Source organism: Xiphias gladius, chromosome 4, assembly GCF_016859285.1.
Source record: "Xiphias gladius isolate SHS-SW01 ecotype Sanya breed wild chromosome 4, ASM1685928v1, whole genome shotgun sequence".
Lineage (NCBI taxonomy): Eukaryota > Metazoa > Chordata > Actinopteri > Istiophoriformes > Xiphiidae > Xiphias > Xiphias gladius.
Genome location: NC_053403.1, coordinates 21,067,212 through 21,211,390, shown reverse-complemented (window position 1 = coordinate 21,211,390; position 144,179 = coordinate 21,067,212). Strand labels below are relative to the sequence as shown.

General features: G+C 38.5%; 3 protein-coding genes across 7 annotated transcripts in view; 2 read left to right on the top strand and 1 right to left on the bottom strand.

The window, feature by feature from the left end:
• The window catches only part of LOC120789040 (CD2-associated protein), a 75,206-nt gene extending 37,043 nt beyond the window's left edge, over positions 1-38,163 (bottom strand). For 2 of the 4 annotated variants that reach the window (XM_040125477.1, XM_040125474.1), the window contains exons 1-7: positions 37,833-38,162; positions 19,979-20,136; positions 9,690-9,867; positions 6,841-6,941; positions 5,983-6,109; positions 4,765-4,943; positions 93-180 (exon numbers count right to left, since the gene is read on the bottom strand). In XM_040125477.1, coding sequence (XP_039981411.1) covers positions 93-180; positions 4,765-4,943; positions 5,983-6,109; positions 6,841-6,941; positions 9,690-9,867; positions 19,979-20,136; positions 37,833-37,836 — 835 coding nt within the window. In that variant the 5' untranslated portion in view covers positions 37,837-38,162. Of the gene's footprint in view, positions 1-92; positions 181-4,764; positions 4,944-5,982; positions 6,110-6,840; positions 6,942-9,689; positions 9,868-19,978; positions 20,137-37,832 lie in introns of all 4 variants that reach the window. The other 2 variants (XM_040125475.1, XM_040125476.1) reach the window with 2 other exon arrangements.
• A 15,403-nt stretch (positions 38,164-53,566) lies between these two features.
• On the top strand, positions 53,567-114,083 carry tnfrsf21 (tumor necrosis factor receptor superfamily, member 21). Of its 2 annotated transcripts, XM_040125295.1 has the most exons (6): positions 53,567-53,944; positions 64,872-65,589; positions 72,396-72,983; positions 84,915-85,180; positions 108,719-109,007; positions 111,690-114,083. In XM_040125295.1, the coding sequence occupies exons 1-6, from the start codon at positions 53,918-53,920 to the stop codon at positions 111,917-111,919; spliced, it is 2,118 nt and encodes a 705-aa protein (XP_039981229.1). In that variant the 5' UTR covers positions 53,567-53,917; the 3' UTR covers positions 111,920-114,083. The 2 variants fall into 2 exon arrangements, with proteins under 2 accessions (XP_039981229.1, XP_039981230.1); XM_040125296.1 differs by lacking the exons at positions 108,719-109,007; positions 111,690-114,083 and adding an exon at positions 85,606-86,812.
• A 19,663-nt stretch (positions 114,084-133,746) lies between these two features.
• LOC120789362 (adhesion G protein-coupled receptor F5-like) overlaps positions 133,747-144,179 on the top strand; it is a 20,865-nt gene continuing 10,432 nt past the window's right edge. The window contains exons 1-11 of the mRNA XM_040126026.1: positions 133,747-133,848; positions 133,959-133,995; positions 134,239-134,391; positions 134,478-134,642; positions 135,395-135,602; positions 137,416-137,481; positions 138,112-138,267; positions 138,406-138,494; positions 139,027-139,179; positions 139,274-139,444; positions 140,468-140,617. Of these exons, the coding sequence (XP_039981960.1) occupies positions 133,747-133,848; positions 133,959-133,995; positions 134,239-134,391; positions 134,478-134,642; positions 135,395-135,602; positions 137,416-137,481; positions 138,112-138,267; positions 138,406-138,494; positions 139,027-139,179; positions 139,274-139,444; positions 140,468-140,617 (1,450 nt within the window). The remainder of the gene's footprint in view (positions 133,849-133,958; positions 133,996-134,238; positions 134,392-134,477; positions 134,643-135,394; positions 135,603-137,415; positions 137,482-138,111; positions 138,268-138,405; positions 138,495-139,026; positions 139,180-139,273; positions 139,445-140,467; positions 140,618-144,179) is intronic.

Sequence of the window (144,179 nt, the reverse complement as noted above, 5' to 3'; positions counted from 1 at the left end):
TCCTCCCTCCCGTGAGCAGTGACGATCCGGTAACATTTAATACATTTTTCAGATGTCAAAGTATTCTTTTCAGTACATTTAAAGTCTTTTACCTTTAGATTTGCTTTCTCCATCTGCTCTCTGCAAGTCTGTCATGTTGGGATGGGTGGATTTTGCGGCAGATGGTAATGACGGGACTGGCTAAAATGAAGCAAAGCATACATATGGAAATGATTTATTGGATATGAGTTGATATATGGCTTCATGCAGAAGAGTCCTATGTTTGAGAAAGCATGTGTCAGAACTGAATGAGTTGAATCATCTGATCATGACTGTGGTATTAAGTATAAATGGTTATAAATAATGCTGTTAATTAATAGAATAATTACTGAAACAAAAAGTAAACAGTGAAACATAGAGGGCTTGCACTTTTTCTGCAAGGAATGGTTGATGTTACCACTTGTAAGTGATGATGAGCAAGTCACAGGTTGAAAAAAGGTTATTAGGAAATAAGCTAGATATGAGAAGGAGTATGTTACTACCATTATGCTGTTTTAATAACAGGAATTAACGCATAGTGTTGGGTTTAACTTGTTGGAAGTATCAGACAACCGTATAACAGAACTGTTCTGTATAACAAAATGATCAAAATCGGAAAAAATTAAAAATGTCACAGGAAGGATGCTTTATGTCCTTGATATTACTACTGCAGGGAGAGGGGTGGCAGTAAGTGGATTATGTGGGTTGATCAAGACCAAATGAAGACATCTGAGGCTGTGAAAAGGAAAGTGTGAGAGCATGCGACGTGGTGGTATGTGAGGAGTAGAGGAGAGTGAAGAAAGCCATGTGAACCAGAGTGTGAAGGCTGTTGGAAAAAGGGGAAAGAGGGAAAAAGGGGAGCTTTTCAGAGCAAAACTAGACTAATTAAGCAGTGAGCCTCTGTTATTATTTGTTGTATGTCAATATGTTATATCAATGCACCACTGGCCCATACTCCCATGTATATGATATGTTAAAATATGTCAAGAGAGCAAGAAAAAAAGTAAAAATAAAAATCTAACATTCAACAGTTGATGATCTACTCTTTTCTTCAAGATTTTCATTTCAGAATTCAGACTCATTTTTTCCACACTGGATAAAATTATATCAGACAGAAGCAAGCTTCAATCTAAAATTCTGTGTCAGGTGAAGATGATATTCCCAAACTGAATTTTGTGTCATGTACGTGTGGTGATGGCAGATAAAACAATATTCACAACAAACAGAAACTTCACATGAATCTGGGTATGTTCAGTAAACAACAGACCTCTAAAACTACAGTTAAGTCCATAAGGATTTGGAGAGTGACACAATTTTCATAATTTTGCCTCTGTACACCACTACAATGGATTTGAAAAAAAAAAACAAACACCAAGATGTGATTGAAGTGTAGACTTCCAGCTTCAATTCAAGGGGTTTAACAAAAATATCAAATTAACTGTTTAGGAATTACAGCCATTTTTACACATAATCCCTCATTTTCAGAGGCTCAAAAGCCATTGGACAAACAACATAATTATAATTATAAGGATTATTTTTAATACTTGGATGAAAATTCTTTGCAGTCAATGAGTGCTTGGTAGATGTTGTGAAAGGGTTTTTTTCACCAAGGAAAGACTTCTGCAATCATCCACTTTAGTTGCGTTCTGTTATCTTCCAGGCCTTTTTCTGTTGTTGCTGAGCTCGCCAGTGCATTCCTTCTTTTTAAGAAAGTACCAAATTGTTGATTTGGCCACTCCTAAAGTTTCTGCGATCTGTCTGATAGGTTTCCTTTGTTTTTTCAGCCTAATGATGGACTCCTTGCTTTGCATCAACACCTCTTTGGACCACGTATTGAGAGTTCCCATGAGCAGCTACAAAATGCAAATTCAACACTTGGAATCAGCTCCAGGCATTTTATCTGCTTAATTTGTCATGACATAACAACAGAACAGGCCATACCTGGCCATGAATCTGACTGTCAGTCAATTGTCCAATTACTTTTGAGCCTCTGAAAATGAGGCACTATGTATAAAAATGGCTACAATCCCTAAATGGTTGATGCAACATTTTTGTTAAACTCCTTGAAGTAAAGCAGAAAGTCTACACTTCAAAAAAATTTTGATGGCTTGATTTCAAATCCCTTGTGGTATGTACAGAGGCAAAATTACAAAAACTCTGTCACTGTCCAAATACTTATGGACCTAATTGTAAATCTGTGTCAGGCTGACCCAGGAAACTTCCTCCAAAACAATACAGAAATAAAGAATACAGATGTCACACATCACATACAGTAGATGAAGTTAAGCGGTGTTATTGATACTAAGGGGGATGTTTACTTAGACTGCTGCAAATTACTGTCAGGAGTGCAAATTTTCACATCATCACAATTTTTTATTTAATAAGACAAGAAATGTAAACAAACCCAGCTGCAGTTCATCTGATTTGTGTAAGTTGCTGCTAAATAAGATCTGGCATCTGATCTTATTTGACAATTATTTGACTGGTTACACATGTATTCATTCCTGTAGGAAGGAGTGAAGAAATATTAAATTCCCTGATGTTATCAGCTCAACAAAAAGATAATTGATTTAATTAATTATGAAAAATCAATGTGAAATTTAAAATAATGTAACAGGCCTGCTTAATAAGCATGTGATAACGAACAAAAAAAAAAATACAAACTCAGTCACGAGACCATAGGGGGAAAAAGAATGGTAAATCTGTGTGAAAATTAACAGGCTGTTGCATTGCTGCGTGTGTTGTGGTGCTGAACAGAGAGTTCCTGTTAAGTAATTTCATATTGCATCTTTTTAATTTGCTGTAACATTTTTTACTGGTATCACTTAGGTATTTTTATTTCTGAACTATTGAGAAATCTCACCATCTCACACTCTGTCTGCTCTCTCTCCCTCAATATGTGTCCAATAAAACAGTACAGCAGATTATACACCTGCTGTTCTCAGACATTAGATTTTAAATAGTGGTCAGTCTGCAGTCAGGTGCTGAGGCTACTTTTAGAAAAGTCCATTCCCACTTTAAAATACATATTGCTTGAGACCAAACACGCAATGTGTTACCTTGTTATAGTCCTTTGGGGGATAAGGATAACTGCTATTTAAATGTTTAGTGCCAAATAAGGGCTGCAAACCCTTGGTAAATATCCTCTCATGATCTCATGACCACAATGCCACTGATCCCAATCCAAATGAAACGTTTAAAAAAATGTACTAACAAAAATTGCCCTTAGTTTTTTAATGCACACTTCTTTATAAATATAGTACATGTGCAATTTAAAAGTACACGTTTAAGGAACTAAAGTAGGAATTTCGGCCAAAAGTTTCCATGTCTCTCTCTAGCTATAAACTGACTTAAAATAGTTTTAAATAGCAAAGTCCAGTGGCATGAAAAAATTTGGGTAGCACCGATCACAATTTCTTTTACCATGAACAGCTAAATGAGTAAAATATGACCTGATTTCCAAAAGGCATAATGTTAAAGATGACACATTTCTTTGAAATTTTAAACAAGATTACTTTTTGTTTCCATCTTTTACAGTTTCAAAATAACAAAAAAGAAAAAGGGCCTGGACCAGAAGTTTGCACTGTCAGTACTTAGCAACACCCCCTTTCGCAAGTATCACAGCTTTTAAACACTTTATGTAGTCAGATAAGAGTCTTTCAATTCTTGTTTGGGGGATTTTCACCCATTCTTCCTTGCAAAAGGCTTCTAGTTTGGTGAGATTCTTGGGTGTCTTGCATGCACTGCTCTTTTGAGATTTATCCACAGATTTTCGATTATGTTTAGGTCAGGGTACTGTGAGGGCAATGGCAAATCCTTCAGCTTGCACCTCTTGAGGTAGTCCATTGTGGATTTTGAGGTGTGTTTAGGATCATTATCGAGTTGTAGAGGGCATCCTCTTTTCATCTTCAGCTATTTTGCAGACGGTGACAGGGCTCCACCCATCCATTTTCTGCCGCTTATTTGAAGTTGGGTCGCGGTGGCAGCAGGTTAAGCAAGATGTCGCTGCACAGTACAACACTGCACCATCACTCCTGAGTCTGCCAAATCTTCCTGAAGGTCTTCTGCAGTCAAACGGGGGTTTTGATTTGCCTTTCTAGCAATATTTTTAAGCAGATCTCTCTGAAAGTTTTCTCGGTCTCTGAACTCAACTTGACCTCAACCCATCCTGTTAACTAGCATTTCTTAATTATATTATGAATATGAGGTATTATTATGAAGGTTTGAGACCTTGGTAAAAGTTATCTGAGAGCTCAGATGTCTTTGCATGCCCAAACTTTTGCATGGCACTCCTTTCCCTTTTTTCACTCTAAAATTCTTCAAAACAAAAATAATACACTGATCTTGCTTAAAATGTTGAAAAGAACAAATCACCTTTAACTTTATGCCTTTTGGAGATCAGTTCACCTTCTACTCCATTTACTTTTCACAGTAACAGAAATTTTTACCAGAGATGCCCAAACTTTTTCATGCCGCTGTATTTCCATATGGAATCCTACTTTGGTAATCTGTTTAAAAGAAAGTTTAAAAACCTATAAGTGTTTAGTTATTTCAATTACCAATACAATTACATATTCTACAATAAAAATATTCTGAAAACATGATTTATTTCTGAAAACTGTATCTTTAATGTTCAGTGGTCAGTTACTCCAAAATGATGGCCCATTTTAACAGCCATAATGTTCAGCTTTCAAAACCTTTCTTGCATTATGTATACTGTATATTCTGAGTTTGCATCACACTTACTCTATCCTTCTTTTCCTCTGTTTCAGGGCTGGGCAGTCGGACCTTTAGTTTGACCGACCCTTCCCTGAAAATGTCTCCAAAGCCAACGCCTCGGATCTTCTTGGGCTGAGCAATAACTCCGTTCCCTGAGACAGGCTGAGGTGATGTGGGGGTGGTGGTGCCCTCCATTCCACTTCCATCTGGGGAGGAGATACAACAAGGTGAGACAGAGGGTGAATAAATCCACAAGCATCACATTTTACTATATAGGACAAGATACTGAACATGATTTGTCTTGGAAAATACACATTTTATTCCCCCTTTCAGCCACCAGAAGGTGCTACAATTGTGTTTTTGTTTAACCAAAGATTTCCAGTATTACATTCTTAAATATATGAATGAAAACATTAATTCATAAAAGCTCAGTAGCAGTTCTTATGAATGACTGCAGTTTACCACATCTCTAATCCACAACAGATGCATGATGGGGAACTTCTATCATATTTAATTTAGCAGTAATATTTACTAATTTAGCAAATTCAAAAGCAGTCATACAATATCTCATCTCAGCTGTAGATCATCAAATGTGCACGCATACACAGCTGTTTAACTAACTGCTATACCTCCAAGCCATATAACTAGCCAGACAGAGGATTTAGTAGATTAAAGCCTCAGCCAACCTTCTTGTTGAGGCTTGTTTGTACTGGGCTGCAATCACACCCGAACAAGTCCATTACTTTATTTAATTCTACTGACACTGAATTAATGGCCATAATCCAAAAACAACAACAGGGAAAACTGGGGAGAAATGCTCTGCATAAACAGTTCTTAAGTATTTCAACCAGAGAATAAATGTCTGAAAAAGATATAAATATATAAATATAAGTAATCATATCTGTTGACATAAGCATTTGTTGTCATACCCTAAACAGAGCTAAATTAGTAAAAGTTTACTAGCATTGTTCTTGTACAATGTTCCTGAACACCAAGTGCATTTTAAAAGGCACTGGATACAGACTGACAGCCACATTTGAGTTTAAGTATAATTTAACAACAAGAAAAAAAAAAAAAAAAACAATTTCTTTGATGAACTGCAGCAAATTCACCTGCCTTGAGCTTTGTTTTGGTATCATGTCTAAGTCAACATAAAATTCCAATGTTCCTTCTCTACTGATTTGCCAACTAAGCTGCAACCTTCAAATTAATGAAGTCCTGTTTGTTTTCTGTCTTTGTCTTTACCAGTCTCATCTGCTGTGGTGTCACTGGACTCTCCGTCCTCTCCCCTGGCATCAAACTCTTTGACGAAGTTGGATGGGAATAGTCCTGACTTTCCGTTCAAGTTGCCACTCCACCAGCCCTCTTCAACCTGTACAAAGAAAAAAATTGAGTAATATGTCAACCACAGTAAACTAAGTTTTTTCCCCTAATTCTCAGACCTAAAAGTCTGGTGGTTCAGAGGTCCTTTGCTTCTCTGGTCAACACTAAGACAAGGGTGCTATGGATAATGCACTTAGCCCGCTATATGACTCTATGTCAAACCCCCTTCATTACACACCAAAAAATGCATTAAAAAAAACATTGTTGAACAAGATTTGAATATCTGTCTCCGATATTCAATCCTGTAGTAAAAAACTGAAACCATAGGGAAATTTCCCAGAATGTTTAAAACCAATTGATATGGCATAATCTGTTTTGCTGTTCAGAGAAGTTCACCTAACATACATTTTCTACAAAAACATATTAGCACTTCTTATTGCATATACACTCACTGTGAAATAAGTGCTCTCTACTGCTCATATCTCTCACTTGTTCTGACTTGCCAGCACCACAAAAAACCAGTTAAGAGTCAGTGTATTATCAGTGGTTAAAAAGATAACATATATGTGTATCATTACACTGAACCCTGGTGTTTTGCTTAACCTAAACACTAAAAGTCAGCAATTAAACAGGCCAAAGCGAGTGTAGGTATCACAGGAATTTTCATTCCCATTTGTTTTTCAAAAGGAAAGGGTTAGATCAGAAGGGGCATTTAATGTGACCTGCTTAGATTTCTTGGACATTCATGAACTATATAGTCACTGGTGATGTTAAAAGTACCTCTTCAGTGAATTCTAAGATGTCTCCGATTTTCAGCTCCAGCTCATCTTCATTCTGTGGCTGATACTCAAACAACACCTTGCACTGTCTCTTCTTCGGCTCTGTGAAAACAAAGGTAGCCCAATAAACACCAGTTAGTCAACTAACCTGCCTGTGTGGTCTTGCATATGCATGTGCGCCAGTCTATGTTTTAGTTTTTTTTTTTTTTTTCCCAAACAGGGACAGCTTGGCTGTGTGTACAGCATGTCCATGTCCAACCGATAGAAACTTTAAAACCAAAGAAGAAATCATGTCAACTCGAAGTAACAGATACGGTATGTCATATTACGTGAGGTCTTTAGGTTTAACTACTGGCCCTGGTCTGTTGTGTTTTATATAATTTCTTCATGAGCTTCTTCCAAATGCTACTGTCCCTATATTCAAATACAGACAGGTAAGCTTGGGCAGGCTCAGTCTGATGATAAAATAACAAGACAACATAATTAACAGTTCTGCATTAGTTTACAGTACAAGTACAAATATTTATCATCAGAATTTCAGCTTTTTCAACATTAACTTCCTTCAAAAACTGACTCTCTTTATATCTGATCACAAATAAAACATGTGCTTCTTGATTAATTAAACTGAACTAAATCAAGAAGCAACATTTTCATACTTAAAAAACCATGTTCCATGACTTTGCAGAGTGGAGACGAGATAGTACAGAGTGACAGCTGGTGCTTTGCAAGCCCTCTGTCAGATGTTCAATGGTACCAATTCGTAAACGTAAACACATATTTTAGAAAGGTACAAATGGATTACCACTACAGATTGACTAAATTTTAAGCCACCGCCCAATAAATGAATAAATCATCTTAAAATTGGCAGGGATATGAGCAATCACCAATCGTCTTTCCCATCATTCAATAGTAGAAGATCATAAATGGCACAAGCTTGGTCAGATGATGAGCGGTCCCACAAGTGAAGAGTTGTGACCAAAATGCAGTCGCATGATTTTTGTTTACACACACACACACACACACACACACACACACACAGAGGGAAAGAGGAAAAGAGAAAAAGAAAAAGAGAAAGAGAAAGAGAAAGAGAAAGAAAGAGACAGAGAGAGAGATTGAGAGAGAGAGAGAGAGAGAGAGAGAGAGAGAGAAAAATACTCCGGAAAAATACTGCCCTTCACCTGTTAAATTATTGACATAATATAATCATAGCCTATATTGGGTTTCTGCTCTGACTATATCGTACACATGTGACCTCCACTGTCTCCACATGCTATTGCTAAAATGGTTAAAAAATATAATACTTATATTTTTGTTCATGTCTGTGGCAAATTCAGATCTAGCATAGACACTGAAACTGTAGTGAAAGTCAGTGTTATTTAAAGTTGCTGGTATGATATCAATATCACTATCAACATATCTTCTCCCTGTTTATTTTTGCTGGGAACCGAACATGTCATGCGTGAAACATAGACAAGACACTGAAACTCTAGATGATGGACACAGCAGCCAGGCATGAGCCACATGGGAGACGCATATCTTACGCAGTGTGTGGCTGCTCTAACCAGTTGGCATGGACGCCATAATGAAAACCAAGATGTTCCGTGACTGCCACGCACACACAACCCAGGCAGTGTGTTGTGGCGTTATACTTTTATCCAAGTATTACACTGTCAACAGGTGTGAATATGAGACCAACTGTCTGCAATAATGTGTATCTAAGCCCTGTTTCAGAGTATCTGTATATCACTTAAAAGGGGTGACACAAATGCATAAGAAATCACTATTAGCACATATAACAGTGCTACTGTGTTTATAGGTGAATATTTCCCTAAAGTTGAGCTCTGTACTTGGGAATCCTAAATGACCATGCCATTCTGTAATAATAGAAACATACTAATAGTAGCTAAGGGGGAGAAGACAAAGATAAGACTGCAGTCATGATAGGTTCTATGAAAAAGACTGGTCACAGTGGGGGCTTGCAACCCACATACTGTACAAGTTTTCATGAAAGGATACAGGAGTTCAATGCAGCAGACAGAGTTGAAATCATACTTGCGAAAAGTATGTTAACTTTGATTTAACCTGCCAGACGCCAAACGATTTGGATTTGCAGCCAAAATGTAAAAACAGTTGAGTGCGTCTTGTGAAGCCTTCATGTTACTGTCAATAACAATTCAGTAAGTCTAACATGCCCAGTTGCAGTAAGAAGTAGGGATGTCACGAGAACTGATACTTCAGTACCAAGTCGATGCCAAAATTCTGAAAATATTATGGTACTTGTTTTTCAACAGTACTATAGGCACTAGGGCACCGTAGATGTTGTAGGTACTGGAGATGTGATTCTTCAGGGAGTGTTGTAGTCTGATGTCAAATGCAAAAGAAAGAAGACAGTAACAATAACAACAACATGTGAACCAACAGGTCTGCAACGACTTGTGGAAAAAAAAACCCATGAGTTGTTGCGTTTGAGTCGGATCATCAGGGATGGAGTTATAGGAAACCATAAGCCAGAGGAAACACCTCAAACTTATAGTATCTAAGCACCTCAAAGACAGGCATCCAGATGTGTACACCAAATTCAGGATGAGTGAATGTCAAAATATAACATTGACTTTTAAATGAATATTTTCACAGTAATGATCTGTCACTATGTTAGTAAATTTAAACTACTGCTTTCACACTGACTATATGGAGGGGGGTGTGCATACGTGTGTGAGAGCAAGATTCCGACTTCTGTATTGCGAATCATGGAATTTTAACGGTGTTTGTAATGACTACCAAATTTCTGGTATTCTGACATCCCCTGTACGAAGTATTACTTCATCCACACACAAAACTACAGCATCCTACTCTTTATAGCTGCTGGTGGCTGAGGCTGGAAGCCACCAGTTGGTATGCCGATAGTGCTCATCCTCTGAACTAGGTTGGCCACGTTCCCTGCGCTCTTCTCTCTCCTCAGAGGCTGAGAGGTCTCCTCTTTTGGGTCATTCTTTGTTTCCTTGACCTCTTTGGATTCCTTCTTTAATTCCTAAAAAACACACACAAGACACATATTAAGTGGGGAGCATTTTTCACTCTGTCTTTAAAACAGTGTACTTTATTGTGACTACTATTAAAAGATCATTCTAACTACAAGATGTCAAACATCAATTTTGACATTTGTGCTTTCCATTCTTAATTCCATTTCAAATACACAGATATACTGAACGCTACTACTGCTCATACTCCTTATTCAATATGTTTACAAATTCCAAACAATAACATTCTTCGATACTTATACAAGACATTTTAAATAATTTGGATAACAGACAATCAAATTTCACATCAAATGAAAATTAATCTGGTAAAATTATTTTGAAATTGGAAATCAAGAAAGTTAATTTTTAAATGTTTCATTTCACAGATACTGCTTTTATTCTGTAGACTTTCTTGCAGACAAATTAAAAATTTTTGATCACCGTTGTCATTGTGTTTCTATTATTGATTCCAAAGAGCCTAATCTTCCCAGGGACCGCTCTGTAACTAGGATTATGATGTAGCCTTAAAAATATGCAACATTTTAATTTAGAAGATAATTAACATTCCTCTTGAGCTGATTAATTAATTTATTTGTGTAGTTTTGTGGTTGAAAACAAAAATTAAAATCTGTCTTAATGTTTTGTTCTCAGCAGTGGTTTTAAAAGTTTGATACATGTCCTGACCACTGACTGTAAACTTAATTTTCTAACCTGAATTTATAATCCCGAATACACTCATTAAGGAGGTGATGATATGCATAGTTTGTAAGTAGATTGTAATTGGACAGCAGAATATCACCCCAAAAATCCCTTTGTTCCCCTTAAGACTGAAGCCAAAACCCACAGTGTGGTCATCATTGGTCAAAGGACCATTTTTCCACTGTGTGTCTTTATGGGGCATTGTAGCAAATATCAATCGGTAAATACAGTGCATTCAGAAAGTATTCAGACCCCTTTCACGCTTTATTATGTTGCAGCCTTATGCTAAAATCATATAACTCATCCCTCATCACCCAATACCCCTCATCACCCAATACCCCATAATAGCAAAGTGAAAACAGAATTTTAAAAATGTTTGCAAATTTATTAAAAAAGGAAAAAATGAAATATCACATTGACATACGCATTAAGAACCTTTGCTACAATCATTTTTGAGATGTTTCTACACCTTGATTAGAGTCTACCAGTGGTAAGTTCAATTGACTGGACATGATTTGGAAAGGCACACACCTGTCTATATAAGGTCTCACAGCTAACAATGCATATCAGAGCAAAAACCAAGCCATGAGGTCGAAGGAACTGCCTGCGGAGCTCAGACACAGGATTGTGTTGTTACACAGATCTGGGGAAGACTACAAAAAATTTCTGCTGCATTGAAGGTTCCCAAGAGCGGCCTTAATAATTCTGAAATGGAAGAAGTTTGGAACAACCAGAACTCTTTCTAGAGCTGGCCGCCTGGCAAAATTGAGCAATCGGGGGAGAAGGGACTTGGTAAGAAAGTTGACCAAGACCCTGATGGTCACTCTGGCTGACCTCCAGAGATCCTGCCTGGATGGGAGAAACTTCTAGGAGGACTACCATCACTGCAGCACTCCAACGATCTGAGTTTAATGGCGGAGTGGCCAGAAGGAAGCCTCTCCTCAGTGAAAGACACATGAAAGCCCACTTAGATTAAAGGAATCTCAGATTGTGAAAAACAAGATTCTCTGGTTTGATTAAACAATTAGAATTGGCCTCAATTCTAATCTTCATGTCTGGAGGACATCAGGCACTGCTCATCACCTGCCCAATACCGTCCCAATGGTGAAACATGGTGGTGGAAGACTCAGGGACAGGGAGACTGGTCATGGTTGAGGGAAAGCTGAACGGAGCAAAGTAGAGATATCCTTAATATCTCCCCTGGTCCAGAGCGCTCAGGACCTCAGACTGGCCAGAGTTTCACCTTCAACAGGACAGTGACCCTAAGAACAAAGCTAAAACAATGCAGGAGTGGCTTAGGGACAACTCTGTGAATGTCCATGAGTGGCCCAGCCAGACTTGAACCATCTCTCTGAGGCTCCCTAATGGGTACAAGAACTGTTTAGAGGCTGCCACTATTGTCAATGATTCTGCAACCAAATATCACTGAAGGGTGCCAATAACTGTGTCTGGGGTACACAATTATTTGTGTATTTTTCACTTTTATGTGAGTTTCTTTTTTTTTTTTCTTTTGTTCAGTAACCTTGGACATTTTATTAAAATATTCTGGCTATTCTTCTGAGGATATTCAGAATTATATACTTGAAATTTAGGGGGCTCAATAATTTTGAGCAGGACTAAATTTGGTAGAGCTAGACTAATAAATCAGCTGAGATTATCTTATTGTATGTATATAAATATCAGTTTATATGTCAGCCGATAAGTAAGAAGAAACCGTAATATAAAGATGCCAAAAACATGTTAAAGGTCATCTAGAAATTGTCTGCATTATATAGTTTCTCCACCCAAGAGCATTATCATTATGTATGGTCTGTGTTTCTCAAAGAGATACTATCAGTTGATTTTTTTTTTCCATTTTTTCAAAAATCCAGTATGGGTAAATTTAGATATTTTTAGTACAAACCAGCATGAAACAAAGATACTATGTGAGGTAAACAGGACAAGTGCATACCAGTGTTCTAAAAACAAGAGGCATGTAGTTATTGTATTTTGGCCTGTCAATTTGGCCTGCTTACCATAACAGTCAGCAGTTGGAGCTGGAGCTATAGCTGTGATACACAGCTCGGGGAGGCTATTAAGGTACTTAGGCATGATTGCTGTAATTTGCGTCAATAAGTAGACTCCTTCTCTGAGTCATAACTAAGTCAAATCTCAACACACAGACATGAACACATATTTCTAGATTCAGTGTGACTTGTACTTCCTCAGTATATCATTATCTCTGATGTCCATCATTTATAAATCTGCTTAGAAATCAGTTTGTTTTCTAATCAAAGTTCTTATCAATATCAAAGTAATTCAGTGATAGATGTCTGTACATCCATGAGTACATTGCAAACAGGAGGTGCTAAAAGCTAATTCAGAATAATTTTAATGGTGCCGATTTGCCAAAATGTACACAAGTATAGGGTAGAAAGTAAACAAGTCTCAGGTTTTAGTCCACAGCGCAACTCACTGAATCCATGGCAGACAAAACCAATTAAAATGATTTTTTTTGTCTGTTGCATAATCAAAATAATATATATATAAATATATATATAAATATATATATATATATATATATAAATATATATATATATATATATAATATATATATATATATATATATATATATATATATATATATATATATATATATATATATATATATATATATATATATATATATATATATATATATATATATATATATATATATATATATATATATATATATATATATATATAACTGACCCTCTTCTATGCATTTATATACAGATATTTTCCCTGTGTTGAAGTCAGATTCCTACTCCTGTTTCCTTAATTCTTCAATGAGATATTTTCTGATTTTATTAGCAAATGATTACAAAGGTTTCAGGGTATTGAAATTCCTCAGAGGTGATACTAAAAAAAGTATAACATAAATTAAACATCCTCCATCCTGAAGCAACCTCCAAGATGTCATATACACACACAATCACATTAAATCATACACACCCAGGATAAGCAGTTAAAAGTGGATGGTTGTACACTCACAGAAATACACACACAAATATACACCCTAAAACATTGTCATATGCCACTTTATGAACACAGACCCTACATTCTCCCATAACCCTATCTTGAAGATACTTCATAATCAGTTAATCCTAACTAACCATGGTGGAGCACAGTTAAATTCCTTACCATTCCCAGCCTGTGTCATGTTACCTGATCACTCAGCTCCCACACCAATTAAAGGGAGAAGGAGGCAGAAATGCAAAATCTACAAAGTAAGCTGAATGTCTGTAGGCATGTAATTTAACGTTACCGGACACACAAATGTGACACCGGTACCTGCTTGTTAATTTACAAACTGGGATTACCTATCACAAAAATGATCAAACGAGACAAAACAATACTGACCTACTGGCTCTGTGACACATAGCAATACTAATGTTTTACACACCTGTCAAGCAGAAACAGAGCAACCTCCGCATGCGTCTTCATGCCTTTTAACTCAAGGACATCCGGACTAACTGGAAAAATCCTGCTGGGCCGCCACATCAGTGGACTGCCAGACCGTCATAGGCTGCCACATTGATGGATCAGTGGACCATCCAAACATCCATTAAGTGTTTTAAGTTTTTACTGGCCCCGTCCGTGTCCTTACCAGCACTCTCTATGTGCCTGACATTTGGGGTGTGGACTGGTCCCTTTCCCAGTCTAACCGTGCAGTCTCCACTGTTGGAAGGCCTCACCGATGTTAATGCAGCTCCCTTGCCTGATCATAGCACTTCTTTTGGCTTCGGCCATCTGTCCTTCTTGACAATGCAATTATGTTGTGGACCCAGGTGTCCAAGTGGACACCCCGGTATCCACTTGGACAGCAAAGTGAGCTGGACCAGGAACTCTGCACCTCGTTACAGGAATTGCCCAGAATGTTTTATGAGTCTGTTGGCCAGAACCATTTTCTATGCTGTGGTCTACTGGAGCAGTAGGCTGAGGGTGGCCGACACCAACAGACTTAAACTGATTCAGAAGGCCAGCTCAGTCCTGGGGTTGGAGCTGGATCCTCTGAGTCTCAAAACTCCTCTCCATCATTGAAAATGTCTCCCACCCTCTACACAGTGTTGTGGTTAGCCAGAGGAGCACATTCAGCCAGAGACTCAAAATGACCAAATGCTCCAGTAAATGCCATAGGACACCCTTCCTTCCTGTGGCAATCTAGATATAAAATTCCCTCCTCTTTCTGCACATTTCCTTCAGTACTCTGCTGTTAAACTAGTATTAATTTAATGTTGACCCATATTACACTTTTCATTCAGTTTACCTTTGCACGTTACGGTTAATTTACTGTTAAATTACTATTAATCCACTTTGCACATTTCTATCTTGCACTTATGTCCACACTGTGATTCTACCTCACAAATTATTTTTTGCACCTATTTGCACATTTTTCCATTCACTTACTGCATATTTCTTATTTATTTTTCTTTCACCATTGTGATAATAGAAAATTTGTTTGAGTTACAAACTGAGAAGTGGATCTCTCTCAGGGTTAGAGAGGACATAATGTCCCTCAGACACTGAGCTTGGGTGGGCAGGGCAGCATCCCTCCATCTTAATAATACTGCACATCTGCCCAAAAGAGAGGCTAAGGACAATGTGCAGCACTTCACTAGAGTCAGGCACGCGTCATCCTCTCCAGTGATGCCAAAAATGGCTACCAGAGGGTTGGATTCTATGTCACAACTGTGGATTTGGGATAAGGTTTGTAAAATGTCCCTCCAGTATTTTTAGACGCTAGGACACGTTTAAAAACATACAGATAAGGGAAGCCTCACCTCTTCTACATTTTTCACAGTAGGGATTCACATCTGGATAAATACAAGAGAGTTTGGCTTTGGACACTTGGGTCCTGTGCACAACCTGTGACAGGCACATCCCTCTGTGACTGCCACATCCCACTGACAGGCACAGAGGCATGTTGAACCAGCTTGAAGATCAAATCCCATACATTGTTTGACAGTGAAGGGTTTAGATCCTGCTCCCAGGCAGTTTTAATTTTGTCAAAAGGGGCATGTATTATACCAGCCAGCTTGTCAAAGATAAAGGATATCAAACCTTTGATTGAGGGGTATAGAAGAAGAAATGCATCAGCCCTGATCGTATCAGTATATGTATTAAAATCGGGGTGGGGGTTTTTAACAAATCCATTTGATCTGAGGATATGATTAATGGTAGAATGCTCTCCAATCTACAGCCCTGAACTTTAGCCAAAATTTTGACATCAACGTTTAATAAGGAGATTGGCCTACAAGGAGGAGCACATGGCTGGATCTTTGTCTTTCTTTGCAACAAGAGTGACATGCTTCATTGAATGATGTTGGAAGTTTACCTTGTTTAAACAAATCAGACAGCACTGAGCTTAGCTGAGGTGAAAGTAATGAATAAAGAATTTTAAAAATCCACAGGGAACCCATCATGTCCTGGGGATTTTCTGGATGGCAATGAAGAGATAGCTGCAGCGATTTCTTCTTTTGATATAGGATCAGTCTACTCTCATTTTGTTGTTGTTTAAACAATTTAAGAAATTCTCCAACAAAATATTATCATATTATCAGAAGTGTAAAGTCTGGAAGAGAAATTCCTGAATTTGTCATTAATTTTGGAGTGATCTGAGATGACATTGCCATCATCCATTTCAATTTTTGTGATGTTCCACATTGCTTGGAATCCCCTCAACTGGTTGGCTAACATCTTACTCAGATTTGTCACCGAGGATAATAAAACAAACTCTTGCTCTTCAAGACTTGGCATTCAATTGAATGTGTCAAGAGGTCAAATTTAGTTTGGCGTTCCACTCACTTTTTATTAAATCCTGGGTTTTTAAGTTAAGCGTATTGCTGATCTATTTCTTTAATTTGACTGGCTAGTTCTAGTCATTCCTTATTGGACCTCTTTTTCATATTCAAGGTGTAGGAAATAACTTTTCCCCTAAGGGAGGCTTTCAAAGCAACCCAAACAATAAGGCTGGAGATTTCAGGTGTAGTATTTGTATGAAAGAATTAGGCAACGTCTTTTTATTTGAGGAAGACCAGGAAGGGTCATAGATAGGGACAAGGGTGTGGTGTGAACTGAATCTCCTGAACACTAAATTTAAAGCAGAGGGAAGAATTAAGACTGCTGCCGAGGTGGGCATGTTAACCCATCTACTGTGGCAGCGAAGGCCAGCCAGTCCTCATCACCCAAATACTGTACAGCAGAGGCTAGAAAGATTAAAAGTAGTAATAATCAGTTAGCCAAAGTCACCAAGCGGTCATTTACAATGGGTGAGATGTATTGGGGAGGCCGTAGACATATCACCTGGGAAGTGTCATGTGGAGCCATGCAGGGTAAAGTAAGGAGGGCCTGAGTCCTTGGATGTATAACTACATCATCACTTCCCTTTACTTGGCTCGCCGGCTCAAAAGTGTTGGGCTAAAATCCTCCACAACACAAATCTCCTGGCCATGGTAATCCAGCTTCCTTTTCAGCTGGGCCTCACAGACCCGAAGATCTTTTATCTGGTAGTGATGAAAACAAAAAAAGTATGAGGTGCAACCTCTGTCCGGGGCCGGTCTTGCTGCTGCTGAGTGGTCGGCTCTTTCTATCTCCAGCAGGAATGGGAGTGTATCCCTCCTGAAAACCTCACATATCAGGCCATTGAAGAATTCTGTAGGGCACCCACCTTCGATAGATTCTGCCAAGCCCAGGATGCCACCTGCTCCGGCCTTCCAGATCAATTACTTTTTCTAGCTCACTCAGAGGCTGGCTCAGGTCACCCGAACTGAGTTCAAGAAATGCTTGGCTTTGGCCATGATTCTCCACCACAAACCGGACTTGGTCTAAATTGTTTTAGCTTTGGAAGCAAAAACAAGTTCTAAAGTCAGCTGCTAGTGGCTCTCAATGTTGGTCTAGTAGCCTCCATTTTTCACCTTCGCTGTTGTGCACTGGTAGAAGCAGGTTTGGTTGTTAGCAGATTATTAATAATTTTCAAAGATAATTATTAAGATTCATAATATTATTAATGGGAATTAAAGTTAATTTAAATTGAAAAAAAAAAAAAAGATGCTTCCTTTTCAGGAGAAGTGGAGCGGGTCAGCTGTTATTACCTTGCTGAAATCATAGCCGGGTCAGAGGGACCCTCGGGGGATTCCAGTGAGTCTCGTCCAGTGAGAGACCAGAGTTTGAATTCAAGCCAAACTTCACACATAGGTGATTTGCCGCTGTTTCAACAGTCGGTGAAAATTCCATGAAAAGCCTGAGTCAGGCCTCTGGGCTACATGTAGGCCTTTTATTGTTCCAAGCACATGGCATGAGATCGCTTTGGTCTGAAGAGTGGGGTGCTGGCCACAGTCTTTAGAGCAACCCAAGGGTCAAACAGTCCATGTGGTTGAGGGTAACCTGAGGGTTACACAGTCCATATATTCCTGAGAGGGAGAATAATCCACGTATCCCTGAACAAGGAGTTGGAACAGTTCATACAGTTCATATAGTTAATAAAGTTCACAGTTCACAGAGGCTCTAGCACCTAGGCAGGTTGGTAGAGTTAGGTTAGCGGCTGTGTCATGGCGATCAGAGGACGTTAGGACTTCATTAGCAGTTGTAACAAGCCATCAATTACCATTATTCGTTCAACTTTCGCCTCTGTTCCTTCATCTTTGACGGACATGCTACCTTGGCACGTTTGCTCAGAGGGATTCAACTCTCAAGCCTCAAAGGTAGTTGGTCACGTTCCTAATGAAGGAATTACTTGGGCAAACCCAGTGGATGTCCTTGCACTGCCAAGTCTATACGCTAAATGTAACTGTGTACTCACACATTTGTTATGTCTTCTGTAACAACCTCTGACAGAGTGTCAAAAGCATGCAAAGAATTGTTAAGGAGAGCAGAATGTAAGTTCACAGTAACTGTGGTACCCTGGAGGATTCTACCAAGGCCCTGTAATTGTTCATGATGGAGGAGGAATCTCTATTGGTGCTTTTTGGATTGGTGCAAATTGATTTCTGGCATTTCCTTATCAAATTCACCCATGGTGCCACTCTTTTCTTTTATATGGATATCATGCTAGTTAAATAGAGACCTAAAATGGATAATCCAGCAAAAAAGAAACAAGGGATCTACTTGTCAAGAAATTTGTTATAAATGAGACTGGAAAAATAATTAGGTACATAAGTATTTGAACAGTGCCACAGTTTTTGAAATTTTGCCTCTGTACACAAAGGATTCGAAACAAAGACATCAAGATGTGACTGAAGTGTAGATTTCAGCTTTAATTCAAGGGGTTTATCAAAATTATCACGTTAGCCGTTTAGGAATTAAAGGGGTGGAATTTGCATTTGGTAGCTGTTCATAGGAACTCTCAATATGCCGTCATTAGGCTGAAAAAACAAAACAAACCTATCAGAAAGAAGGTAGAAACTTTAGGGGTGGCCAAATGCACAATTTGGTAAATTCTTAAAAAGAAGCAATGCACTGACGAGCTCATCGACAACAAAAGGCCTGGAAAACCACGGAAGGCAACTACAGTGGATGATCACAGAATTCCTTCCTTGGTGAAGTAAACCTCTTCACAACATCTAGCCAGGTCAAGAACACTTTCGAAGTGAAAAAGTCTACAATCAGGAGACAACATCATGAATGTAGCGACAGAGGCTTTACCACAAGGTGCAAACCACTGGTAACTCTCATGAACATAAAGTTCAGATTATACTTTGTCAGAAAACATCTAAAAAAGCATGTCCAGTTCTGGAACAAGATTCTTTGGATAGATGAAACCAAGATTAACTTGTACCAAAATGATGGGAACAGAAGAGTATGGAAAGGGAAAGGAACAGCTCATGAGCCAAAGCATACCACATCATCTGTCAAACATGGTGGAGGCAGTGTTACGGCATGGGCATTCATGGCTCTCAATGGAACTGGGTCACTGATGTTTATTGATGATGTGACTACTGATAAAAGTAGCAAGATTGATTTTGAAGTGTATAGGGCTATAGTATCTGCTCAGATTCAGCCAAATGCTTCAAAACTGCTGGTGCTTGACACTATAGATGGATAATGACCCAAAACATACTGCAAAAGCAAGAGTTTTGCAAGGCAAAGGAATGGAATGGAAATTAAATGGAAATGTAATATTCCTCAATCACCATTCTGGTGGTGTATACAGGCAAATTACGAAAATCATGTCACTATCCAAATACATATGTACCAAACTGTACCTGTCTGCAAAGCATCATTCATGAGCATCTTTTGTCTTTGATTATGTTATGGATATTTTTTTTAGATTTAATTCCATTTGATTTGATTTATATTTCTATATATTGTTTTGGGCAATATATAGAATTTTATAGAATCCATGTGGCATGAGAGAAGAGTCATACTCTAAAATGGACATATACTTAACCCTCTTCTTCTCACCTTCACAAAGTTGTCGGGGAAGAGCCCCCTCTTCCCATTGAGGTCTCCCTCCATCCAGCCATCCTCCTCTATATACCGCACATTCTTGATGATGTCACCTAGTCGCAGGGTCAGCTCATCATCATGGAGCGCATCGTACTCGTACTCCACCACAACCTCTACTCCAGACAGGGTGAAGAAGGAAATAACCAAAGAAAAAGAAAAGAACGAGGAAGGGGAAGAATGGTGTATGAAAGAGAGGAAGCCATACAAGAGGGAGAAAGTACGAAGAAAGGAGAGGCAGAAAGAGGAAGGCCATGGGACATTAGAGATAACATGAGCAAATTTAGGAAAAGAAAGGGGGAGATAAGGAAAACAGTAAAGCAGAGAATTTAACAAAATATCAAACTGACATCATAATAAACAATAGTTTAAATATTTAGAATCACTTTCATATATAAATATTATATTTCTACTCTCGTGCCCAATGATAAAACAACAGTAATAAAACATTTTGCTCTTTTATCCGTTAGTGTGCTTTTGCAGTTTTTTCCAACAGGCTGCGAATTTACCTGTAGTGGTGGGTGGCGCAGCAGGTGACCAATGTACATGCAGAGACTCATGCAGTTTAGAGGGGAGTGTAACCCAGGTTATTTTATGTCACTACAATTTATTGATGTGGCAACACTTCAAATCAGTTAATGCCTTGAACAGTGACCATAGTTGAAAGAACAATAAAAATTTTCTGTGTATATGATATATTTTATATACACACAGAAACATATTGATATATCTACATACACACAGACATGCACGCACGCACGCACACACAAATATTTTATTTTCAATTACAGTTAATGCTGTTTGGTTATACAGAGTACAGTAGTTGTGCCTAGCCAATCACAAACTTTAAATGGGTAACATACACCATGACACCAAAGCCATCTTTAAAAAAAGATAAGAACAAGAAAACTGATCCAACATAACATAGAAGAATCCTGCTTGACTAAAAATTTTTTATGAGCGCCAAAAGAGAGATCACCATCATATGAATTATTGTAATGTAAATAATAACAATATGACAGCAAGAGTGTTTCCCAACTCAATGTGTTGCTGCTGCTTTGTAAGATACTGAGGCAACACATCTTGACAGAAGGGCTCTCGGGTTTATAACCCTTCTGTGTTTTTGCTGGTTTATTATGATTATTATGATGATGATGATGATGATGATGATGATGATGATGATGATGATGAATCATCATCATCATCAGTAGTAGTAGTAGTAGTAGTAGTAGTAGTATTAGAAGTAGTAGTAGTAGTATTAGAATTGTCAGTAGTAGTAGTAGTATTTGTTGTCTACCAAAGCGGCTTAAATTGCTGTGAGCTGGAATGAGATAGAAACATTAAACCTACATGTACTAATAGGAACCTCAAAATGATGTGCATGTGCTTCCCAAGGAACATGAGCCCAATCAGCCAGATGGTTGCGCTGCAACTGAAGCCAAAACACGTATTGTATTGTATTTAAGAGAGGCCACGCCCCTTGCACTGTAAGTCCAATTGACTTGAAATTCCAACTCAAAGTGCTGTACAAAAAAGCCCTTGGACCATAAAAGTCCACCATGATGGATTTTTTTGCTAATGAGCATAATGTCAAAAACAGTAAAATTAATAGACTTTTTTGGATTATGACTCTATCAACACCAAATCTGGTATACAACCTTGCGGAACTGACATACACAATTCTCTTATAAATAGGCAAGATCTGTCCAAAAACATGGCCGCCATCAATCAAAAAATGTCTCAAAGGGCAGGGCTTAGCAGGAAATTTGCTATAATTCATTAATGATTTGTCGAATCGTCTAAAATCTTGGGAAATATTTTCAATCCCTGTTTGGGAATAGGCCTACCAAAGCATTTTGAGCCCGACCCATAGGGGACACCACAAATACCAAAAATGTGTACCTCAAAACCTGGTGGGCAGAATTTCACAAATAAAAAAATAGTACATATGCTCTGGGGGGGAATTATCAAACAAGATCTGAAGTGTCATTTTATGTCATCTTATGCCGTCGCTCAATTTGCTGTGAGCTGGAACGAACAAGAGACATGAGACCTGGCTCCATAACTAGAAATGATGTGCTAATACTTCCCAAGAAATACAATTCCCATCGGCCTGAAGTTGGCGCTATAATTAACAGCCAAAAGAGTAAAAACTTCCCTATGTCCATATGACTTAATATTTGGCACAGATATACATCTAAATGTCTTGTACAAAAAAAACTCTTGGACAATAAATACCATCTTGATAAGATTTTTTGTTAATGTGCATTAATGTGAAAAACAGTAATGATATCAACTTTTTGGATTCCAACTCTATCAACACCAAATTCGGTATATAGTCTTGCAGGACTAAGACACACAATTCTATTATTGATGGGCAAGACGGTCAAAAAACATGGCCACATCAATAAAAAAACTTCACAAAGGGCAGGGCTTAGAAGGAAACTAGGCTTTAACTGAAGTTGTCTTGGAGCAATCCTGATTAAACTCAGTGGGGACATCCAGCACTGTGTCCTGATCATACAAACCAATATGCTTAATACTTAAGTCATACACTTGTGAAAATATCAATAAATCAAACATACCAGTCAACCAGGATCAATGGTAGCTGAAACCGTACAAAGAAACGGCTTAGCATCATAATAGCACCCTCTGTTTCATTACCCCCTTTCTTTTTTCATAAGCTCGTCATTAACTTCATGCAAATTATTTTGCTAATTCTTTTTGGAGGAAAATATCACCTAACAGCACTGCAGCAGTTTTGTTTTTTTTTTTCCCCATCAGTGAGTTCCCAAATGCATGCATTTATTTCCTACATGGAAACTTCTGATGAAAATATATCTTGTCACAAAAATTAAAGAAACAGCCAATGAATGTGTACAATGTGTGTAACCTGATTGTAATCATAAGTGTATTTTAGTGAGTGAAAGAGCGAAGTGAAGAAGATTAGCAGGCAGCCTGACCGCTTCCAGTGCAGAAGGCTGAGCAGCCTCTAAAAATAAGCAGGCTGCAGAGGACTAACTTGTAGTGAGGTATTTTTCTATATGGTGTGGCCTTCTAACACTACTCATAGCAGAAAGACCCCGCTGGCAAAGGTGGCTTCACACCAAGCACAGCCAAAATAAAAATATGCAGGGTACATTGCAATTTTGTGTCTCTCTCCAATACACACACGTACCCCACATGAACCCCAAAACACAAATAAAAATCACACACCTAGCCAGAGTCATTCAGCACTGAACTTGGTTCAGTTTTGACTGCTTGTACAATTATTCGTGTACGCATCTGTGTGTATATCTGTCTGTGGCTCTGACTTGATCAGCCTTGGCCCAGACACCACAGCAGCCTGAGCCAACCTCCAATGAGAAATTAGTCCTGACTGATGATATCATACTAGCTTTCCCTTCTAAAGCAAACACTTAGTATTTCAGACTTTGAGCGGAGGATAAGAGCAGCAGCAGTTCAAGGGGAGGGGGCAAGGGGAGTGCCTGCCTAGCTGACGTCTTACAGCTGGCTGAAAAAAATCAACATGGTTGTCTGCACTAAGGGGTAGGACAGTCTAACACAAAAAAATCATCAAAACCAAGGGTCATATTGTTTTATAGAATATTGATAAAATCTAGAGATGCTCCAAACAGGCTTTTAGAAATGATTATGATCACCACAATGTCATGTCAAATTAATGATATTAGAAGAGGCAGACAGAACCAATCAAAAATTGGTTGCTGTTCTTACAATAAGTTTCTGCATAATTCCACATTCATGTCATATCATTCACACTGCAATTACATGCACTCCTTTTTAGAAAAGGAGTTATACATAATTTGTTTGTATCTGGTTTCACTCGTTAACAAACAGACCCAAACAGGTAACACCATAAAAGCCGACAATTTGGCTATTTAAAATGATTGTAGTAATCTTGGAAATATGCGTGTAGACTCCCAATAAATATTCAATTAATTGATTGGCAGAAAATTATCAACAAAATTAATCAGAAACAATTTTGATAATAGATCAATTAAGTTAATTGGATTTGGGTTTTGGATCATTGCACAAACAAAACAAGACATTTGAGGACATCTAAGAAATTGTGATTAGTGTGGTTCACAAATTTCTGATGTTTTACTGTTTAATCAATTGAGCGAGACAATAATCATCAAATGAAATTATAATGAAAATGTTGCAACCTTAATGCCGACATTGCATGAATAAGACAACCTGCAAAAGCAACACTTTAACTCCTGTAATCCATGCTATTTTTGAAGTTGGACTAACTGGAATTAATCATAAGGAGTCCCACCATGGTCAAAAGAACCATCTAATATATGTATGGTGTTGGACAGGATGATAAACTCCCTCAGCTCTGGTTTGGTGGAGACCAGACAGACATTATGGATCAGGCAGTGAAAACAATTTACTGCAAAGTAAGGTAAGTGACACTCATCATCTTTCCGTCTCTAATATGAGTCCAGCCGCTGTCCAGTGGTGTCTAACAACCCTGGACTCCCTCTGCACCCTCTATCTGGCCCACCAGCATTGCAGATCAACTGCAGATGAGACTAAACAAGCTTAGAAATTAGTCAGCTCTAAGCACTACACTCTAATTAATAATCTAGACACATAAGGTACAGAAAAAACACCACACAAGTCGACCAACACACAAATAAACAATTTAGCCAAGACCCCAGACAGTAATTTGGGACTATTTGTCCACGTAACCACAGGAAGAGATATAGTCTGCTCAGCTGTAGTAAACAAAACAAGAGGAAACACTGGCGGAATCATACTCTGCTGAGCTAATGCAACACACAGGGTAGTGCTCATCCAGCTGAGGCAAAAAGCTGAGGCAGCACTGTTTTTGAAAAATGTTTCTATATTGGGACTCTATAATAGGAATCAGCCACTTTTATTAACTTCTGAAACCTGCTATTCCACTGTTCTAACTAGTATTGAGTCTTTCGCTATAAAATACGAAAATCTTCTCACTGTTTCCCTGCTTCGTTTTAAGCCCTTATCATATGGGTAATGACTGAAAACGCAGACACAGGCAACTGCTTCTGGGGTTCAAACTAAGGTTAAAAGAAGAGGCTTGTTTGCAAGCTTGGGTGCTAGTGTTAGCAGTTTGGGAGCGCAGACTTCGTTGTTCTGTATACTGGGATGGTGGGATGGCAATATTACCTTTTCAAATTGTGGAAGAGGTTTGTTGTGTTCCCCATATTTGTTGGCAAAGGTCACCAGCATAATTTACAGTAGATATTGCCCACTGTTTATCCAGCGTTAGAAATCCAATCCATTTTCAAATCACTGATGTGACCTCTCTTTGCGACTCGCCTAACTGTCCTCACGGCCGCCCATTCTAATGTTTCCAACAACGTGTGTGTGTGTTTTTACTCTGTGTTTGGCCCTACATTTATCAGCTACGTAACCAAAATGCTGTACTCTTTAGAGGGTTGACCCAAATGCAGGAAAGATACCTTTATCTAAAACTATTTAGTTTATCATCATTGTGGGAATGTTTTTCGTAATGATTATCAAGATCGTTGTATCACTAGATCCTACATTGTGGGGAAAAAAACATTTTAGAACATAAAAAAAAAACATTAAAAACTGCCCATTTAGCTTCCAATCTTGTGTATAGACACATCTGTACCCCTTACTGAAAACATGTTTCCTCAGTGATGAATAAATTCATAGAGGTAGGTGCTTCAAAGACATCTGTATGTGTAAAGCACAAGAGCTTAGAGTTGCTTTTGACTGCAAATGACAACCGACACCCTGGCAACTAACATTAATTACCTCGTGTGATTATATAGTTGCACCTGATAACACTACTATTGCTGGTTTGTCTAGTCATTTGCAGCAGGAATTATTCCCTGGCGTAGATTATGAGTCATCAAACCTGCAATCCATGATTTATTGATTTTTTTAAAATCAGTTGAAATACATATTTTAATAAAAGTCCCAAACATGCAATATTGTAAAAGTTGAAAGTTGGCGAGGTTCACCCAAACTTAAAGTTTATTACTTGACTAGCTGATGACTGCACAGCTCCAAAAAGACATCGAGACATCTATTAAAACTAGACTTAATTTCACTGGAAAGTTTGAGTTTTATAGATAATAACCTTTACTTTAATGACATTTGATGACATGTAACTGGTGCTACAGTATCTCCTGAACAGATCTCTTGGTAAAAGCACGTAACAGTGTACAGCTGCAATGATTCGTTAATTAATCGATTAGTCGTACGACAGAAAATGAATCAGCAACTATTTTGATAACAGGTTTAAAAAAAAAAAAAAGAGACTCAAAATGATTAAAGAAAGAACGCCAATATTCCCTGTTTCAAGATTCTTAAATGTGTATATTTTCTGGTTTCCCCAGTGTCCCATGATAGTTTACCAGATATGTTTGGATTTTGGACTGTTGAATGGCTTTGAGAATTTGAGATGGCTATTTTCCCAAATTTCTGACATTTTATAGACAAATGACTAACTGATTAACTGACAAAATAATTGGCATATAAATTGATAACGAAAAGTTAGTTTTAGCTTTATTACAGTGTTATTGCACAGGTATACAGGTCACCACAGTAGTATTGGCTTGTTTACTTCCACCTACAACCTGGGTCCATCTATGTTTGAAACCCTTTGTTTGGGGGACCAGCCTGATTCAACTGTGTTCCTGTGGCAATTTTTGGTAACTCAGCTTTTGGGGTAGGAATGTGTGGTGATTTTGGTTGTGATTGCAAAATGTGTCTTCCTTTCTTGTGTGAGAGCAAGCATAGATGAATTCTGGTGGTCACTTTAAGCATTTTTCACTACTAAGTAAGACCGCTGCTCCTGAATGAGTGCAGTGAGTGACAGGTGTTTGCCTGTGAAATTCCAGCAGTGGGACAGCGGACAAAGTCGTCTTAGTGTGTTTCTTATAGGAACATGCAGAGATAGAGCAAGAGAGAGCGAGAGAGAGTGTGAGTGAGTGAGTGAGCGAGTGAGTGTGTGTGTTTTACTATATTTGTGAGGTCCGGAAGCCGGGAACCCACTATACTTGTGGGGTCCAACAGCTTTGTGGGGACCAAAATGCTGGACCCTACAAGTTTTAAATGGCTGTTAGAGGGTTAAGACTTGGTTTTAAAAGGGACATAAAACGTTTATGTTTTGGCACTGGTAGTGCCCAAATATATTATAAAAACCACCTTGCCTAAAATCAGATTTAAAAGTTGTTAAAACCGCAGATATGGCAATTTTATTTTTGGAATTTCTACGTAGCTATCTAGCTAGCAAGCCGCCATTTTGGAGTGACACCATTGCTTACATAACGGGATGGGTTGGTTCCATTGGCCAGTGAAGACAGCGAAGTATTTCTGAACTGTAACACGAATTTCCCTTTGGAATTAATAAAATACTCTACTATCTTTTTATCAATATTTGGTTTCTATTATGGTCTTTACTTTGATTTGTCTGTGTTTACTGGGTAATAGTTAATAATTACTTGTACTAGTTTTTAGAGACTTATTATCAACTGATAGTATTTATCATGAAGTGGCTGTACATTACTTCAGCCCAGGAACAAGGGAGGGCTCCAGTGCTATTTGCATAGTATCTAAAATATATGTTCAGTAAAAGGCAAAAGCTAGACTAGACTGAAATACTGAAAAATTGCCATATGCATAAATATATTTTTTGGCCTACTGCTGCTACTATTGGTTCATATTGTTGATTTATTACTGTTACGGAAGAAGAAGAAGTCAGGCCAGCAGTTTCCTGGATGGAAGGTCAGCACTTAGGGTTGAAAAAGTAAACTATTGTGCGTTACGTTGGTTCCTGATGGTAACAGTATTTTATTTTATTTTTTTAAATTTATCAATAGTCGGCAGTCGGGCCATGTGAAGGAAAAGCTAGCTAAAATTTTTTTTTTAACGCATTGCAGAAGGAAGAAACGACGATGGCGAGGAAGATAAGGGAATTACGGAAAATAAAACAGATAACGTCTGGGGATTATCTAACATTTGGAGTCCTGACTGACTGCTTTGGAAAACGTGAAGTCACGACAAGAAATATTTCTGTGGAGGTTTGCATCACCTGTGACATCCTCTGGCTGAGCAATCAAATCTATGGTGTTGAATGACAGTTTTAGGTGAATACTTTCAGACCCGGGTGTCTATAACGATTGTGGTTCATTTTTAATTTCCGAAAGTCATTTCGGCTGCTACATTGTATATCCAAGCTTCCGTCAGATGACTCCTGTGCGGAGATGCTGTGGAAATCTTTAGGCGGGGGGAATTGTGTCTGGCTATGTGTCAGTGTTGGAGGGGATAACAGGTGTTCAACGGTGCTGCTGTTTGGGTTGAAAGATGTGTTCAATGACAGAGACACTCAGAGAGACAACAATGTGGAATTTTACTGCAGTCATTGATGATTCTACCACTGTTGTCAGAGTATGTTGGGCGGTCAGTAGTCGGTAGAGTACACATTATAGGCAATGAGACTGAAAACAAACAGAACAATTTCTGGCTTTAGTCTGTTGGTCTGGCGAACAACTACCTTGCCCACCGCAAAGATATTCTCCTCAATGTAATCTTCCTCCAAAAAATGTTCTCTTAACCCTGGATTCAGTGCCCATCGGAGGGTTCTCTCTCTTCTTTGACTACTGTTTCAGTACTGTTCTCCATTTCATTAGCAATCTATGAAAAATTCACTGTTTTTTCCATAGCTTTAACCTAGTAAAACTCATTTTTACATCCAGAAGCAATGCAATGATGGCCTCCCTTTTGTCTTCTGATGACCTGTGGCTCCTCAGTCTCCATCATTTACTGTCTCAATCTTTCACTTTCTCTACCATTGTATCTGTTGACATCAGCCAAGTCAACCAAACCCGTGACATCACAGGTTATAGCCCTGCAAGATGTCAGCGCCAATACTATTAAAAGATATAAAAGGCTTTTTTTTCTTTTCTATGTTTACATTGGTCATGTTTCTTATTTAATTGTTGATTAGAGTGGAAATCCATTTAGTAAGTCATGTGAGCTTGATTGACTGCTTCATATCGACTTTATGGTTTAGAAATAGGTTTAGGTTAAGGTTAGGGTAAGGGTTGGGGTTAGGCATTCAGTTGTGATACTTGGGGTTAGAGTAAGGCAAATGCATTATGTCAATGATGGGTCCCATGAATATAGTTAAAAAAAAAAAAAAAAAAAAAAACTTCCTGCCAGTTTAGTACAGTCAGGTGGCAGCAGCGGCATAAATACTTGTACTGACTTATGAAGTGGCCCAAAGGGCAAAACTGAGACTTTTTCTTGAGAAATCAAAAGTGAAAAAGTCCAATGTGACATAAAAAAATGCATAAAATTATATAAACAACTTTCAAAAACAACATCATAGAGCCCAGCAGCAGCCACAACCACACTCCAAGAGTTGTTGTGTTGCCCTTGCAAAAAGCTATGAGCTATTGCTAAAAGCCCATCCACTAAATGGTGTGCTGTCAAGCAGATGAGATTAGAGCAAGAGCCAAAACACTGTACAAGAAGGAGATTCTAAGAGAAGAAGGGGTGCTGAATGTCCTGTAGTAAGTCTTCTGGCAACAGTGTCAGGAGTTTTAATCGGATCTTAAAAATATTTTGCATAATTTTCTTGACTTTACCGGAGATCTGGTGGTACCCATGTAACAATTATTTACATAATATTGCATGCACATGGTACATGACACAGCCTTACATTACTGGATTATAATGACTGTTAAAGCACCCAACCTCAGCTGTAGGCAAGATGTTTGATTTATTCTAGGCTGATACTGAGCTATTAAATTGTATCATCATTAAATCGTCATTAAATCTCAAATCTTTACTTTTGTTTTACTTTGCAACCTGGCCTGGTTTTTGCATGGTTTCTCATAATAGGCCTAATGGAAATTTGATGAGTATTAAAATCCAACAATATAACAAACAGTTTTACGTATTGAGAAAAAGACGGGCAAGTTGTTGGATATGTGATATAACTTCTACAACACAAAACAGCAAGTCCAGTTGCCTGGGACTTGCTGCTTCTTGACAGAAATAACAAATTACAGACATGAGTAATAAACCCCCTCCCACTTCTTGTGTGTATGAGATATGGTCTGAGACATGACGTGACTAAAAATGATTTCCATTCACTAGCCTAAACACTGTTTGAATCAATGATACAGAGATGAAGAACAATATATGGCTCTTACAATGTACAGGGAGAATGAAAATTAACCTGGGGCCTCATTTATAAATGCTGCGTACGCACAAAAGAAGGCATACGCCATTTTCTAATCAAACTGTGGGATTTATAGAAAAGCAAACTTTACAGGAGTATTTGCGGTCCTCCACAGAAACTATGACCCATGCGTGTGCACATACACTGGAGAAACGGCTACTCCAATGGCAGAAACCTTAAAGGCGAGAAATGTTGTTAAATTGATTCCATTGTGTAAAAAAAATTTTAAATATTACCTTTAATGTATCATATGTAAAGAGTTCATTTGTGAATTCTTGGATCTCTGTGCTGTATTGGGCCCAGTGTCACTGAGAAGCACCCATAGAAACCACGCCGTGCCAGTCCAACTTCAAGTCCTGACAACCTTGAATTGCTGGCAACCAGCACTTTTCAGAGAGAACTGGCGGACAGGTCAGGGATATCTAAGCCAACCTTTAGCCATATTATGCCAGATGTGTTAGGAGGTGTCATTTGTTTGTCACACCTGTACATACATGTAAAGTTTACTTACATGGTAAGTGTAATAGAAAATCGCAATTTGTGGCAATGCCAGCTTTCCCAAATGTGATCAGGGCTACTGACTGCATTCATGTGTGAGAATGAATTTGCTTTCATTAATCGTAAGCATTTTCATTCCATGAATGTCCAAATCATATGTGATGCAGACATTTTACAGACAAATGTAGTGGCTCAGTGGCCTAGGTCAACCCATGACTCAATTATATTGAAACTCAGCAGTGTTGGACACAGACTTGAGGCCAGAGCTGTGCATGATGGCTGGCCTCCAAGTACGGATAATTGATGTAAGAAATAAAAAAAAAACTTGCAATTTTTCTCTACTGCGGTGTCTAACCTATTCACTAACCTTGCAGGCGACAGTGGATATCCCCTCAAGCAGTGGCTGCTCACCTTTTTCCTCAAACCACTGAGCAAAGAGGAGAGGAACTATAATGTGCACCACAACCAGACACGTGCTGTTGTGGAGCGCATCGGGCTCCTGAAGGGAATATGGCATTGCCTCAATGCCACAGGAGGAACGCTGTTATACAGGCTCAAAAAGTGTGCCAAATTGTGAGGGCATATGGTGTGCTACATGATGTAACAGCTAAGGAATGTTGCTTTACCCCCTGACACTGACGGTCGTCTTGTCTCAACATCCACTTGGAATGATATTCTTCCTGCATTCAGTTGGAATTAATACTAATTAGGGGCATTTCAATGACTATTTATAGGCAACTATGGGCACTACATGAAGCTCGCACAGGTGCAACACATTTCAAGTTGATAGTTATTTATAAGGAGAAATCGGCTATATGGTTATAAACCAGAATAATTTTGGGGACTGGTTGCTGAGGATTCCTGATGTATTAATTGCAGCTGAGACACAAGGGGGGGTGAGGGAAAGAGTCAGCTGATCAAAAGCTAAAGGAGTCATTTCACAGCACTTCAGCAGAAGAATGTAAAGTTTAAGGGTTCTACTGGAGTCGAATGGGGTGTTTTTGACAATTGGCCTACCCTGAGCAAACAAATAAATGCAACCAAAGTGGATCAAGGCAAGCTTTATATTTCATTTCATTTCACCCATTAAAATATGTCAAGGTATACACCCCACCAAACCTTTAGATCAGTAGTTAGCTTAGTGGTTTCAGCCCGTACTATACGCCAACACACTAAACCAAGTAGGGCTCTATGGCAAAGGCCAAGGAGGACACCACTATTGAAAGAAAGGCACAAAAAGGCAAGACTAATGTATGCAAAAACTTTCATAGATAAGCCAAAGTCTTTCTGGAACAATGTTCTGTGGACAGATGAAATCAAAGTGGAGCTCTTTGGAAATGCTTTGCCTCAGTTTGTTTATATGCGATGAAAGGAAGCCCATAAGGAAAAGAACACCCTATCTAGGTTCTATCATGCTGTGGGGCTGCTTTGCTTCCTCTGGTACTGGAGGCACTGAAAGTATCAAAGGAATGATAAAATTAGAAGATAAGGCATTTTAGAGCAAAATGCGTTAGCCAGTGTCAGAAAACTAAGTTGTGGCGAAGGTCTTTGATCTTTCAACAGGACAACAACCCAAAGCACACATCCAACAGCACAAAAGAATGGTTGAAGAAACTGGCCAGCAATGAGTCCTGACCTAAATCCTGTTGAAAACATTTGGAAGAGCTGAAATCTGCCATTGCAAAAATGACTCCTGCAAACTAAAAGAGCTTGTTAGTATAGAAGTGGGAGGATGGCAGAAACTACCAACAGACAAGTGGAAGAAGCTTCTAGATGGCTTCAAGAAACGTTTAGAGGCTGTCATTGTTGCCAAAAGTTCTGCAACCAAATATTAGTGAAGGATGCCAGTAATTGTGTCTGTGGTATATTGTGTGTTAGTATTATTGTGCTATCATGCAAGTTTTGTTTTTATATTTTCATTTGTTCAGTAACGTTGGACATTTCATTCAAATATTTTGATTGAACAAAAATGGTTAATTTGCATTTAAGTTCTGAAGATACTCTAAATTCTGTAATTAAAATTCAGGGTGGCCAGTAATTTGCTGCTCTGCTCTAGCTTGCTCTCCCACAGCAGCATGTTGGCTGCTGTCCTCCTCTTCCTTTTCTATATCCCTCTCTTCATTAGTTACAGCTATCCCTTCCTGGCCCTCTGTTGCTTCTTCAGATGTCAAAGCAGCACTGGCTGAAGCCTGGAAATATTCTAAACAAATTAAGTTGACAGCTAATCACACTGGTTGGACTGTTCAGCTTCCCCATGTGTGTTTTCTTCAGTTTCTAGATACTCCATTTTGCTGATACCTCTGGTCAAGACTGTCTTTGTGGCTCCTCAGTATACCTCTTTTGAGTCTTTGAAAATATTTTTAAATATTCCTCTGGATTGAGGGAGCAAACATTCAGTGTCAGAGTTAATGAAATAACATTAATGTTATCCACTTCCACGAGCAGTCGATTCTGACTGGAAGCTGTGCTAGCCACCTTCTCTGTGGGGAAAAGCCAACAACAATCATTCCTCCTGCGCATGATCATGTTTTGACTCAGAGTGTGCACAGAGATGAGTGGCTATTCACAGAGGAGTCCACTGCCACCACAAACAAATGACTGTAATGAAACGAACCTCAGCCTTGTGTGTGACCTGCACTGTTGTGGTGAGTTTTTCCTCACACATGTCAGCACCTGTTTGTGACTGATCTGTGATGAGAACTTACACATGGATGTGTGAGGCAGGAGTTGCTCAGCGATATCCCTATGCCAGAAAAAAATGGTGAGCGACACAGAAACGCAAGGCACCTATGCTACAGAGGGCTCTTTTGAGGTGGAGGGTTTTTCCCCTCCAGAATCCCCTGAAGCAGACATAAGTGTGGTGGAGGACCGTGGTGGTCCCGAGCCATATCAGTTTGAGCCATTGGCTAAAGAGCCAGTAATGCCCGAAGCCGGAGTCGGGCATTACCGGAGTCTCTGAGTGGTAAAGTAACGTTTGTTAGAAGGCTAATGTTAGCGAACAGTTATATAAGTTGCAATGCTATGTATGTATGGACTATGTATGGGCAGGGGGAGGCCACCCACCTCTGATCAGAGGGCATTCATTTTTTTTTTTAATATAAATTTCATGGCGTATGTAAATAAGTCCCAAAAAGGTCGACTCTATGTCAGTATTGGCACCGCAAGGTTCAGGATGATTTCAAACAGTAGATGGGGTGTTGAGCCACTTTCAAGCCATGAAATGGCGATTTTTATCAATTTGGTAAGAAATGTCAATATTAACACCAGCATTAATGCATTTCATGACAATACAGTTATGTCATTTAGTTTACAGCTCAAAAGACGTTTAAGTGTGCAGTACTTCTTTAATTTATGACAGTTTAAACAACTGCCACACTAATTAAATATGTGGCCTTTGCTAACAAATTATTCTGACGATAGCAGAGCATTTCAGATGGGGTTCGTCCACTATAAAACACAGTGGGAAACCTCGCAATATCATATTTTAAAATACAAAATTTTATTTTTCTTTCTTTTTAACGTGAAAACCTTTAGTGGTAAAAAAAAAAAAAAAAAAACCTTTCAAAAAATACTTTGTCCTGTACATGTAAAACAAAGTGGCATCTTTTCTAAGGTGTTTTTTTTTTTTGGTTTATTCTAAACGAGTTAATTCAACTTGGACGTTTTTAATTTCAGACCATTTTAGACCTTATAAACATGAGTTGTTCTAACCCATGGTATTTTGACTAAAATGATGAGTTGAATGAATAAACAGCTGTTAGTTCACTCATTTCCATCTATCTGCATGTTACCATTTTCAAAATCTCCTTTGCTTCGTCGGGAAACAACAAGAACCTCCAAGCTAGCAACCACGCTGACTCAACAGTCAACATACGTCTTTCACTGTTTTTTGTAGTGTTTTCTTTGCAGGGAGTTAGCCATTTTAAAAGACAGTGATCATCCCTCCATGTGTAAATGTTCCACAAAAACAAGTTACCCCCAAAACTATCTTGCAGGGGCACCGTTGCTGCTTCCTGGGCTTAGCGCCACCAAAGACAATTGTGATTAGTTTAAAGAAATACAAATAAGCCAGAGCATAACAGAATGATAATGGGTGCAGCCAGACCATTGTCTAGTGGTGACACAGCACTGTGGGGATAGGTTTGGCAATTCAAGACTAAGGTTCAGCAAATGGAAAAGAACTTCCAGGTTACTGATTTCCTCTCCTCACATAATGCCAGGTTTATACAATTTGGATCTTATATAAGCCAGTGACAGACAGGAGGATGTTACAGGGGAAGGAGGGGGGAGAGGAAGGAAGAGAAAGAGAGGGGTGAATACTCAAGGCCACGCAGGCGAGCTTACTGCCAGGCAGACTGTCTAAATCAGTGATTTCTCTGTGCTTCTCTCAGTCACTCTCACACACAATCAGAGAAGAGGAAACCCATAGCTGCATTCCTTCTCACTGGCCTAAGAGGTAGCTGATATGAAGGGCAAAGTGTTACCAGGAGAAATCAAGTGAGACGGAGGAGAGCTATTGATATTCTAAATGAAAGCCTGAATTCTCTTGCTTCACCTTCACTGTGAAGATAATAGCTGAACATGTGTACTTACCAACGCCCTGCCAAACATTACACACACCTGGAAGCTAAGCTTGGGTACCTAGACAATAAAACACACTTTGAACAGTCTCTGTTATCATTGTTATTCGTGTTATTAAACCTGTCCTGCTTCACAAATTACATAACCAATAGTTCTATGAGCAAACACTACACTTTTTGACATTATACCAGTACCACTGAGTGACAAAACAAACTAACAAGCTTTCCTTTATACTGCAGTAACCTATCATTAATGACAATAATTGTTAGTTGCGGCCCTAGCGTGCCTGTCACTCAGGGAGAAGTGGCAGTGAAGCTGGTGTAAAGATGCTAAAGCCTGCCTGGCATGCACCCCGACTCAACATCCAGTGAAAAGTTTAGGCAGGTCTTCACTCAGATGAGATATAAAAAAAATGCATGCATAACAGTTTTGTAGGTCCTTGAATGACAATGATCGACACTGATACTACACATTTGAAAAACACAGGATACTAGATACTGTTTTGTGAGGTCGTTTATCATGAAAGAGAACACCTGGGTACCTGCAGCACAGTTTTACATTGAAGACAGCAATCAAAGCTGTGTTGTTTTCAATTCAGGTGTACAGGCTGATACTCATGACGTTTTTTTTTGTTTTTGTTTTTTTTAAATACAGTATGTACAAAATTATATCAAGTATACTTACAAATATCTCTTAAAAGGACCAAATTAGGTTTGTATTTATTACAAATAATGATTATTTAAGCACCAGATTACCCAGCTCGGTAAACTGACCTCCATCAGTTAAGTTAAAACCAGGGTGGGAAATTAACATGAATCACATTCTAGTAAATATTGATTGAGACAAGTGAGGTTAATGTTCATTCAGACATTTTGGAACATGTCCAGTCTTTGATTAGGTGATTCTGTGGAACGCTACAGTGAAGTTGGCTAATGAAATACAACAGTAACTGGGGCATCCTGGTGGCCTAGGGGAGTAAGAGGTTGTCCATGTAATCACAATTCCCCCACTTCAAATCTAGCTGGGGACCTTTGATCTGTCATGCCAACTCTCTGTCCTATCCCCCAATTTCCTCTCTATACTATCCAGCACAGAGGTGGGAACCACAACAAGCACCACTAATCCAGTTTGTGAATTTTAGTTGATCAACCATAATAGGGCTGCATGTAGCCTAAGCTAAATTCAGGGACATAGAATTTTAAGGGCTCACACACACAGCTTGAACATGTTCAAACACATCTGAGTTACCCTACACCATCAGCTACCTGAAGACAGACATACCACAGACAGTATAATGCATTACAAACTCGTGTGGACCTAGTGTCCTGTAAATGGCCACTAGTTAAGAAGCCTATCTTTAGTGGATCCTCAAATAGAGCAACTGTCAAATATTTTAATGAGACCAAAAGAAGGATCAATTTTAAATATATTAATATTTAAATACAGTGTTAGTTTCATATGTTGACTACATCCTAACTCTGGTATTCCAAATTAAGTTTAAGCACCAGTTTAACAGAGTTCATGCAAAACAGTTTTGTTTTAAGCAGTACTCTGACTTAGAATGTGCAAGCAGACTGCAACTTTACACATCTGAGGGCTAAACGAGAATGATCTTAAAACCTGTTTTACAACATAGCAAAGTTCTTGAACAAGTTCTACTGCACATAATCACACAAACTAGACACTGCACATCTAGCTAGTTGCAGTAGGCAGGTGATACAGTGATACAGTGCAGAAGGTCACGGTGTTTCCTCTACATTGAGACAGCATGACTATCACAACAACCACTCTGTAACAACAAGCATCATCCACTCCACTATTAACTATCTTTGGTAGCAACTACAAACTTTTCACGTTTGGCAGTGAAATGTCCTGAATATATTATGTTGTCAGCCTTAAGAGAACTGAGTCCATCACCTTGAAAATCGGGATAATTACATACCGTGTTGTAAGGCAAAAGGATGGGTCAAGGGTCCACATCAAAATCGGACACTTTGTTCATTTTGGTCCAGTGTTAAGTGGAGACAAGTAAAGCATTACATGCATTTTGGTGTGGGAACCTGCAGTAAGTCTATCACTGTCATGGAAAGAATGTAAGTCATGAAGCAGTTTGCTCAATAAATATATCTATTCCTTAAATTAGCCTTAAACTTTGAGGCTTCTTCGGTGTTTTCAGGGCAGTAAGTGGTTTTGCAGAGGCCATGTTGACATCAGCTTTGTGGTAGCTCATGTTAACATTAGCTAGAAATATGGCCAAATAACGGGATGGAGGTGGCATTATCCAGTTAACCCAACAGCTAGCTGGCTAGGCTAAACAGCTAGCTAACTAGCTTACTAACTTTAACTCCCTACTGTCAAAAGCTGAAAGCATAATTTAAGACACTGGCAATTGGCTTAATACATTGCATGGGTTCGACATGTTTTTATGTTGAGGGGGAAAAGACAGCGCAGTTAACGTATAAACACAACACAAGTGCCACATCATGGAAAACTTACCCATTCGTGTCCTTTACAACGCCTCGCTATTAAATGTTGGGAATCTCTTATCCAGCAGCTTCGCTGCTAGCTAGCGACTAGCCAGGTAGATGTGTATAATCAACCACAAAGTGTTTTTGTCGATTCACTGCTGATTAAGAAGTCAAGTGAGCCGAATATCCATTCGTCCTTGCCCCAGCAGCAGGAGCAGCACCGCCAACCTCCTGATGCTACAAGATTATTGTGCAGGAAGTTAACCAGGAGTCTCCACCTTTCTTGGACTTGCCTCCACGGGTTGCTGCTGGCTGCCTGCTGCCACCAAAATACAAAGCAGTAGGAAACTTCGCGATGCTTCAGGCAGGACAGTCCCGCGAGAGGAATGTTTAATGGAATGTTGATCCCCCCTTGTATTATTGGCCCACTCAGCAAGTACAGTAACTACTGTACGTGTGCGCTCTTGTGTGTGCGTGTGTGTGTGTGTGTGTGTGTGAGAGAGAGAGAGAGAGAGAGAGAGAGAGAGAGAGTAGACACTTAGGATTTTTTCTTTTACTTAACCACCAACCATTAACCACCACCCGAACGAAAGATTTGTTTATAAATACTATTACTACTCATTATAGCTGATAAAAAAAAATATTTGTATACTGTATATAATTATATAACAATTTTATTGGTACAGTATATCACTTTTCAGGAAGCATAAAGTGCTTTTCAAATACAGGGAGACACAAAAATAAATGCATAGGAAGAAAAGAAAGTTACATATAAAGCCATCAATAGGGTAAAAAGACAATCACAGTAAAAACAAACATAAAATCAGGTTTTAACAAAACAAAATAATCTATAAAGATGCTTTTTAAAGCATGATCAATGTTAAAAATGAATGGAAAACAAGTACTTATACGTTAGGTGCAGACTGCATATAAAAACAGACACAGGTGTTAAACCCACCTAGGTTTTCGTATGGTGGGTTATATGTTGCAGAACAATGAGAACATGACTTTTAAGGCTGGCTTTGATGGTTCACTGTAAAAAAAAAAAAAAAAAAAAAAACTGTTCTAATATGTGTAAAGACTGTTCCAAAGCTAAGGAACCCAAAAGCAAAGAACAGGGAAGAAAATTGCCTTTAAACTGGTTGATTTGTTGAATATGGATTTTTAAGATAAGATAAGATCATTTCAAATGTATGTAGATCTGAAACCAATAACAGCAACATTAAGGCAAGAAACTCAAATACCACAGTTGAAAACAACACAGAATTATAACACAACATGAAGATGCCTGTAGTCCGAAAAAGATGTAGGCTGAAGCTACAGCTTTTTGTACACTATATATAGCAAATAAATATAATGATACAAAATCAAAATAACCAATTTGTTAATAGAACTGAAAGAAAGTAGAGCACATAAAGGCTTATATAATGTAATGAGGTCTGAGAGGTAGATAGGTGCAAGCGCTTGTACTGGTTAGGTGGTCAAGGTGAGAATCACCAGTCACCACTACGCAACAGTTTATTTTACCATGTGTTGAAAGCGTTGGGGCATACTACAACCCAAACCCATCTTGTCCTTTTTTAAAGTGTAAAATTCCTATGTTTTCTTTTAATATTACTAGTTGCTATTGGAGTCTTCCGCTATTGTTTTCTCTCTTCTTTTTTGACACACGTGCACAACAATTATTCCTCAATATTTCTGATTTAAATCTTATTTGATGCAATGAGTTTTGGAAATGTCACAAATAGTTTGGCATGAAAAGAAACAATAGGTTCCTTCCTGTCTGCTGACAACATGCCATGAGAAATATTCACACCACACCCCAAACAATGTGATTGCAGGGAAGGAATTAAAGTGAAACCTGCAGTGAAATCTTTACACACAGTGCAAGTGTGACTTAAATGATTCTGACCTATAAAATTCTTTTAAACAAAAAACTATAAAAACAACAAAAACAGTGCCACATTTTCATTTCAAATGAATAAAAATAACTAAACTACCTTCAAATAATAAAATTACAATCACATCTTTATTAACTTTCTGGTGATAAACTCATTGATGTTAAAACCTTCCTTAGTGTTTATTTTCTTAAGTAGTTTCTTAGTGTCTTGCTTCAAGATAAACAGACATATAAGAGTAAGGATTTTTACCCACAGTTTGTAAATCATAAAGACAAAAGGGGTTGGATTACCCTGTACTCAAATCCTTTCTACTATGCTATTAAAAGCCAAGCTATTGCTCAACAGTTCTGCTGCAGTAGGCACAGTGCCAGCTGTCAATTACACTAGATCATGAATGGTTAAAAAAGAAATTAGTTGAGGGTAAAGTCATCCTGATAGGCACCATTTAAGCAAAATGTCAACAACCTTTCAAAGGGCAACGTAAACACAAATTTTATGCAAATGCATTTGACCACATAACTACCAAATATGCACACACACACAAACACACACACACACACACACACACACACACACACACACACACACACACACACACACACACACACACAGTGTGGTTCATTGTTGGTCACACTGGGAAACTGGCTGTCCAAATGGATTATGGGAACCACGACTGTTCTCATTTGCTCTCATTAATGCAAACATCTTGGATTTCTGTTTTGGCAGCCTTTTTGTTGTGCATTTATTCCTAAGGTTTGTGATCAGTAAAAGCACACTGACTTTATTTAATCAACATATTTTAAAAATTAAAAATAACATAAAAAGTGTATATCATTAGCTGCTGAGTTCCCCAATAGAGACTATGTAATATGGTCATGCCTTATTTTATGGGTCTAAAATTAAAAGAGCTCTGGAATTTGGCAGTAAATATTTGGGGAAAATAGAAACAGTACTCAATTGGCACAATTAATTCCAATTAATGATTCATTAATGATTTATGATTCCATAATTTCCAATAAGAACTGTGTAGTTTAATGCTAATTGTAAAGAAAATAGGAACATTCTCATGCTTATTGTTTAACTTATGGCATCAGAATTGAACATTTAATAATCTTACCACAGAATCCTCTTTTATTGGACCATTATTTAATAACTTTTGAATTCCTGTTATTGGACTACACAATATTAGTCAAAACTGCCTTTCTAGATGTCTATCTGATAGTGCTGTTGCTAAATTTAAGGAACTGATTCCATCAGCACTTAATTTACAGCCATGTTAGAATAGAAATATGCTAACTTTAGTCCCTCCCAAATCGACCATCTTGTTGATAGTGCTGCAGGCTCAATGAGAATGCACTCAACTCTATTGCCCCCCTAAAAAAGAAGGTAATAAATCAAAGGAGGTTAGCTCCATGGTTTAACTCCCAAACCCGCATATTAAAGCAATTTACGTGAAAACTTCAAAGGATATGGCGTTCTACCAAAATGGAAGAATCCCACATAGCCTGGCATGATAGTCTTAAAACATATAGGAAGGCCCTCTGTAATGCCAGAGCAGCCTACTACTCATCTCTAATAGAGGAAAATAAAAACAACCCTCAGTTTCTTTTCAACACTGTAGCCAGGCTGACAGAGCCATAGCTCTATTGATCCATGTATTCCTATAGCTCTCAGTAGTGACGATTTCATGAGCTTCTTTAATGATAAAATTCTAACTATTAGAGACAAAATTCACCACCTCCTGTCCTCAACCAGCACCGACCTATGTCCAAAGACAGGCACCTTAGAAACAGCTGTGCAACCTGATGTATACTTAGACAGTTTCTCTCCCATCGACCTTTGCCAACTAACTTCAGTAGTGTCTTCATCTAAACCATCAACTTATCTCTTAGACCCCATCCCAACTAGGCTGCTTAAGGAAGTTTTACCCTTAGTTAGCATCTCTTTACTAGATATAATCTGTATGTCTTTATTAACAGGCTATGTACCGCAGTCCTTTAAAACAGCTGTAATTAAACCTCTTCTTAAAAAGCCTACTCCTGATCCATATGTCTTAGCCAACCATATCTAACCTTCCCTTTCTCTCTAAGATCCTAGAGAAACCTGTCACCAACGGGTTGTGTGACTTTTTATATGATAATAGTTTATTTGAGGATTTTCAGTCAGGATTTAGAGTGCATCATAGCACAGTGACAGCACTGGTGAAAGTTACAAATTACATTCTTACTGCATTGGACAATGGACTTGTCTTGTTAAACCTTAGTGCTGCATTTGATACCATTGACCATCATATCCTATCACAGAGACTGGAACATTTAATTGGATTTAAAGGAACTGCTTTAAGCTGGTTTAGGTCCTATGTATCAGGTTGATCTCAGTTTGAGCACGTTAACGATAAATCCTCCATATACTCAAAAGTTAGTCACGGAGTTCCACAATGTTCTGTGCTTGGACCAGTTCTAATCAGCTTATATATGCTTCCTTTAGGCAATATTATTAGGAAATACTCCATAAACATCTATTGCTATGCTAATGTTACCCAATTGTATTTATCAATAAAGCCTGGTGAAACCAATCAGTTAGCTAAACATCAAGCATGCCTTAAGGACATAAAGACCTGGATGTCCAGCAACTTTCTGCTGTTAAACTCAAACAAAACTGAAGTTATTCTGCTTGGCCCCCAACACCTCAGAAACACCTTATCTAATGGTAAAGTTACTCTGGATGGCTTTGCCCTGGCCTCCAGCACCACCGTTAGGCATCTCTGAGTTCTCTTTGATCAGGATATGTCCTAACTCTCACCTAAAACAAACTTCAAGGACTCCCTGTAAAATTCAGAATAGAATTTAAAATCCTCCTCCTCACCTACAAAGCCCTTAATGGTCAGGCACCATCATATCATATCATAAAGACCTCATAGTACCCTATTACCAAGTGTAGAACACTGCACTCCCAGAACTCAGGCTTGATTTTGGTTTCTAGAATCTCCAAAAGTAGAATAGGAGGCAGAGCCAGTTATCAGACACCTCTACTGTGGAGCCATCTTCCAGTTTTGGTCCAGGAGGCAAACACCCTTTCCACATTTCAGAGTAGGCTTAAAACCTTCCTTTTTGCTAAATCTTACAGTTAGGGCTGGCTCAGGTTTGTCTTGAACCATCCCCTAGTTATGCTGCTATAGGCCTAGACTGCCGGGTGACTTCCCATGATGCACCAAGCTCCTCTCTCCTCCTCTCTCCTCCTCTTCCTCTCCATCTGCACGCATTCATATGTCATCAATGCTCGTTACTAACTTGACTTCTTCTCTCTCTCCCATAGTTTTGTGCTTTCTCATCTCTCTCCTCTCTCCTCCTGTCACTTTGTGCAGGTATTTCTGCCCCTGGTGCTAGAGAGTCTGGATCTGTGACTGCAAACCACCTACTGCCCCCATGATCCTACTCAACACCCACTGCTTCAAATATTATGATTATCATTTATTATTATTAATTATAATAATATCTACAATTATTATTTAGTTTTATTAGTACTGTTATTCACCCTATTATTATAATTATTAGTTTTATTATTAGTGTCATTATTGTCACACATCTTTATGATACATGTCTACTGTGCTATGCCCCCTCCCTCCCTTTTCTCCCTCTCTCTCTCTCTCTCTCTCTCTCTCTCTCAACCCAGCCGGTCGGGGCAGATGGCTGCCCACCATGAGCTGGGTTCTGTTCTACCTGTTAAAAGGGAGTTTTTCTTACCGCTGTCGCCAAGTGCTTGATCATGTGGGACTCTGTTGGGTCTCTGTAAATATAACTACATGAAAAGTGCCCTGAGATAACCTCTGTTATGATTTGGCGCTATATAAATAAAATTGAATTGAGTTGAATTGAATATAAAAAGCCGTCTTAAACTCACATAAATTTTCATTCATTATTCATTTACTAGTGGAAACTTTATTCTTGATTACTTCTTATTTTTGGGGTCTGCAATTTCCTACTAATTTCCAAAAAATTTCCTAAAAAGAAATCTGTAATGTCAAACTGATACATTTCCATTTAGTTAATTCCAACTGAATGCATATACAGTAGTTAACATATAGTGAGAGTGAAGTTACAAATAATCCATGTATAATGACTGATTATTTATTTGGGTTCAAATAAAGCAGTTCTTTCAAGGAAGTTTCTATTTTCTTTATAATTAGAACCAACTACTTGGCCTTTAGGTTTCTCTGCATAGCTCAGCAGCAGCTGTTTCTATATAAAAAACTACTATCAAAGAAAGGGCACTTTACACGAACACTTACAACGAAGCTGTTCAGTGCCAAGCACTCATAGGGTGCAGTGTGGTGAGCAGCTCCCAGGTATTACAGAGTTGGTAGCTCCTAGGTTAACAATTTGAATTTAAGACTTGCACCTAACTGTCTTGTGATTGTCTGGAGAAACAAAGACAAATCAGCTGAAAATACAAGGAGCTGGTCCTAGTTTGAAGCCTTCTTACAGACAAATATCTACAAAGGACAGTAACTGGATTTATTAAAAAATCTATACTTATAAATGTATGGTTTATCAGAACATATTGGCTTCACTGTGTAATCCAGAGCCACCTGGTGGGTAAAATGTGAAACTGCAAACAAGCTTTTATGTCAGCTCATATATCAGCCTGCATTTTATGTTGTGTTTAACAGTTTACAGTAGACGTCAGAGCTGTGTCTACATGTAGTCTACAGAACTTTAGACTGTGGTCAGCAAAAGAAACTCCTTACTGTTCCATAGGTCACATTGAGAAGCTGACTTGCAATACTAACTATTTTAAATGAGCAATCTATTTTAAATTATAAGAATGAAAAGCAAAGCAACGCAATTAAAATTGATTTCAAGTTAGCTCAGTTGTTTCAACCAAGCAAACATTCAATGGTAATAGGAGAAATTAAAAGTTTTGGCAACACTTTACTTTAAGTCCTTCTATTTAGCATTTAAAAGTAGTATATAAACATTTAATAAATGGTTTATAACACATGAAAGTATTGTAAGCTGATATAAGTCTTTATAATGTATTTCTCAACAACTATGACTGCTACTTTGGGCACCCATAAGTGGAGGCTGGTGATTAAACAGAAAATAAATGAGTATAGTTGATGCACAGTTGATATAAAATATGTCTTAATAGGAGGAGCTCTAATTATGGCAAATACTGTACATTATTAAACACTTACAATGTCCTTATATCTGCATACAACTACATTATAATGTGTTATAAACCATTTATTCAATGTCTGTATACAGCTTATAAATTTTAAATAGGGGGACTTAAATTAGTTGACAAAAGTATTCATAATTATTGCAATTTATACCTTTGTGTATACTGTATTTATACTTTTCAAACAGGATGTGCATTCATATAATAACTGTGTTGCTGTTAATTTTTTCATACACATGCTTAATTTCATTCTTATTATTTTGAAGCAGTATTTCATTATTGTAAGAAAATTATCATTAAAAAACAAATTATTATAATGCCCTATGTTCTTAATTAAAATTAATTAAACTCTTTCAAAACAATAGAAGATAAAACAAGGTAGTAGTTTAACCTGCATTTCTCATGCTCCTTACTCAAATACACATCTTGTCACTTATTATTGCCTGACCAAAAAAAACCTTTTGTAGTTCAGAAAGTAGGCCGACACTTTGACAACTGAATAGACAAGACAGTCAGATATGAGAGGAGCTTCACATCTAATAGAAAATGCATTTGTGACCAGTTAGCACAGTGTCCAGTGGAAGCATAATACACTGCTTGACACTGTTTACATACAAATAATCTCTGACTTATAGTTCATATGAGGTCATTTTATCATAGAAAATATCAAAGGCAGGAAACTGCTAAAAGGTATGCAGGCCATGTAGTGAATTATGTGTGTGATGTGTTTATGAGCAGCAAAATTTAGGATGAACTGTCTGATTCTAATATTTGACAAGCAGTGTTTGGTGCCATATTTTCCTTGCAATAACCAAGGTTCTCCAGTAGGGTTCAGGCTAACCTTAGTTGTATTTTCACATATGCGCTTTAACTGTCCTTTCTCAGTTGTTTCGACACACTTGTAGGTCCCTGTAAATTCCCTAATAACTCTGTAAAACAACCTACTGATTGCCTCATAATATAATATAGTTGTCTTTACACAAAAAACATTTTTAATATAAATACTGTTTTTGGTTTTGTTTAATTCAAAATATAATTCATCATGCTCATTAGTACTTACAATGTCTTACTGTATCAGAAATAACAGTAATAATAGAAATAAGAAAATGTAACATTACAGTATTACAGTGAGCATGGGCAGCAAATTTAACCACCATAGACTTTTTCATGGGAACGTGCAGGTGCTAATAGTAAAATGAATAATGGCTGAATTCCATTTAGCTGTATTGTGCATGCTGGCTCACTGTCACACTGTCATGGCTCACTGGGACACTAATGAGAGCCATCGTTAATGTTATTAGTAAAAGTTGTGGTTTTCCTACAGTGACAAGTCACAAATGTCTGTTTCTTTGAAAAAGACTATTAGTTTTGACAGTTAAAATTTCACTGTATACCAGGGTTCATTACATTAGGAATAATAAGCTTTCCGTGTGGCAGCTGTAAATGAAGTGTTTTTGTGCATGTTGACAAGAATCTGCTCAAGGTGTACATTTCAAAAACCAAGCTACCTCTTTAAGGAGAGAAACCTGTGCCACCCATTGACTCACTATAACAGGTAACTTTGTCTCTGTCATTGACCACTTGGCAGATGGAAAATCATAATGTAGAGTTTGATTAAGTTGTAATCTTACAGTAAATTAAGTTGGTGAACACAATGGTGCAGTTGGCTAAATTTTGGAATCTACCACTTGTGGATGTATAAGCGGTAAACAACAAAATATTTACCTTTGAGGTGCATCACTTTGACCATCTGAGAAAAGTAGATTGTTTGAGAGGGAGTCAAGTATTGAAAACATATCTTCAAAACAATTCAGTTCACACACAAACCTCTAAAGGATCCTCCTTTATATGTATCCGGGGTGGCAGCTTTGTATTCAGCTACAACAGATATAAACATTTCTCCATACAAATAATGGACTGCAATGGGAATAGAATGTATTACACAAATGTGTCCAACCACGATACACATGAAAGTGGATGATGGATATCTTAAATATTAATATACTTCGATTATTAAACAATTGGGCTTTTATGGAATATGTAGAGACTTTTAGAGAGTGAGTGAGACAAGTTATTAATATCTACTCAGAAACCTTGTCTGTTTGGCTACTTTTATAAAATTGTCAAAAGACTTACAGCATTAATAAACTCACAGATCTGTATTGAAACAGTTACTATTAATACAGACCGGTATATTTAAAGAGGAAATAAGTAATGTATGGCCACCTACTGGCAACCATCTTTTTTTAAATGCCTGGGACTTGTAATGGATATGAACAAAGAAGTCATATTTTCACAACAGAACTGAGTGATCACTGTGATTACAGCAGTCAACCTACAGAGATGTGCTGTAAAGATTGATATATCACAACAAGAAATACTTCTCAGCTGTTTGCTTTTCTGAATTGACCAAATGTTACTTACATGTACCTTTTAACATCATTACTGATAGAGTTGAAAATGTAAGTTGGATGGGATCATTGATCTAAAACCCCACCAAATCCTATTGCAGATAAAAAATGGTTCAAAAACTTCAGTATGCTACTTATTATACATTTATTTTTAAGGTATATTCAGGCCTAAAGTCTTAAAAGTAAATTAGTCATGGCTCATTTTAATCATTATAGGTTTGGCAGTCTGAAACATAATGCTAACATGTTCATAATGCACTCACCTGCAGGAGTAAATGCCCTTTAATTTGCATTTTAAAGTATCTGTTGCCATGAAAGTAATAGTATACATATCAAAGAAAGATTCTCTTTCCCTCTGTGTTTCTATAAACTGACCATTTCATCCCAATTACACCAGAGTGAAGATAGAGTTGGACCATGCCTAACATAAAGTGGTACCTGACAGAGGCATTTTTCAAAAATTCTCCACCAGACATGTTTTAAGACATATAAAAATACTCAGATTTTAAAAATAATTTGTGCATGATATGTTTTTTCTACAAAAAAAGTTCAGTTTTAGTAGATTACATCTACTCCTTCTCCCTCATTGAATCCAGGATCTGCAAAATATGCAAATATTCTTTATTTCAAATACTTAACTACTGGAGACAAGATGTCCTCTACATCCCTGATAAAAAGTCAGTTTTTACTGTATGTGAAAGTTTAAAGTTTCCACATCACTCTTGTGTAAGTTGAATATTGGACCATGATTGGCTCCAAACTAGTTGTGATGCCACAAAATCATGTATGTATTTCACTGAGATTTGAGGTGAATACGGAGAAATTCTTTCAGCCTCTAGTGTCAAACTCTGCACATACATCATTCTGCACAGTAAAGCACAAACATCCAAGTGAAGTGAAAACATAAAAAAACACATTTTTAAGGGGAGAGGACTGTAGAGAATTTCAGTGATGTCTAATGGAGGATGCTTGTCAATGTACGTAATAATCAGTGGAAAGCACCATTGATAAGAGTACTCCATTGATTTAGCATTGTTGGACTCAAAATGGAAAATTTTAAAAAAAAAGATAAAAATGCAGCAGTAACAGAGGTATTGTCTTTTTTTCCCAAGCATGCTTCTTCCTTGTCTAAACCAGGTGCCTACATTACCTACAATGCAACTCGACTGCTAACAGTGTTTTGCTAGTGGCAGTTAATGTAGCCTTGAGCCTCTAGCCTCAAGCAGAGATTAGGAGTGGGCTACGGAGTAAGATGACTTCTCTCTAACTCCGCACCCCCAGATTTTTGGAATTTCAAACTTGAAGTCTTCAGACCCAGCCAATATTGCCTCGAGTGATATTGTTTAGTGCAGTATATCAGACTTCCACGGCGCCCTCTGGAGACACAGAAGGCTTTATGCAACTTTTTTTCATATATGCAGTAGTACCAACCTGGACAAGACCTGTAAACATACTCTGATGTGTTAAATTGGTTTAGTTAGTCTAAATGATAATTCTGGTTTATTACAACTTATTTTCATAGCTTTGGCCATCATTTCTTTCATGATGATAACATGCTCACAAAAGTAACGCTGTAGCCTGGAAAAACATAACAAATATCACAACAGCAAGAAAAGCAACTGGTCAAATTATCAGACAGGTTGGGCTGTCAAACTGAAAGAAATGTTGGTAAATATAACTCATAACACAGGAAAACTGTTCATGCACAACCATGGTAAATATGATAGGTCAACTTTTAGGTAACACTTAACTGCTCACCTTTTATTTATCTTGAAAAAATAAGTTTGCGGTACCTGTGTTTTTTTTTTTTTTTAAACAGGTCATGTTCCTTGCTCCATTTTACTTCTTTTTAACAATGACACCAAAACTATGAGAAAAATAATAGACCCTATTTGTAAGAAAACAGAATTATCCTTTAAAAGGAATTGCAACAGCAGTAATTAAAATGTCTGCTCAGTTGCATGTTTTTGTGACGTGTGGGCTGCTTTTTGTGGGTTTTGATAGTCGATGGTTCAGTTTGTTAGTTTATTTATTGTTCGTCAGTTGAATTTTAGTTTTGTGTGTGTGTGTGTGTGTGTGTGTGTGTGTGTGTGTGTGTGTGTGTGTGTGTAACACCAATGAAACCATCGGAGTATATGTGATTAACGAGGCAGTCATAAAAAGACAGCAGTGTGCACCAACATGCGTGGTGCACACTCTTCCTTTCTCGTTAAGTCTTGCTCAATTTTTCACATTTATACACACTCTCTCAAAAACACAGATCAATCCTCTTTCTCCCATTGTAGCCTGTTTTTACACAAGTTCTACATCGGGCAACTTCACAGAATAACTGCAGTCTGATGATATGCATGGCCCTGTATCTACTGTTTGGCCTACTGAACATCGGCTCTGCTCTGCAGCATGAGTGTGCTCCAGTGGTGGTCAGGACATACCTTATGCCTTATGCACTGTGTCTTTAGCATCCTGCTCTCTGGTGTCACTCTTTCTGTGTCTTTCTCTTAGAATTTCTTAGTCCTACCATTTTATACTGAGGTCTAATATTTAAAAGAATTGCCTTATTTCTTATCTTTTCATGGATTTTCACTCCCCGATGAAAATACCACTAGTCCAGTAGAAACCTGAACCAATTACAAGTGACTGTGATTGTATCATGGATCATTGCTTCATACTGCAAACACCTCAGATGCCATTTGTGTTGACCTTTTCCGTCAAGTCCTCATAGCTGCATGTCAAAATAGGTCCAATTAACTGCTCCGAAAACTACTTATATGAGCATTTTTTTGTTCTCTAAGCTGCATGGCTGTGGTTTGGTTAAGTTTAGGCAAGTAAAACAATTTTTTCTCAAATGGATAGTTCAACATTTTGGGAAATACTATTGTCTCAGCATAAAGACTTGAAACAGGGGGAAACAGCTAACTGGACTCTATTCATATGTAGACAAATACCTACCTACCTCTAAAGTTCACTAATTAACTCAATATATGTTGGTTTCCTGGAGTCTTGTTTTCACAGTGAGGATGCCAGGCAATCTCACCATATGATAGGAAGTCAGTATGAGTCAGTACCCCCGATTTTTGGTTTTTGGAGAAATTTAATGGATAGAGGAACAAGATACACTGTGTTAATAAGTAAGATTTAGAGGTGCTGATGGGGGGGTTATTTTTTATCTCTGGACAGAGCGAGGCTAGCTGTTTCCCCAGTCAACATGCTAAGCTAACTTAACTGGCTGTAACTTCATATTTAATGAACAGACATGAGAGTAGTATCAATCTTTTCATCTGACTCTTGTTTAGAAAGCAAATAAGTATATTTCCCAGTGTTAAACCATTGCTTTATTTTGAATGGAAACGGTGTCTTCGAAAGAAACCCATCTTGATTGTCTGTCAAAGACTGTCTCTGATGTTAATATCAGACAGTTTGTAAATCCAACAATCCACTCCAACCTCCTTTGCAAGACTTTTTGCACTATCGTTAGAATATCATGTTTCTTCTGCCTTTATCACTCAGAAACTATAGCCATTTTTTAACTTAGCTGCATGAGGTTGCTTGCTGGGAAAGCATTAGCAAACGTTCTTTTTAAAGATGCTATATGTAAGTTTTTGATATCGCTAAATATCCAATGTTAGCATTAACAGCTTACCATTTACTTACCAGTCTAGAAAAAACTTTGCAAGTTCAGAATCAAACCATATTCCTTTACTCGCCAAAAGCTGTCTCCAGCAGTGGAAAGCAACACCAGTGTTAAATCCTGTTTCACTTCTAATTCTAACAATGCTTTTCTTCTACTGAAGTTAGCATGCTAATCAGCTAGCCCTGGCCCATCACACCTCATAATACCACTTTGCAATAGTGAGTCACTGTAGCGCCCACTCTGTCCTCACTCCAATATAAGAGGATCAAGAAATAGCGCTGCCCAGAGGGTGTATTCAAATCTCTTGTTTTTTGTAAATGGAATGATGGCTGAAGCTCTTGGTAAGTAAATAGCTGTTAATGCTAACTTTAGCTTTGTAGTGATAGCTAACACTCACAAATAGGACCCTTAAGCATTTGAAAGAACAACCAGTGCTGTCATTTTTCTGGTGAGGACGGTGTTGAGGACAGTGTTTTTCTGGTGAGGATGGCCCCCGACCAGCTGGGGGCCGTCTGCCCCCAGCTCGTCGGGGCAGACAGCCGCCCACATGAGGTTCTGTTCAAGGTTTCTACCCGTTAAAATGGAGTTTTTCCTTGCCGCTGTCGCCAAGTGCTTGCTCATGGGGGAATGCTGGGTCTCTGTAAATATAACTATAAGGAGTACAGTCTAGACCTGCTCTGCATGAAAAGTGCCCTGAGATAACCTCTCTTATTATTTGGCGCTATATAAATTAAATTGAATTGAATTGAAATCATCTCAAAACATTTTGGGCCTATTAGGGATTTTTGTTTCTCGCCCCCTTTAGTTTAAGACAAAAATACAGCCTCATGTAGGTTTGAGCTAAAATGAATAGTGTAATCCAAAATCCTATTTTTTTTTGACTACAGTACCACAGATGACATTAAAGTAGGTCAAAGGGCAGCCCACTGCATCTTTTTGTATATAAAAATCCTTCCTATTGATAACAATGACCTCCTTTCCACATCAGAGGCAAATAACGTTGGCAGGCTGTTTGTATACCTGAAATTTAGAGCACAGATCAAAAAGGCTGTTATAGTATTCATACGTTGAGCCCCATTACTAAAAACAGCAAAATACAAAATAATGGTAATCCTGTTTGTTGGGGAAACCGAATGACAGTCTGGCATAATGGAATGACTACGCTCTGGGCAAAGGCTGTGCTAGAAGCCAGGCTATGTCAAAGTTCCAGGTAGTGTCATGGGGTACACACAAGCCCAGACAGCCATTACAGCCCTGTTACCTGCATTTAAAGGGACAATCCAATGGAAATTGGAAGGCTTCTTTCATTGCTGCAAAGGAAATGCACTATTTATAACACTGGACATTATTTTTTCTTGTTACTTATGGATCTTCCTCCAATGTGAAGAAGAACAATGTTGGGTCAAAAAGTCCCTAATAATACTCTAATTCCAGTTCTGTATGGAAGTACCTTGCTATTGTTTTCTCATTGATTTTTTGGTATCCAGCACCTATCCCAATGAGCTTTCATGGATGTGAACATAACTAATCTATGACTATGACTGTTCCAACTTTACTTACAGATCAGAACATAGGGCTTTTATGGAATAATCCCTGATTTTATGAAATAAGACATGGCAGAAGATGCTATATTGTAGTTAAGGACACTGCAAAATCCTGCGTATCAGCATACTGGTAACGGCCTCAATATAGAACTCCCTATCCTATCTATCTATGTTACTGCCCTAAAAAGCATTACATCATATTATGTTCTTCACTGACTCTCAACCAACAAAAACTAGCCACTTGTTACTTAATAATATACAGTACATAGTTGTTAACTTTAATTCAGTCAGAGGTCAAAGCACAGTAATGCTGTAAAGTTTTAAGGTATCATTTGGTGGGAAAGAATGAACCATTATGTTACAATTGTTGTTGTATCACAGCCCTGTCACAGTGATACTTTTATAAATGCGTCATATAAAACAAAAATTATAATCTGTCAGTACCAATTGCCATATTTGCAGAAAACAGTCACATTTTTGTTAAACAGGTTTAAAAAAGAAAACATTTAAGAATTCTGGAATTGTCTTTTTAGAACTTTGACTTACTGAATTATTTTTGAGGACGTCTAGTTTATTTCTGAGCCTCAAATGTAATCATCATGGCAAAGGTCTCAAATATAAACAGGATGATGACATGGAAAACACAAACTTGATTGATGAGGGAAAAAATGAATTTAAACAATATTACCATAAGGCAGTAACATAAAATGTGAAAGATTTAAGGGGTCTGAATACTTTCTGAAAGCATTGTAAATACAGTCTGATTTTTATTTACACAAGTTAAAATGAAACAAAAGGCATGAAATAAGGCATGCTTGGAGACAAAAACAAATTCTTGTTCATTACCTCTATGTACATTGTGTTATTAGCAAGATATACTAATAAACATTATTTTGAAATGATGACATGATTCAGAAGCCTGCTATAGAAAATTACACATCACTTCCATGCCATTCATGGGTCTCAACCTGGGTCCCCCAAAACTTACAGACCGGGTTCTACACACGTGCATTGTTCTTCCAGGCTGCGATTGGGTGAGACGCGTCGCTAACTCCCGTCTCTCTTTTTTTACGTCACCGCGGCGGTGTCTGTGGTGCCCTGTAGAACAGACAGAGACCCGCAATGCACACGATCCTGGATGGGGCGAGGTGTCGATCCAAGTGTGGCCCTCGTCCATTATAGCTATGGGAATTACCAAAGCTTCCTTTCTGAACCAAGCTCTCATCCCGTACTATCTGAAATCGGTCCACCTGGAGACACAGACTATAAAACACTGCAGTTGAGACTGACGCTGCATCAGAGCCTGGCTCAGCTTATCTCCTCCGGTAAGATGAGGAGGAGAATGATGACGATGAGAAACATTTAGAGATGAGAGGTCTTTTTTAGCAGACAACTTTGGCAAGGACGTCTGCTTGATCCTCATCATCTGCGTTTTCTAAAAGACGATGCCCGCCATGTGTGTGTCCACAGTGGTGAGTACATTAGGCTACATTTCATAAACCTCCGTGCTTATTTTCTTTTTTTTGGTAAGGATTCCTCCAGCAGGTTTTCCCTTTAAAGGGCCAGTGCCTGTTTTTTCGTCCCAGACTGAACTTCAAATCAACTATCTAAAATGTTTCCAAGTTTGACTGTTAAATAAAGTCATTTTTTCCTTAAGATTTAACATATCATCAGTGTGTAATTCATTCCATTGTGGGTGAACAACACAAAAGATTCTCCAGTGGAAGGATGGAAAAAGAAATGGGACTCAGCAGTCTATTGTTTACCACGTTACACTTTGTCGGCCAAACAACTGGAAATGTCAGTAAATGGAGTTTTATCTATAGACTCGCAACAAAGACATGGTTTGATTTTACAAGTAAAAAAAGAGAAATGAAATAATTTAATAAAATACAATAAAAATACATTGGTTTATTTAGCAAAATTAAAAATGAAGTAGTCTTCAAAAATGTGCCCTTTTTTAATGGAAAAGGAACATTTTATTATTATTGTCATACCTTAAGTGTCAAGGATAGATGGATGGATGGAAGTTTTCATGCCAGTAATCATGATATCAGACTGGTGCCCTTTTGTTATGACATTGATATGTTGATTATAGTTGTGTCAGTATTTGCTGGAGCTCAAGGTTTCACCATCCTCATCGCATCAGATGAGGCTCACGCACAAAGCCTTTCCCTTTGTCTCTTCACAAAGCAGGAAGGCTGCAGTTGAGCTGAGGTGATTTTGACTTTTGTAAACAGACAGTGAAGTCTGTCTGTTATGTCAAATGAGATTTGTCAGTATTATGTAGAAAAATCTGATTCACTGTAGACTGTAGACTATTTTTATGGAATCAGAGGTTTGAGTTGGGTTTAACACAGAATAATTAAACAGAATTATGGAAAAAAAAATGGACATCTTCAAAGTTTCTGTTTTTATTCATTATCTTTTTGAGTGAAGAAATTAATGCAAATTCATCTTCAAAATGTTGCTTTTTTAACAAGGCTTTTTCTCAGGATAGGGGTGCAGAAAGCTTATTTATGAGGGGATTAATTTAACTGTAGGAAAAGCACAGGCGTAAATAATAAAATGAATGATGGGTGAATTCCATTTATAATGGAGCCATTGTTAAGGTTATTAGTCACACCTGTGCTTTTCCCAATATGACAAGTCAAAATATATGCTATGAAAAAAGGCATACTAGTGTGAGTGAAGTAGTGAAGACTACTTTAAATTTAAGCATGTACTTGTAAGCTTGCACTAATGTTAGAAGAATTAACTTCCATCTTTAGTTATCCTGCTTGGTTCTCAGCTGTCTTGTGGCAAAGCTCCAAAAACCACTTACTACTAACTACTCTATTTCTCTATGTGCTTAATACATTTCAAATAACACAAAACATCCTGACATGTGAAATACAACTATCACTTTACAAATATACAGTAAAGGGCATCTTTCCTAACCATGAACCCAAGCCTACAGAAACCAATGTTTGCATGTTTTATTGTCACAAAGGATGAGCTCAGTCCTTTCTGGTGCTCTGCTTCAGTCAGTAGCAGTAAGCTCAAGCATCTACACAAATAATCATTGCTGGCTATTGTCAGTGATAAATTCAGGGCGAGTGAACCCAAACAGTCTCTTTCTGTGAGCTGAAATGAGCTGCGACTGCAGTGCGGGAAGACACAAGGACACACAGCAACAGGTGCTGCTGTAGGCCTGGCATGTGGGTGAACGTGTGTGTATGTGTGTGTTTGGGGAAGTGAATAAATGAATGTAGGATTGCAGGTGTGCATTTTTGGAAGTGTTTGTCTGCCAGTGTGTGCATGTCATTGCATGTGTGTGTATGTTCGTGGTGGGTCCTACTTTAATTGGATAGTAATTACAGCTTAATGTCTTCTGCTACACACACAAAAACAAACATCCCACCCACACCAAAATGCACACGCCTCATTATGTAACACGCATGTTCCAACACACACACACACACACACACACACACACACACACACTCACTCACTCACTCACTCACTCACTCACTCACTCACTCACTCACTCACTCACTCACTCACTCACTTGTACTTCCATCTTTGTCAGGACACTCATTGACATTATGCCTTCCCTAGCCCCCTACCCTGACTTCAACCATCACAAGTAAATGCCTAACCCTAACCCTTACCCCTACATTAATCCAAACCTAATACTAACCTTAACCCTAAAACCAAGTTTAAACCCTCAAACAGCCCTTTAAAGTTGTGAGGACTGGCCAAAATGTCCTCATTTTCCAAAAATGTCCTCAGTCCCAAAGCCTCAAAAGTAAAACAAGTGCACCCACACACTCATGCACACACCATCTGAAACAGTAACCTGATTTTTTTCTGTAATAACTCACCACATGTAGTTAATTAAGTCATTCCTTAAAACCTGCAACATTTCTAAAAGAATTACAATATTGAGCCATCTGAAACTCCCGTTAGACCTCAGTTGACGTCCTGCTCTGTGGTTCAGTTTGTTGCTGAGCCACAGAGCAGGAGTCTTGTCACATGATGTGACTGTGATTACTTTGTGGAGCAGTGCTGCGATGCCTTTAAATCATAAACCTGGCAGCCAAACAGATCTTCCCTGACGTTGACAAGCTGTATGTGGTGGCATGCAGTCTTACCATGTGCACCTGAACTGCTTATTTTAAGATGTTAAGAAATGTAAAAACACTCAAAGTTGCTTCTGCCCATTACCCATATCAAGTATCAGGTTGGTGGGTTCATTTGCCCTTTGTGTGGTAGTCATGGGGCTTAAGGAGTTTATGCTCCAGGCCAAAATTTTAGACATTGGTTAAAAGTGCTGAATATAGTGCTATAAAATCAATTACTATATTAATTTTGAGATATGTATATAAACTTTAAAATAAAAAAATATATGATTCAGCAGTTTGACAGCAGCATGCACAAGAGCATTTACCAATAAACCACTTCCGGTAACCTCTTTTAAAAAGTTAAAGAGAAAACTTTATGTGAATAAGCAGCACTAGCTTTGTAAGAGTTAGGGTTTTTATGGGAAATGTGGTTTTATTTTGCAGAAACACAACAACACAAACATTACCCAAGCAGTAACCATCCTGGCTGGATGTAAAAGCATAAAAAACTACCTTAAAGGCATACTCTGGCTATTTAGTATTAAATTTACATAAAGTTTGGGGACTGGAAAAGACAGATCAAAAAAAGGATGTTCAAAATCAAAGCATGAGGGGCTGAGATATTTCCCATAATGCAACTTGATAGCATATCCCTCTACCTGTCTGGTAAACACCCAGATTTTTCAAACTTCACACTCCCAGGTTGTCATGCTTTCCTTTATTAAATTATATATTGTAAACATGTTGCTCAGATATCCCTGATGGCCTCACTATAACATCATCAGCGTTATTTTCCCAGACATGACAAAGCTCCTCCAGAGCCACAAAAAACATCATACAAATAATTTAACAGGCAGAGGAGTAGTCTGAAAGACAAAAGAAATTGAACTGGTTATGAAAAATTAGGGAAGTGCCTCTTTAATCTGCAGTTCCTAAAATGGCCACTAGATGCTAGTTTAAAAAAAAACAGCACTTGAAATCAGTGAGAAAACCATCCAACTTCTCTTGCTAAATACAAAGCCATTACATTTTTCCACTAAATTTGGACTTTTGAAAGCATATTTCTACTTATGTGTACTAATGTCTATGATTTTACAATTTATGTGATTTAATAAGTAATAGTAACAGTCATGTTAGCTAGATTGACAGGCATCTCAGTCTGCCACGTTCAGTCGTGGTGGTTGCTGTTTGTACATCCCACCTCAACTCTACGCAGGCTCCACTCAAAATTTGCCAAATGTGAATGTTGTGGTTCCAGCACTTGAAAAATATGGTGGTAAGGGTTAAAGTAAATCCAGGATTCATAACTTCCCCCCAGAAATTTATGGGTGATGTCACAGATGTTATTGTAAACTCTACAACAACCCCACAGTCATGAGACATTGGCTGAGTACTTTAATTCTACCAAGACATGGCATCAATAATGCAGTGATGTTTAAAATTGCTCTAGGCTGTGGGCACACAACACAAAGAGAAGGAATAGACAGTTATACTGGTGCATAAAATATTTACGATAAAGAGTAAACATTCCTGTATAAACACTCCCTCATTGCTGCTACGTTAATACACTATCTTCGCTCACAAACACACACATGCACGGACCTGTAGTTCCACATCAGTCAAAACAAACCCACCTGATGAGTTATGTTTGCAGCCATGGCACCAATCACATACTAAAAATTTGCAGATGACTGGCAGTTTATGCTCACAGACAAAAACAAGGAAGTTAAAAGAGGTTCAGGTTTAGCCGTCTGTGACCTAAAAAAAAAAGATTTGACCTATTAGTTGTACTTCTGCTCCAATGCCTACAAGCAAAGTTTGTCTTGGGTTTGTCTCTGAACCGTCCTGCTAGCTGCTGCTGGAGATAGAATTAGAGGTTGTTCTGGTCAGAGTCACAAGGGTGGTGGGGGTTGAGGTTTTTGTTTCATTGAATGACTTGTGTGTATGTTGTGGTTGGGCATGCTCAACGACAGGAACCTGCTCTGCAGTGGTGCCACTCTGTTGCCTATATGATGTAAACCATAGCTGTCTGACTTACGACTCCACCCTCAGATCTCTTCCTTCACCTTCTGTTCTGTCATTTACTCTGTCACTGAGTCACAGAGACATCAGCTGAAAAGCCCCTGTGATGTCCTCTACAGTTTCCACCAACAGTTTAAACCTCAGCGAACAGCAAAATGAAATTCTCTAGATTGGGTAGCACTAGATATTCATGAGATGATCCTTACTAATTTTTTAAAAAATTACAGGTTTTAAATGAGATTGTGGCATTGGGTGGTACCATTGACAACATAGGGTCTGTTTAGTAAGGCCTTTAGTAAGTTGTTTAATAACAAATTGTTATTTGGTCCATTCAAAAGGCTGCATTCTGACCGACAGCAGCAAATAATGCACAGTGGGTCAAATTTGACCCATTTCGAAGAATGGTCAACATCACAGCAGCAGAGGCTGACAAATGCTGCCTTTTATGCTGTGCTTTTATGCTCCGTAATCTCTGGATGCTACCTTTCCTATTTAATGATTATTAATTTATTTAATAATGTGTCTTCATTGTAGTGTCTCTACCCAGTAAATGTCCATGTGTTTCAAACTCTGCACCCCTAGTTTGTAGCACAGGCTTTTTGCCTCTATAAATTTGTTATCTCCAAGCCCAAGATAACCCAAATGACATCATTATGACATCATCAGGGTTATTTTCTAGAAGAAAAAAGAAGAACAAAGAACTTCCAGAGACACAGAAGACATCATACAAACAATTGAACCGGCTGAACCGGAACTAACTATGACCAGTAAACTGATCTTCATTTGTAAAATTGGTGGGCTGCTCCTTTAACTGTACAAGTGACTAGGTGAAGCAGGTGCAAAGCAAAGTTTTGGTCATGTGATCCAACACGACACTCCTGGTTGTGTCTGCTGGAGGGGAAACTAGTGAAAGTTCTCATTCTTGTCGTTGCACCAATGTTTCCTTGTTGTTAATTCCAGTGCCTGCACAGTGGCTGGTATAACTTGGCGGCAGTATGAACTACCCGTCTTACAGTAAAGCACATCACTGACAGGTGAACAAAAGCAGCTGGTGATAGCATGACTGTGTACAACTTCCCAAGGCAACAGTAGAGTTAGCAGTGACAAGGACTGCAGTGCTAAGGGAGCTGAACATGCCAGATTGGAAGTGAACAGGGATAATGATAGCCCCGTTCTTGTCCCATCAACTTGTCTGATTGGCTAGGTAGGCTTTGCACCAAGCAGAAGATGTAGTTTATGGGCAGTGTGGCAAGATATAGAGACAAAGTTAGCATAAGAGGAAAGTTGGCAGCACTAAGACTGAAATTGATTCATGCATTGCTGATCTGAGGAGGTGGCTTATTAGAAGCTCCAGACAGTTTCTTGTCTTCAGTGTGTGTGTGTGCATTTGTGTATGTTTGTGTGCGAAAGCAGGAATGTACTGACACAGTGCCAGTGCTGCACTTTGTTTTTTCTTCTGTTTTTTGTGTCTTCGAAGGCATTTTATTTCCCTAATGGCAAACAGGAAATGCAGTGACATAAGACTGGGGGTTTGTATTTGGTTGGGAGGGAGGGTTGCTTACAGATATTCTCAAGACGCAACTACTGAAAGACATGCACACTAACCAGTTTTGAGCTTCTATTTTGCTGCCATTAGCTTAGTGCATTCCCTTCCTGAGATCTTGAATAGCAGCCATTGCAGTAATAATCTTCATTGGCTTAAAACCATAGCTGCATACAAACCCAGGTCATCTGAGGTCAGTCTCCTCCCGGATGAGCTTTGTAGCCGAGAGGAAGATTATGATGTTAAAACAGTCTCAGTACTATTCACAACCAAATGTCAAGTTATGTACTCAAATCTCATAACACAATCCACAAATAAATGCAGAGTAATTTGTATCAGTAAATCAAGTTACGTAACTCGTAAAATACAATGCACAAATAAATGTAGAGTGATTTGAACCTGTAAATCTGTATCCATATCTGTGCCTCTAATTTAAAACTTGTATAGCATCATTTGTACATCTATTTAGCATTTTTCAATGGAAATGTATCTGTGAATTTCAACCTATTTGTGTGGATCCTTTTGAGACTGTTTTACTGTGCTTTTTTGTGTCACACAAAATTCACAAAAGCCTGAGGACCAAGCTTTTCCCAGTAGATGGTAATACAGCATTTATGGATGCCAACTGCTGTTAAACTAAACAGAAGATCAAACCAAGCGCTGTTGAAGGGGGCAGCAGCAGCTTGGCTAGCTGACTAGAAGCTACCATGAAGGCGTATTTTCTCTCATTACTTTTTTTGATAACATACTGTAATGTGAGATTTATAGGTAAGGCTACTGGCCAATCACCTACCCTTGACTGTCTCTTGAGCCGTTTGTTAAGATATATGGCTAACTAGCTAGTGAGAGTGATAGCAAAGTGTTCATGGAGTTAGATCTTACTGAAGTTTACATATATGCACATGTATATAAAAGACTTAAAATGTTATAAGGTACCATCACAGGTTATTCGCAGATATTGTTTCATCTTTAATGCTGTATTATTCTTATCTTCTGAAAAAAGGCAAAGAACCTGGATCTTGCATCAACTGATTGTAAAGTAAGTTGATTGTACACATATTTAACTCACTCAAAGAAAGTGTATTGAGTGTTAAGTTATTCTTTCAAAGTCGAACTGATTTTTTTTATTGCATCAACCATTGCTATTAACCATTGGCATTTAATCTGTCTGTACAACATTAAACATTTGGGAGGACCAATTTTGTTATTTTTATTCTATTCAGAAAGTGAAAGCTAGTTGGCCTTGTTCGTTAACTTTAGCATTGTTTCTCACTAGACTTTACTTTTTGTTCCTGTTCAATACCTGCCAAATTTTTTGGCCTTAGCACTCAGTATGTTACTCTGGTTAATCTACCATACGGAATAATGAAGGGAGTTGAATAAAATGTATGTTTTGTGTTTTTGATAATTACTGTTCTGGTGTATGTTGCGTGATTTAGCATCATTCCCCCTGAAGATTAATGTTGTATTTCATGAAAGTCTTACAGTATCTTCTTGTGTTAGCGTGGTTGTTCTGTATTTTAGGTGAGATGGCTTGCATCTGCTATAATACACTGCACGAAACCCTGACATGTTAACAGTACATGCTTTGTGCATACACTAATGGATACACATCTAGATTCATTTTTCAGGCTTGAAAATGATCCACAGAGGGATTGTTTTGTTTACCCAAAAAATGTGTTATGAAGCTGATTTTTCTTTACTCTTCGCAACTACCATGTTTTTAATGAGCCTGCTTCTCCAGACCAAACAAAATCAGAACCATGGGCATAAAAAGCCCACAATGACCTTTCGGAAAGTTCCTGTTTAATACTAGCATACCTTCCCTTCCAGAGCCTCACATTAAACAGTGAGCAATAGACCTCAATTGTGGTAATGTTGAGGGTATAAAATTCTACAAACAAGCAGAAAGAGCTATAGGGGGACCATCCATTGTCCTATAACAAGCAGAATGTTACTGCTGCATGCGCTTCCTACCAACGTTTTCACTTTGAACATTGATGTGAATGAATGCTTTGATATTACTGATGCAACAGAGTTATGAACATATTGAGAACATGCTCTGACGTTTATGGAGTGGTGGAAGAATGGACAGCTTTATCCCTATTAGCACTAATCATGAAATGGGTTTGTCTTCCTTTGACTGTCTAATAGAAAATTTGTGAGAAATGTATTTTTGTATCACACTATCCTCATGTTTAAAAAGACCTCACTGATCACAATATTTGTTTGCAGTGGATTTCATTCAAACCAGTAAATTCCAAATAATTAAATTACATCAGAACACACCAAACGTGATTTGTTGTCAGCCCTCTAGCATTATTGGAGACTGTCCTACACCAGTCAACTGCCTGATATTATATCTCTGACATGACTCACATTTTGTGTGTGTGTGTGTGTGTGTGTATTTCTGCGGATGTCTGTCTGTGTTTGTGTGTGTTTGTGTGTGTTTGTGTGTGTGCGTGTGTGTGTGTGTGTGTGTGTGTGTGTGTGTGTGTGTGTGTGTGTGTGTGTGTGTGTGTGTGTTTGAATTTAGACATGTGTGGCTTATTCCCCTAAACCCGGTGAGCTGTTTGCTTCCCAGCAGAGGGGAGCCTGAAAAAAAAAAAAACAGCCGACATCATTTGTCTGTGTCAAATTCTTAGATGTGGTTCTAAAGTGAATACATACCGATGGACACTTAACTAAAGAGGGACAGGGTGAGTCAGGGGAGTGAGTAAATGAAATGACGTTGGAATAACTGGGTTTCTGAGGAATTTTACCACAAATCTCATCAAAGCAGCTTCATAATGTACATTGGGAGCCTAAATGTCAGCGTGTGGTGTGTTGAAAATTGGACTTTCCAGAATCCATGTAACCACATACACAGCACACTCATGTCTGCCTGTGACTTTGGCAACTCCACATTTGCCTGGTTGTGTAAAGTTTGCTCACTGCTGGTCAGGAAACAGCTTTGGATTTGATGATTTCATGCCCAACATCAAAAACGAATTTAGGCAAACAGAGTGTTGTGATCAGGTGCTTTTGGTCTTTCTGTCTTTTGATCTGTCCAGCCAACTGTCCATCTTTCTGTTAGTCTATATGTTAATGCTTCCATCCATCCATCTGTCAAGCCCCTTTTGATCAAGAACAAGATACAGTATCTTAACAACTACTGCTATTATCTGCATTATCCATTCCGAGAATACCTACTGATTCTGGTCTCCTCTTGACTGTTTCTGTAGCACTACCCTTTGGCTAAAATTCCCATCTCTACATTTGTGTGCTTAACATCTTGTACAAGATAACTGACAGCCAGTTTGTCTTCATATTTGTTCTGGATACTAATTTCTAAGTGCTATACAAAGGCAATTGGACTTTCTTGAGATCTTGAAGACATTTCAAGTCTCATCTGAAAGGCTTTCACAGTTCTAACTGCCTGATGGGGAGTCCCAGGCCTGATGGGGAGTCCCAGGCATTTATATTCTTGTGGAGTCATTAACAGGTGTCTTCCTCCCTCCCCAGGCAGTTTAACAACCCATTCACATCATGACCTGTGACCCTAACAACTCACATGATGGCCGGGGTGACTCAACGACTCACATGTGACCTCAATGACTCTCAAGGTGTTAATGACCCCACAAGAGGTTAAATGCCTGGGACTCTCCACCTGTCAGTTAGAAATGAAGAAGCCTTTCGGATGAGAGGTCAAATGTTTTCAAGAACCTCGAGCAAGTCCAGTTGGCTTTGTATAGCACTTAGAAATACAATGACCTGGATGACCGAGAATCTTCACAGACATCTGCATCCTCATGTTCCTCAGAGGATAAACCTTTTTGACTTGGCCTGTTTTTTGGCCTTAAGGCCTATCAACACATGTACTAAGCATTCATGGGCCGTAAAGGTAGAGCTGTTCTGAAGAACCTTTAGGAAATTTGTAATTTTGTGACCTGTTCTTCATCCTTGAATGAAGGTTCTCAAGACAATGGCAGGTAAATAAAAACATGCAAACTCGGTCCCTCGACGTAAGCTTTAGTTTTCCCTTTTATTATTTGTCTCAAAACATCCACATCTGCTTCAGAATAATTACAAAGCTCATGTATATCGCAATAAATATGACCGTGTAACATCAAATAATAATAAATCATTTGCGTCTCAAAAACAAATAGGAAACAGTCCAACAGAAAAAAAATGTTGATGTTTTCTAATACAATAACAACAGTATTTCAACAAAAAATGAAGGTCATTTATTGAGTGTGCATTACCAACCAATTAGGTCTCATCACAACTCATCACATAGATTAGTGTGTATGAGTGATTTTTTTGCCAAATGTTAGTTAGTCTAGACGGACTAATAGGGAAAAATGAAAAATAGTCCTAAAACAACCAGTTTTATGAATCTGTTTTAGCCTTAAAATAAATAAAATATAAAAAACGGTCTACCAAAAAAACAAACAAAAAAACAAAAACAAACTGCAAGACACATAGGTTTGTGTCTCAACAGTGCTTGTAAAACAAAGTTTGCCCCCCAGTGAACAATGCTGAAAAAACTGCCTCACTGCTGAACCTAGTTGTTGACCCCTGCTTTAAGAAATCAAATACTCACTATGTGTTTTGCTTCAACCAACACTTCATGTGGCAGCTAGTCAGGCTTGAGTCTTGTTGCTTAAAAATCCTACCTAGTATATCTTTAAAAACTATTGACATTTTGGTATTTCTCCTAACTTTTACACTCTCTTCTCCACTCAGCTCTTATATACAATGGTGGTTGACATCTCAGCCCGGGTTTTGACCACAACCAGCCCAGCTGACCAGCTCGTCCTCTCTCCTCGCCACTATCAGCACACTGACCCTGACTCGGGCACCCAGTTGTTCTGTGACAAGTGCCCAGCAGGCACCCATGTGTCCATCCACTGCTCCCTCACAGCTGTGAGGGAGTGCAGTCCTTGTCCTGAAGGCACCTTCACACGGGGCGAGAACGGGGTCCAGCAGTGCCATCGCTGTCGGGCTACATGTCCTGCAGGCTTTATTGAGAAAGCACCCTGCACGGCCACCCAGGACCGCATCTGCACTTGTCCACCCAACAGCTTCTTGTCAGTGGATAGCGGCACAGAGTGCAAGCCCCACTCACTGTGCCCTCCTGGGACAAGGGTGAAAAAGCGGGGAAGTAAAACAGAGGATGTGCTCTGTAAACCGTGCACCAAGGGGACTTTTTCAGATGTGGAGTCCACTGCAGTGAAGTGCCGAATCCACAGAGACTGCCAAGCTCAGGGGCTGGTGCTGCTCACATCAGGGACTAGAGAGATAGATAATGTCTGTGGACCACCTCCTACATCCCTGTCCTCCTCTTCATTCTCATCTGTCTCTACAACCACACCGCTGGGGCCTGCACAGTCTGTGCTTGTACAGGAACCCTTAACTTCCTTATCTTCTCCACTATTGTCACTGACTGGACCTGCACATAAAGGTGAGAGCAGGGACCCTATTTTTTCTTTGCTATTTCCCATGTAGTTAATGGCATTTTACATTAAATTACATTTTTTCTAAGTATATTAATTACATTCAAATTTCAGATTGTGGCCTCATTATTCCTGATGCCTTGTTGAAATGGGCTAGCCCCTGATGAATTAAGCTAACAAGCATTAGCCTAAGTATAAATGTACTTTCCTCATTGATTTCAGTGGCAACCCCATAGTTCAACATTTTTCGAAACAGGCTTATTTACTTTCTTTGCGAGTGTATATGAGAAGATGCCACTCTCATGTCTGTACGTTAAGTATGAAGCCTAGCCTAGGTTAAAGAGTGGGTGCAGAGGGAAACAGCTAGCCTGGCTCTCTTTGTAGCTCACAAGTGAACCTACCAGCACCTATAAAGCTCACTAATTAATGCATTACATCTTGTTTGTATTATCTGTAAACAAAACGAAATGTTAAAATGACAATTTGTAATTTTAGAGGGAGTCTTTTGCTTTGAATATCTCTGGACGAAGCAGTCCAAAACAGTTTACATTTCTGTTTGTGTATGGATTGAACAAAAATATTAAAATGTGTTAATTTAGTGAGCTCTAGAGTTCTCTCTGCCCCCAGTCTATAGTTTAAACTAGGCTAACTAAAGAAACATGCTAATTTGATATGACATATTAATTTACCCCCATCCTTCAAATTTATGCCCTTTAAAATGAGTGAATAAAACTATCTATACATTAAAATTTGCTAAAGCTAATTTTTTTGTTACATTCACTACCATATGGAACTGTTGCTTTGTAATGAGAGCTTAAGATTTTTTGACATACAGTCATTCATAAAGTATTCAGACCCCTTCACTTTTTCCACACTGTGTTGTGGATTTAATTGTAAATGAATAAAATTAACATTTTTGACTCAATAAGCAATAGTTACGAAGTGAAAACATGTTTTTGGAAGTTTTTGCAACTTTATTAAAAAATGTATTAAACCATAAAAAACTGAAATGCTGCCAGAGGGGCTTCTACAAAATACTGAGTTAAGGGTCTGAACACTTATTTTTCATTATGGGTTATTGAGTGTAGATTGATCAGCAAATATGGCTGTTTTATTCATTTAAAATTAAATCTACAACACAATAAAGTGTGCAAAAAGTGAAGGGTCTGAATACTTTCTGAAGCCACTTTATTTATTCTTTTATATCATGTTCAGATATTTGAGTATGGAGTAGATGTCCTTACATCTCTTTGCATATTAATTGCTCAAGTTGCTGTTGCAGCATCATTGCATCAATGACAAACATGATTTTCCTCTGGGAATTTGCAAAGGGAAGGACATCAGTGGGCATGGAAACAAAGTGGTGGCAGCTCCCTATCTCAGGAATGCTACTACTGCATTTGTGATAAGGAGGATTTATGGGTATTTATGTCTTCCTCTGTGTCCCTCCTTTTCCCCTACTCCCTTCCTCCTTTCCTCAGTTTAGATCAGAGAATGTGACAAATACCTCCCTTTCCCTTTTGTCTTCCTGTTCTCTATCCTCCCCCCTCCCTTGTCTTGTCTGCCGGTCACTTCTCAGAATCAACCATCCTTAGCCTGTGTATTACTCCTCACCTCACCGACACCTATAAGACTGTCATTGCTGTTTGTGCTGGCATTGGATCAATGGCTTCTCAGCCAGTGAATTTAACTCCATCTGTGCTGTAAAAGGGAAAGTGGGGGTGGGCAAATGGGCATGTTGGGGGGGGGGGCTTGTTCTGGAAGGAAAAGGAGTGACTGATATTGAGTGGAGAATGAGTGAGTGATAAAGACCATACTACATTCACTATATTTCACTTAAGGTAATTAACTACATATAAAGAGCCTTTGATATTACAACACAAATCTCCTAGCAACCACAGATATCCAGCAGAAAGTTTGATGTGAATATTTAAATATATATCAAAATATGGGTACAGGAAAAAGAGATACCAGTACCTGGAAAACACCATGTAAGTAATTACACATTTATCATGGCAGAAGGTGGAGAAACTAGTGCTTGTGAGATAGAAAATATCTGCTCCAAACTACACTATATTTTGATTTTGACAGAAGTGCAGATAAAAATGTTTTAAAAATCAAAATCCATCTGTCAATACATATATCTACATGTCCCTCACTACATAATGTTTTTTGAAATCTATACTAAGTATGATTTAAAACAATATGAATATTCATTTCCTTTTAATAATTACCATGAAATTATTTTATACTGGGATAATTTTTACCAAGATTGAATGCATAATATGGTGGTGTATCATAAAAACGCAGAAACAAGCAGAAGTTATTTATTTTTTATTTGGTTAGACTACTGAGAAATGTGATTGGCTAGTCAGAATGCACTTAACAGTTAAGTTAAGTTCAACCCAGTGCCAACATACAGGAATTTATGTTTTCTATTATCTGTACTTCAATGCACTGAAATCTAGTACAGCATAAAGCCGCTAAAATCAAGGGAAAACACACATATAGTGGGTGGTGTATGATGCCTATAAAAACAACTGCATCCATTGTTTTCTATGTAACCTGTATTTTTGACTTTTCAGAGTAAATGGGCCACTTTTAATTACAAATAAAAATAGCCTACTGATTTGACTTTACCCTATAAATTGTGTCTTTGTGTGGAAGCTTACCCGTCTGAAGTGTAGAAGTAGTGAAATTTGCCGTTAGATCCTGACCGATCCTGTAAGTGTGTCGAGGATAATTGATAATTATAAATAATTAATGAAGTTACCACTGTTGTTCCACGTTTTTCAAATGCGCATAGTACTTCTCTCAGTTTGGAGACATTCATATCAATCCTGCTGCTGTATAATAGCTACAGCTATTGAATAAACTCAGTAGAAAGAATCCTACAAACAACTGTAAGCAACAAACAAAACTTCAGTGGGTCTAATAACATTTTGGTAAAATCTGAACTACATTCAGTAGCACGATGAGACATCATTAATCTATCATGTTACAGACTCTGTCTTCATAGCATTAAAAGATGTATTTTTGTGGACATTTCATTTTGTAATAGATGTGAGCAAAGCTCAACATACAGTCATTTTTGGCTCTATAATGTTTTTGGATTCATATTGGTGCTGAAATTTGTGGGGGAAAAGCCTGATATTAAGACTTCATCTTGTGTGCAGAGACCTGGCAAACCTGTTTCAAAATGTTGACAATTAGGTATGTAAACAAATGGCTATAGGCTGCTACACCTTAGGGGTTTATGATTGGGCAGCGCCCTCTCCTGATATGACCCTGTTAAGCAGTAGCAATAGCAATACTTCATTACGAGTAAATGCTACGAATACTTTAGGAAAATTCACTAAGAAGGAATTATCCGCAAAATGTACTAAACGTATCCAATGTAAAAGTACTCGTTATGCAGCAGAAATTAAAATTTAATAGGTATTTAATTGTTGTAGCACCAGTTGAAGTTGGTAGAGGTGGAACTTTAACTACCCATTGAGCACTGTGTTTGTGCTGCTTCCAGTGTGTGTCGCAGGCATTTTATGATGCATGTCACAGAACAAAACGCACCGCCGCCTATGTGTGGTGCAATGGCTGATCTAATACCAGCCAAGTTCTGCAGTGGCTGATTTGGCTGAAAACAAGACTGACGGCAAAACAAGACGGCCATGCTAGCAGCTTTGTGAGGCTGTACAAAGGCATGCTAACATTCACAATGACAAAGTTAATATGCAGCTATAATAGTTACCATTTTCACCATTTTAGCTTATCTGAATGACTTCAAACTTCACGTGTGTATTTTTGAGGACCCAAGGAAGTGCAGTGTTGATTGTGAAGTTTCTTTGGATGAGTGGTTCTTGATAAACATTAAATGACAGTCGATGAGGGCTGGGGCAACTCATCCACGTAACCAACGTCATAGTTTAAGACAACAGCGCGTCGCAAAGATGGCTGTACCCAGTCAGATCATGGATTCCCCGGAAAACAAGGTACAGCTACAAAACCTCGCACAGGATCATCTAATGTGTGGGACTATTTTAGACAGAGATCCAAGCACTGCAAAGTGGAAATTGCTTATCACAGCAATACAACTGTTACACACAGTCAGTTGAAGCAAAATCTCCCGGAGCAGTTTTGTTGAAGACCAGACGCAGCGACAGCAAAGTTTTATTACTTTTTTTCTCCACCCAAGCATGATAGCTTATATTAAGATTGATAATAGGAGGAACAAGTATGTTATGCACTGCTGCTGTTATGGTAATATAACATTATACCATGTGTCATCTAATATTTTTGAGCGGTTGTATATTTTCTGTTTCCTTCAACAATGTATGAGTGAGAAAATGGCTAAAAATAACATTACAAACTGTTGTTACAGTCTGCCTTGTATGAGTGAAAAAGGAAAGTTTCAGAAATGATTTACAGACTATTGTTATAGCCTGTAAATTGTTTCAGATATTTTCCTTGCTGATGCAAAAAAAAAAAAAAAGAAACAGTGATTTTCTTAACTGCATATTACTCCAGGGATGAAATAAGACCATGTCATACTCATTTTAAGTTTTAAGTCAAGTTCTTCAGTAAAATACAATTCTCCAGTTCAGGGAAAGAGCTACTTTCGCACACACTGATCTAATTAATCTACACTCACTTGTCAGATCATTAGGTACACCTTGATAAAACTGTGTTCCTTATATTTTGTCAACCTTAATTCATATAAATGGGATCGACAAAATATTAGGGTCAACCTCTCAGTATAACCTGTTCAGGTCAACAGTACAACAAATTACAGCCTCCAAAATAACCATTAAAATAAATCAACACCTCTGTCAAACACATTCAGTAAAAACCTGAACACATGAATCCTCAATTCATGAGGATTTTTTGCAGGCCTGTTGTATTATACAGTCTTAAGTGTTCTTTTCCCATTTCAGCAGATTACAGAGATTTATTTAGCTGTAAACCATAATCCCAATTGACCAATCCCTTCTCCTTTCTAAGTTTTTTTTTTTATTACTATTCCTTTAATTGAAGCCTAAGTCTGATAAAATTTACCCTTGCTTAGCTTAGTTGATGAGGGGAATGTGGGGTGAGCAATTCAGAGCTCATTTGCTGTGAGATTAAGATTTGGAGTACAGCTGGGACAGAGCATGGCAGGAGGAGGAGAGGCAGATTAATGTTTTTGCAGTTAAGAGAATACACCAAGTTTTCATAGATGATTAACCTGTTGAGTGATGTAAACATACTCTAGTCACCCAAATCAGTTGTCACTTTTTTTTACCATAATTTTACACTATATTGACTGTGTGAAGCAAGTATAATGCTGGTATCCTTGTCAGAGTCATGCAGCTTTTGTGATTTTCGGTTTACTGTTTTCTTTGGGGAACATGGGCATTTGTGGGATGAACATCACTGTATTTGATAGCAGTTTAACAACCTCTGAGAACACTCTATGTTGGAGTAGAGCCCAAGCAACAATTCAGCTTATCACAAATACATTGATATCTACATATGGTGTTGGTTGATATTGAATTGATACTAAATTAATATCCAGTAAAATTGACTGTTTAGAAGTAATAGTTAGTTTTACATAGTGTAATGTTTTGACTAGTTTATATTTTGAAATATAGCATAGTAGTATAGTATAGTATCTATTGTATAAATAGATAGTATCCCAACTACCTTTTACTGAGCATGTTGCTTCTGTCACTCATTTGTGTTGCAGGGCTGATGCATGCACAGTAAAACCTGGACAAGTGGTCCAAAATGCAGCAGCATGTCTGGTCTTTAGTTTCCCAGAAACTGCATGTCACTCAGCTTTTCATTACTTTCAAGGTGCTCCATGTTGCTGTTCGCATTCAGTCTATGATACTAATACTCACCTACACAGTAGCACTCACCTGAACTACTCAGTCAGGTTAATAAACTTTCTCATTCACTAGAGTCAGTAAAACTCTTCTCCTTTTACTGTCCTCTGGTTGTATAATAAGATTGAAGACTTCTTAAAGACCTATTTCTCGAAGATCACCTAAAATTTTTGTGTCCTACGCACCTGCAACCTTGTGGAACTTACAATATGTTAGATGGAATTTGAGACTGAGTGTGGATGCACTTATTCTCAATGACCTCTTGTTGATCTAAACATGAAAATCATGTCCCTTAATATTTTTGAAAATGATCTTTGCAGCCATCAGTGCGTCCTTATAAAAGAAAAAAAAAAAAAGAATAAATTCTTTTCAAGCAGCCAGTCGATATGGTCATCTTGGTCTCGCTCCTTGGCCACAACAGTGTGCATTACTTTGCTAACAGAGTAATTATAAATGAATGAATTTAATGAATTTAAAATCTCCTGCTCACTGCATATTTTTCTCATATTCTTTAATAACCACATTTAAGGGCTAATATATCTATGTTAAAATGGGCTGATAGAAAATTGGCCATTAGATTGTTGTCTAACAATTAACAATATTGAAAGCTGAATCAGACTCTGATTTGGAGAATACTGCCCACCCAAGGATGAAGGCAGTCAGCAAAGGAAGCAGATAAGTGAGAGCAGAGGGAGGGGGGCTGTTCCTTTTTCTGTTTGTGTTCAAAATTGCTTGGGTGGAGTAAAGTGTTAGGATTCCCTCCCATGTTTCCTTCTGTTTTCATTGTGTGAGTTAAGCAAATCTCTTGAGTGAGTGAATTTAATTCCCTCTCTCTCTGTCTCTCTGTTGTCTCATCTCTTACTTCTGTACTATCTTGTCTCTTTTTCCCCTCTTATCTCTATTCTTCTTGCTTTTTCTATCTTTGTCTCCCTCTGTCTCTCTTATCACAGGCACCTACAGCCAGTCAACAGCCATTCAACTGAGGAAAAGCCCGGGTGGTGAAGACCACGGTGCAGAGGGGCTGCTCCGTAGCTGGCCTGAGACTCCCACCCCACCCATCCATGATCCTCCTAGGACTCCACCACCCCTAGCTCGCAGGCAACCAATGGATTGTGAGCAACAGCAGGGGGAACCCAATTCTGAAACTGTGCCAGGGCCCAACAGGCAGACAATGGAGGGTCTGGAGGGTGCAGAAGTAGTCAGAGTTGGGACAGGTATCAGCAAGGTAGCTGAGCAGGGGAGCGGAGGAGGTGGAGGTGGGGTCTCTGGCTACTACAGGCCCACTCGCAGGGGTTCCCCAAGGCCGAGTACTCAGAATCAATTTGACATAAATGAACACCTGCCCTGGATGATTGTGCTGATGCTCCTGCTGGTTTTGGTGGTAATTGTGGTATGTAGCGTGAAGCGGAGCTCACGGGTGCTGAAGAAAGGTCCAATGCAGGACCCCAGCAGCATCATGGAGAAGGCGATTCAGAAGAAACCATCTACGCCTCCAACTCAGGTCAAAGAGAAGTGGATCTACTATTCCAATGGACAGGGTGAGTCTGCTTTCTTTTTGATTCCACAAAGAATGGTTCTAGTGAAAGAGTCTGGGGGCTTCTTTGATGATCAAATTGGTCACAAATTAAAGGAAAATCCAACATAGAATGTGTTAGTAATGTGTTGGTCCATCACCAGCCTCCAGAACTACTTAAATGCTCCATGTCCTTGATTCACCATGTTTCTGTAACTCTCTGAGAGTACTGTCCAAAACATTAGTCCAAAATCTAGGTAGATAGTACTGCGAAAGTGCTAGCATATGTAGCCCATCCATACCTAAAAGCATACGAGTGGAAGGGACCTATATATGGATTGAATTTTTGAGTTTCAGAGTTGTTCATTCTGGTCAAGAAGAGTGGAAGTTTTTGAGTGGGGGCTGGGGTAGTTGTTTTTCAGGTCAATCAAAGAAATGTACAGCAACTTGTACTTTTACTGCATCCATCTCATCTATGCTTTTTTCCATGAATGTAGCTAGCTATACAGGGGAATGACACTGACATTGTTAATCCCGCCTACTAAGCTGTCATTGGTCGGTAGTTTCAGTGAGTAAAACACCAGACTTTTATTGCTCGTTGAACAAACAGAGATTAAGCAATATAGAGGTCTGGAACCAGGCTAGTATTTCAGCTATTTATTAGCAATTTTTTCAGCCATTTGTTGGTGACAAGATGCTCATTTCTATTAAAGCATGTTTTTCCTATTTGTTTTAAAGATAGCAGACAGTAATGGACCTAACCCCAGGACACTGAAATGAATGGGCTGAAAGCAACAACAAATAGACTGCAGCAGTTTTTATAACGATGGTCTCATTAATGTACAAACAAATACTTATACCATCACAATAATTTCAAAGATGCAAAAATAACATAAAAATAGATTTATGTGTGAGTTAGGGGCTTTAATTAGCAATTAAATAACAAAACAATACAAAATCTCTCATGTCTGAATGAAGACCATCTTTAAGACACCTCTGCACATTAAAATACTTGACAATCAGGACCATGCCCTCGATTTAAAAACTCATTATGAGGCCTTAAATTTGTAAATTATCCATTACCAAACCCCTACAATGCTCCACTTGAACACTGCATATAGTATATTGCATCATGTTTATGACAACGTCAATGGCATTGTTATGTCCTCCGCAATATGCAACACTGTGATATCCCCTCAGTCAAAGTGTCTTATCACAGCTTTGCCACGGTGGTATTTTAATCTCAAACTGGTAGATCTGTGTGCTCCGCATCATGGAAGGAAATGGACTCTTAGTTGCACACTGGACGTCCCATTTTGGTGTAATGTCATACGTTAGCTCTACTCCTGAGCAGTGTAGAACCATCCGTGATCACACCACTGTGGGTATCTGATCCAATCAGTTCTGCAAATGCTGTGGAGGTTAGTGGTTATACAAACAAGGACATGACCCTGTTGTAGTACCCCCTGCTGTCAGTAGCAACTCCCAACACACACTCAGGTTGCCATACTGCTCAAACTTCTCCAATTACATCTCGGTGTCTTCTTCCTTTCCTCTTCTCTCTTGTTTACCTTTTTCATCTCAGTCTCTTCCTTTGTCACTTCTTTCTACCTTTATTTTTGCTCATTTCCTCTTCTTCCTTTGTTTTTCACTCTTGCTCTTTTGACCCTTCCCCTTCTCTTACATGCACTGTGCCTGCTTTTTAACTCCTCCTTCCTCTTCTCATTTGTAAAACTTTGTACTTGTTTGCTTTGAATTTCGTTGGCTTCACAGTATCTCTACTTCTCTTTATAATCTCTTTTTTGTTTTTTTCTATGATATTTGGACCTTTATTTAATTTCTAGAGTTACTATCTGTCCTCATTTTCCTTTCTCAGTTTCCTTTCTTCACTTTTCTTCTTCATGCTTTTTGTCTCTTATCAACGCTCACCTCTCTCCCTCTATTACCTACTATGTGTTGACACTGCATTTTTCAGTAAGTAGAGAACATTTTGTCCCAAAGCTCATTTCTCAATTTCACAGTGAAAGGCAAAAAAAGAACCCAACTCAGGGGACAGCCGCTTGCCTGAGTCTCCCCTTTGAAACTGTGTAAGTGTATGTAAGTGTGTGTGTGCTATGATAAAGCTGAGCCACCCGCCACCCTCTCTCTGCTCCCTCAGTGACTTACCACAGAGAACTCGATTAATCTAGTTTTAGCTGAATCGGGGTTGTTGTTAGGTTTGCAAGACCCATTGGGTCAATCAGGTCGCTTACAGCAACAAAAAGACATATACAAAGAAGGAAATGAATAGAGAGAATGAGATGCAAGAGTTTTGTGTGTGTGTACATGGGGTAGCAGCCCTTGTTAACCTGAATCATTAAAGGATGCAAGCAAAGAGAAGTATGGCGATAGAAACAGACAAGTACATTTTAAATAACTTTGACATCGTAAAACATAAAGTGCAGGTTTTCAACAAACCATTACCTATATGCTGTTGCACAAAATATCAGCTAGCTTTGCAGTTATGTTGAATTCAAATGCTTACTCAAAAGAAAAACTTTACTTAAAGCTGCACTAATTAATATTCTTATATTAACAAAGGATCAAATGTAATGTAAAAGGGGTCACTTGTAGGGATGAACCCACTAAGAATGATCATCCAACACTGCAGTTCCTCTCAGCTTTATGGATCATTTTAGTCTTTCAGCTCATTGTTTTGGTTTTATGGCTGACAACTTTACTGTTTTGATTCACACTCCCCAGTCTCATCAACCTCTTTTCCAGCAGCAGGTAATTATATTCAGTGAAAAAGCTGATATACCGACTATGTGCTACCCTTTCAGCATCAAATAGCAGACAGAGAATAGCAACTAGCTGGTGAATAAGTGGATCTTTTAGAAACAAGGCAATGCATTGGTGGAGACTAGAGCTGACTTCAGTTGAATGCTAGTAGAGATCTGTGTCTGCTGGATGTGTAAATAAGCAATTGCTTTCTAAAGTTTGCCATAACAACTTTGTGATAGCATGTCAGTGTTGTGCTTACAGCTTGTTCCACTGCCCTCAAATAGCCAAAAAAAAGAAAAATTCAATTAGTGATAGTTTAATGTTGTTTTGATGCAATTAAAATGGATCTCCAATCAACTTTAATTTCTTGAAAATGGCTATAATGTAAAGCAATGCAAATAACCAAAGTAATCAACCCATTAGTGGGAAAACTGGGCAGCATCTACCTCCCTGTGCCCTGCCGATTTGATTTCATAGGACGTCTGAATTGTCTTGCAACACTGCTTTTCACTCTTAGTCAACACTCTTGGTCAACACAATTGACCACAATTGAACACTACTGTCTTTTAAACTGGACAAAATAGGTAATTTGTCATTACCTTCCAAAACTAAACTTGATATGCATGTTACAAAAACAATTTATGAGTGTTTTTTGACTTGCTGCCTCTACAGTCAACGTTTGCTTAGGTGACTAAACCTGTATGGTTAAGGTTTGTAAAAGATCTCGGTCATTGTTAAAAGAAATCAGTGTTGACTGTTGGTAGGAGGCAGAAATGCAAACTGCAGTGCTGAAATGCTGAAATCTACAGTAATAGATGTTTGGTGGAACAGATTCTCATTAATTTTAACTGATACAAAATATTTCGTCTGGCTTATGCACATAACTTCAAAGATAAAATTGACAGTACTAATGCTGTTGCAGGACTAAAGGTGCTGTGCTGATGATGTGCTGCTTATGCTAGGCAGCTGGTGTACACAAGGTGTAACAAAGTTTTTGCAGCAAAATAATGTCACATTACTGCCAACTTTACTGTTGCAAAAAATGAGTTATTATTCTCTCAACCACTAGAGATCACTTGTAAAGAAAATGTAAAACACAGAGTTTCCCATGACAACTACAACTGTGCATTATATGATCTGCTGAAAAAAACTTGTGATGATTGTGTTTATCACCTATGCTTCGTACTTTTGCCACTGCCAGTAATGACTTCTTTTTTTTATGTGTTAGAGGAGATTTCTTTGGAATAATTACTGCCACAACGTTTAAATATTTGTGGAAACATGGAAACATAACTAGATGGAACTAAGTTTGTGTGTTTGTGGGTGAAAGAGAGCGAGAAAGAGAGAGTGTGTATTGTGTGCATGTGTGTACTCTTGATTGGGTGAGTAAATCTGTGCCCATGTGTATGCATTTACGTGAAGATGTACCTATGCACATGCTACCCAAACAGCCATTTTACACTGCTATTTACTCTTTGGAACATAAAACAAAACAACCTCGTAATCCTTCCAAGATGCATGGCTGGCTCCCCTTGAAGGTTGTAATCCCCCTTTACAAGAGCAGTTAAAATACTCAGGCAATAAAGGAAAAAAGAAAAGGAAATGTCAAAGCACAGATCACACACATACAGTACTTGGCATTTGCTTAGAGCCGGTCAGGAAGTAGTGAAAACTGCTACTCCTTCACAGCAGGACTAAATGGGGCTTTCCACGGCCACGGGCCAGATTTTTATTGCGCAGGATCTGAAAGACTTATTTGTTTATTTGAAACAAGGGTGCAGCAGTCAAATAAAAGGGAATCACAAAAATGTTGTATAAAGGTAAGCTTGAGGCTACAATAAGCTTACCTTGCTGTTATACCCACGTTTCCCTAAATATTTGTACTCAGCACAAACAACAGCATCTGTGATTTTTCGTTTGTAGAACCAAGTGTGACACTAGAAATGCCTTCAGGGAGAGATTGTCCCAAGGCGTGCGCCCTTCCCATTTATTCATCTTGTCATGACTATAAAAACATGCAAAAAACAGAATTGTTGAAGAGAGATTGAGGAGGCAATAAGATGCAGCCAAGGGGAGGCTATGAGGCCAAACTTTTTGTGCTGCCTTTAAGTTTGGCCATTCGTAACAGATATAAACACTTTCGCCTTTAGAAATGTTCGTCTGAAGCATACTGAAGCCTTGATGGACTGTGCTAGGGGCTCTACATATTTAAGCATGTTAACCAAATTGGATAAACAAATGGCTAAGTGAGGATTCATACTGAAAACAGCCCTGGATTAAAAGGGCTGTGTGGAGGGCTGCATTGGTGCGGGAGTGAGACAATGAAATATGATCCAGGAGATCCAGTTTGAGTAACAGATCCATGAGGTTAAATGCTTATCAGTTGCCAAAACACCACACAGAGGTTGGTAATACTCACAGACAGGATTTTACAACTCTGGAAAGTTATCATGGTGGCAACTCTTTATCTCAGATTTCAGACCACCCTTTTAATGTCTCATTAAAAAAAATGAAACGTAAAGGTCAACACACAACAGTAATTAACAACGCACGCAAAACACCCAGTCTATTGCAGAGGCAGCATGATATGGCATTGTCCTATTTCTAGCATTCACCCATGGTGACACTCCAGTAAAGAAGGATTTTTATCTAATTCACTTCCCAGATCACCACAAACAAGCTAACGTAACTTGATTAATTTTTCATAGTTAATGCCAGTCGTCTGCTAAAGGTGTCTAATGACATGCATCAAATAATGCAACTGTGTTATACTTTTCAACACACTTAACAACTGACCAGCAGCAATCTGTAGTTAAAGACATAAAAGCAATATAAAACAGATTTGGATAACAAAATAAAGATGACCTATCTAGGTCATCCATATTAAAATCTCTCCCAGTATATTTTCACACTTCAGTGAAATTAATATAATATTTGAGAGTGCCGTCTTATTGTTTTCAATAGGAAGAACTTGCTGATTAACATTAACTACTTTGCAGCATAAGTGGCCAAGACAAGAAATGCACAGAAGCTCTCTTTAGTTTCTCTGATCTGATGGAAAATTCTTTGACTAAGTAATTAATGTCACAACAGAAGTCATTATCACCTGAGTCATTTTCAACACATAATGAATCTAGGAAGGGACATGACACTTTAGTCTTACTTTCTTAAACCACAATGCCACAACTTAAAAAAAAAAAGGTCTCGTTATATGCTATAATACATGTTAAAATAGCTCTTTAAAATGATGCACCTACAGGATAGCTCTGTTTTTTGCACCCAGGCAGCCGTGTTATAGTTCATATGACTGTTTGACATGTCAGTTTTCTATAAATTCCGGCAACTAACAGCAAGTAGCTGCAGTTTGACATTTCAGTTTTTTTATGGACTGTACAAGTCTATATATAACGCAGGGACCTCCACTCTAATACACACAAACACACTCAATGCGCACTACTTCCCTTGAAAATATAAAGTCATCTGCAGGCTGACATACTGAATCATCACAAGACTTATATAGGTCATTTAAAATAGCCAGCTATCAGTGGCAGTGAGGCATGCAGAGCAGGGGTATTTCTCTTCTGCCTTTGTGTATTATGGCCAGCAAGGTGGATGAGAGTTGACAGGCCCAGAAGGCTGGCATGCAAGGCCCTCTCGGGATTCACGCAAGTTTATTAATCTTGAGCTAGAGTATATGACTGAGTGTGTGTGTATGTGTTACTCTTTACCTTTGAGTTTTAAACCATTTTGGAGTGGGGTAACTTTGGAAAATGAGGTCAAACAAAGCTGGTTCTCACTTCTACAATGATCAGTTTAGGATTAGGGCTCCGGTTTTGGGTTAAGGTTACATTTAGTTTTATGATACGGATTAATAGCCATGAATGTCTGCCACTGGTTTACATTCATTTAATCTCTCTCTCCCAGTCTCTCTGAATGATCCTGGATTTATGCACCTTGTATGTTTGCTACAGTAAACATTAAGTTGGAATCAGCCTTATCAAAAGTGTAGGAATTAATTCTGTGTCGATGCTCTGTAGGTGTATCGACACAGTACAAGAAGTTAAAATATGGTTTAGTGAATTCTCCTGATTGTCCCCCCATCCCTCAGTAGTAAAAGGCAGAGGCATGATCACATTATCCTGTTTTAAGAAAACGTTTGTCAATTTGGGAAATACGCTTATTTGGTTTTTTGCCGAATTAGATGAGAAGATCAACACCACTTTCATATCTGTACACTAAATACAAAGTTAATGCCAGCAGCCAGCTAACTTAGCTTAGCACAATGAATAGTGTTGTGACAAAGTCTGTTTCCCTATTAATATATAATTCCCGTTACCTAAATATGAAACAAAATTTACCCCAACTGGTTACCTCTGTTATGCCTACCATAAACTAACCTAAGGCCTAACGCCAGCTGTGGAGAGTGGCACTATGGGAAACATAGTTTTAACAGGAGGGAAACACTGTTTGAAGGGGAGCAGACTTCAACATAAGACCTGCACCAGGGAAACAACTGGCCTGGCTCTGATCAAAGGTAACAAAATTCACATTCTAGCAAATCCAAAGCTCACTAATAAACACATGATAATTCTTTGTTTACTTTGTACATAAGCAGTGTAAAAATGTCAAACTGCGTTACACAGATTTTTTTTTTAACCTTTAGACAGAGCTGTGCTAGCGGTTTCTACCTGTTTCCAATTTACCATACAGTAATTAAAGTGGTATTGATCTTCTCATCTAACTCTCACCAAAAAAGTTAATTAGTGCATTTACCGAAATGTCTTATCTTTTCCTTTAAGGTGTGACAGGCTGTGTTCCCACATAAATTATTTCCCCTAAATTTTTAAGAATAGCGAAGACACCTAAAGTTAGCATACTGCTAACTCTCTCAAATGAAGAGTGTTATATTATTATAACACTCTTCAGTGAATGGAATAACTGGAAGTCACATCCATAATTCATGCAAGGTATGGATGATATGTTACAGTTATTATTAACTAAATCAACATCATGAAAATATCTCTGCACACCTTAACAGATAACACGCGTTGAGGGGGTGGGTCATTTTGAATAAAAGGCTTAGTCCTTGGTCCTTCATCAAGCATGTACAGTATACTGTATAAACAAGCACTCATAGTAGTTCTTGTAAAGTAAACACACGAGGAGGAATGTGTCCTCCTCGTGTGTTTACCTATATCAGCACTGGATTTTCTGTGTCAAACAAAACAAGGGAGCCACTAAATTTCTGCTTGACAAACAGATGAGTCAGCATTTATGTTTCCAGCCGAGTCACTGTTGAGTCACAAAAAAAAGGGGAAGTGGAACAGAGAGTGTCCGAACAGGCTGTTTGCTGGTGGCTGCTTTGGCTCAGGAGGTAGAGCGGGTTGTCCACTAACCGGAAAGTTGGTACTTCAATCCCTGGATCCTACAATCCCCATGTCGAAGTGTCCTTGGGCAAGATACTGAACCCCAAATTGCCCCCGATGTATCATCAGTGTGTGACTGTGTGTATGTAGAAAGCGCAGTATGAATAGAAAAAAGCGCTGTATGAATGTGTGTGTGTGTGAATGGGTGAATTTGGCAGTAGTGTAGAGTGCTTTGAGTGGTCGATAAGACTAGAAAAGCACTATATAAGTGCAGTTCATTTACAATTTACCAATATTCATGGCTAAAGACAAATTGCAAACTGGTCATATGTCTGTGACACAAGAGGCATCGTGAAGGACAATGTAAAGTGTTACCTTATTTGAGATGCATGCCTGTATTGTAAGATGCTTACTAACAGAAAAGTAATGTCTCAAAGCCACTCTGAAATAACCTGAAAAAGCATTTTGGTCAAATTCACTGTATTTCCATGGCAACTTGCTCTGGTAATCAGATAAAACTCTGACAGCTGCCTGCACAGCTGTGACTAAGATTAGTTGACAAACAATACCAATCCAGGCTATGTGCACCCATCTAAAAACTACAGCTGTTACCAACTTTAGAGAGGAGCCTTTCTTCAAAGGCACTTTCTGCCCACTTTTTAATAAAAGTGCTAGCATTTAAAAGAACAAGTAGAACAATGTCAATGTATGCTAACAAGCTACAAAACTCTTATCTATATTTGTCATTCAGAGAAATAAGCACATTTTTCTTCTAATATTGTAGATGTTTCAATTGATGTATGTGGATACAAAAAGTCTTCCATCAAGGGATGATGCATGGAGCTGCCTCAAGAACAGCAGACATTTTTATTTATCATAGCAGGAAAAGCTGAGATGTTACAAATAACAATAACAATAACAATAGCTCCGTTCTTCAAAGTGTCCCAGTAAGCTATGACAGTTTGACATTGAGCCAGCAGGCACAGTACCAGGACCCTGAAATTCAATCAGCTAAATAGAATTCATACATGATTAATTTCATTATTTTCACCTGTACGTCTCCCACTGTGACATGAAAAGTCATCTTTGAAAAAGGCTTACAAGGGTAAGTTCACACCAGTTAACCAGTTTGGATCATTTTGGCAGATGACATAACACCAGAGGATAAATACCTGGAACTCCCCAATAGTCGGTTAGAACTGAAGAAACTTTTCGGATGAGAAGCGAAATGTCTTTGAGAAATTCAAGCAAGTCCAGTTGCCTTTGCATAGCACTTACAGAATACCATGACCTGGATGACTGAGAATCTTCACAGACAAATAATTAGGTAGCACTGAAAAATAACTCATGCCCCAATAACACCCAATTTATAAACTCTAGATGCAATTTGATACATTTTAATTCACACTTAGCCACATATATTGGTTCTACATTGGTCAGATCACAAATCTGAATGTAATTTGTCTTGCTTTTAATGGGCTACATGCCTATCGAGGTCGGCCCTCCTCTCACAAAGGGGAAATTTGTTTCCACAGGGAACATAAATTTATTCATACAGTACATAATTTAACATGAAAACAAAACATTACAATAAAAAAGTCTGGATGACACAGGGGCTTGAATTAGGGTCTCGTCGTCAGAGGATACCTAATTGTAGGTATGCTATATACAGTAGGTGAAAAAAGGCAGTCTTGGGGATGTTTTTAATGTACTGATCAAAAGAGAGGGTAGGATCAAATGCAAAACAAGATTTGGATGTCAGACTCTGAGAAATCACACAGTTACTGTTGAGATACAATCGAGAGTTACTGTTACTTGATCAAACTGATGTCTTTGTTGGGCCAATCCCCAGCATCTCAATTTTATCTGAATTTAGGAGCAAGAAATATTTTGACATCCAGCTTTTCACAGCAGACAAGCAGGCCTCTAATTTTAATAATTTGAGAATGATCAACTGTCTTTACCAGTACATACAGCTGAGTATCATCAACATAGCAGTGGAAATTCATTCTATGACTGCGTATAATTTGGCCAAGAGATGAAATATAAATATATAAAAACATAGAGCCAAGAACAGAGCCCTAGGGTACTCCATATTTTCACTTTAGAAAATATTAAACTAAAAATAAATATTGATGTAGTATAGTAAACACACTGTGCTCTTTCAGATAAGTAAAACTTTAACCATGTTATTGAGATGTGAGAGATGGGTGGTTGGAAGACCAATGATTTTGGTGGCAGTGTGTGTAATGCACCTGAAGCTGTTTGGTAACTGTCAAAAATGCCAGAAGAGGAATTGCTTATATACTGTAGCAGTTTAGTCACAACAATATCAGTTAAAATAGCTGGGTAACACCTATCTATAAACTAACACAAACACAATGATGCCTGTCCTCACCTGTCCTTTGATTTCAATCATCCAAATAATTACCAATACTGGACAAATTAAAATTTTGATCTGATGTTGGCACTAGATCAAACATTAATGGGATAACCAAAGTTACTGCATTTCATCCTGAGGAGGACATGAATGTGTGTACCATATTTCATGGCAATCGATTCAACAGCTGCCGAGATATTTCACTCAAACAATTCATCCTCATGGTGGAGAAGTCATGGGATTTCCAAAATCAGCAGGATACATCCTTTGGGCACCATGGACATAAGTACCATATTTCATGGCAATCCATCCAATAGTTCTGTTCGGTCTGGACCAAAGTGGCGAACTGACAAAATGGTGCAGCAGGGGTAAAAATATCTTGACTTTTAGTCCCTTTTATGGGTCATGCTCCACTATTAGCGTAAAGTAACTCAATGAAGTCTTTCAAACTACATGGCCCCAGTTAATATGACAGATCCTGTAAATAAGTTTATAGTCTCCAAGTCCAAGATTAGATTACTTTAAGTGATGTCACTTGAGTGATTTTCTCAGTTTTGACAAAGCTCCTCCAGAGACACTGAAGACAATAAACAACTTTCACTGGCTGAGTAGTACTTCTCCACCTTACTTGACTTTGACATGTAAAATCAATGGGGTGCCCCTTTAAATAATAAACAGACCACCTTGCATATTCAGTACTTATTGATCAGAGCTTCCCAAACTTGTAATTTTAAAAATGAAGCAAAGTGTGCTTGCCACCAAATGTCAAAAAGAGTAGTTCCAGCAAAAAGGGATTTTTCCTCTCCCAGACTCTTTCATTTGAATATTTTTGGATGCCTTAAGAGTTTGAAGTATCCAGTTTTTCACAAGAACCAATCAAAAATTAGAAAAAAAGTCAGAAAAAATACATTGTATTCTTTCATGCCCTGTACATTATCTTATGGCCGCTCAGTTTTATCTTGCAACCCCTTGGAACCAGTATTGTAGATCATGTGGACATGTCCATGAGATGAAAGATGAAAGAGATAAGATGAATCTTAATTGATCCCCGGAAATTAATTTGTTACAGCAGCTCAAAAGTAGAATAAAAAAGTGAGATTACATGACAGATGTACAAGCTGAAACTGTGTTATCATGCATCATTCCAGAAACACACTCATACACATACTACATATAGATGTTCAGGGTAATTGACAGAAAGAGAAAAAATGTGTCGTATGGAGCATAGCTCTGGGGCTCAATTAGTCAGATATGAGGCAGTTTGTTTTCTGTGGCATCCTGCTAGTTAGCACAGCTTAAGGCTGCTGGCCTAGATTTTTCAAATAGGAAGAATTCCAGCAGTCATGAGAGTTTCAATTTCTTTTCTTTTTTGCAATGGATGGATTATCTTCTTTCATCTATAAGCTTGGGTTCTCCAGCTTTCCTCAGACCCTCTCTCTCTGCTCAGGGGTGGATATCCTGAAGCTGGTGGCAACTCATGTGGGCAACCATTGGATCGACATTTATCCGTTGCTGGCTAATGCCTCAGAGCGTGAGGTGTCAGCATTCTCCAATGGCTACTCATCGGATCGCGAACGGGCGTATGCAGCACTGCAGCACTGGACTATCCGGGACAGCGACGCCAACCTGGCCAAGCTGATCAAAGCTCTGCACCGACAGCGCCGCATTGATGTGGTGGAGAAGATCCGCTGTGTCATGGAAGACAACCCACAGGTAGGCCGGATGAATGATAAATGTTTGGGCAAGACATTCTACTGCTATCATGTCCTGCTTTGAATGAGGTTTACAGATTTATTCAGAGATGTACCAGGAAAATAAGTGACCTTTCCTGACTTCATGCCTTTTCCATCTGCAGCTCTGTCGACATCACTGGCAAAGGTTGTAGTATTGTTGTATTTCTAAGTAGCAAATGACATAACCTGTAGTAGCAGTTGGTAGGCAAGGTTAACATTTTTCACATTGACTAAAAAAATATGTCAATTTACAGTTTTTATTTCTGGAAGTTGACTTAAAGCAACCTGTATATGTATGTCGATCTCATCTACACTTGTTGCTATATTTCTGTCTCTGTTTTTCATGAATGTAGCTAGCTAGTTAGTTTTGTAGGAAGATGACGTCCCCATTCTTAATCTCACCAGACACACACATCAGTGCTCAATGAGGAGCCGGGGATCAAACCACTGACCTTCCAATTATTGGATGACCCGCTCTACCTCCTCAGCCACAGACAACCCCAATTTTAAAAATTGTAATTACAGATGATACTTCGGTGAAAATATCACTATGCAGTAATAATGTATGTATAATGTACGGTCTCTCTACTCTTGTTCACCAATACATTATGAGAACTAGTAGTTGGCGTCTAAACAGAAAGTAAGGGATGATAACTTTAGTTTATCACTGTGGATGACCACAAACCACTAACTTATTTATGTTCAGTATTGTATGTGTGCTAAAACAAGCAGAAATGTTGTCTCTGCCTTCACTTGTCTTTGATCCTCTATAAATTCCCTCTATAGGGGCCAAGGTATTTTTAAGGTGCAGTTCACAAACCTGATACTGTCTCATTTTCTGTCTCTCAAACCTGCACACATGCTGGCATGAAGGCAGCCTGGTTCATACATGCAGCCGGATGACTGTAATTTAGTAAGCACCTCACATATCTAACCTCACTCATTGTCCCCTTTTGAGCTGCCCGGTGTCAGTCTCATACTGTAATTTCCCAAGAACACACACAAAAAGAAAACCATAATCACTAGGGACACATTGGATCCTTTATCACCATCCAATTTTTCCAATCTTTCTCCTTCTCCTCCTCGTCTAATTTTATGGAGATTCATATCAAGTTATTGCTCTTGACCACACTCTTCAAGGTCGTTGCTGCCGAACCTGTCTCTTAGATATTATGTTCTATACAGCTAAACTCCAACAGTAAATACATTTTGTAGGAAGTGTAATCACTGGCTGGATTATGTTCAGAAGCTACATATTTTTTGAATGAATGAAGTGCTACGTTTATTAACAGCAACGGAGTAGCCAAGTGGTGGTCGGGGTGGATGGTGGCTGTACAAAGTACATGTGACTGTCACACCAGAGACTGGAGTTCACATCCAGAGGTTGGTTAAGTTTAGGCAACAGAAGTGCTTTGGTTAAGGTTAGGGAATGCTTTTGCTTGTGTTCAGCACATTGTGTCTGAAGTCACTGTGAACTTTTTTCTGTATTAAACCAGACCACGATCTTTCCCTAACTTTAACCGGGTGCTGTGAATGTCTCTAAACATAATCATAAAAAAAGTTTAATAATGATCTAGCAACTACAAATGGATCTTGTTCTGCAAAATCAGATATTTTGATGAAAAAAAAAATTTGTTTGTGAACATTTTACTGATATGTTCACTATCAACGTATTTGCGACTTGCCAAATATGCAAATTAACAACATGTTAATTATGTTAAGTATAATCTTAATATAAAATGTAATCTTGTCACATTTACATTTTACTACAAAATGTATTTGCTGCAGCTTAGTTGAACAGAACTGTAATTTTTAGGAGACAGGGTTGGTGCTGCAGAGTTAGAGTCTTGTGTACTTGTACAGTCTTGTTCATCACAGGTTAATAATCAGCAGATGATCTCCAGCAATCGTTTTTCTTTCAGTCTCATTGCATCAATCATGGATAGATACTAAAACTGTTTTTGAGGGGGAAGGTATTTTGATCTTATGGAGAAGTCAAATTGTTAAAGGGACCACAGGAAGTGGGAGCAGTTCTGTTGAAACAACTTAAGAGTGACAGATCAGACCAAAATATGGACACTCCTCTACACACCATTTTTAGTACTTGGGATCTGGGGCTGTTTGTCATGGTTTGTGTGGTATGTGTTTCCCATGTTTCAACATGACAATGCCCTTGTGCAGAAAGGCAAGTCCATAAAGAAATTATATTATATGCACTCAATTAGCTGATTCAAAAACAGGGAACACAACAGACTTAAGGAAGGATTTGAACATGTATAGCATAGAATACATTTAAGAGCAGAGCTGCTTGATTTTGAGAGCAGGAAGACCAATGAACCCAATGTTAAAGTCACCATTTAAACATTTGTTTAAACTGGTGATGTTACTTTGTAAACTTATACCTATGAAGGTGTTGTATCTGATAATGACCATTACCTTGACTCACAATTGACTCACTGCATCATTCTGGGCATTGGAGCTGCTTGCTAGCTCAAGCCCAAAGGGAGGGGACAAACTGCACCAAGCGCAGGAGCAGCAAGCCACCTTGATCAGAAAATCCAAAATGCTGCAAATATACAGTATTGCATATTCCCATATACATTTGCCAGCACTGAATTCATTACACACAACAAATGTCATACACACAGCATGAGCTTTTTTTCTTTTTCTTTTCTAAAGTTTGCCCACTCTTCCAGACAATCCTCCAGACACTCTTCAGAGCATTCCACCTGTCCGCTATAACTACAGTCCACATAATGCAAATATAACCATGATAGTGAACATATAGGTCTTGGAAGGAATTCATTTAACTGAAAACTGTCAATGACGATTCAATGACATTGAAATACCAACAGCAGTACCAATTGAAGCAGGAGGTAGTATAACAGTTCTGGTAGCAATAAAAGACCAGACCTCGATACCCCATCCCTATATGTAGATCAAAATGAAATATCTGAAAATTTGCCTCAGTGATAAAAATGATGCTGAAGGGGTAGACAGTGCGTTAAAAAGTGACACCAAGGGGTCCTGACCAAGTGTCCGTATGTGGTGAGCTGGAAGTGAAAATGTGTTGTCTTGCAGACATATTTTATGTTGCAGATTGAAACAAGAAGATCATATTAACTATGTAGAGCCAAGTACCGGGTCAAAATGAAGAGCTTTCATACCTGCCCTCACTCTTTAGGGAAGCTTCACTAAAGGCTAAACCTGAAGGCATATATGGAAATAAAATCAAAATAGGAACAGAATGAGGACATCTGACCACAGCTACAGTGAAAGACAAGGCAGTTAAACAAAAAAAAAGAGGGAGTGAAAGACAAAAACAAGGTTGTGTGCAAGACATACAGTATATTGAACTTTAAAAAGTCAGGGTCACTGTACTGTTTGTTCTCAACTCATTTCACAGCAAGTCAATGTGAGCCACTTATGTTCCCATAACTGAGTAACATTGACCTGCTGTGAAATGGGTGTCAATACGTCAGTTACATAAGCACAATATATGACACTGAGCTTTAAACAGACAGTGGAAGAAAAAATTGTCACAGTATCGATTCCCATTGGAACAACTGAGCGTCAGCTGTCTGATGGATGTTTCTATTTATATCTCAGCTGCAGAGGTTGAAACCAGACAGAAGAAGCAGAACAGAAAGGGAAGTGATTCCCTTTCTGTTAACTCTAATTTCTCTTCCTTTTCAATGTGAGCTAAAGCATCCTTTGAGGGGGTGAATTTGCTAGGCAGACAAACACATCAAAAATATGACCTGGAATAGGAGTGAGCATGCTACGCTAGCGGTCAATAGCTCCCTCAAATTTCGGTACATTTTTGTTTTAATTTGCTATTTCTTCCTCTTTATTACTGAAGTTCATATTACTTATGATAAGTTATAACAAAAATACACTTATCAACATCAGAAAAGGAAGTTAAGGGATTGGATTATGTGCGGCAAAGCTTCAGACCATTTCAGCCCTCGGTATCCTCAGACCAGCCAGCCAGAGCAGTTGGACCCAATGTCACTGCAAGTGGTGCGATCGACCAAGAAAGAGAGGGAAGAGAGCAGGGATAAAAGTTAAGCTAAATCAGCTTGGACCTAAGGCTATTCCTGTACCTACTTCTCGCTAATGTCTGGTTGCAGGAAAATAAAATGGCTGAAATAAGACTCAGGCTCACTCTGTGTTTACATAATGATGCTTAGTTCTCAAAAGCAGTCAAAGTGGATGGACAGTGTTTACCAGATGTCCAGTTTTAGTGTTAAGATGTTGACCATATTATCTGCCCAGATAATACACATTCTGACGAAGTGCATTGAGAAGCTAGTTTTCCAGTACATCAAAGACAACATCCCAGCCGTCCTGGAGCCTCTCCAGTTTGCAATCTAACCCAACAGATCAACAGAGGGTTACATCTCCACCCAGTCTTCACACTGCTTGAAAAAAACAACACCTAGATCAGTTTGCTGCTTGTTGATTTCAGCTCAGCACTCTCCCCCTATGAAACTGGTCAATGTGGGCTTTAATACCACACTATGCAATTGGATATTGGACTTCTTAATAAATAGACCCTTGAAAATTTGGAATGGCAGTAACACCTCCTCCAGTCTAGTGCTCAACACTTGAGCCCCCCAAGGGTGTGTGGTCAGCCACCTCCTGTTCATGTTGTACACCCAGCATCAGTAATATTGGTGAGGTGAGGTGCCTGCACAGAGCCAAAAGGATACTATAATACCCACCCCAGCCACAGCCTGTTCACCCTGCTGCCATCTGGCAAACGGTACAAGAAGTATCCCCTGCCATAACACCAGACTTTGGAGCAGTTTCTTTCCTCAGGCTGTGATACTAATGAATTTATTCTCCGCACTCTGCCACAAAATAGTTTTATTTTTATGACTTGAATACTTAACCTTTTTTTCTGAGTAGCATAAAGGGACTACATCTGCAATTTTGTTATACAATTTTGTGTTGCATAATGATAATTAAATTGAATCTTGAATCTTGTAATACTGATCTTTATAGAGATGTAAGCACAATGTTTACTCAGTAAACAAAAGTGGTACTAACATATTGTAGGGCCTCAGCCCACTCAAAATGGTGAGTGAGATCGCATATTCATTTGTTCCAAAGATGAAGGAGGGGCATTGAATTCAATTTCCCAGGATTCTTTACCTTTTCACACCTGGGCATGAAACCCACCTAGCCTAGACCCTGGCCTAGTAGCCATGACATCACAAGGTAAACAAAACTCCCATGCTCCCTTGCCTTTCTCTCCGTTCTCTTCACTGCTCCAGTAGGGGCAGCAACAGCGCTTCATGGCTCTCTACTCTGCAGGCCTGCTCATAGCAGACTGCTGGACTGAACTGTCTGTCAACGGCAGCGTTGCAAGAGCCTGCCTAAGAGTGACCGATAGTGAACAAAGCAGAGTTAGCGCCAAGCAGCTAACTCTGTAAAGAGAACAAAGGAGCAACCAGTTATCTCTTCAGCAACACAGCCACATAGCCGACACAACTGCAGTTCATTGGATTTAACAAAGCAGCATGCCAGAAGGAACTTTCTCCCTCTCTGGACTTGGTAAAGTTAACTGGGCCTAGCATAGCATAGCATAACATAGCATGGCTAGACAGAGAACTGTTTAACTTTGTCAATGTATATGTATTGATTTGGTTAATCAATCACTGAGTTTTATTATGTCTGTTCAGGGTTTGGTTATTAAAAAGCCAAACCACTAGGTTGATTAGTATATTTCACCCAAGTATCTGTAGTGCATCAGGCAACTAATAGGTCTTGCATGTGACTAACTAACCTCTTTCTTAACCGGACACCTGTAACCTACACAGATTGGCCTCAAAGAAGGAAAACACAGCAGCCATGTGGTCCCAGTGGACATCTTGTGTCATTTTGTTTGTAGTTTCCTCTGTTTACCTTTCACACTGCCATTTTGAATCAGCCATTTTGTGTTGTTTGCTTTCCTGTACCCACACATACATACGCGCACACACACTGCCACACCTGTATATAGTATCATTCATTAGATTAGTTACTGTGTTTTCACTTTTGTTATTTGATAAATAAATGCTTTTGAATATACCTGTTTTTCTCTTTAATAGTGCACAAGAGTGAATGTTGCCAACCTCTGCTCTGCAGAACTCTAACCCTTCAACCTGTACTAGCTATTTATGTGGTAAATTTGGTTGCAGTTAAGTTATTAATGAGAGTTCCAATTTGATAGTAGATTTTGAGACTGAATAGGTGAATTGGCTATCCTTTTCCTTTTTGAGGGCAGTGCCCCATGGCGGATTTAATATATATTAAATCCTATTACTTAATATAATTATTTCTAATTGCCAAAATTGATAACCTGATGCACATACAATATCCTCAATAATGTATATGTATTGTGTGTGACAAAAAAGTCAAAGTTTTATTTTGTACTTTAAATAAATACATATTCTTAATCATTAACAGCACACTAACAAATCTCATTTTCCATCTACAAATGACATAACTCGTAACATTCCAGTGAAATTCAGTATTGTCAAAAAATATATGCTTTATTCGTTTATTAAATGACTGTTTAACAGAGACACTGCTTTACCTGGCCCTGGGCATCAGTATGTACAAATAAGTGATTAAAGGGCAGCCATTCTGTTTCATTTCGATAATACTCGTGTAAGGCTAATGAATACATCATGTCAGACTGCAGTAGATGGAGATACCTTCCTAAGGGAAGAGTGTAAAACAGAAAAAATCTGCAAAGGGGAAAGACGGTGATTTTGGACTCTGGACACAAAACAGAGTCCAGGATGTCTGCAAAATTATGTAAAGGTCAGAAAAAGGCTCAAGAGGGTAAAAAAATTCACAGAAGCAGCTTGGGATAAATGTTTTTTGTTGTGGGTGTGAATAGGTCAGCACTGCCCGTCTCATGACCAATATTTCAGTCACCAACTGACATGGAATGAATTATGTGAATGTACTTAATGTTGTCAATGTTGATATATGGTGTTTAGTCGCTGACATCATCACTCCCCACATTGAAGCACTAAATGAACACAGCAGGGATTGGGGAGTAACGATAACTTCCCCCTTGTGAATGTAGACTCAGAGCCTACAGGTAGATGCTGAGGGTGGAGGTGAAGTTTTTGCGAACTTGAGTTGACTGCCTAAACTAACTTGCAGACTTCACTTCATATATTTTCTGGTGAGACTATGGTATAAAGCAGGGATCATAAATTACTATTGTAACTATAAGGCTACATTGGAATTACCGATGTAAACTCTTAGTTATTATGAAATTCTAAGCTTTGTAAGCTCTCTACCTTGAACAAATGTACAGAGGAAGTTGCAGGCTTAACTTTTCAAAAGGAAACCAAATAAAGAAATCATATAAAGATGCACATGATTGTGCCTGCTGTCGGCCATGTTTGGTTACTAACACTGCAGCAAGCACTTAAAAAGCAAATTATCATGTTAAGCCTACAGTTTCCTGGATAATTGGTCTGCAGTAGCAGACCTTAGATCTGCAGAGTCTGTGTTCTTTTCTGTACTTGTTTTTGTGGACATCAGTCATGGCCCCTGCTCTGATTTAAATTCTGCATTCAAATAAGGTCTAAATCCCAGGAAGTGTTCTTATTTCACCAATTACTGTATATTGAGGATGCTTGGGAAGTGGACTTGTATGATATACAAGAATTCTAGCATACTTTTTGCATCAACCTAAACAGCCAAACTCACAATTTTTGGTTATTTGAGGGCAAGTGGGACAAGACTAGCTGGTCCTCTCAGGGGCTAAAGGGTCAGTTCTGGACATTATCAGCTGGTCAGTGTTCATGAGCATTCAAAGGAGGTCTATCATATGTCAACAAGCTCTTTGGTAATATATATTTGTGACACTGATGTCTCTGTAGCTTTTTAAACATGAGGTATAATTATTTGCTAATATTTGTTGCTGCCAAATTAGTTTTATTGAAGGTGAGGTTTAATTTAATGCATTATTGTACAATGTTAGCTTACATCCTCTGTGTACTTTTGGCTCGTTATACTGTATATACAGTATACATTTTATTGTAAATATTTGGTACATCACAGTGAGGATAACATGTGTGCACTTTAGCAAGAACACTGTTGCCTAAATTACGAATTGAGAGTACTGTGTCCTCCATCCAGAGTTTTAACTCCCAAGAGTACAAGTTTCAACTGTTGACCCAGTATTTTACCTGTCTGTGATGAATGGTTAGAAACCATGTTATGTATCTTTTATTTGAAAGGTGTCTCATATTCTTTCTGGTTCAGAGCACAGAGTCACAAAAAATACAGCTGTAGTCTTTCCATGGGATTGTTGATCAATACCGATGACTGAACAATTACTTGGCCAAGCGCTAAGAATTCTGGCTCTAAAAACTTAATTTCACTCTGTTTTGGAACAAGAAGTGCCCAGCTTATTGGACTTTGACGATCGCCCAAGACCAACAGCTGAAAGCTGTCTGTTCCTGAGTATGGTATGAGTTTGTGTAGCTAAGTGTGGGTAACCCCTGAGGAAGATGGTTGTGATATCTTTCTGATTGAAATACTACAGACAGAAATTCTATTTATCGAAGGGTAGTCTGGGTTGATGTGCTTTTCCTGCTGAGACAGATTGAATAATAATTCCTGTTTATTACTGGGTTTTATTTTGGCCATCATTCTTGTAGGTAACGATAAAATTGTACTCCACGAGATAACTGCTGAAATCTGGGAAGGCATCAATGAAAGGAAGTCTAATGGAGCAAGCAAGCAATTAGATGATCAGATCTGAGTAGAGTCTGGCTAACCAAATGATTGGTTTTACACAAATCCCATGGGTGGCCAAACTTATTTTCAAGAGGAAGAAAGTGAATGGTAGAATTTTGACCCAAAATATTTTGACCGAAACATCCTTTACAGTAAGCAGACAGACGTTCTGGTTTAATTTTGACCTATCGAATTTACCATAGTTGTGCACACAAGATTTTCCTAAACAATAAGGGACTGTTAATGATATTTCACGTGCTTTTGCTTTCATTCATACCTCCAAATAAAGTAGTTCAAATAATCTGGCCAAACTGTTGGCTTGTTTGCAACCTTTCTGATTGTCCAACAGCTCGTTTCTTTCCCAATTGGACTGTTGTAGCAATGCTGCCATATTCCCAGATCTCAGCAATTTAGTTTGAGAGTACAAAGGCGTCATAACTGACAGAAATGAGGGCCAAATCTGTTAAAAAAAGATGTATAAAACGTGTACTGTCCTTTAAGTTGCAACAGAATAGCAGCATATCATGCCTAAAATACAATGAATGACAATGATCTAATGACCCCTTATCAATCTTTTGTTTTCTGAATGGGTTTATTTGTTAAAGGTCAAGGGACACTGTAGCATTTCTCAGCATTCACTGAACTGAAAGAAGTTATATAAACTTGACAGGTTAAACCCTAACTGACAATGGACATCCTAAAGTTTAAAGAAGCTTACAAAGCTTAAGCTTTGTCAGCCCGGAGGAGTATGCATATACTGTGTTGATGGTCCATTGTGAGCATAATACAAAAAAAAAAAAAAAAAAAATTCTTTGCAGACCAATGTAACACATTGCCTTGTTAGAATACGTAGTGAATTTAGAAAAACAATACTAAGAGTCTGCAGCCCATGATGTAGACTCTTAGTCTTAGCTCTGTAGGGCTGTAGCCCAGAGGTGCTTTGAGCTAAATGCTAATGTCAGCATGCTACCATGCTCACAATGCTGACTAACATGCTGATATTTAGCAGGTATAATGTTTACTGTGTTCATCTTAGTTTACATGTTAGCATGCATGCTAACATGATAATTAAAAAAAAAAAAAAAACAGAAAATACAGCTGAGGCTGATGGGAATATCATTATTTTAGCATATATTTGGTATTCAGATGAAAAAATAAGGGCTCACAGAAGTTATTACAATTTATCCTGAGGAGGACATAAAATGTGCGCACCAAATTTTGTAACAATACATCTAGTTGATAGTGAGATATTTGTCTTTCTGCTGGTGCTAGAAGAAATGTCAGAGGATCACCAAGGTCAGTAGGATTCATCCTCTTGGGAAAGTGGATGTCTGTACCGAATTTCATGGCTATCCATCAAATAGTCGTTGAGATATTTCAGTCTCGACCAACGTGGTAGACTGACAGATCTACTGATCAGCTGACAATGTCGTTAGCGCTGGCGAAAAATGAAAATATTTTCTACCGATACTCTTATGAGTTCTATACAAATCATGTTTACACTGGTATGTACTCCCTGCAGCAAACAGCTGTATACTGGCACTCCAAAGTCCGTCATTAGAAAAGCTTTCACCTTCTTCTGCACAGTCGGCTTTTATATAAAACAAAACTAAATGCCAGCCATATATATTAAAGCATTAAAACCTTAAATAATGTTTCAAAAACCAATAAGTGAGTGACATAGTTAGCTTTGAGCAGTGTGGTAGGTAACTGAATGACATGTTTTCCCCTCAGGGTTTACCGTAGCTGTATGCGGTCGCTTCTGAGACCATTCTGTACTACCTACATACAAACCTGTATACTTGACTGAACTTGACTGCTGCTGACACCAGCTCTCATGCCCTTTCCATTCATGCTGAACTGCAGCCCGTATGCCGAAGAAGGCTGAAGAGAACGCTTTGGAGTTTCCCATCTCGCTAGATTTGTTAATGTAACCAAGTCAGACAGTAGACTCAGTTAGCCTGTTAGCCTGTGGATATTATTCCAAATTGCTACTGTCTGAAGACTTTGGAGAGGCTCACTGCTGCAGTTCGGTTAAGTTCTGCAACTTTTAATGCCTGTAGGTGTTAATACATTTGCATTTTGATTAAAATACTTTCATCATCTCTAGGTTATTTCTTATATCTGCTACTTTCTTAGTACAACATAAAGATGAGTTGGTAGAGTTTTGTTTATTGACTGTGAAAATAATACACATGATTCATAACAGAATTATCAAAGTTAAGTAAAAACAGTTCTCGATTACATAAGTGTTTTAGCCTACAGCTTCATGTTTTTGGGCGGATGATAAAGCATATTGTTTTACTTTCACTCTATACCCCCATATCTTGTTTGTGGTGCCCTGCTTTCTTGTGGTCTGAAAACAGTCAACACTCGGAAACTCAAAATACTCAATGCATTTAGATGTCCAGACCTGGCGTTTACCGAGGTAAAATAACAATCAAATATCCCAGCAGTTATTGACATACCTAGAGCTATGCTGCTTGCATTGCTTAAAACATAGATGTAAAGGGGAAGATGAGTCAGGAAGACATAGTTGAATCTGACCGATTTACTCTGTGGCAATAAATTCTTTATTATATTAAATGCTAATTTCCTCAGATTATTTCTTCTGTGAGATTTGTAGATTACGATTACTGACTGTATAGGGCCTACCTGGAGATGATTTTGAGACTGTTTTGACAGACAACTTTTTCCCAGTTGGGCACACGGATTTTTTTCCACTATTTGCACAAGTTGTCCCCATTTGACTCGTTTTTATATTGAAATTTGTCCCCAAAAGTAACCTAAATCAGACCCCGACAGACACACACACTCACACATACACACACACACACACACACTCACACCATCTACTTCTTCCCTGCAAAGTGAATGAACAAAAACCTATAACATACAGTAGTAATCTTTCCCTTTTTCCCTTCCCTCCCTCATCTGACCCTTCCTGCCACAATGATGCATAATCAAATGCAATTTCTACCCTAATTGGGTGTTTATGATTCAGGTCCCATGAGACGTCTCTGAGTCGCTTCCATGAGAAGCCCCATCAGATAATAAAATGAAACCACATCCATTATTTTGTGGGGAAAAGGCCAAAAATTCCCAGAAACTGCACTAGTTCTTTTAAAGGTATTTCAGGGAGATTATCTGCATGTTTGTGAGTGTATTTGACATTAAGTATGCTTTAATGCAGTCTGGGAGCAGGCTTATCCATTGAAGATATACTTTAAATGTCACAGAGGGGTAAAGGCTGAATGCACCACGACATCAGAGAATTTCTAACAGTGGGATTGGGCTAGGTTCCTATCTAAGCTGCATCTAAGTTAATAGCTCATCTGTTTAGGAAGTTATTACAGTTGAGTGAGATTTTTTGCTGTAACATTTTTTATCTAATTAATCAAAGTATCCCCAGTGTGGGGTTCTGTCCCCTTTGCCCTTCATACTGCAGCAATCTGCCAACTCTGCGAGAGAGGGTAGCTGGCTGAGTCTGTATGTGTGTGTACATATAAATGCTGAGTTGTGTGCCCAGTGTGTGTGTGTTTGTGTCTAAGCCCCTGTCCCCAGCAGGCCCTTGTGCTGTGCTGACAGGAGTAGTCAGCAACTTAGCCTGTTCCTTTTCTCTCTCACACACACACATTAGCTTGAGAGCTTTCTAGAACAGCAGTACTATTCTTCCTCGTAGTGACCCTGTACTCCAGGTCTATCCTCAGCAGCTCAGCTCTGAGCTGTTCAAGGCTGCCAGCATAAAGAAATCAGATTCCATGTGGTAGGCACTTTCAGACAGAGTGGCAGACATACGCAAAGTGCTCTATCTGGGTGGGCAGTGCTTGAGTAAAGGAACAGGGCTTCTCAAATAGCAGTGAGCTGATAATGTTTTTCACTGCAGGGTAATTTAGTGTATACTGCCTGTACATCATGCAAATAGTCCACTGTTTCACATTTAATTACATCAATCAAGACAACAAAACAACAAATCAAAGGTTATTAAGCTGCAAAATAGCTGGAGCTGCTTTGACCATCGAGATATAAAAGTCATGCTAATTTTCTGCATAGACTGGTGGTTGGAGCACTTCCAAGGCTTGAATGTGCATGAAACTGAAAAGATACTTAAAAAATTACTTAACTTCTGTCAGCAGGAGAATGTGAATCTACTGGCTGAGCTGAGTCTTGCTTTATTTTTTTAGTATAATTTTTATGGCATTTTTGCCTTTATTTGACAGTTAGTTGAGAGAGACAGGAAAGGAGGGGATAGACAGGGGATGACATGCAGTAAAGGGCCTGGGCTCGACTTGCTGTGGTAGGGATTCAGCCTTAATGGTATGGTAGGTGAGCTACCAGTCTGCCCTGAGTCTTGCTTTTTAGAGGGCCCATGAGCAGTATTACATATATACTCTCATCATTCAACTGTGTTCTTTAATTTTTAAACAGTTTTTTCTGGTTTATTGTGCCCAAAATGGAAATGAGCCCTTTATAGGATATAAATAGGATGCGGTCATGGTCTCCAGTTGCTAAGACTGGTGTTATACTGGGCAGGTGAATGTTCTAAACTGGATGAATATGTAACAAGACGTTGCTGAGAAAATGTTTTTTTTTTTTGTTTGTGTCATGTGCAGCCCAGTGACCCAGACATTATGGGATAGAGAAAGGAAACAAAAGAGAAAGAGAATGGCACCACTTTCTGTCATGTCCTGCTGGAGTTCATTCATCAAGCCGGATACTGAACTGTACAGTAATCCATCAGAAAAGATTGAAACCTCGACTACATAAAAATTGATTTCCTTATTTCCTACAAAAGAAAAGTCTTCAGTCTATTTGAATTTCCCTGCCTTTATTTGTTTGTTGTTTGGTTTAATTTTCCCCACAGCTCTGTTTTTCATTTCAAGTGTGTGTGGGTAGTTAAATGACCCCTCTGCTGCTTCGACATGTAAGCCTGAGTGGGTTCATGTTGTAAAAAACAAGACATGCTCTCATGACCTCATCCCCAAACCAGTCACTACTGGTTCAAACCACAGGTGCATTACCACATCAAAGAGAGAGAGAGAGAGAGAGAGAGAGGTTGAGGAGGGGAGAAGGGATGTTGCAATGACAGAGGAAGGAGAGAAGAAGGAGAGACAGAGGAAGATGAAGAGAGAGGGAGAGAAACTTAGACAAAATGGGACTGAGGGAGGAAAAAGGTGACACTTAAAAGAGGGAAAAGGAGAGGGTGAAGATATGAGGGAGAAATGTGATCACAGAGAAAGCAAGGATTGGGGATGAAGAAGGAGGCAAATATGGAAGAGAAAGTAAGGGACAGTGGTAAAGTTGAAGTTGGAGGGAGAGAAAGGTACAACTGTAAGCAGAAATGGACAAATGCAGAAATAGAAGCATGGCAGGGATCAATAACCAAATTATGAATACAGTCTCAAATGGGTGTTCATTTGTAAGTGTCAGTAAACAGTGAAGGGTTGAATCCAAGCACTGACTGCCACAATCCAGCTGTTACCACAGGAAGTATGCACAAATAATCACAAATGACTGCTTAAAGTACAACAGAATTTATTAACAATAGCAATATTAATAGATAATCAATATTACCCTTAATTAGCAAATATCTGGTATACAATTACAGCTACAACAAAAGCAACCATGACAACTAAGGGAAACCAGTAGACATTTTGTACATGTGATGTGTGGGAGTGTGTGAATGGGTGTGTGTGTGTAAATAAGGAGAGAGAGAAAGAGAGGGAAATATGGCGGGCTCAACCACCAGATTTGAACTGATAGAGTGAGAGACAAAGGGGGAGACATGATCCAACGTGTCTCTGGCAAGAACATGACATCGAGGCAAACTGGTTTCCGCTACCACATTATCTGTGCACCAGTGGTGTTTGTGAATGTGTGCTGATGTGTGTAGGTGTGGGTTATTAAAAAGGATGGATAGATAGAAGCATGCAAATCAAAGAATATCCTAGCCACCACCATCCTATTTTACCACACAGTAGCACCGCAGGCGAACTGGCATTCATCAGGCCTGACCTAGCAGGTAAACTAGGCAGGCGAACTAGCGTTTGTCTTTTAACCCGGTAAAATTGCAGCTCATTGGCCTTACACGCAGTGAGATCAACACAAGCAGCCCACAACTTGGAAGAACACAAATCAACTCTAACACACTAAGTGCAATCAAAACAAGCAGCAAACATGTAAATACTCTTCAATATTTACAGCAATCACGGGACACATTGATCCACTCTTCACAGCAATAGTATTACAGTTTACAAACAATAAAGCTGGATATCTAGCATTTCGTCATCGAGTTCACTCATGTGTTTTGGAGTGTGCTGAGGCTGACAGAGTTGGTGGCTGAGAGGCTAATGGAGAATAGAGACCTGAAGGCTGACGAGAATGCAGAGAATCCATGACAGTATCATCCTGAACAAACCAAATTTTGATTGCTACCGGAAACAGGTAAAGGGTGTTGGGAGTTATTACATGTTGAGAGTGAGTTTGAGGCATGCAGCTATCCCTATGGTTGTACCAGAGTGGGCCTATGCAAACGTGACCCGAAGATGGTCACGCAAGTCTGTCACGTATTGGTGCACCATATAAGCAGTTGCAACACTCACATCCTTGGGTAAGTACAAGAGGTGCAGCAGGAGGGTCATTTCTCCTCCAATCATCATCTCAAAGGGTGTTTCTCCCATGGAGTGCTGCAGGGTGGACCTGATGGCCATCAGCATCAGAGGAAGCTTCACATCCCAATCTTTGCCATTGCTGCTGACATACTTTTTGAGCATGTGAACAATGGTGTAGTTGGCAGGTTTGACCTATCCAGATCATTGGGGATGATGTGAGAGGCAGAATTTGACTTCCATTCCCAGGATGTCATATAGGGCAGACGTGATGCTGGACTGGAGGTGAAATGGGTGCCTCCAAATTGATGGAGAGGGGTAGTCCCCAGCGACTGAACACATGGTTCAGCAGAAGGACTGCAGTCATGACAGCCGTGTTGCCGGCACTCAACCCACTTGGTAAACAAACAGTTAACGGTGAGGAGGTACTTTTTACTTCATGAGGACTTGAGGAACGGTCCGATCCAGTCAACCTTGAGATGGGACCATGGAAATGTGACCTTTCCTTCCCTTAAGTGATCCAGCGGTCGGGACAGCTGAAACTGGCAGCTGATCAGGTATCCCTGGACGTAAAACCTAGTATGGCGGGCCATTAATGGCCAGAAATGAAATTTGCCGGAGAGTTTGGAGAATGGCTATATAACCCCCGTGGCCTCCAACAGGGAGTCATGAGCGTGGGCTAACATCACCCCCCTATGATCAGAAGCAATCTTTTCGGAACTCCCAGGGCATACTCTGTTTTGCACCTAGCTTGGCTAGGCAGTCGGCTTCTCTCCTTATTGGAGGTTTGAGAACGACCCTTGACCTTCTTCCAGTACAGTCATCATTCAGACTACCACAGTTGGTTGCAAGCAGGAAAAAGTTCCAAGTGTTGTTCCTTGCATTTCTCATACCGTTTTTCCTTCCTTGTGGGAAAATGGGAGATAAAGCAACAAGCCGCCACAGCCAGTTTGGCGGGTTTTTGTAGTGTGATGAGTACTGCAGTAATCTCCATATATTGACCCATCGTGGGGCCTTGTATGTAGTGGTTTGGCTTGACAACGTTGCGGTCAACCCAAACAGTACCAACTCCAGCCTTGAGCTTACTTTCATGGTGGAATGAACAGCTGTCCACATAGACCTTTGGAAGTTTCTCATCATAATAATGATGGTTGGAAGGAAGCGACAGAAGGCCTTGCCCCTGGCCCAAGGCCATTTGTGGTTCTGGGCATACTTGACTTCAATGTTGTATCCTTGCAACACCATTATCCTGGAGACAATTAGATACCTCTCCTTTCCTCAACTGCTGGCAGTTCAGGAAGGTAACAGGTTGGTGACAAGTCTCAGCTATTACCTTCTGGACCCCAGTGTTTCTACAAATGTGTTCCACAGCCCAGACGGTGGCAAGAAGGGTGCTCTTGCAGTTGGAGAACTTCATCTCAGGGGTCGGCTTGCGTAGGTGACGACCCGCTTGTCTGTGTTTTATTTCTGTGCCAGGGTGGCACTGAGGCAGTTGGACGAGAAACTTGCCTCGAGGTGAAAATCTCTGTCCTTGTCTGCATAGGCCAGACAGGGTGTGGAGCAAAGTTTCTCTTTCATTTGACGGAATATCTGTTTTTGGGGCTCTCCCCACTCTCCCCACTTGTGTTTGCAAAGGAACTCTGTGAGGGGCCTGGCTAGCTCCACGTATTAGACACATTAGGCACAGTGATACATTGACTTGATTTTGTGGAGCCCGGGCTACTCTCTGTTATTACTCTGCTAATGCTCTGAACCCATCCACAACTATGAGTGGGTCAAAGAAAAGAAAAGTCGACAGTGAGTCTCGAGTGTTTAATAAGGAATGGAAAACTAAATACTTTTTCACTGAAGTCCAGTCAAAGGCTGTATGTTTTATTTGCCAAGAAACCACTCCGGTTTTAAAGGAATACAACATCAGCCGTCACTTTTCCACCAAGCATGCTAATTATGCTAAAAACCAGTCAACGCAAGAACAGACGGCTACCGCTCAGAGGTTGGCAGCTAGTTTGCAGGGTCAGCCAAACACCTTTATCCGACAAACTGCCATCCAAGAATCAAGCATGAAGGCAAGTTATTTGCTGGCATTCAAATTAGCTAAGACCAGCAAACCTTTCTCCGAAGGGGAGTTTCTCAAAGAGGGCATGGTAGAGACAGCAGGTATCTTGTGTCCTGAAAGAAAGAACAAATTTGAAAAAAATAGCTTATCACGCAGGACAGTGACTCGCCATGTTGAGCTAATGGACAAAGATTTAGCTAGCAAGCTAAACAAAAAAGTGGACTCATTTACATTATATTCCTTGGCACTGGATGAAAGTAATGACATAAAGGACACCACTCAGCTTTTAATTTCTATCAGAGGGATTAATGACAATTTTTAGAATACGGAGGAGTTTTTGGCCATGGAATCCCTAAAAGGGGAAACGCGGGGAGAGGACTTGTATGACAGCGTGTCGGGGGTCATCAAGAGGCACTAGCTACCTTGGAGTACGCTCGCCAACGTTACCACAAATGGATCGCCAAATCTGACAGGAAAAAACGTCAGGTGCTCAAAAGAATCCAGGAGAGGGTGAAAGAGGACAACCCTGAGCAGGAGGTAATTGTCTTACACTGCATGATCCACCAGGAAGCACTGTGTAAATCCGTATTGCAGCTTGACCACGTAGTGAAGCCAGTTGTAAAACTCGTTAGCTTTATTCGAGCAACATCAGTTTATCATCAGCATCATCAGTTTATTAATTTTCTTGAAGAAACTGATGCTGATCACCAGGACTTGCTTTACCACTCCAATGTCCGCTGGTTAAGTTTGGGGAAAGTATGTCAACGAGTGTGGGAGCTCAAACAGGAGATTACCTAATTTTTGGAGCTACTTGAGGAAGCTGACGATTTTCCTGAGCTGAGTGACACAGATTGGCTTTGTGATTTAGCTTTTACTAACACACATTGAATGAGCTGAATGTGAAAATGCAAGGGAAAGACCAGTTTGTGCATAAAATGTACACAAACGTCAGAGCCTTCAAAACCAAGCTAGCTTTATTCTCAAAGCAAATGTCAAAGAAGTCATTCGCTCATCTCCCCACACTGGCTAAGCTGAAAGAGGCCCCTCGACATGTGAAAAATTACAGGAAATCACTGGACGACCTGCATGGAGAATTCTGGCGTCGGTTCTCTGATTTTGGAAAAATTGACAAGTCACTTCAGCTGGTGTCACGTCCCTTCACACAAGACCCTGAAACGGCGCCACAGGAGTTGCAGTTGGAACTCTCCAATATGACACCGTCTTAAAGGAGAAGTTCAACTCTCTTAAACTGGATGAGTTTTATGCTTAATTAAGCGTAGCCAAATTTCCAAACATCCAGAAGTTGGCACAGAGGATGCTGGTGTTGTTGGGCTCTACATATGTGTGTGAACAGACTTTTAGTGTGATGAACACCAACAAAGCACCCCACAGATCCCAGTTGAGTGATGAACACCTCAGATCTGTTCTGAGAATTGCCACAACAAAACCAACACCAGACTTTGATGCATTGGCAAAAAAGGATGATCAACAACACTGTTCCCACTAAAAGTGAATGTAAGTATTAACACTGTAATGCCTTTTTTATGTTTATGTTTGATATGCATGCATCTGTTGCTGGCCCAGCTCGTCTGTCAAATTTTAAAAGTCTATGTGGCCCCTGAGCCAAAAAGTTTGCCCACCCCTGGTCTAGGCCTTGTTGTGACACAATTGACCCTTTGTGAGTGCCAGCTTGGCCCTACGGCAGAGAACTGTTTGAGAACGTGCCAGATCTCGGTCAAGTGCTCTAAGATTCGATTCCTCAGAAGGAAGTCTTCCACGGTAGCGGCATCGCCCATCACTTTGTGGATTAAGGTGATGATCAGCTCCAGGCGTACTGGCGGTTGTCAAAAGAGAAGGCCAGCTTGTACTGGTCAGCTGGGTCGACCCTCATGGTCCAGAAACCATTGGTTATAGAATTGGCTTGAGACTTGCCAAGTCTCAAACTTGAGCCTTGGCTTGAGACTTGTCATCACTCATCACTTTGTGGATTAAGATGTTGAACAATTGCTGTCGTTGCCATCCAGGTGTACTGTCATTGTCAAAAGAGAAGACCCGCTTCTACTGGTCAGCTGGGTCGGCATCATCCAAATTTGAGAATAAACGGGCCCCTTACTCCCTGGTCAGTTCTTGATCCATACAGATCATGGTCCAGCGAGAAAGTGGGACCTGTGTTCAGTGAGCAGTAGTCAATTGTGAGATGCCATTTCCTGGTTAATTTTAACACCAGGCAGATTGGTTGTAGGTCGAGTTGCATTCCTTAATGATCTTCTTCTTCAGCAGCTCATCTAGGATCTCTTGGATTGACTTATTGGCAGCCAACGGGATTTTGTTATAGCACACAAATGTTGGTTCCGCTTTTTGGCCAGTGGCAATGCACACAGTGTTGAGGTTGTTCACCCTGTAGTCATGGAAGTCCTGCAAGAAGATCGGCTGGAAGTTGCAGAATAACTTCTGAAGCATGTCTCTCTGGTCCTCCGTCATTTGAGCATCTGCTTTTGCAAGATGTTGATCCAGGTCATACTCAAAACTGGGGTACCTGAGGTTGTGTCTCCTGGCTGAGTCATGAGGGCATATACGACCATGTCACCCTTGGTGCCCTGTGCAGCACTGCAGATCGCTTCATTCTGGAGCAACTTGTGATGGACAATGGTGATCATTTTGGTCGGGAATGTGAAGAGGACAACGTCCAAGTTGTCTCTGGCTAGGGAAGTCTTGTAAAGAGCAGTCGACTAGCATCCTTAGTGGCTGCCACGCTGTCACCTAAATCAGATGTCAGATTCTGAACCAGTAAGTAGGTTGAACGATTGCTCAGCTCTAGCAGGGACATGCCACAGACTGTCAGGTTGCGCTCCCAGAAAAAGGGCACCTGAGAACCAGGTATTTTCTGTCCCTTAAGGATCGAGAGGTAGATGGGGAACCCAGCTGTTCGTGGAGGAATAGTCACATCAACTTCACTGGTAATTCAGCACACCTGGTGAATGGTCTGCCTAGATAGCATGTGTTCTGGTTCAACGGTCAGTGGATATTTTTTGGCACCTGGGACTACAAAACCTGGTGGATTGCGCCCAGCTGGGTGTCGAGTCTGACAACAAGATTTGCTCCCATGAAGAAATGGGGTTGGAGTTGAGGGACTACATTCACAAAGTGCACAACCTGCTTTCTCCTAAACTGTACAGAAAGGGTGCTTACCCCAAATTGCCTTAAAAGGAGTTTGTGGTGATTCAGTAGAACAGAGTCAGTGACTTCACTGCATGAGGGCTGGAAGAGGATCCTGCTGGTACAGATCTTGGCTGTCAGCGGCATTCTCAAATGCAAAGTAAACACCTGTGATCATGGAAAGAGTTTTGACTGCCAGCCTACGCCAGCTGTGGGTTTTTCGGGTGGCATAAAAGGATCAGAGCCAGAGTCAGCCTTTGGAAGAGGCATGAGAATCAGTGATGAAGGTGACTTGTACATCTGGGACTAGCAGACTGACGTCAGGACCAAACGGCTTCACATTGTTGACCTCAGCCCAAATGTTAAAATGTAAATAAGCAGGGCCAGTTGACCAATGAGCAGCGTTGCTGAATCAATGATACAAATGTAGATGGAGTGCAAGAGTCATTTTATGGAAGGTGATGTCAACCCAAGCGCTTTTGGTGATGTGTGACTTATTCTGCATGTAGATGGTGATGCTTAGATTGCAAATCTGTAGTGGTTTCCCAAGGGAGAGCATCACTCTAGCATCCTCATCAAAAGTGCTGGAAGACATTCGGAACTGGAGTCAAGTAGAGCGAGGGCGCTGACGCAACCCCCTACCACTAATGAGGTGTATATGCATCAGACATTGCCATTTCAGACTAGTTCGCCGAAGGAGGTCATGAAAGGAGGGGGTGGGGCATTAGGTGTGGCAGTCTCAGGGAGTGCCCTGGGCTCCCCTGAACCTCTTCCTCAACCTACAAAGTAAACATTGGCGGTGGGAGGGAAGGGCGCCCAGCTTAGTCATGCTGACAGGGACTGATGTCGGGCTCCTGTGAAGGGTCAGGCAGTGCAGGTGAGCGAGTGGGCACTCCAAGTGGCCGCACTGCCCCATTAGGCATCTCTTGATTAGATGTTCCATTTCCTGCTTCCGACCTTTTCCTTTGGGTTGGTTTTGGACCTTATTCTTACCTTCCTGCTTGGGGTTCCGTTCTTTCACCCACCCTGCCAGCGAAGTGGCTTTTTCATTGCCTTCAAGCGCTAGGTCTGCGTTCTCCGGTGCTTGGATGCCCAGGACTCTGGTGTCGCTTTCTTCGTCGTCGTATCACACACTCGTGGTGTTTGTGCAGGAACAAGGACTTGAAGGTGTTTTACTCCTCCAGAGCTGGTGCACCAGTAATTTTTTTGGAGGTTCATGCTTCTTTTGCATGATAAGGTGGCGGATAATTGATCAGTGTACAAGCAACACCTGCGGAAGGGGCCTGAGAGAATGTCGAGAAGTGGTCTTGGGTCCCAGGCGGGAGTGTTTCCATGAAGACATGAAACGCTCCTCCTCTTCCAGACAAGCTTAAGCTTCTCACTTGCTGAAATATGAGGTAGATCAAGAAGGCAACGCTCGACCTCCCGAAGATAATCATAAATGTTTGAACCTCGACTACCCGGGTCGAAGCACTTTATGTCCCTTGTGTGAAACTCAACAACAGCTCAGCCTCTCTGTGAGTAATTAACTGTTAGAGTGCGTTAGGATCTAGGCATTAAGATATCATGCCAAAGCTATTTTTTAAACAATAAACTAATAAACATTAGTACACACTGAAGGAATCCACAGACAACAACTGCAAACATGCTTGACAAATTAGAAGAAAAATTAACTCAGATTTTTGGGAAATTAATTTTTGGAAAAAAAATCATAATTCTCAAATTATTGCAATATATAATGCAAAATTGCTAAATATTGCAATAAAGCTGGTATTTGGATAGCCTCACACAGGGTACCAGAGATGTTTTCACTGGTAGGAGCAGGTTTGTTATTAGCAAATTATTAATAATTATCAGTGATAATTATTAATGATATTATCAAGGACAATTAATAATATTCATAAAATTATTACTAAGGAATTAATCATTCTAGGGCACCACCCTGGTATCAAGGACCAATAACCCAACTATGAATACAGGCTCAAATGGGTATTCACTTATAAGTTTCGATATCTGGGAGTGAACAATGAAGGGTTGAATCCATGCTCTTACTGTCACAATATAGCTGTTATTACAGGAAATATGCACAAATGATCACAAACAACGACTGCTTAAAGTAAAACACAATTTATTAACCTTAATTAACAAACATTTGTTACATTTGTTTATAACTACAGCTACAACAACAAGCACCTGAGAAGAAAAGATAGTGGGCTCAACCACCAGATTTGAACAGACAGAGTTAGAGACAAAGGGGGAGACTTGATCTAACACGTGTCTCTGGATGTTTGTGAATACATGCATACATGTGTAGGTGTGGCTCACACATGGGGTGATCCCAACAATGTGATATTACTAAAAATAGGTGGTCCGTATAAACATGTGATGCTCATGCTGTCTGTGCAGACCCATGCTGAGCTCTGAATCTTCTCTGCTACACTGTCTGCTTTCAGAAATGAAAGTTATTTCTTCAGCTTCCTCCTGTGTTGGCATTTAGCTCTATGTGACTTTTGAATGTTTCTTTATATGTTTCTATATATGTGTTCATGTTCACAACAGACTGTCTCTGAGACATACCTCAACATGAGCATCCTGACAGAAAGAAATGTGGTACAGGAGTGGTTAGGAGAGGAAGAAAGAGAAAAGAGGGACAGAGAAAGAGTAAAAGAAGGATTATGTGAGAATGGAAAGAAAGAATGAGGGGAATAGAGTTTAGAGAACAAGAGATAAAGTACAAAGATGTTTTATTCAGTGTTTCATAGGTGTGGGACAGAAGCACATGTGCTCTGTGAGCAGCAAATACCAACCTATGTTTCGGAGTGTTTGAGCACTGGTTCGTCATACACTCATGTTTTTCTCCCATTCTTGCTCCCCCCCCTCATCTTCTTGCTCTACCTTTCCTCACTCTCAATTCCTTTCATCTTTCCATTTCCATCTACAGTTTGACATTAACCAGTTGATGACATCAGTGAATGTAAGCCAAAACCTCAGTCCCATCCAAAAGGCACAGGAGTCTCCCAGCCACGGCAGTGGCAGCAGCAGCAGTGGCAGCAACAGTGGAAGCAACAGTGGTGGTAGCATTGGTGGGGCCAGTGGTGTATGTGTGGAGCAGTCGCCGATAGACCGCACCAAAGGCTTCTTTCCTGACGAATCTGAGCCTCTGCTGCGCTGTGACTCCACCTCCAGCAAAGACTCCGCCCTAAGCAGGAACGGCTCCTTCATTACCAAAGGTGAGAAGCCAAATTAGGAGGGCCTCATTGCCCTGCTGAAGGACCGAACCTGTACTCTGTATCCATGGCTGAGTGATTTTCAGCTAGGTAGTCTTCATTTGCAAGCAAATATTCTGGCATCCTACATCTTTTGTCAGTGGCTGAAATTGATTTTAAATGTGTTCCATTAAACAGTGACATATGCAAAAGGCCAGTTTTATATAATGGGAGTGGTTAGCTAAGTTGCACTGAATCATGTTTTAAATAAACAGCAGCAATAAAGTGAAATAATGCATATTTTAAAATATAAAACACAAAAAGAAACAGATAATAGAACAATAAGGAGCACAAGTTAAAAACACAGAAAATTGAACTTCAATTTCACTGGACCTGCGAACACTGGACCATTCAATGACAACATTGTTAGTGTTTTTGGTTTTGGATTCTCAAAGTGCAGCCCAGAAGCTAAAAGCAGTTTTCCAACAATATATGTTGCCTTTTCTAAGTTCATATAAAATTAATTCTAAGAAATCACAGTTATTTCTAGATGTTTTACAGGTGTGTCTACAGATCAACCAAACAGGATCAAAACAGACAGCCCTGCCTTTTTTTTGGTTAGGCCTATAATTCACACCTTTCACTATAATTTCAGTGTCCAGGCTATCTCTGAATATGTCACACACATGAAAAAATATAAATATTATCTGTTTAAATCACTTTAGCAATTGCATGTTATTAAAGGAGAAACTGAAGGCTACATATGTACTATACAGTATAGTCAAAGCAGTAACCCAGTGTAGGCTATAATTATATTATGTCAATAAGTTAAGTTAACAGAACATTAGGTGAAGGGCACTATTTTCCAGTGTGTGCTCTCTCTCTCTCTTTCTCTGAACGAGGGTAAGCAAAAATCATGTGAAGACATTCTGTTTACAAATATTCACTTTTCAGACCGCTCATTACCGATTGATGATTATTTTTAGTGATGGCCATTATCAAAGGCAACTCAATGTAGAAAGATAGGGCTGGCAGTAACAGCACCAGAGCAGCAACGCTTTCAATGTGGACACATACACCTGCGAGCCGCAGCAGTTCAGTAGCTTCACGTGCAGGTGAGGTAGGCAGTGTGTCCTAGATGTGAGATAGGAGTGTGAAACATCCTTAATGTCCCTCTACTGTTAGCGTGGAGTGACAGTTGCTAGCCCAGTGTTCAAAAAGTACTGCTGTATCAATGTGAGTTAATGCTATCAAACTCACTGAAAATATCAAAAGATAATTTCATTCATAGAGGACCCTCAACAAAACACAAAAACTTTTGGTTAAAACTTTTTAACTATATTAACTCAAACATCATTCGTATTTGCATTGTGTCTGTTAGTTTGTTAATGTATATCATACTCATTTCGAGATACAAAATGTTTTATGTTGGAGCAATATTTAAGTGTCAATTTTGTATATGTTGCCCCCACCTGGCAGAAAAAAGGCCACTGACTCCAACTATCTGATTTATAAAGCCAGATAGCTCATAATGTAGCATCAGTAGACTAACACAGTATTACCATGTTTACCAACCAGGTCTACCTATGTTATATACTTGAGGGAACTAAAACACAGGAAAAAATGTGTAATCTTTTGGATATGTGAGTCCAACTTTCAAGATCAAGATGTGATCTTTTTTTCCCATGAACAGAGATTCTATGCTATGCCATCAATAGCATAAATGCCATCTACCACGGTAGAGTCTCATTGAGTGAACAGTCTTCTCTGTTGCATCCTCAGCTAGGAGGACGTCTTGCTTAATGCAGCTTTAGCTTTTCTATTTCTTATCTTTGGCAACCATTTTTTCAGGCAACAGGTATGTTTTAAATGCTACAGGTGTCAGTAAGGAAACTTTCAGCATATCAAGTGACCTGTACTGCTTTTATGACATGTAAGTTAAACACATGACATACAAAGCCTGTCTAACTTAACTAAAAGAGATTATTTTAATAGGTTTTATTATCCCAAAAGTAACTTAAAAAAAATAATTCTTTACCATCCACTGGAGACTCAATCCCTACATGCCCTGCATTTTTTTCCAAACGGGCATTAGCATTCATGTTAATTGAAAACTGTCTGGAAGTCCATGGCCATATTTTCTTCAACATTTTGGAATGTCCCAGAAACGAACATACAAACACCCATAGATTTGAAGATTGTGTATCTGTGACAGTTGACTGGGATTGTCTATTAAGATTATTATTGTTTATGAATGTTACTAGTTCTTCCTAAACTACAAACAATGAATATGCACTTTGTACACAATAGTACTAAATGCTCCACTTTGTTAACCAACGAGTTGCTAACTTTTTTCTGTCTGCTGCTGCTTGGATATTAGTAAGGTAGCATCCAGTGGGTTTATTAGAGCTTTCTTGATGAAAGCAGCTGCCTGCTGTGTCTGAAAAAGATGTTGATGTGAGTTGTGAGAGTGAACCAAAACAATGAAGTTATGGGCTAGAAAACCAAAGCAATGATCTGAAAGACACTACTACTCTGTAGAGCTGAGGGGAGCTACAGAGCTACACATTTATATGTGAGTTCATCACTACAAGCAACTCTTTTCACATTACACAGTCATTTGATCCATTGTTAATGTAAAGATATTGATTAGAGCAGATTTAAGATAATTACAATAACTGTTTCTCTTCTCTGTTTCCCTTCCAGAGAAGAAAGACACTGTGCTCCGGCAAGTGCGTCTGGACCCCTGCGACCTGCAGCCCATCTTTGATGACATGCTGCACATCCTGAACCCAGAGGAGCTACATGTTATCGAGGAGATCCCAGCCGCTGAGGACAAACTGGATAGGCTGTTTGAAATTGCTGGAGTCAAGAGTCAGGAGGCCAGCCAGACGCTGCTGGACTCGGTCTACAGCCATCTCCCTGACCTGTTATAGTGGAGACAGGACGAAGAAACCACAGATGAGAATCAGCACAGGATTAAAAAAGAATGTCTAAGTAGGAGGGATGAGTCAGACCTGGTATTGTTCATGTTAAGCTTGGTTTGATATTTGATCTGATAGAATCTTGCCCATTGTGTCATTTTGAGACAGGATTTTGACTGGGAGTTGTAGATAGGTGGCTACTCCCTTCAATGACTTTCAAATCTTTACTGGTACTGTGCTCCAAATCTTCCTCTTCTGTCTTGTGTGTACACACTATAATTCCTCCAAAACACCTCCATACTCTACCATGATACAGGATCAACAATTAATGTAATGAAAGCATTTTGTTTGTTGCAACGAAGAGTAGTTTTTTTCACTTTTCTTAAACATGTGCAGCCTTGTTTAAGGTGGTATTATGCAAGTATTGTGACCTTAACAGTAAGGCCTAAGAGCCTCTGAACGTACAAAAAGCTGGATTGAAAAGTAGCTGAATAGATATTGACTCCATGGAAAAACAACATTAAAAAGCACTTTCTTTATCTTATCTAGCAAATGCCTTCATGTTCAAAGGATAATACCTTTGTTTTGTATTTTTGGTTGTGCCAATCATGCAGGCTTCTTTTGCCATAAACATGATTTCAGTGTTTAAAAATGAAATTTAAAATAACATGGCAGTCATTAGTAAATGATTGCAAGAAAAGAAATTACATACAGTCAATAGTAAATAAGCTATAACTCTAAATGACACTGGTACTAATCTTTGGTTTTAAGGGGTTTAAGGTTCTTGTAAACCACATTCACAGATATTTGTGTCCAGGTGTGAACTTTTTTCTCCCACCCCCTCCAGCTGCCTGTACCTGAAACACATCATCTGTGGGTCTTTGCATTTTTATCTAGTAGTCACTCTGCCAGGTAGCAGCAATAGATTAGAGAGCTTAGAGAGCTGCCCTGGAACCAAAGCCATATATCAAAAACATTGGATTAAATGTAGAAATAATCCAATATTACAATACTAAAGTAATATTTACCTTATCTAATATATATATATATGGCTTTGCCTTGAACAGTTTGCTTTTGGACAAAGAGGATCCAAAACAACTGTGACAGTGAAATTCTGTCACTGTTGGACTCATGGACAGTATTTAATAAATACTTCTGCAAGTACATACATTCAGATCAGTGCTAGCTATCCCTGTACACCTCAACATTAGTAGCATTGATATAGTTTTCTTGATCTATTTTGGAGCTTCATGTCAATGTGGTTTTAGATCAGATGCGAATATGTTTCAGTGCTATAGTAAAAATAATAAACTGATTGATTTCTTTCATGCAGTTGTATGTTGCTACATGCTCTATGTAGTTAAAATTAACATTTTATAATGATGCACTAACAATTTTCTATTGGAGAGGCAGATATATTTTCTGTTTCAATTTTCTCTTTCTTTAACATTTACATTTGTTTTTGATGTAATGTTTTCTACATTTAGTTTGATTTATTATGTTATTGTAGCATTTCTTTGTTAGCATTTTACTTTTTTGTATCTCATGTTTTCACGGGCATTTAGATGTATTTCCCCTGCTTGGCATTACAAGATGACCTGGCTGGGATGTAAAATATGCATACTCCATACTCTACTTGAAGTATACTTGTGTTACTTGGTTTAAATGAGGAAGGAATAATGTACTCTTTCATTTCCTTCCATGTTGAACATTCTTAAAGTAACAATAAAACTAAAAAGCTCCACAAAAAACTCATCAAGGTTCGGAGATGTTTTTGCAGACTCCATGAGAGCAGCAAATGATTGACTGTTTTCACCAAGCCAGTTACAAGCTACTGTGTTGCTAGATGTGAACTCTCATCGGTTAGCCTGTCACAGGGGGACTAACCCCAGACTAACAACTATTTAAAGTATTTCAGACTGAGTGAAGAAGAGTGAAGTTTGTGCTGCTGTGGACTGTGGACAATGATGGTTATGATGAGGATGTGTGAGCTTGCTCCCCACTGTGCTGTGGAGACTCAAATGGCAGGGTGTGAGCTTTTTATTTTCTAAGGAAGTCTGAGGGGATTAAGGTGAAATTTGAAATGCAAATTTCGCTCAAGTGGATGATTTCATCAAATTTCACATGTATAACAAGTATGTTTACTACTATGTAACCTCTTAAAATCAACAAATTAAAGCTCAAAAATTTGTCATAATGCTTTGTGTAGTTGTCACTTATTCAGATTTTTGTATATGAATAAACCTATACCAGCTTTGGTCTTTTTAAAAAACTTACATTTATTTTTGTTTGTATATTAACATTAATCTGTGCAGGGACTACACAAAGACTAGCCCTTTGTGGTACATTTATAGTATATCACTATTAAGCTATTAAATGTGCCTTGTTCCTGATAAATACATAAATAAAGTAGAATTAAGAAGTGTATCTGTTCAGACTTTGGAGCACCTTGCTGATCAGAAAATAGTTATGTCACATCTTTTAGTTTTTAAGGGTCAGGGAGTGATTGGAAAGTAAGAAATGACATCACACATGTAGGATAGGTCTGACTCCTAATAGCCATTGATGGGACACACATGGGGGACACCTGGAGAGGAACAGTTAGTTATGTTACAACAAAATGACGCAGAAAGGTTGAATTTGTGGTTTTGTTTGATTTTGTTTTGGACTGTGACAATTTCGAACTTTGACATCAAACCTTTTTACTCGTAGAATAAAACCTGAACTACATAAAGACAGGAGGGGGCTGGTCAAGGCCAGAAGAGGCCTAACAATAGCCACTATAATTACCACTATTTTTGGAGGATGTCAAGTGCTGTGGAAATACAGAAAGCACAAACAGGAACCTTTTCATGCCAAACTTGCAACATGCAGGGCCAGGCTCTCAGTTTGTGGGCATTTTAGATGGAAGGTAGGGAATCTTTTCATTTTTTTTTAAATTGTATTTTTATCTCTTCATGCTTAAATATATTTAATTTACTTTAATATTTTAATATTAATATGTGACTATGTGTGGGATAGTGCTTCCACATTCAACTTACAATTTAGCCCAATTATGACCTCATCACTGCGCACAGTAATCAGTGATTATGGCACATAGCATTCCCTATGCAAACGTAGTAAAGTCAACAGGTTGCATCTTCAAAGGTATTTTCGAATTCTCGTAGATGTCTTCCGTCTGCCTGTGATGATGAAATCTAACATTTTTACAAGTATGTTCCCCCCCCCCCCCCCAAACAGGCAGGCTCTGTTTGGCTTTTCTGAATGTACATTAAGCATATTAAGTAAGCTAAGTCTCCTGCGCAGGCCCGAGGAGTAGCTGGCACAGAATGTGGAAATACTGAATTCAAACATTGGTTTAAATCTGAAGATACTATCCGCTGCTGGATAACTCATGAAACAAAAAAAACATTTGATTTCCCATTTAAGGTTTGCCTGACAATGATAGACAATCCATAAAATAAATGCAGTGTTCTCATTAAGTTGTCATTGCAGAGGTGTATTTTATTCTTCTTTTATGTCCCCCCTTTTATACTGGATATGCGCTGTGACTTTTCTATATAGCTAATACCAGGTTATACCAATTATCATGGTGTTAAGGTATCAAGGTGTTAAGTATGTCAATACCAATATATAAAATGCAAACCTCTAACATTAAAAACGGTGCAAATACAAAATGCATGTGGTGGACAATAAAAGTAAATAAAAGTAAAACATTTTTTTCTGTCACAACTATGCTGACAGAAATACTGGCACAGTTCAAACTTTTTGGGAAAAAAAATACAGTTCAAATATTAGGAAAAGCACAGTGAGCCAGCACGCACAATATCAGGATCCTGAAACTGAGGTTTCTAAATGGAAGTTCAGGCAGCAGTAATTTTATTTTTTACGGTTGTGCTTGTACTGTCACATGTCAAACTGACATGAGAAAAACGCTATATGTTAATGTCTCACAGAGGGATAATATCTTACATAATGTGCTACCTACATTTTTTCCTTTTCAGTTTTTCAGCCTCTCTTCCTCATTCCTAGTTTAAAAATAGTTAAGAATGCAAACATATACATAAAATATAGGCTGTAATAAATAATAAATGTGAGTAATGGTCCTATTCTAAAATTGCTATTCATAATATTGTTTTTGTGTGTACAACCCGTCTCTTTTAATTGAATTAAACAGACATGTTTCTGTGTTCTCTTCGATAGCAAACTGAGCATCTGAATCTGAATTTTAGCTGAACATCAACGTTAGTTGAGTAAAATCAATGACCATCACAAATTTTGAAACAAACCTTTTAACATGATTAGCAAATTACCTATAGGCTTAATGAAAAGATTTGTTTCCACACCTTTTTCCCAGTTTACTACATTTTCCTTCATAGTTTTTACAAACCACAGTAAAAGAGCCAGTTCACTTTCTGTTAGCTAAATAAAACATCAGCAGATTGAAGTTTGAACAATGCCTCCGCACCACTTTCATTACAGCCAAACATTATTATTAGTAACTTTACTACCTCATGTCTCCAGCTGCAAAATGGCAAAAACAAAACAAACAACACTTTCATTTTACATTTTACATTTTATAATGATCACAGAGGGATTATGTACTACAGCTTCTATGTGTAGTCTTTTTGGTCACAAATTCTTACCGTAACAAAATGGTTTTGACCATCTGGTTGTGTGCCAAGGTGCCAACCAAGGCAATTCCAGTGATGAAGAGTTTGCCAAATACGTAACCAGTTGCATATTTATTCACCTCCTTCATTTGTCAAAGTATACACTATGCGATAAAAGCCACAAAGTCACAATCTTATTTCCTGTTACTGCAGCTGTAGCTGTCTTATCTTTTAAGTCATCGAAGCAGGTACCACAGTCAAGGCAAGTTGAAAAGTGATTTTGCTCTATAGCTGTACAATTTGTGCTCAGTTTTGTTATGTAAAAGTAATAATGATCAATGAACATGTTCATTCAATTATTAATCCTGTCAATTTTGTAATTGGTAGCTTTGCTGCAATTTTTTTATTAGCCATTGTTAACACAATCACATGCTCACTCATTTATGATGTTATGGTTAATGCACTCTGTCTCAGCTGTACAATCCATAGCATGGGTATAGCATCCCTATAACTTTATTTTTTCATATTGCATGCTCAATCTAAGCTCTTAGCACTAAGCCTGTGCACAAAATATAATTGGACAACAGGCTGTTAACTATATATTGGAGGATAATTTCCTCTAGAAAAAACATTTCGAGGTCTAGAGCCAAAGGTCTCATATTTTTTAGATTCTTGTTATTCTAGCTGGATCCTGTAAGCAACGACTTACCTTACAACGTTGTTTGGACTTGTTATACAACTGGCTCTGCTGAATCACCAGAATGAAACCAGCCAGCAAAGATTGCCTAATAAATTAAAACCCAAATGTTGTACTTCATCTTTAACTTTGATACCTTAAATACTGTTCCATGTTATGCACATAATGTCCTAAAGTTTCCTGCTAATAAAAAAAGACAAAATGGAAATTGTTATTATTACCAGTTCCAGGACCATGTTCTAGACAGCTCTACATGTACCATTACCTAGTACCTCTACACCATGGTTGTCAGATTTGATGAAAGAAAATGTTCTTTTCTCTCTTGCAAATTTGAATTTCTTTATCCTGATTGTCTTCCTATATTGTACTTGAAAAAACAATGATGTTAAGTGAAAACTATTTTAGAATTTCAATAGGTTGTCTGAATATTGCAGATAAGTCAAAGTTCAAACAGATATCAGCCAGCAAATTGGTACTCTCAAAATGTACTCAAATTTTTTGACAATTTGTATAGAAGACTCCACCAGGGTTCAAACTACTTCCAAAACCTGTAGTAGTGGGGTCACCAGTAAGACCCTGTCCTGCTCTACTACTTAGGTCATGCTTTTCTTATTTTTGTCGTTTGTGCAGCATTTTGTGTGTTATTTTGGTGTCACTAATTTTTCTCTCATTTCTGATCCCGAATTCCCGCCCTTGTATGTTTCCCACCACTGTGATTGTCTGCCCCGCCCCTGATTTATTTCACCTTTGACTCATTAATCTCCCCTCTCCTAGTGTCTTTATGCTGTGTTCCAAAACTTAAAAAAAATCTTCTTTCCTAAGCACTTGTCCTTGACCTCAATGGAAAATGTCATGAGGTCAAGGAGAATTCATAAGGACTTAGGAAAAGACAACCATGGTGCTAAGAGAATCCAACTGCATTAACATTAACTGCGTTATTACGCAACAGCAGATGTTATTGACATCGGCCTGCCATGGGGAAACTGCAATGTTCCAAAGATGGACTACAAAAAGTGCATCTTAGATACATATTCCCCCATGCGTTCTTACTGTTCTTACTCTTACTGGTTAATGCAGGCTATATGAACGTGGCCAACCTGGTGAAAAATATTACTTCAGTACAAAGCCTGGAATTGAAATAAAAAGGTATATAGGCTAACAGTGACAAAAGTGAAACATTGGTTGTCACATTGAGAATGGGTGCTCACGCTCACCCTCCTGTCCACTCATATTAATCGACATGAATCCCAATTATTGTGATTGTACGAAAATAATTGTTAAAATGATGCAAGATAGGCATAACACATTAGGCCTACAAATCTACTACTGTGCATCATTCTTTCATACATATTGAATTAAAAACATCATATGACTAAACACATCTCATGACCCTTTTTCTTGAAAGATAGACATTGCTGGTACTTTTTTTGTCCCCCCACTGATTATATATATAGCTGAAGAGATCTGTGACTAAGTACAATTAATTAATGATAATTCTAAAGGTTGGCAATATAAAAACGCTCAAAATTAAGACATATAACTGTTTCAAACTGAGCACTGGTTACACTACAAAATTAACTTTACTTTGATAAATTTACAACAGCAACGTTATGTTCATAATTTGCCTGTGGGTATAACATTGTCTAAAGTTAATAAGTAACCTCAACTTACATGATGATCTGCATCCCTTGTTGATCATGATAATTTGTTTTCTTGAACAGATGAATGGTGCGTCACTTTAAATGCTGCTGCCTCAAGGAATCTCCTGCTCCTGCTGTCAAGCCATCGCACCTCCTGTGTGGGCCCCTGTGCCATCTACTGTTCATCATCTGTCCAAACGGGAGCGGTTTTCTGGAGACACTGACAACTGCCGCTCCTTTCTGGTACAGTGTAGGTTGCACTTTAAAATACAGGTCACTGCATTTCCCACTGAACAAGCTAAGGTGGTGTACATTTTACTCACGTGAGTGGTCGAGCCAAGTTCTGGGCGACAACACAGTGGACTCAAAATCCCCCCATCTTCTTGGATCTCTTCACTAACACACTGTGTTTGATTACACCAACTCGGGTTCAGGGGCAGCACGAGGATTATTATTTTGGATTGGACATTATGGACCAGCCCAGGGCAATCATCAGGCAATCGTCAGGTCTCTGCCTGGCAACAGACTTTGGCTTGAACACATGCTTTCCCTGCTTGACCCTTTCCATCACAGCCTCGCTGACCCCATAAAAGACCCCCTGGTGTCCCCCAGATCTGGATTCATTAATTGGTCTCACCATTAAAATAGCCCTAGGGAATGAGAAAAGGAGAGGACTAGACAAACCATGGCTCCGCCAGTCTGTACTGGCTGTACAGTCTCCTCTGTAGGAGGCACTCATCTGGCAGCAGATTTCCTCCTCAATGTTCTCCTCCACATCACACACAGATTCCTGCTTCACTAGCGTCCCCTGCTGTGCCGGAGGAACCCATGCAGCTGGGTCGTGCCAGACTCACTCCAGTGGCGGCAGCACCGCAATCAAGAGAGTCACTGCATTTACTGCTCCCAGCTGGGTCACTTCATGGAGTCATGTCAAGACATACCAGTGGAGTGCGCTGGTTCAACTGCATCAACCTCATTCTGTGTGACACAATTCCCAGGCCAACTGGGCTACTGGCAAGGTAACTGGCTGTGGAGAGGGATGTTCACTAATCTGTTTGTCTCCAATGTGTAGCCAGACGCCTCCCTTTCCAAAGGCTCTGACTCCAGAGGTTCCTGATTATCCTGTTTCTCAGTCACTCCCTGAGCCTCAAGATTGATTTCCCTGACCTTTCCTAGGTCATTTCTTGTTATCAATGGTCTCAGAGGGGTCTTCACCAAGTCTTGTGCCACCGCCTTGCTTCCTCAATGTGAGTATGATTGTGCCATTGACCTGCCTCCTCTCCTCCTAAGGGTGTCTCTACTCTCTGTTGGGTCCACAAAGGGAGGCCATAGACAAATTGATTTCTGCTTCATTGGAAGCTGGGATTATCCGCCCATCCACCTCATTTGCTGAAGATGGATTTTTTTTTGTAGACGTCAACTACTGAGGCCTCAACGACATCACCATAGAAAAAAAGTTACTCCCTCCCTTTAATCTCCTTGACTTTTGAACTGTTAGAAGACACTAAGATCTTCTCCAAGTTAGACTTTAAAGATACCCATCACCTCGTGAGGATTAGGGAGGAGGATGAATGGAGGACAGCTTTTAACACCTCTAGTGGCCATTATGAGTATCTTGTGATGCTGTTTGGACTAACAAATGCCCCCGAAGTGGCATTGTCCCAATTTCAGGCATTGGTGAATATCTTCATTTACCTTGATAACATTCTCATCCTGCAAAGGTTTTCTGGATCAATAGCTCTTTTTCAAAGCTGAAAAGTGTGAGTCTCATGTCTCTTCTGTATCGTTTCTGTGCTTCATCATTTCTGATTGGCTGACACCCACTAGCAGAAAGCAGCTCCAGCCCTCCACCCCTATGTTTTGCCAGCTTCATAAGAAACCTCAGTACTGTTGCTGCTCCCTTGTATGCCCTAACCTCCTCTCTTGCTTATTAAGTTTTAGTGGTCCCCCCAAGATGACCAAGCCTTCCAAAGACGAAAGAAAAGTTTTACCTCTGCCCTCATCCTCAATCTCCCTGACCCTCATTTCCTGTTCATGGTCGAGGTGGATGCATTGGATGTAGGTGTCAGGGCTGTTCTTTCTCAATGTTCCCCACAGGATAACAAGTTGCATCCCTGGCCTTCCTTTCCAGGACGCTTTCCTTGGCAAAAAGGAACTACGATGTGGGTAATAGAGAACTGCTTGTAGTCAAAGTGGCACTGGAGGAGTGGCGCACTAGTTGGAGGGAGGAGAACAGCTGTTTTTGGTGTGGACAGACCACAAGATCCTCCAGTACATCCAGACAGCTAAACTACTTAACTCCAGACAACAAATGTCTGACTTTAAGAACATTAAACCTGATGCTCTGTCCTGCCAGCTTGACTCCAACTCCTCCTGCAACTTTCCCGCTAACATTTTGCCCTCCTCCTTTGTCGTTGGGGCAGTTACATGGGGTATAGTGGAGAGAGTCAAACAGGCTAATGTTAACACTCCTATACCTTACGGTTGCCCTCGAAACTGGTTGTCTGTTCCTGTTCCTCTCTGCTCTCAGGTCATTCATTGGGCTCACACCTCCCTTTTCTTTTGCCATGCTGCAATAAGGCAAACCATCTTTGTCATTGACCAACGCTTCTGGTGGCCATCTATGAAGCGCGAGGTCGGAGAATATGTGGCAGCCTGTGGGCCCGTCTAAGATGGGCACATCATTTAAGATGATGCACTTTATTTATCTGACTAATTTGCCCTCAGCCAAGGAGACGGCTGAGGTCATGCTGGGCCCATGTGTTCCTACTCCATGGATTTCCTAGTCAAACCGGGGGCCACAATTCATCTCTCAGTTCTTCTGTTCTCTGCTGAGGGCCATTATCAGTCTCTCCTCTGGCAACCACCCCCAATTGAACAGTCCAACGAATAGACTGAAAGGATGAATCAGGAACTGGAGAACTGCCTTTGCTGTCTCGCCCCCATAAATCAATCCTGCTGGAGCAAACATCTCATCTGAGCTGAGTATACGCACAACAAATTACCCTGCTCTGCTTCTGGTCTCCCTCCTTTCCAGTATGCCAATGGTGATAAGACACCCCTGTTCCCTGAGTTGGAGGCCGAAGTAGGAGTTCCCTTACCCGAGGCTCTCAGCCACCATTGCTACCATATTTAGAGTCCAGGAGCAGACAACAGCTCTTCCGAACATTGGCCTAGTATGAGAGGGTGATGTATCGTCTGTGGATTCCTGCTCCTTCCTACCAATGTGGACAAAGGGTTAGGTTGTCATCCCAGTACCTTCCTCTCCGTGTGGAGTCGTGTAAGTTAGCCCCTCAATTTGTGGGCCCTTTCCCCATCTCCAAAGTCAACAACCCTGTGGCTGTGGTGCCTTAAGCTTCCCAGATCCTGGAGGGTCCATCCTACATTCCACATTGCCCGCATAAAACCTGCCAAAGAGAGTCCTCTCATTCCTACCTCCAAATGCCCTTACACACGCCTGATCATTAATGGTGGTCCGGTGTTCACTATCAAATGAGTTCTAGCTGTCCATTGTTGGGAACATGGCTGTCAGCACCTGGTGGACTGGGCAGTTTATGGCCCTGAAGAGAGTTTGTGGACCTCCTCGAGTGATGTCCTTCATCTTGAACTCATCAGGGACTTCCATCATCACCCTCCTGACCAGCCTTAGCTGCACGGCCATCCCTAGAGAGCAGCGGTATTGTCATGTCCCACTCCTCTCCTTAGTGTGCCTGTTTTTTTGTTCTTAGCCTAGTTTTGGACCTTGCCTTTTGCCCAGCCCTTTTGGATTTGTTGCCTACTCTTTTTGCTGACTGTGTACCAACTTTTTTCCAAGTAAAGATCTAACTTTTTGTGGAACCCAGAAATGTGTCCTGAGTTGTGCAACTGAGTCCTATTGACTTGTAGTTACCAGTGTCTCACCCAGTAATTACTCTTTCTGGGTTTAAAGTTCTGGTTTTAAATTACACTGCTGCGAGACAGAAGAGGAAAATGCATTTTGAGAGACGTCAAGTCTCAGATTCTTTGATTGTTGAGAAACCTGCAGAGCAAGTACTCCAGCACTTATCCTGACTGATGGTTGTGTTTCCTTTTGCTATGTGTTATTGCCACTGTGTACAGCATCCCTGCAGGTATGAGTCTGTTGCTGAGTTTGACAAAACACATTTTGGGATCGAATCAGGTGGAGGGTTGGTGTCCTGCCTGAGGGCATTTTTATCAACACAAGGTAGGTTAATGGATCAAAGTTTAAACCTACCTGCTACAGGGCTGACTGTCTAACCTCTTTTGCAGCCAATTACAGATAACAGGCAACCTTTTTTATCCTTCAGTTTTCATCACACATTGAAGATACTATTCTGCCAGGTTATTTGGAGTGTTCTGAAACGTCACATTCAAAATAAAGTATCTAAAATGCAGTGATTTAAAGGAAGTCGATGTAATAGCACTGTCCATAACTCAGAAAATAGTAACTGTTGAATTGGTTTCTGATTCTCCAGTTCAGTGATATAGATCATTCAATATCTCTCACTTCTACAGAAGAAATTAGAAATATCACTGTAACATTATACAAATAATTTTATTTAAGGTTAAGTTGCACTTTTAAATAATTAACTCTTTTGCTTTACAATGTACAATAATCTGTAAAAAGTTTACATGAAAATTGTAGTGGGAAATTTTTTTTAAAATGAAATGGTGATTTTTTATTTCTGTGACTTAGACTTTCGGGTAAATAAACTGCATCAGTTCATACATGTTTGCTATCAGTTGATCTCTTCAGCTAGTCCGATAAAAAGTAACCCTTAAAGTTAGTCAAATGGGATACCTTTTAAATGTAACTACGCAATATTAAATTAATTTGATACTAATAACTTTATTATTTGTTCTACCTTATACTGAAGTCTATGACCTAAACCTCTATTAAGGGCTGAGCATGGTCTAGATGAGAAGATGCCAGCACCATCTCATCTGCTGCTATGCTTGCACTATTTGAAACAAATAATGTGTCAATACATGTGTAACTCGTCCTCGCTCTCCGGCATTGTGGTAGGTGAACCACGAGTACAGCGAAAGGCTGCTGTTGAAGTTGTCAAAACCAAGAAAACTAGTAGGAGATGTCTGATAAAACTTACACCATGGCTACACATGACCATTGTACATCACTTGTGATTTTGTTTCCCTCTACTTGCTTCTCTTTAAAAAATGATGTTGGCTATCTTTTAATGTTAGCTAGGAAGAGGAAGTTATTGGAACAGCAATCCAATAGATCAACAAGCCAATGGAGGCTCACAGTGCCAGCAGCAGTTGTGGGGACTTGTGGTGCGAGAACCATGCAGCAGGCCTTAGATTAGTATTAGGCTAATAGCTTGGTCAAATCAGGAAAAAATATTGCCCCCATTGTGCTACTGTAATTCTGTAAGACCTCACTTACAATTAAAATCATATATGGTGCGCTTGGACACCAAAAAATAAATTAATTTTAAAATGAATTAAAAGAAATAAATTAAGCAAAAAATAAAATATACTGAAAACCCACATGCCTCCAAATCGTGCCTGCAAAATATTGCGCGTTTCACCCCATCCCCCAATGAACTATGCTAAAAATCTGGCCAATGGATGAAACTAACTGCTGACCCCTTGCTTATACCATCTCTGCAATATTACAAATTCCCCAAGTTTAATGACAAAATTCATTGTTTGTCCATGCCTGCAAGAATGACATATAGAGGCCTTTTTTGACCTGATGCTCTCATCAGCAGGACTATATCACTTGTTTGTGCTTTCCAAAACCAAAGTCATTGTTGAAAAATAAATCAGTTAAAAATAAAATCATGGGTAAGGTTTGGTTTGGTTAAGGGATAGAAACAAATTTACAGTTTAGGGAAACATTATTGTTTGGGTCAAAATGAGCACTTAGTTAAGGACAGATAGTGTATCTTCATACCTTTTAGACTGTTTGAAGCAGGAAACAAACAGCAGTCTCCCGATTAAAAGTTTTTTGTTGACCCATCCACCCTCACCTCCTCCCTACATAGACTTTGTTGATCAGTGTATAACAATTTCACCTGACTCCCACCTTTGCTCCAGTCATAATTACTACAGCCACTAGTAAGGGCTTTGTCACTTGAACATAAACACATATCATATGGGGCCCTTACTGGTACAGATGATGCTGTCATTCTTTAAGGAAGGACAGTCTCACATTGAATTAACATGCAGATATGGTGACCTTTAGTAGCATTTTTTCCTAAACAACACAGGTCCAAACCCTTCTTGAACCTTAAACTACAGATAAACTGAATAACAGCATCAACGGGCTTTTCTTGGGCATGGCAGTGTCCTGTAGTGTTTGTCAACAAACAAACCACTGACAGCCACATCAAGGGTTGAATACCGTTGATGTGGTTGTTCTGAGATGGCACTTGCTCCAAATTTATAAGAACCAGGGCTTTTGTGAAGCATTTTTCTGCTATTGCAACAGTACAACCCTGTCTCCTAGAAATTATATTACTAAATTGTTTTCCCAATGTTTTACTGCCAAATGTAATCACTGGATCCCTGGATTACAGTTTTTGTACAATTGGTAATATGCATTTGTTAATACTGAGTTCACTTTCTCAAATCTCTTCACACAGCATAACAGCACTTAATGTGGACTTCTTCACTCAAACTCAAACACCACCAAAACTCCACTTTGCATGTTTACATACTTACTGTAAAAATTTACGTTGAAAACCTGCCAAAAATACTACAAAATTTATTTAACTTAGACTGCAATTTGCTACATTGTGGTACATCTACTATTAAAAAAACAATATAAAAATGCATATACTCCTAATTAGGACACACAAAAATGCTTAATTGCATTACTTAATGTCCTCCATGAAAGACTTTGCCAGGTGTTGAAAGGCAGAGTCCAAATTTTGTTATTGTATGGGACAATGTTTTGTTTCACCATTACCTTCCAGTCACAGAGTGGTTTACAGCCCATCCCAGGAGGCTGTCACTTTTCTTCCCACCTTACTCCTCTATTCCTCAACCCCATTGAGAAATTATTTTCCTCATTGAGGTGGTACGTTAATTACCACCAACCACTTGATCATATTTCCCTCTTGGACACAATAAGTGCAGGATGTTTGGACATACATCATCTGCAGAAGATTGCCAGTATGGATCAGGCTGCAAAAAGAGTCTCAAGTGGTCTGAAGAGAGGACATAAGGTGTAATGTCAATGAGATTTTGTGGCAAAATGCAGAAGACAGGGGTGACTACCACTGTTGTAGTTTTATACCTGTAGCTCTCCTACAAGTATGTATAGTAATAGTGAATATATATACTTTTGTATTGTATTACTGGAATTACGTTTTTAGTTTGTGAACTTGGAAATATTTTTTGTTGTAATGGAATCATAGTTTATGCTAAATAAATAAATAAAAGATACTTCAAAGACAATAGTATATTGTCATAACATATTGTAATGCTAGCTGTTGTTTGTATTGTTTTAGGTCATTGTATAAAAAATGTGTTATTGGTGGGATACAGATGTCAGTGTTCTGGTACAAGGGCTGATCCCACGATGTGAATGAAAGTGTTCTGGCTGCATTAGCGTATCTCTGGATGTGCATGTCAGTTACGACAACTGTGTTTAGAGTTTTGAAAAAGTAAATTCAGAATATGAAATGTGTTACCAAGTGTTAAAAAAAAAAAAAAGAAAGATGAAAATAAATAAAGATATGTCAAAGACACTATTAGTGATACATATTGCAATGCTACCTATTGTTAGTGTTTTAAATCACTGTGTTCTGAGTGATGAGGCAGTGATGTTGGGAGACAAACTTGTCAGTGGTCTGGTACAAGAGTAAGTAGTGTCTTCACACAAGACAGTGGAGATACAACAAAATGTTAGAGATGTGCAAAAAAAAAAAAAAGAGGAAATCTTGTATTTTAATATAGCACAGTTTAAGAGATGAGTATTTAATATCATAAATTGTAGTCATAATTCCCCTGACGCAGCTAATGCGAATGAATCCAACTCAAGCAACAGCTTAGACAAGAGTGAATATTCAACATGTGTACGAATCTGAACCTGATGAAGTAAGTGGTCTGTGCTTTCAATACACCTTAGTGTAGTATGACAAGAATTTGAAAATAACTTGGAAGAACTAGAAAAGAAGATTTAGAATTGTGATCTGAATTTAAAAGAATGTAAAAAAATAACCAATGTTCCACAGTCAGTGGACATGCCCTTGTGTTATTTAACTTTCTTCTTTTAGGGACATTTGCTGAGCACTCCTGCTCTATTTTTTGTTGTCATTGTCTTTCACAGTCAAACAAATATACAATATTGACTCGCTATGTTAAAAAAATCATTCCCTATATTACCACCTAGTGCACTATATTTAGTGTCTGCCATTTTGTGTCTGAATTATCAGTATAAAATTCATTTGGAACTCCAAAGATATCATTACTAAATTAATAAAAAAGACATTATGAAATGATTAATCATACAAATTATTTGCGTCAATTATTTAAATGAAACAATAATTTGTGAACTTACCTAATTGTGTGATATCACCTGGATTCTTGTAGTTATTTCCTGTTTTGTTTTTAAAATGTATTTATCTGTTTTGTTTATTTATGTTATTTATCTATCTGCTTCAAATTACTGTGGATTTATCTGGATTTAAATCTAGCTGCCAAAGTGCTGAATACTGAATCAGTCTCCCTGGTTGCTTTGTGTTATCAATTTACCTTTTAATTGTGTTTACAAGTTGTTGCTTCAGTTGCTGCTCCTCCCACTTTCCAAAAACATTCTCCTATAAATTGCTGAGGAAAAATTAAACGTATTTTTCTTTGTTACTCTATTAATCTATTTATCAATCTTCTTGTGAGATTATCTTTGTTTCACACATACATATGGGTACAAAGTCCATAAAAAAGCCCATAAAATCTGACAAGGAAACGGAGGGAACAATTAAACCTGTTGAGCCACTGCCAGCACAGTGTGTGCCTCTTACTATATTTCAGGAAGTTTTTTTGTGTGGCATTTTTCCCATAGTTCAGCATACGGGTGTGGCAGCTTCTACACTCTGCAGGAGTCTATAATGCAGTGTGTCTCCTGAACACATAAAGGGAACAATTACAGCTGAGGAGAAAGGAAACTTGAACTGTGGTAAGAAATTTGTCTGATTTACATTTTTTGTGAAAGGGATTTTATGTTGGTACTATATTTTTATTAGGTGTTTTTCAGGACTGGCTTCAATGATGGAGCTGCTTTTTTTTTCAGGTTGACCTCTTTTTTGATTATGTAGAAATCATTTTCTACCGTGCCTTTTGAACAAACCATAGCTTTGTAAATGTTTCTATATGAGCCTGTGAAATGATAGAAGTAACAGTGAAAAAAAGCTTTCCTTGATAGTCAATCTGTTTGCTGTGACTCATCTGCATCTTTGTTGACACAATGTTTGCTGTATTTTCTATTACATTATTGTATATGGTTGGGTTAATCTTGTTATCAATGCCTTAGTAGACTGAGAAGGGCAATACTGATCATACACAATTATTCCTTCACATTAATGTGGGTAAAAAAAAAAAATCACATCTTTTTGTCCACAATAATCAAAAATTAAGGTGGCATTGCACAGAATTTACACTTTTATTTTCAATACATGGCTGATCCTATTAGCCTCGTGAAAGTGTATTTAGTGCAAAACCATAATGAAGTAAAATGACATTAAAACATTAAAAGCTGTCAATAATGACATTTCTTTTAATGATGTTTGGCTAGCTCTAGCTCTTGCCCAGAATGAGGAAGGTAGCAACATATAACAGATAAGTAGAAAAGATTTTTTTTAAATAACAAATAAATCAAAGTTAGAAAGCTATATACAGCACATTACTGTAAATCACTGTATGTAGGCTTCAAAACCAATAATACCAATAATGCCAATAAAAGCCAATACTACGCAGTTTCCTGATATTCCAGATAAAAGTGACATAGTGTATAATATGAAATATTATGAAATATGAAATATATATTTCATATATATGTAAAAGTATATATGAAATATATATGTGTATTGTATTTATATACAATAGTATATACATTTTTACATATTTAATCAATCGAATTGAATTGAATTGAATTGAATTTTTTAAGTATTTAATGAAGCATAATTTGAAAATAATATACACCCAGTTGCCGGTTTATTAGGTGCACATAGTTGAAACTAATGTAGTCTAATACAAGAGATGGCATCTCTATCATATATCTTCTAAAATGTTCAGTTCTGTCTCAACTTATTCTCAATTTTCTCTTTTATTTTATTGACATTTCACATACTGGATTTACTTTGAGGGTTAGTTTTGAATATCTCTTCATTTAGGGATTATGTAGTTGTGTTTTTTTTTTGTTTTAGTTTTTATTCTTTTTTTTCTCACATATACAGCTCTGGAAAAATTAAAAGACCACTAGAAAATTATAATTTCTTCTTATTTTACTATTTATAGGTACGTGTTTGAGTAAAATGAACATTTTTGTTTTATTTTATAAACTACTGACATTTGTCCCAAATTCCGAGAAATAGAAATATTATCCTTTAAAACATTTATTAACAGAAAATGACAAATCAAAATAACAAAAAAGATGCAGTGTTTTCAGACATCAAATAATGCAAAGAAAACAAGTTCATATTCATTTTTAAACAACACAATACTAGTGTTTTTACTAAGGAAGAGTTCAGAAATCAATATTTGGTGGAATAACCCCGATTTTCAATCACAGCTTTCATGCGTCTTAGGATGTTCTCCACCAGTCTTTCATATTGCTGTTATGCCACTCCTGGTGCAAAAATTCAAGCAGCTCAGCTTTTTTTGATGGCTTGTGACCATCAATCTTCCTCTTGATCACATTCAAAAAGTTTTCAATGGGATTCGGGTCTGGAGATTGGGTTTGCCATCACAGGGTCTCGATCAGGTGGTCCTTCATCAGCACCTTGATTGACCTAGCTGTGTGGCATGGAGCATTGTCCTGCTGGAAAAACCAATCCTCAGAGTTAGGGAACATTGTCAGAGCAGAGGGAAGCAAGTTTTCTTCCAGGATAACCTCGATGTGGCTTGATTGATGCGTCCTTCACAAAGACACATCCTCCCGAATTGCTGAAGCACCCCCAGATCCTCACCGAACCTGCACCAAATTTCACAGTGGGTGTGTGACACTGTGGCTTGTAGGTCACTCCAGGTCTCCCTCCAACCATTAGACGACCAGGTGTTGGGCAAAGCTGAAAATTGGAATCATCAGAGAAAATGACCTTACTCCAGTCCTCTATGGTCAAATCCTTATGGTCTTTTGCAAACCTCAGCTTGGCGTTCTTTGCTTCTCAATGATAAAGGGCTTTTTTCTAGCTTTACACAACTTGAGCCCTGCCCCTAGGAGCCTGTTTCAAACCGTTTTCACCATGCACTTTCACCCCAGCTGCCATTTGCCATTCTGTTTGTAGGTCACTTGACATTCAAATGAGTTGACGGTCATCCTGGTCAGTGGAGAGTCGTTTTCGCCTTCTGCTGGTCTGCTTTGTTCTCCTCAGTGTCTGCTGCTTGACCTTGTTCTTATGAACCGCCGTCTGAGAAATGTTAAGGATGGAAGCAATCTGACACTCACTGTATCCCTCTGCCAGTAAAGCCAGAATTTAATCCTTCTTTTCCTCACTCAAAACTTTTCTTTTGATATGGTCATTAGTTATTTTTTATTCCAATTACTTTTGAGGAACTACTAGCACTGTTTTTGCCATCCAGCTGGTCCCATTGCAAGAACAGCACCTCATTAAGTAGAATGAGGTGTGCTTGTGTTGGAATTCAACAGACATTGGAATGGCATGGCTGTCATACATGTAGAGATGCTGATTTCAGAAAAATTTGCAGTGGTCTCTTAATTTTTTCCAGAGCCATATATGGTAACCTCCCTCTGTGGTCCTCTGAATTCTTTATGTGTTTTATGTGTTTTTTAAATCTGTTTTACTCTACAGTACTGAATGTGAAGATGGTGATCACATGATTTGGGTTCTCCTAATTGACAAATTATACCGATGAAGCATTTGCGAAATGTGTTGCTTGCTCTTCCATGTCTAAAATTTTTTGAATCCTATATAGGTGAACACAGAGAGTATAGGAGAGAGGCAAACAGATAAAGGGCTGACACTAGGCAGAATGCAAACACGACACAATAAGGTAATGAATATGCTAATTGGCATATTACATCATCCAGCGCCATTTAGCAACCTTTCCAGAAAGCTTTAGCTCTTTTCCATTGAAAGTAGTTTATTGTGGTTCCAAAACAGCTTGCTACTACATCCTCAATTTTGTACATTTGTGCATGGTCTAACCGTATACTAGGGTTTGACCTAGTCTTTTTCTATTTTTTCTATTTTTTTCTATTTTTTTTTAAATCTTGGCGAACATTTGATAATTTGTCTAATTTATCTAATTGAGCTAATTCTTGTTCCCATTTTCCTCACTGTTTTTAAAGTTTTCCTAATGCTTATATGATTATGGAAAGGGGGTGTCCATATTTGAGTGCAGTGCAGGGATTGGTCCAGAGAAAGCTAACTTTCGTCATAAAACTACAGCAGCCAATGCACTCTATTTTAATCGTCCATAAACTGTACTGTGTACTGCTGTAGCATCACTTGTAAAATTAGCTAAATCATTTTTGCAAGCAGAGTCAATTGTAAAAAGTAAGCTAGCTAACATAACATTAACATTTTAGTTTTAATTTTATTTGACATCATGAGAACAGAGATTTTAAGTCACACACATCTACACAATGTCAATATCACAACAAAGTCTAAAGTTCCATTCTGGAGCTTAAGGAACACACCCACACACTTACTGCACTTTTGTCGGGTTTGAGACTTCATAATCTGCTGCCTCAGGGACAGTTAACCAAATACAGTACTAAAATTATATAAGTGAGGTGGAGGTTTTTATGATTGAGGGATTTAAAATCAGGATGTCCTCAAAAGATAACTGCTAGCCCTCATCAGACAACGATTCCTGTTCTCCATGTTAAGTAGGCTTTTTAAAAAAAACAACAACAACAACAACAGTTGATGTTCTAGTGTGACAGCAGTTCCTTTGTTAAGTGCTGCACCTGTGAACCAACTGGTGTTCCCTGATACTAATAACTTTTAATGACATGCAACCCAACTGACATCGTAATGACAGCGGTGTCAGTACACATACTGGTGTTGGGCATACATTAAATTACCTAACTATGGGTCCATCTTTCAGTACACACTTGGGCCAAACAAGCATAGAAATTCTGTTTGCCACTGGAAACCCATGATTAGATTTACTCTCCTTAGCATACAAGTATCTTCAGGCATTTGTCACTCACTTCCAATTCTGAACAGGTCTCAATTCAGGTATCTTTAACAGAATAAGTCTTATGCTGATGAGCCAGCAAGCAGCACTGGATTTTGTTGACTCACATCCAACACTATGTTGAACTTCTCTGTTTAATGCAGTTAAAGAACCTTGAAGAGGACAACTCATTAAAGGTGTGTATATTGGAAATATGACGCTTGTGTTTTTTAATAATCGATGCCATACTTAGGATATGAGTCAGGAGCCAAACTAGGTCAGATGTCTTGCCACTGACATGAGAGTTTACAGTCATGCTTATAGTTTTGCCCTGGTTTTTCAGATCTCTGTCTCTGCTGCCAGCCCAGTACAAAACAGTAGGTGAATGAAATTCTACCTTGCTGTCAACATTTTCGTAGGAAAACTGTTGACAAGTTAACGCCTTTGAATGATTCTAGAAAGATGTATTTCTCAATTTTGGTTGTTGTGAGTACCACAAAGATGGATAGCGCAAATCTGGGTAAAGCCAAAAGTTTCTGTGCAGTATGCCTAATTACCACTAGATGTAAATAAGAAAATATTTCTTTGTTGGACCAACCTTTTAAATTCCAACAGTAATTAGAGCTAGACTTTTTTTATTTAGACTTTTTGTGTGAGGAAACACAAAGTATGATGATACTGGGGCTATTGAATGCATTCTATCATTTAAAAAAAATGATAACACTCTTCTATTTCATATAGGCTTCGCCCTCCAAGAACTGTCACTATTATCGACTGCGTATGCAGTAGGGGATAAACCCAATTTCTACAGATTTTAGGGGCAAATCTTATACTCATAGAATCTGGGGTTACGGTACGTAACCAACGTCTTTAGGGATATTTGTGGAAAAAATGCGTAAGCTTCATCCCTCTAGACTGGACATTACTTGTTCATGTGTTTTAAATACTTGCTGAGTCATCCCGAGCTCATCCTTCATCTTCCCGCATAATGCAAATGACTGGGGTCTAGCTAAAGTTAGCTGTCTCTCTTTCATGGTTTGTGGTGAGGAAAAATACCCAGGCTGTCTGGACCCACAACAACAGGTTGTACTGTACTCAGCACTCTGCGCGATATCCTGTGCGTGGAATCATGGCACAGAGTAAATAAAATATGAGGTAATGTGCAGAGTGCTCAAGTGACAGATGCAACGAATCAAGAGGCTTAACAAAGCCTACTGCACAGCAATTGTCAGTGTGATTTAAGTGATATAACAAAACTATTTTTAGTACCTGCCAACACAGATGTTGCATTACAGTACCGACACTACAGCTGGGAGATATAAAACTAGCATTGATGTAATAAAATAATAAGTTAAGTAACTATAAATACATCAATAATTGGCTTTACTTTCCTTTGTTGAGTAGTAAATAGATGTCAAAGTTGTGACTATTGTGTAAAGTTCCACATCCACTGTCTATAACAATAAGGCTGTAAAACAATACAGCAAGTAAAGGTGGATGGAATCACTATATAATTTCTTGTTTGTTCTGTCCCTCTCTATTTTCTTGAAAGGAATGGCAATATCTAAGAATGATTTGAACATCTTTGCCCTTCTAGTGACACTTGTTATTTTGGAAACAGGGAACTTAATTGAATTTTCATGTCTGGTTTCACCGGTAGGTATTCTGTATTTATGCTACTGAACAGAAAATATGGGACTTGCGCTTCATAAACACCAGAGCAGTGATTGAACCATTTTTATTTTTTGTTTTTTTTTTTGCTTTAGGAACACAAAGAGGAAAACTTTCAGCAAAGAAGAAATGGTTAGTCCAACCCCCTGCAAAACCACTACTGTTTTTTTTTTCATTTTCACGTCTTTATTAACTAAACATTTACTAATTTTTAAAAAATAGGCAGATTTTTCACCTTTGAACATAGTCAAACTGTTTCCCTGTTTCCAGTCTTCATGCTTAAGTAAAGCTGTAGCTTCATATTTAGCGTACACACATGACAATCAATTTTCTCATCCAACTCTTGACTTTCTTTTCTAATTTCAATCTTTGCAGTGCTCAAAGGCCAGTGGAATTACATTATTGATGTTGTAGTGAATGCCTCTAATTTAGAGACATTTGAGCAGATTCGGTCTTCCTTGAATGCTACTGGTCTTCCCATACAACATGATAACAACACACAGATCTCTGACATTAGCATCACAATAGGTAAGTAGCGCTCGTGAGCTCCTTTGTACAACAAACATATTGCCAAGATTAACAGTATATAATTATAAAATCTTCTCTTCTGACAGTGTGTTCCTCACCTGGCACTGGCTTCCAGTGTAGATGTGAGGAACAATTTGCTTGGCCATACAGCACCTGTGCTACATATGGAGCCTGTGATTACATATCCAGTTGGATGTGTAAATGTATCAATGCCATTCCAGCTAGTGGCCAGTCCTGTCAGCCAATATTAGGTAATCAAATCATAATTTCTTCATTAAATTCAAACATAAAAAATTCAGAGGCATACATTTCCTGATGATACTAATTATATTATTATAGACTGCAATAGAGAATCAGCCCCTAACTCCACATATCCTCTTGACAGAGTGGTTTAATTTTTTTTCTGCCCCTCATTTCGGTTTCTCAGCCTGTATCTTTACTGTTCTGATTTGCTAACAAGTTATATGAGCGTTATAAAGTTTAAATGGTGAATCTGATATAGAGCTGATATTATGCTTGTTTCTACAACTTATTTCCCCAAAATGGTTAAAAAAAAAGATAATTTATTGCAGGTTTAAAAAGACACGCATAGCAGAACACAGACACACAAGCATGTCAGTAAAACACAATAAACAAAAATATATATTTATTATGTTAAAAATTAATAAAATTAAATGAATTTTTGACAGACTTCATAAACCTGGGAAATTTTTGTGCCATTTGGAAAGATTTTAGGCTGTGACACTGAATATGTCTATATAGAAATAACAAACGGCAAAAGTACATTTCCTTTGAAGATTGCCTTGGCTAATACTGCTGGTTGTACAGTACCCATCAAAGCCTTGTGAAATTGAATTTGATTGATAAAGGACTATCAGCAAATTGACTATTGACAAATTGAAGTTTAACCTTCAGCACCACCTCTATATTATATTTTAGATTGGTGTCTCTAAAATACTGTGTTCTGAAAATGCATGAAAAGCATGTTGTATTTTTCCTATAGCACTTCTAACTCAGGTTGAGTATGAAGTGGATCTGGAGCTGCCTGTGACAGATGTTGGGACAGACTACCTTAGGAGCCTACTGAACAATGGCAGCTTTTCCCTGGCTCTGGGTCCTACTGTAAATTTCACATATATTGACATCATCACAGGTAAGAATGGAGTTTCTGCTGGTTTGATGAGTGCTACTTTTGATAATGAAAGTGCTGGGTGCAAGATTGTGTTGGCCCATGGTCAAATTTGAATAATAGGATAATAATAATAATAATAAGATACAGAATAAAGCACCCTAACCCATGTTCATGGTTTAGGGTTTTCATGTTCAAAAGAAAAATAATTAAGAACATAAATAAAAGAAGCACTAGCTCTCCAAAGCAAAGTATGTATCAAAAGCAAAGGGTCTCACTCTGCAGTACCTGACAGTATTACTATTTTAATACTGATACAACAATGTCTAAGTGGGATTTTACTGTTTTTGCTATCCAATTTAAATACAATCAGGTAGTTTTGCCCAGTGGTTCTCCTAGGGGTCAGATGCTTCCAAAGGGTCCAGATGACTACCAGATAAACCTGAGGGGTCGTGAGATGATAATGGAAGACAAAAGAAGAAAAGCCAAGTTCTGTTACACAAATCTGTTTTCATTAGACTTTTCGCTATAATCTTTGTATTTTTGTAAAATATTGGATAATTTTACCTCTTTTGTCCTCAAAGAACTATTTAAATGAAACCATCTTAGAAGTTTAGAGGGAATTTTTCTCTTTGGTGGAACTTCTAATGACAAAGACACCTGAAACTTGGTCAACAGTCCCAGTAGACATTGTTTTTTTTCGGTTTTGTTATTTTTGTAAGGGGTCACAAACCAAATGGTTTGGAACTACTGGTTTAATCTTAATCTTAAACAGTGTGTTGTGTTTCATAAACATATTCTGTGTGATTTTTTTTTAAATAAAACATTATTCTGTAAAGTAACTAATAACTATAAATCAATGACTGTAGTTCAGTGAAAAGTAAAATATTTCACTTTGAAATGTAGTGGAGTATATATAATGGAATTGCTCAAGTAAAGTATAAGTGCATCAAAAACAGTCCTCAAGTAAATCTACTTAGTAACTTTCCAGCAATTGTTCTGTTTTAGCTGTTATTACATACAATGTCTAATCAAGCTAGTTAAGCACGTCTCTTTAATATATTAATAGCAGTGGATGTGCACAAGTTAATGCTTTATCACAAAATTACAGTGCAATCCTTAACCACTTGCACATTCACACATTTAGTTGTTTTGGCTTAGTGGTCCAGCACATTATATTCGAAATTAAAGAAGTACCTTGAGGTGATGTTGCCGTCTTTAACGATGCTGTTTACCTCAAGATTTGTTGAATGGAGTAGTAATTGTGGCCAAGTCCTTATATGAATAATGGCTACGAGTCCGGTTTAAATGGCTTCAAAGCCAAAAGTCAGCACTTGAACCTCAGTGACCGTTACAGTTGAATGCCACCAAAGCTGAAGTACATTGCCAAACAAAATAAAAGATATTTCCCTGTCCAAATACTTGAGAACTACACTGTATGTCTACCAAAAAAGTTCATATTTGGCTTCACAGACAGGGTAGTAGCAAGGCCTATGCACACATGCACAAGTTAAAGTTCAACAAGGACCAATACATGATCCTGCAGTCACTTGGCAGCACAGGAGACCTTACCGTGCGCAGTGACTGCAGAGACCAAACACAGGTGGCCTATCAACGATATCATATTTCATTTAATTCACAGTGCTCAAATTCACAGTGCATATTATATATTCAAAATAGGTTGCAAAACCGTCAGACTGCTTCAATTATTTTTTCACAATGTTTGCTCATTCCTTTTTTTTGCTCTTATGTGGCATTTTTAGTGTGTACTATAAATTCCACATAAGAGCAAATGGCACCAACTTCCAGTGGAGATGTGAGGATCAGTATGTTTGGTGAAATAGAAACTGTATGGCATATGGAGCCTATGATGAGCTCCCTAATGATATGTGTAGATGTATTAACAGTATTCCAACCAGTGGGCAATACTTCCAGCCAAAGATAGTTGACTACTTACTTTATACTTATTATTAAGATGTACTTTTACATTTCAATGGCAGCTTGATGTTTTCATTCTGTATCAAAAACACTGCATCTTCAAATATTGTCATAAAATTCTTTTTCTTGTTTCTTTGCTTGCTAGAAGTTGTCCAGCTGTATGAATACATACTTGAAGTGTAAATCAGCATCAGTGACATTGCACTAATAGAACAATTGTTCAAGGGAAACTTTGGAGAGAATCAGTTTTCCTTCAGACTCAGCAACAGTCAGCATCACAGAAATTGACAATTCTATATCTGGTTATTTAGTAAAATAAACGCTAACACACTTTTTATGAAAAAAAAAATGTTACTCCTTCATGTGATTTGATTTTATTAAAGTTGACGACATTAGCCTACTGTACAGTAGGACCCATTTCCACTCATACGGTACAAGAGGTAATCTAATCCCTCTGGCAAGCATTCAGCACACAATGAATTGCCATACATGAATATGGCAATTCATCCATTCATTCATTTTTAGAACAGTAGATGTAAAAATCTAAGATCACAGGTCCTTTTTTAAGCAAATATAGTTAGCTCAGATGTCATCACATGATTTAAATTTGGACATTTTTTAAAATTCTACCGTTTTTCAAAAGTGCCTCCAATTGAATACCAAATTTTCATTGAGGTGAATAATACAGATACAGATCAACTGAGAAACAACCTCAAAAATATAACTTTTCCAGTCCAAATCAGCATGCAAATAAACATCTCAGTTGCTGATATAACTACAGGTAAGAGCAAATATTTTAGCTTCAGAAGGTAGAATTTATTGATATGTGTTTTGACATTGATAAATTAAGAAAGAAAAGATAAAACATAAATGGTAGTTCCTAAAGTTTGGAGCCAAGATGGTCTCCAGTGCTACCCTTGGCTTTGTGAAAAATGTGACACCCATAGACTATGTGATGTTGATACAAACAACACATGCAGTTGCATCAAAGCTATTCCCAAAGATGGACAATACTATCAGTCATTACACCATCAACGTGAGTACTATAATCACACACTTAGCCAAGTTTTAACCTCCAAATTCATGTTTTGAACGTTATTAAAAACATTTTATCTAAACAAAAAAAATAAATCTACTTGATTTGTTATAATGTTCTCTCTGAATGCGAGTGAATGACTCTCCTTTGCTACAGTATATCCTTTGTATGTGTATGGTTATGTATGTTATGTTACTTCAGTGAGCCCTAGCAGGGATGTTTTTCTTTATTTCTTTTCTTATCTCATGAATACTTCTTTTCGGGGAAGTGCCTGAACTCTGACACTTCATAACCAACAACTCTTTGTTTGTGTTTACAGAACTCACAGTATGTCCTCTGACAACAACACCATCAGCAGGTAAAGCTGAGTAGATGCTACTGGATTAAATCAGTTTTTAAAAAAAGCATACAGACAAGAATCATATGTACAAATGATCCATCTCCTATTAGGTTTTTTTCTCTCTCTCTCTCTCTCAAACTGATCAAACTAATTTGATGTGTCCCATTGTTGTTTTATTTCCTGCTTCTGTAGCTCCTCCAGTTGTTTGTGAATACCTAATTTCTATTGAATTAAACATCTCAGATGTTACACTAATAAATCAACTGAGGACCACGCTGAGCAATGTCAGTTACCCCATCAGCAACAGCAACCACATTCAAATCTATGACATCAACACTTCTACAGGTAGCAGTAATTTCTGTACACATACTGTTGTTGCAGTTGTTTCTAACAACTGCTTATTTTTTTTAATGCTCTGAAAATGATCAAAAATACGCAGTTTGCTTTCCAAGAAGTGATGTTTACCAGTGCAGATGTGAGGATCAGTATCGTTGGTCATGTTACCAATGTTTACTGTATGGATCCTGTGACAGCATCACTGTTGACACATGTGGATGCATCAATGCTATCCCTCCTGATGGACAATATTGCCAGTCTACTGACCAGCACAGTAAGCAGTTTTCCATCAGGCTGTACAGGTGTATCAGAGCATTGAAATGTGTATATGTAAGAAAGACTACAGACCTTTTCAGTGCTTCCTTCATTCCCCCTTCATTGCACATGTATTTCCAGTATTGCCAGTCTGTACAGTAAGTTTGTCACAATAACTACTACATTAAAGCCACTATACGACGCAGCTTTTTAACACATTTACGAAAAATTCATCAAATCAGTTAAAATAAAATAACTAAATATAATTTTCAGTTGAGTTATTTAAATTAAATGCAATAAACATGATATATCCATCACCTGCTCTTTCATATTTAATGTTTCGTATCTTAAAGAGAATCATAATTAGAGGATCAAGCTGTTTAAAGATTTCCAAAGTTATAAGTCGGAAAACAGATCTATTAACACACCGTTACTAATTATCATGTCAACACTTTGAGGTGGTCTAATTTTGGGATCCTGGACAGATTTGCCTTTTTGGCTTTGCAACAATCAGTGACAATGACTATTTCTTAGCAGTTATTTGATGACAAGCTCTTGTGTGTCTATGTTAATACTGGCTTTCAACAGAAGACAGGAGCTTGCTTTAGTCGGATGGAAACCTTTGTAAACAGTGCCATCTGTTGTAGAGAATGAATAATTATAATAACATTATCTTTTCCTCAAATATGAGACACTTTTTCTCAGTAAAGTGTGTGGTTCAGTAGTGTTAGTGTCTCTACGCCTCTCTTTTCTTGTTTGCAGACTTTACAGCTTGTTTACAACAATTCCATCACCACCAAATGAGATTTAAAGAGAATATTTAATCTGTGAAAACACAGCACTGATTATAAATGCAGATACTGTTGCTTTTGTAGTTTAGGTGTTTTTTTTTTAAATTTCTGTCTCTGCAGCTCCTCCAGTTTTTTATGAATACACAAACTCCTAAATCAATAAACAAATATAAAAGACTTTAACATAAATACTTAAGATCAAACACCTGTTTGTAATATTAGACCACATTTCTTTTAATATTTCTTTCCAGCTTCTACAATTGTGTATGAGTACCTCATTTCTGTTGAGTTGAACATCTCAGATGTTACACAAATCGATCGACTGAGGACCATTCAGACAAACAGCTACCCCATCAGCATCGACAAACAAATCCAAATCTTTGATGTCAACATTTATAAAGGTAAGAACAGCTTTAAAATTAATCATTGTGCACTGACAATAATTTCAAATTATATCAACAGTCTGACATTGCTATGTTTATCTAGCGGTTTAATTATGATTTTGTTTGTTTGTTTGCCCAGTGGTACAAGATATCTATGCAGATGTGAAGAGCAGTTTCGTTTGCCTTGTCATATGTGCGCCACTTCTGGCAAATGCAATGATATAGTTGACAATAGTTGTGAATGCATCAATGCAGATGGCTTATATTGCCAACCTCTGGCAGTTAGGAGGTGAAAGTATGCTTTGAATACCTTTAATGCCTCAGTTTACTGTTTTCAAACAGATCTCGAGTACATTTGTCCATCACCAACTCCTGCCAATGGTATGAAATACCAATGTATTTTTCAGATCTATATTAATTCTTAATATCTTTTTTTTTTTATAGCACACTAAAGTTTTAAATGCCACAAAGTTTTTGGCTGCCTCCACTACTTTTACTACCTCTTTACGGCGCCTTAGTCACTCTGATTCTATGAGCTATGTGATCAACACTATTAAAGTTAAAGGACATGTATTTTTGCAGTTTTTCTTAGTGTGATGTTTTCTTAGTCATTCAGCAAATGAAAAAAACACTTTTGTTTTTGATCACTTCTTTGTTTTAACAGCCAGAACTGTTGCACCAATGTCAAACATTACAGAAATCTTAACACCAATCCTGACTACAAAAACTGGTACGTATTGTAATCACATATAGTTGGCATGATCACATTGTCTTACTTTATTTTTCATTGTCTTAATTTACTTTTCCAGTTAATGTTGAAAGTTTTAGGTTTTGCTACAACAATCAGACCAATACCATAACAACTGATTTAAAAAGATTTTAACAAACGCATTTACTAAAAGATAACACTTATGGCCTTTAGGTCTACGCCAATCAGGCACAACACTGACACCAGTAACAAATAACTGTGTATTTTGCTGTCATCAACTGCCATGCATGGTCTTGCTAACAGTAGAAACAGTATGCCTGTTGTACCTACAAATAAACAGAATTTAACAAACTATTTAAAGACCCCACACCTGTTGTGTCAACAAACACAAGACTATGACAGTTGTACCATCAACATCAGCAAGTTATAACAGGAACAGGCAGCTGCTTGTAATTAATTGTTGTAATGCTATTTATTGTTATAACAAATTTGTAAAACAATTGGGTTTTTTTAAAGCTTCGGTATGTTTGTCTTGTATTGTCAATGAAAAAAAAAACAAACATATGATTATACATTTTCTTTTTAGCCACAACACAGCCAAAAAAAACCTATTACTACAGCAGATCTGCTCAGTTAAGCCCTGTTTAAAAAATTCTATTATATTATTAAATATATTATTTCATAATTGTAAAATGTTCTAAATATTTGTGAAAACTATAATAACGCCAAAAACATTTCTAACAAGTACACTACTGTTCAAAAGTTTTAGAGAATCTCTATTCATCCAGTTGTTACTGAAATTTACATAGTGTAAATTAAAACATAAAACAAATAATAAAGTATTTAAAAGTATTTTTTTTAAAAATTAGGAATCATGGAATTTTAAATCCTACATTTGAACTAATCTCTTCATTAAGTACCCGGAGATTACTTAATGAGTAATCTTCGGATCATTAAGATTAGCCACAAAACTTCTGCAACAGAAATTTTGTGTGTTGTTTGCACTTGTAGGTTGCTTTGTTTGGACCCTTCTGTCCAATTCCATTCCAATTTCTTAATCCCTGAAAAAGGTCCGTTTTTCACAAACGAAAAAAGTAAATAGTTGGACTTGAAACTAAAAAACTCTATTTGTAAAATGTAGTAAAGGTTTACAGTGAGTAATATAGACAATTCAACCAAACAACCAAAACTGGTAACATGTATTGCTTGGAACACTGCAGTGCCCTAAATTTCAGTTTTTAATTTAAGTAAAATTGTAAGTTTTTCTTCTCAGATTCGACACCTGTCGCTACTACTGATGTTGTTGTTGACACTACAACAGCTGCAACACCAATAATAATTGAAACGAGTAAGTACATAAAACAAGTATACAAAATGGAATTTTTGTTAAAAAAAATCTTTTTTATGTGGAAAGTTAGATGTATATTTGGAATAGGTGAAATATCAATTGTAAAAATATTATGAAACATTACACTAAGTGATCTGGACTTGATTCACGTTTGGGTTATTTTGTAACCAATAACACATGATCATTAACTAGTCTTTGCAGAATCTCCTCCTAGTGTACATCTGAACACTACAACGCCAATAACTACACCACCAACTGTAGTAACCAGTAAGCTTTCAGATATAAGGGATGAGTAATACTGGTTGATAATGGCCTGAAAATAGAGTAATTTATCTCAACGTGACATCTTAACTTTTTTAATCAGTTTAATATGCTACATTGTAATTTTTTCAGATTCAACCCCCTATTACAAGAAATTTGAACAGAAAAATTGCAAAACACAAACTGTTGTAACAAAGCAAATAAATATGCCTTATCATTTAAATTCATTTTTCCTCATCAGTCTACACTGAACACTCCACTAAAGACAAAGTGAAAAGAGAAATTCATTGCATTCATTCAGGTACAGGACAGGAGTTTCAGTTTATGTTCAAATCAAACGTCGTAGTGTGGAAAATGTGATTTTTTTTGTTTCTTTGACTTTTTTGTGCCTGATTGTTGGTTGAGTATTTCTGAAACTGCTGCTCTCCTGGGATTGTCACACACAACAGAATAAGAAAAGAAAAAAAAACATCTAGTGAGCGGCAGTTCTGTGGTTGGAAATGCCTTGTTGATGAGAGAGGTGAGAGAAGAATGGCCAGAGTGGTTAGAGCTGACATAAAGGCTACGGTAACTCAGATAACCATTCTTTACAACTGCGTTGAACAGAAAAGCATCTAAGAATGCAACAGATGTAGAATCTTGAGGTGGATTGACTACAAAAGCAGACCAAGTTGGGAGTCCACTTCTTCAGCCAAGAACAGAAATCTGAAGCTGCAGTAGCCACAGGGTCACCAAAACTGGACAGCTGAAGACTAGAAAAAAAAATTGTAGCCTGGTCTGATGTAGTTTGATTTCTGCTGAGGCACGTAGATGGTCAGAATTTGGCATCAACAGCATGAATCCATGGACCAACCTGCCCTTTTTCAGCTGTCCAGCCTGGTAGTTGTGTAATGAAGTGTGGAATACCAGTCACCGCAATCACTGCTTAATGCCACACCCTATCTGATTATTGTAGCTGACTATATGCATTCCTTTATGGTCAAAATTTACCCATCTTACCCATCTCAAAGTGGTTTAATGAACATGACCATGAATTCATTCTACTTCAATGGCCTCCCCAGAAACGATATCAGAATTTAATAGAATAATTTTGAGCTGTGGTAGAACAGCAGATTGGCAGCATGACTAAAATCTTATAGGAATATTTCCAAAATCCTGTGGAATTCATGCCACGAAAATTGAGGCTGTGTTGAGAGCAGGAGGAGGCAATATTAGTAATAGTTTTCCTAATAAAGTGCTCTGTGAGTCTATGTATGACCATA

What these genes read in the sequence shown, in the direction of transcription:
- tnfrsf21 (XM_040125295.1), top strand. Translation starts at nt 53,918, where the DNA reads ATGCCCGCCATGTGTGTGTCCACAGTG. An exon ending in CCATGTGTGTGTCCACAGTG is followed by an intron (nt 53,945 to 64,871) that starts GTGAGTACATTA and finishes TTCTCCACTCAG; the next exon opens with CTCTTATATACAATGGTGGT. An exon ending in TCATGGAAGACAACCCACAG is followed by an intron (nt 85,181 to 108,718) that starts GTAGGCCGGATG and finishes TTCCATCTACAG; the next exon opens with TTTGACATTAACCAGTTGAT.